Source organism: Chiloscyllium plagiosum, unplaced genomic scaffold (genome assembly GCF_037043375.1).
Source record: "Chiloscyllium plagiosum isolate Xiang-an unplaced genomic scaffold, Cpla_swu_hap1 HiC_scaffold_12, whole genome shotgun sequence".
Taxonomy (NCBI): domain Eukaryota; kingdom Metazoa; phylum Chordata; class Chondrichthyes; order Orectolobiformes; family Hemiscylliidae; genus Chiloscyllium; species Chiloscyllium plagiosum.
The window spans coordinates 37,209,595-37,353,773 of record NW_028270150.1 but is presented as its reverse complement, the minus strand read 5'-3'; the positions used below and the strand labels follow the sequence as shown (position 1 = coordinate 37,353,773).

The window sequence follows — 144,179 nt, the reverse complement described above, 5'->3', positions numbered from 1 at the left end:
CACTTCGGTTCCATAACCCTTGGCACGTGTACCTAACAAAAGTGGACAGTGGAATTGAGTTACAGATTTGCCATTATATAATGGAATGTTGAGCAGGTTTAAGAGGTGAGATAGCATTTGTTTGCTCTATGTTCCTTCTTAACCAAAGCAAAGTTCAGCACCTTGGGCCTGATCCTTTTTTTTTAAATAAATCATGGCTGATGTTTGCCTCAACTCTCTGTCTTTGTTCCCATCTCCTGCTATAGCTGTCTAATAACTTTAACAATCTCAGTCTGAAATATCAGTAGATAACCATTCCTAATTATCAACAAATGCTGCATGAACCATGTTTTTGAGAAGATGATTGCAAATTGATGACCTTTTGTTTATAAAAATGCATACAGTACACACTCTCTCTCTCACGCACACTCTCTCTCTCTCTCTCTCTCTCTCTCTCACACTCACACGCGCACACACACACTCTCTCACTCACACTCACTCACACGCACACACACACTCAGACACACACACACTCACACACACATTCTCACACACATTCTCACACACACACACAGTTGAAACTTTATTGCTGGAACAGCACAGCAGGTCAGGCAGCATCCAGGGAACAGGAGATTCGACGTTTCGGGCACAGGCCCTTCTTCAGGAATGTGCCCGAAACGTCGAATCTCCTGTTCCCTGGATGCTGCCTGACCTGCTGTGCTGTTCCAGCAATAAAGTTTCAACTTTGATCTCCAGCATCTGCAGACCTCACTTTCTCCACACACACACACACACACACACACACACACACATTCTCTCTCTCACACACACACACACACACACATTCTCTCACACTCTCGCGGGGAATATGTTCTAAGACTTACTGCAGATGGTAGTGAACCTATTCATTTAAATGGGAAATTTACCTCCCTAGCAGCCCAGGATCCCTGGTTCTGTAATGTTCCATGTAATATGTTCGGGCCGCGGGTAACTAAAACCACGGAAGCAGACTCCCCGGATGTGAGGTTGCCCTCTACTGATTTACATTTACCCTTTCTGGAAAAATTTGATTCCTGATTTCAGTCCAAAATTGTCTATATTTATATTATTAGATTATGCCTGCTTGCTCTGGATTCCCTTTCCAGAGGAAATGTGCTTTTTATTGAACCCTACTAAACTCATTTATCAATTTAAAGAACTCATTCACTCATCAACATTTTTAAGCTCAAAAAAAACCTCTGGTTTTAAGCAGATTATTCCTCATAAAATAAGTCCTGATATCATTTTGTTGAAACTGCACTATATTTCTGTAAAGCCAGTACAGCTTTACTGAGATTTGATATCCAAACTGAAAGTAGTACTTCAGATGCTGCCTGACCAAAACTATGTAGCTAAAGTACCATATCCTGTCTTTTGTATTCCAGGTTGTGTGAGATGAATGCCAATATTTCATGTTCAATTACTACTTTGACAGTTCAATAGAATTTGTTTACACTGGAAATAATGGCAAATTGTTCCCATCAGCATTTCAGTAAAAAGGCTCCGAATTAAAAATGTTTTGATTTTGGTTGACGGTCCGGACCACAATCTACATTTTGGTAATTCAGTGCAGTGGTTTCAAACTTTTAGTTAAAGGTCATCCTTTTTGAGTTGGTTATTAATCACAAAACCTTATCTAAAATACATAACTGCACTGCCAATAATATGAGCAAGTATAAAAAATGTTCTAATGCTCTTCAGAAAACATATATAGCAGTTAACTGTGAGTGAATGTGTTGCTTCTCTGTACAGACTCTACCAACCCTTGGTTTAATTTTTAAGTGACCCTTCCATTGGAGGTGGCCCAAACAAGGTTCACTACATTGATCCCGGGTGTGGAGAGACTTTTCGATGACAAGAGATGGAATGGTTTAGGCTTGTACTTATTGAAGTTTACAAGAATGAGAATAGACTGTGTATTAGAACAAATAAGATTCTTAGAGGGCTTGATAGAGTAGATGCAGGGAAGTTGTTTTCCATTGTGGGAGAGTCATGATCTCAGAGTAAGGGTGACCCATTTAAGACTGAGGTAGAGGAATTTATTCTCTCTGAATCTGTGGAATTCCTTACTACAGACAATTATCAAGTCTGTGTTAAATATGTACAAGGCTGAGACAAAATTTCTAATCATTAATAGAATCATGGTTGTGGGGATATGGCACAAAAGTGAAGTTGGGATTTGTTAGATCAGTCATGATTTCATTGAATGATGGAGAAGACTTGATTGACAAAATGGCTTGCTTCTGTTCCTATGTCTTGCAGCCTTATGGTCGCTTGTAAATTAGACAGTTAGCTACTATATCCCATAAATGCGCTCAAACAATTAATCCCTTGCCACTCAGTGGAAAAAAAAGCAAGATCACGTCATAGATTTTGAACTATAACAAGAGACATAACCATGTTTAAAAGTGTCTATTTGTGTACTACAATGATTAAGTTATAGTTGGATGTAATCCAGAATTGTTCCAATTGGTTAAAATTGAAGTTTAGTTTTTAAAGAACTATTCTATCTATTCCTCTCTACAAGCTTGATGTTAGCATGTCATATGAGTGACACATTAAAAAAATTAATAAATAGTGAATTATTGTTTGAAAAGCCCTAGACGCAGACAATTATAGCGCTGTTATGGAATCTATAATTGCAAAGCTTAAATATTTTGGGATAGATTCTAATTAAAAAAGGAAACCGGAAACGAAGACTGAAGTTGAGATTAGAAGTCAAAACTTCTGGTTAAAAATAAAGAATTCAAAACCATCAGAACTTAGTAGATATTGATGATCCCACTGGTGTGGTATAAGTAGGCTGAAGAAGATCTTGAAACTCTGAAGAAGCAAATGTACATTTGCTGCAACTGTTTCTGTAACTTGAAGGTAACATGAATGGGTCTATGCCATTCAGACTGTTGTACGCAGAGTTAAGGGTGTTCTGCAGATGTGTTTAGCATTTTAGTTTAAGACCAACTCCAAGGAACTGTACTTGGTTCTGTGATATAGTCAGCAGTGGGATCAGACTTAGTCCGAGAAGAGAAGCTAATAAATCTTAGCGAGGAAGATGAAGCTTTGAACAACTTGATCTAAGATTGTTGAAGTGCTGGTAGTCTTACAATGTGTAACTTATAGTTTGTAACTAACTGAAATGTGCCTGTTAATTCATATTTAATTTGTTGATTGTTTTACAATATAGGTTAAAATAATATTTAGTATTTGCTTTTATTTGATGCCAGTATGGTCAATTTTTTAAAATTTAAACTATGAAATCACGTGGCCTCATTCTTTCCATAAATAACTGGAATTTCAGACAGTTCTGCCTTTCCAAAATCAAGTCTCGAATGAGATTTTAGCAAAAGGCACATGTAAATTGGTGGGAGCTACATTGTTATTAGCGTTTGCATTTAATTTATCATTCAATAGAAGCAATCTCTGGATAAAAATCTTTTAATTTCAGTATGTTTCATGTGAAACTTGTGACTGAGATGACTTAGCTTGTGAATTCCCTGCAATGTCTGTATAGACATCTGTTTGAAAACAGCTTGTTCAGGAGAGACGGGAAGGGCAAAAGAGTGGTAGAGACAAGGAATAGGGAAAATAAATTACATGCTAGTAATGCACATTTGTGCAAGAATATGACATGCTGTATTGGTAATCAGGATAGGTATTCTTTGCGTTTTTTTAGATTTAACTCTTGTTCTTTCTTGATTGTTTAGTGAGATATGGGTGTCACTGGCAAGATAAACATTTGTTGCTCACCCCTTCTTGCCTTTGAAGTCTGTGACTTGCTGCAACATTTCAGTAGGCAGCACAGCAGTTAAAAGGCAGTGGTATTGCAGTTAGAAACAAAGAAACTGCAAATGCTGAAATCCAAGGCAGACAAGCAGGAGGCTGGAAGAACACACCAAGCCAAACAGCATCAGGAGGTGGAGAAGTCAACGTTTTGGGTGTGACCCTTCTTCAGGACCTGTAGGCAGATTTCATTCCATAAAGCATATGAGTAAAACAGATGGATTTTTACAACAGTTGGCGATTAATTCACAGTCCCTAATACAGATAAATTTAAATTCCAGTGTTTTGAATTGTTTAAATTCTACCAGCTCCATAAGTGGGATGTGAACCTCAGTCCTCATGCATTAGTTAGCTTGTGCCTCTGGATCGGCAGTGCTTGTCACTGCACTGCTGGTTCAATCTGCCCTTCTGCATTTCTGGATCAAGGCTGCAAGTTTTGACACTTTTGTGTTGGGAAGGTGCCAGTGATATATTTCAAGGTTAGGGGCAGCTAGTTTGTGAGAAGGGGAAACTATAGTCAGTGGTCAAAGCCTCTTTTTTCTTAAATTTTCATTGCACTCAGCTACTTAGCATCATTTAGAGTGACTTGATCTGGACCTTAGAATCTGTAATGGTGGGGACCTCAAAGCTGAGTAGACTTGTCTAAATGTAGTTTCGCCTTTTTGCTTGCATTTAATTTGTCAGGCTCTGCTAGTTTGAGATTGAGGATTTTCATTTCATATGACTTTACTATGGAGTAAGACTGCAAAACTTTGCTGTGATCTGTTAAATGTGGGTTGCTTTAGCTGTTTCAGTAACAGCTTGTTAAAGAAGTACAAAACAGTCTTTATTCTTTAAGTGCAACCAGTCTTGAGTTCATACCCATTGCAAGCAATTTCACTTTATTCAAATTTTTGTATTCATTCATGAGATGAGGGCGTTGCTGCCCAGGTCAGCATTTATTGCTCATTTCTTGTTGCCCTTGAGAAGGTTTTGATGGTAGTTAAATGCCTTCCTGAGCTGCTACATTGTATTTGAAGTTTAATGTTTTCTCTAAGATGTATAACCATGCAGCGATGCAAACATGCCTACAGAGTCCATGCATAGAATGGCTCCTATAAGTTACTGCTTGCATGGCAGCACAACAAAACTTAATGCTAATTGTATACTAGAAAGAAAAAATCAGAAGGTCTGTTGATCTGATTGTATTGTTTTACTGTTTTTTTTAAGAAAAGAGGGAGACAGAAAGAAGGAAACCCCAGGAGAGATTGATGACAATTTGAATTAATCGTGTATTCATGCTGTAATTTGGTTAATCTATAGTTTTGGGGATTAATTGAATGCTCAATGTGTGAATATTATACACCTAAAATAACTAATGGATATCTGTGTTTTAACTAAACACACTCTCTGTTTCTGTTTCAGAAGTATGGTCAAGATTTGTTGAAGAAAATGCTTGTATGTCTAACTTGCAAAGAGCAAACTGAAAACTGCCATTGCTTCAGTACAGATAGCAATAATGGACAAGAACTGGATGTCCATTTTATGGAGATAGCACAAGTGGAGTCATGTCTACAGCTGGAACAGCTTTCTCCTTTGAGACAACAAAACTCCAAATATGTGGACCAACAGTTAGTCGATGCCAACCCTTCAGTCCCTGATGGGAATTTTTATCTAAGGGAATCTCTACATACTTCAGTAACAAATGAACAAAAACTTGGTGAAGGAATCTTGAACACTCCTATGTTGAGTAGCCAGGTTAAGCATTTGAAATCCACAGTAGTTTCAAGTGAACCAAGTGAGTATTCTTTGATTCTTAAAATATCTGTAACAGTATGTAAACAATACAACCTTGTTGAGTAGCTTTAAACCTGACAAAATTGGTTAAATGACTTATTTGTTTGTTTGTTTGATTATATGAAATGATAGTTAACTCTTCAGTCTATGAATGTTTCAAAGGAATCTTTGAAAGTCTGTTGATTAATATCTGCCACAGAATATTCAGCTTTGTGATTCTCCAGGAATTGTTGAAACTACCTAAAAGGCCATATTTTAATACAAATTTGGTGCATCCAGTAAAGAACGGCAGTTGAACAGGATCTAGAAAACAACACTGTATTACTAAAAGAGTAATGAGGGTAAAATTGAATGACAAGAAAGCAAGTTGGAAATATGCCAGCAGAAATATAATAAGGATGTCTATATATGCTTAAAACAGAAAAAAGTTAAAGTGTTGGTCTTGCAGCAAGTAAGATTGGGGGATTAGTAATAGAAACTGAGATGTCAAATGAATTGAACAGGTATTTTGCATTGGTCTTTTCTGTAGAGGATGGAAGTAACTTCTCAAATAGCTATAGATCAGGAAGTGGAAGGGAGGAAGGACCTCAAGAAAAATTATAATCATCAGAGAAGTGATATTGGGCAAATTGTTGAGCTGTAGACTGACTAGCCCCTGACTGACTAGCCCCTGACTTCATCGTGGGCTATTTGAAGTGGCTAATGGTTAATGCATTGGTTTTAATTTTCCAAAATTCCTTAGCTGTGGGGTAGATTCTAATGGATTAGAAATTAGTGAATGTAACGTCTTTTGGAAAAAGAGGGAGACAAAAAGCTAGAAACCAGAGGCCAGCTAGCTTAACGTCTATCAGTGGACTAATGTTAGAATTTATTGAAAACATTATATTACAGCACTTAGAAAAGTTGAAGGTAGTGAGGTAGAATCAATATGGTTTTGTGAAAGAGAAATCATGACTTTGTGATTTTTTGAGTTCTTTGAGGAAATAACACATGCTTTGAATATTGTAAAGTTACTGCATTGAGACTTCCAGAAAACTTTTGTTAGGGTGCCACGTCAATGATTACTGAAGGGAAAAATAACAGGTGCGAACAGCATATCGGAATATGTTCTGTTAGCTAGCCAGAGGTGAAGTAACTGCACGGAGGCCGGTATCCCATCACCAAGTAACCCTTTATTTACACGTGGGAGTCCTTGACACTGATCCAGCTTCCTCAGCCAGCTCTGAGTGAACAGAACTCTGACACTCCTGTTTATATCTGTCAGCCAGGGCTCCCTGATTTAGGCTATTAATCTGGTCCAGTCAGTAAACTCATATTTTGTAGGGTCCACCTGGCTGATCTTGTTGCAATCACGACAAGAGAATGGGCATAAATTGGTACTTTTCATGTTGGCAAGGTATTACGGATCATTGTGTCACAGGGTTCAATCCCGGGGCCTCAACTTTTTATAATTTATATAAAATTATTTGGATAAATGTACAATAAATATAGTTGCTGATAGGAAAACAAGTTGTGAAAAGGGCATGAGGAAGCAAAAGATATAGATTGTGAGTGGGCCAAGATGTGACAAATAGTGTATATCATAGGAAAATGTAAATTTGTCCATTTTGTTAGGAAGAGTAAAAGAAAATTATTGAAAGCGTGAGAGATTGCAGAACTCTGAGATGCCAAGGGACCTGGTTGTGCTAGTGCATAAATCACAGATCACATGCAGACAGAGAAAATAATTGGGTAGCTAATACAATGTTTTCATTTATTGCAAGTGGAATTAAATAATAAAAAAAAAGGAGGTTGTGCTTATACAGAGCATTTGTGAGACTACATCTGGAGTATTGTGTATAGTGTTGCTCATTTCTGTAGGGGATGATGTAATGTGTTGGAAGCAATTCAGAAGAGATTTATTAGATTAATGCCTTGAAATGGCAGGTTATCTTATCAGGAAAGGTTGGATAGGCTAAGCTTGTTTGGCTAGAGTTTAAGAGTTAAGATGTGACTGGACTAAAGCATGCAAGAACCTGAAAAACCTTGACAACAGGATGGATGTGGAAAGGATGTTTTCAATGCCAGAGAGTCTAGAACCAGAAATCATTAAATAAAAATAATGAGTCACCATACAGGAGTGATGAGAAAAAAACATTTTCTTACAGAGAGCCATCAATCTTTGGTACACTTTTTTTCCTCAAAAGACAGTAGAAGCTAATGATGTCAATGTTTTTAAGGCAATGGTAGATATGTCCTTGATAAGCAAAGGGATAAAAGGATATTAGTGGGGTAAACAGGGATGTGGAATAATTAGATCAGCCATGATGTTTTGAATGGTGGAACAGGCATAAAGAATTGATTTGGCTCTGTCCTGCTGTTAATTTGCATGTTTTTATATATAGATTGAATACTCAGATTCATAGCATTTGTTTGTGAACAAACGCACATCCTTAATTTCAAATTAAGTTTAATGTTAGAATTAAAAACTGTTTGAAGAATCTTTTAGTTGCTCCTCTGATTTTGTTGCAACTGGTCCATTGAAGTCTTGACTTTAATAGAGGAAATGATGAATGGAAACCTTATCAACTTACTGCAATTTGTGATAATACATTGTAATTTTTATTTAATTTCTTGATTAAGAACATTCACAAACAAAAGAACAAAATCAATTTCTGGAAGGTGGTGCAGGGGGATTTAGCACAGGGGATGTGATATTTGGGGTGGATCTTACTTTCTGAAGGGGCAGAATCGGTATTGGTTCCATTTGGAAGAAAGTCACCTATGCACCTTTTATAAAGTGGATGTGTCTTGGGGTTCATGGAGTGCTGCTAGGGTTCTATCCATTAGATTAGACTAGATTACTTACAGTATGGAAACAGGCCCTTCGGCCCAACAAGTCCACACCGACCCGCCGAAGCGCAACCCACCCAGACCCATTCCCCTACATTTACCCCTGCACCTAACACTACGGGCAATTTAGCATGGCCAATTCACCTAACCTGTACATTTTTGGACTGTGGGAGGAAACCGGAGCACCTGGAGAAAACCCACGCAGACCAGAGAGAATGTGCAAACTCGACACAGTCAGTCGCCTGAGGTGGGAATTGAACCTGGGTCTCTTGTGCTGTGAGGCAGCAGTGCTAACCATTGTGCCACCGTGCCGCCAACACGGTAGCCTCTTGTAAAGTTGTAAAAGATCTCTTGGCTAAGTTAGTTTTAATTTGGATCCTGTCCATATTTAGATTGTATTTCAATTACATTTCTCAGTAAGATCCCAAATTCTTTCACAAGTGGTGTAAATAATTCTTATATTCAGCCATTCTAGGCATCTACCATTAGAGCAATATCATGCTATTATAATTCTCCCATATCTTTAATCTGCTGCTACTAGCACAGCGTACCTTTTCTGGCTATTTAAGTAACTCCATCTCAAGCTTTAGAATCTAAAGAAGAAATTTGAGCTCACAACAGATGATAGCAGAATGAAACTTAAGACCATGAGATATAGGAGCAGAATTATCCTATTCGATCTATCAAGTCTGCTCTGCTGTTAAATCACGGATAATGTTTTTCTCCATTCCATCCTCTTTCCTTTTCCCTGGACTTTTTGATCCCCTTACCAATCAAGAACCTATCTCTTTCTGTCCTAAATACAGTCAATGACTTGGCTTCCACAGCCCTCTGTGGCAATGAGTTCCTCAGATTAATCACTCTCTGGCTCGTGAAATTCCTCCTCATCTCAGTTCGAAAAGGGTGTCCCTTCACTCTGAGGCTGTGTCCTCGGGTCTTGGTCTCTCCTACTCGTGGAAGAGTCTTCTCCACGTTCACTTTATCCAGGCCTCCCTATTTTGTAAGTTTCATTGAGATCAACTCTTACCCTTCTGAACTCCATTTGAATACAGACCCAAAGTCATCAACTGCCTCACATATGACGAGCCTTTCAGCCCTGCGATCATTCTTGTGAACCTCTGTACCTCCTCCAAGGCCAGCATATCCATCTTTCGATACAGAATGTATGTGCTGATATTGGACATTTTCAGCCTCCATGCCTGTACAAATATATTCCCCATCAAATCATCAGCTTGAGGGTTAACTTTAGCTGTTGTAAAATTTGCTGTCAATTTTATTGCTTAAATGTAGAAATTGGATGATCTCTCATTTGTCTATGTAATACAATAGGTTTGTGTTTGAAGATTTTCCACTGAAGACATTAGTCTGTCTTAAGGTTTGCAGACTGTGATGATGCTGCTTCTTTAACAAGATTATACTGTCCTTAGCTTTTTTTCTTCAGAGAGGTCATAAAAGCACCAATTCCAAAAGGTCTGGCTTGAATGGGTTTTAGGGCCAATTTGATTATAGCTAACAAATACTGCCTCAGGAAAAAGGCTTTCAAGTAAAAAAATACTTGTATGTTGAAAGTGGGATGGCCAGTTCTCCCAGCTGAGCTTTTCTCTAGTTTGGTTTGGTTTTATCAAGCAGTCGTTGTGAAGCTGCCGTACCTAAAGAAGCAGGTCCATGCTGATCCTTCCTCTCTCTGACATCTCTCCTGTAAGACCCTGTGTTTGATTTTTCCTTTTTTTTGCCAAGGACTGTTTATGGGGATTGTGGCAAGTATTTGGGACAGCATCATTAAGTTGGGATAATCTGTTGGGTTTTCAGATAGGTTAAGTTATTCTATATTATGTTCTCTTTGTTTGTGTTCATTTGGTAATCTGCAAATAAATTCTGTTTTGTTTAGAACTAAGTGGCTTGACCAGCTGCGTCAATCCTGGAATATCCACCTTACACCTGCTTAAAATAACTAGCAAAGTTAGGGTCTTGGCTGCTTTCTAGAAGTGTTTGAGGGGGTCTGGCCTGGTCCAAAGCACAGACACCGATAGCGAGTTTTGAGAAGATTTGTAGCTCAGGTTGAGGTTCTCACAAACCCAAACAAGCTGACAAAGCATATCCAGAAACCCTAGCCACTCTCCCCTACATTGAAGACATCGTGGAAATGACTGCCAGACTACTCAGACCCCTTGGCATCATGGTAGCCCACAAACCCACCAACACACTAAAACTGCAGCTAATGAAGTTGAAAGACCCTATACAGACAACAAGCAAAACTAATGTCATTTACAAAATACCTTGCAAGAACTGTAACAAACACTACATTGGACAAACAGGCAGAAAACTAGCCACCAGGATACATGAACATCAACTAGCCACAAAAAGACATGACCCACTCACTAGTATCCTTACATATATATATATGGATGAGGAAGGACACCACTTTGACTGGGACAACGCATCCATTGTAGGACAAGCCAAACAGAGACACGCACGAGAATTGCTAGAAGCATGGCATTCCAACTGGAACTCTATCAGCAAACACATGGACTCGGATCCCCTGAGGAAAAGAACAGGAAATGACACCAGCAACCTAAGGAAATCCAAACGTTTGAATAGAAAACGGGCTACACCACCCACCAGTGCTTCTTTCGGAGGCACACTGAAGATGTTACCTAGTATGGTGATGAAACATCTGTTATTGAATCTTGCAGCTAAGCGAACAAACCTACATCCAGAACAGAGATAGATATAAGTCATTCAGGCCCTTAAACCTGTTCTGCATTTCCAGCAGCATGCAGTTGATATGCATGTCAACTCCTATTTACCTGCCCTAGTCCTATATCACACTATTCTTAATTTTCAGTTAAACTCCCTGCAAGTAATAGAAAAACACAGCAGGTCAGGCAGCATCCGAGCAGCAGGAGAAACAATGTTTCGGGCAAACTCATCAATTCTCAAATTCGTTAGATGCTGCCTGACCTGCTGTGCTTTTCCAGCACCACACATCTCGATTCTAATTTCCAGCATCTGCAGTCCTCCCTTTCAGCTCCCTGCAAGTAATACCTGTTTAGCAGACCTAAAGACAGAACCTGTACTCTTTTATAAATATTTTGAGGATGGAAAATAATCCTTAGCAATGAGTTTTTTGGATTATTGGGCCATGTGTTTTATATATTAGTGTTTTTCGTTTTATCCATTTCTTTTCTACATAGAAGTGCTTAATTGCTGTAATGAGAACTATTTCGCAAGTTATTGCATTTTACTAATTTTAATAATCATGCAGATCTTGATTTTATTGCCAAATACAGTGTGGGGTATGTCTTATGTCAGTATTTCCAAAGCATTCTAGTGTAGGAAAAAAAAAACCTTATTTATTTTGCAGTAAGAAAATACCAGTGCTACCTATGGATTCTCAGTTTTAATGTAGGTTGACATACCAATATTTTATTCCTAGAAATATGGAACTGTTGAGGTATATCTTTCTCCATCTGAACATAAGTTAATGAATTTACCACCTGTCTACTGAATGACCAGTAGGAAACAAAATATTATTTAATCTGAAATAAATTGGAATGAGCCTTAACCAGCTTTAATTTTTTTTTGCACTCAGTTGTCCTTTCCAGTGATGAAGAAGATACAGATAAAATAGACTCTCGTATCCATTGCACCACGTTAACTCCAGAAATTAAGTGTTTACGTCTGGGAAGTAGACTATTGTCAACTGAGAGCAATAAAAGAGATTCTGAGATTGTTTCAGCAAGGCTGGAGCCAGAGAATATCAAGGCATGTGTAACATCACACTTACTAAGAATTTAAAGAACTGTTTTTGCATTAGAGACCTTTTAATTGTGTAGTAACGCCGCAGATAACTCGATTATTAACTTACATAAATATTTCATCAAATTCTATTATCATAGAATCCCTACAGTGTGGAAACAGGCCATTTGGCCCAACAAGTCCATACTGACCCTCCGAAGAGGAGCCCATCCAGACCCATTACCCTACCCTATTACTGTACATGTACCCCTGACTAATGCAGTGAACCAACACATTCCTGAACACTATGGGCAATTTAGCATGGCTAATTCACCTAAGCTGCACATTTTTCGATTGCGGGAGGAAACTGGAGCACTCGAAGGATATCTACGCAGACGTGAGAATGTAATAACGTATCTCTTCTCGTTTGCATTTTAAGGAATTAATTATTGTGTTCTGATATTTTTTTTTCAGTGTATTTTGTGCTGTCACAAAACAGGTATAAGTATATCCTGTTGCACACAGTTCATTACTTTTAAAAGCTGCTGTTCGTTTAGAAAGATTTATAAATAAGTAATACGCACAGTAAATTTCTTTATGATTTTAAAACCATCTATATATTAGAGGGCTTCACTGAAGACTTGTGACTGATATTTTGAGATTTCATTAAACATAAATCTAAAATCCGTAATTAAAAATGGCTATGCCTTCTGATCAGTGTTCCCTTTTTTTAAAGTGTAATTTTTATCTTCATTTTTGGGAGGCCAGAAATAGTTTAACTTTTGCCTTTGGCAAAATACTTTTGTTTGTATTCCAGGTATGAGGCAACTGGTCACCACCTGTTCCCAACATAAATTGCAATAGAGATCATAGTTTTATTCTCTATATTGATGGTAACAGGCAGGAGCTTTGAGCACCTGTAGGCAGACAGCTTTCAAAAATAGTGTTGCTGCATCACTGGTGTTAGCCAAGTTAACACCTAGAGACCATTGCTTCTCTGTTCATCTCAAACAGAGCCAGTGAAAATTAACATCCTATTTAGTAAATAAAAATTCAACAAAAAATGAAACGAAAGGAAAAACTTTGCCTGTATTTCATTAATGTTGTTTACATGTTGTGTTTAGGGTGCACATGAAGTAACCGAGAAGAATACATTATTAGATATGATCCAAAGTATGGACTATTGTTTGGAAAATAATTTTGCAATGACTGAAACAACAATGGATCTAGCATTTGCTGCCGTGCATATGGGGGAAATTAATGGAAATGAACAAGGATCTGTAAAGGTATGTTATTTTTATAAATGTCATTTTAATGTTTCAAGACCAGGGTTAATAGGGAGGGAGAAGTAGGCATATTGTCCATTGCATTTCATGTGAGAAAATATACAGTGTACCAAAAATGTACTTTGATACTGATGTTGTACTCTATACGCCCACTGGAGGCCCATAGTGAGAAACTTTATTGAAGCTTACCCTAATCATGGAGTACATTAGAGCATAGTTTACTTATTATTCACATGTTAGTATTTGCAATTAAAAGTTTTCTTAATTTGTAGGTTTTAAGCCTCTTCATCAATTCACCTTAATCATATTGCTGTTCTTCCCAACAGCTCTCAGGCAACCTATATATACAGCACTAAAGAATGAAATCAGAGCTATGTCAGTGTTGGTCATACTGGAAAACTAAAAATACTGAAGCCCAAATCTGGATTAAACTAATCTGCTAACACCATTTAGTAGTGAAGCTTCCTTTTAAACTAACGGACTTTGTGTTGATGGTACCTGCTGTAAACAATACAATGCAGTAACTTATCAGTGTTTCTTCAAAACTGCCTCAGCCCAGACTTTATCGATTAGGGTAATAGCAGCAAGTTCATCTGAACACTGCTGCTCCAAAGTCTCTCTCCATCCTAACATGGGAATGTGCTGTCTTCCTTCATTTTCGCTAAGTCAAAATCTTGGAACTTAGCAGCACTGTTAAGTGGTGTAACCACATGGATTGCAGTGGTTCAAGTAGCTTGCTCTCAACCATGTGCTTGAGGTGATTTTGGAATGCAATAATGCCAACAACGTGCTCACCCCGAATGTATTTAAAAGAAAATCAATTTTCTACTTATGAGGATGGAAACAAAATCCCAGTATTAATAGAATAGTAGATTGGTTTTGCTTAAGCGAAAGGGTTATGGTTTCTGAAATCCTGGTTCTTATTGGAGTCGGGTTATTACTATTAAAAAGGAAGACTTTGTTTGAGGTGAGGTATTTTGATTTTCTTTTGGCATTTAGAAAGATCCTGGGGTAATAAGAGATCAAAAAAGATCAGGGGCAGAAATGTTTTTGAATGTAAAGAGGAACTAGAATGATTTGGGCCACTTGTGAGCAAGTTGAGCTTGCATAACTGCTAGATTTTGAATCATGAAAGTCTATGCTTCATGTATCTTTCTGTTCCATCTAATAATATCATATTTTGAATATGTAACTGATTCTCAACTCTTTTTCTTCGGTCTTGTTTTGTGCCCAGACCGAGCACTGAGCTTAGTTTATATCACCATGTGCCTATGTGTATGACCCTATGTAATGCACTGTGATGGTTTATCTTTGCTGATCTTCCTCCATCTCTCTGCAATAATAATTCCAACTCCTTCAGTACCTCTTGTCTGTGGAACTGCTCCTGAATGGTTTCATTCTACTTGTCTGAGGTGTACCTTTGTCTTCAGCATCTGTGTAGTTACGTCCATATTTCCAAAGGTCTATTCTTTGACTCCATCAAATGCACTGCCATCTCTTCTCTCTATAGTTACTAATCTGCATTGACTTCCAGATCCTTAATTGATCAAACTTAAAATATTTGCCTTCGTCTACAATGCCCTCCACAACCTCCAACCATTTTACTTCTGCAACCTGGAGATGTGTGAGGCAAGTTTGTGTACACAGAGGGTGATAGGTGCCTGGAACATGCTGCCAAGGTAGGTGTTAGAAGCAGATACAATTGCAAAGTTTATGACACATTTAGAGAGACATATGAACAGGAAACGAATAGAAGGGTAAGGACCATGTGCAGGTAGATGGGTTTAGTTTAACATGGCATCATGGTTGGCACAGACAAGGTGAGCTGAAAGACCTGTTTGATGTTGTTCAATGTTTTAATTGTAGACCACTTAATCTGTAAATTTGTGTTCTTTCCCCTACCAACACTTAAGTTATGACAAGACACACGTTCCATTGCTTTCTTATTATCATTTGTGACAGGCAGGGGTTTTGGTTTGCATGGGAAATTGAAATGAACAATGAAATATGAATTCCCAAATTCTGGCTGGACCCAGTAGAAGTGAATTTACCTTCCTTACTGTGATGTAGCATCCTTTGTTAAAGCTCAGTTTTTTTGAGGGATTGTGTAGCTTTCCATATTGATGATTTGAAAGTTTTCTAGATTGGTTTGAATGTACAAGTGGTCTCCAATTTATGAATGCTCTTACAAAAGAGATCCCACATTACTAATACCAATTTTAAAGTCCACCATGCAAACATTTTTTCGTGTTTATGAACAGCTGTTTTATATTGCACTGTATTCCGACCTAGAGTATAAATTGACTTATGAATGTACTCAAGAATGGAATCCAGTTGTTACCCAGGAACTGCCTGTACATCTGTAATTAAATGGAGTCTAATCCAGCCAGAACTCGTTTTATGGCAGTACAAGCATATTTGAAATGTCTTTTTCATTTCTTTAATGGTTTTTGCTTTGTTTTTCTTACAGTTTAGTCGTGACAACATTGCAATATCCTTTTCAGGTAAATAATGTGTATTAGATGTGCTTGTAGATTAAATTAGAAATGAATACTTTTTTTACTGTTAACTGGAAGAATGGATGTTATTAACTAGGTGACCTTATAATAGTGGTATAGCGAAACATTTAAATAGCAAATGCATTTAATTTATTATTGTGAGATTTGAGACTTCTGTGTTTGAAACTCCTTTTTTTGCAAAGAAAACTCAGTGAAGACTTATTTTGTGCATTGAACAATAGAATAATTCTAGACAATAGAAATGGGTATGTTTCGAATTAATTATTTTTAAACATGCTATTTTCAAACCTAATTATAATTTTATAATATGCATATTGATACATGGGCTTATTAAACAGAAGTGCAAAATCCACGGTCAGTAAATTTTAACTGAGTTTTGCATTTATACCTAAATCTGTTTTTTAATCTTTATAGGGTTGGTTTTGACTTTCAGTATATTTCAATTTTTATCTTTTTTCTCCAGGGAATGGTTAAGCCATAACAATCATGAAACTGCCAGAGTTAGTCCATGACAAAAGCAGAAATTGCTGGAGAAACTCAGCAGGTCTGGCAACATCTGTGGAGACAAAGCAGAGTCGAGTGACCCTTCTTCAAGTTCTGAAAGAGTCACTGGACCTGAAACATTAACTCTGTTTTGTCTCCACAGATGCTGCCAGGCTTGCTTAGTTTCTCTACCTTTAGTTTTCTCCTGCTTTAGTTTCTGATTTTCAGCACCCGCAGTTCTCCGGTTTTATTGTTTAGGGTTCATCCATGGTCTGTAACTCCCTGATGTCTGCTAGAGTTGCTGTACATTTAACCTCAATGCTCAAGTTAGGTTGGGGAATCAGAACTGATATAGTTGAGGAGATAAGTTTCTGGGCCAAGAAGACGCTCTTTGATAAGCTGAGTGAATTGAGGTTGTACTGTCTGGAATTTAGAAAAATGGGAGGTTCTGTCACTGAAACCTAGATGATGAAGGGCTTCATAAGGTAGACAATAAATATGTCAGAGAATCTGAAACATAGGACAGTCTCTTGATAGGAGTCCATAATTTAAAACCGAGAGGAGGAATATTTTCACTCAAAGGACTGTCAAACGTTTGGAAATCTCTATCCCAGAGGATCGTGGATGCTTCATCATTGTTTACCAAAGCTTTGAATATACACAGACTTTTATCTGGGAAACAAAATCCGAAATTGCTGGAGAACCTCGACAGGTTTGGCAGCATTTGTGGAGAAAAAGCAGAGTCAATGCTTTTGGTCCAGTGACCTTTTTTCAGAGGGGGTAATCTGGGAATATGGAGAGTAGATGGGAAAGTGGATTGAAGGTGTAAAGTCCTGCCCGGAACTAACTGAGTAGAAGTCTGGCCTAGAGAGAGTGGGCTTACAGTCAGCTTTTTGACTGTTCTTGGGGGTACAGTGGCCTTAGCACAAAATCTTGGCAATCATTATTTTAGTCTATTTTTTTAAAGTCGTTGATTAACTTTGGGAGTGCCAGAGTCTTCTATTTTCAGTGCCCATGAATAATGATTATAATGTTAGTATGTTACTTCAACTCAAGATATGGAATTTGTCTTTTGTTAACAGGTCCTTGTGATATAAACCATTCATTACTACTGGATACCTTTCGCTTAAAGAAATACAGCCTGTTTGACACAGTCTGTGAGAGTCATTCTGTTATTTTCTTATGGTTTGCTGCGGATTATATAGATGAACTTAACAAACTGTTACAAACCAGTTCTTCAAAACATGATTGTAAGTATACACTTGTTCTCCTATGGGATCTGTGTCCTTATATTTTTTTTAAACAATGTAATATTTTCCTTTTTGGGTGTACAACCTTTACTTTAAGACACATTTCTACTTTAAATAAGTCTTTGGCATAAGCACCAGAAGTTGTGCTGTGGAATTGGACTAGTTTCCGATTATACCAGCAAAGCAGGTACAAAATTTGACTGTCTGTTTGTTAACAGACCGATTCCTCCTAAGGCCAGGGAGTTACAATGGCTTAAAGCTACATATTTTTGGGCAAGAGGTGAGTTTTGAACTCATTCCACAAGAGATTTGTCCCAAGTAAATCTCACAACCCTATTCTAAATTTGATTTCCATAAAACTGGGGAGAAGTTTTTTTAAAAACTGCTGCAGCTCATATATCTGAGATTGTATTCAAGATTTTTTTGTACATAATCCACATTTTCAAAGTGGTAAGCTAAGTGGGAAAACTTATTTTGTTTTTGTTTGTTCCTGTATTTCATCATAGCTGTTTCTCTTGGCAGGTAATTGCAATGAATTTATCTTCATTCAACTTTTCAAACCTTTGCAAGCAACAGAAATAGCAACTTTGAAGAAAATCATGACTGATATCGGTGAAAAGAATGAGACTACAGACTTGTGTGATATCATGCCATTGGATGAAACTTATCAGCTACTGTCTAGATTTAGTTCTGAGCAGAGCTCCTTTCGGTCATTGTGCTACAAAACCTTACAAGAACAAATGGATATGGCTACGTTCTCACAGGAGTCCCATTTGTCTCAGGTGACTTAGTTGATTAAGACACATCCACAACAATTATTGCAGTTATACAAAAAATGAGGACCCTCTGAAATACTTGGGAACATCTCGGCTCACTTGAGGCTGTAAGAAGCTAATAAACCAACTTGCAATTTTCCACAGCAGAAGGAGGAGACAATTAATCAAATGTGTTGTCTTCTTGATGACTATCCTGGTCTTGCCACCATGGAGAGCTATTTGAGACCCTTTACCAAGTAGGAGCCACTTGAGGATTTCGCTCCCCCACCGCAGGTACTCTGTCAGCACTGGGAATCCATGCCACTTGGAGCAGCCTACCCATAGGCTTGGAAAACTGAGGGCCCTGCCAGAGGTGAGGAGTCACCCCTGAAAAGGCCCAACAACAAAATGCCTTGTAGAAGTCCGCATGCTTACTGGAGTCTGTATGACTCTTGCAAACTCTCATACTGACCATTACCTTCTGCACTGTTCTTGATCTGGGACCTACAATAGTTGCAGCAGTGGCAACCATCCAGCTGGTACAGCTGTCACTGAGGAGCTCCTGACCTCTTGAATTTTTGCTTTCAGTGTTTTGAAAACCTTGATGCCAGGCAGCAAACTGTCTGTTAGGCATTTTATTTTGACTGGGCTCCAAAAAAACACCCTAGTGGTATTGTCACCAGCTTTCTAACTGGTGGGTAGGGCCTGTGTTGCAACCATTTCCCTTAGTGTAGAAAGCACTAATTATTGAGAAACAGAGTTCTATACATTTTTCTGTTAAGTGAATTCTGGACCACTGAGATTAAATTTACTTTTGTGTTTGCATACTCTGGTTTTAACTAGCAATATTTAATGTGTATCAATAATTTTATTAAAACTCTGAAGATCAGTAATATAACTTTCTGCACATTTGCCTCAAATACTGATGAATAAAGTGTAATGCAGTTGATTGCAAGTACATTTAAAAAGTGCTTAATAGAACTTAAAATATTTGAATATTGAATTTGCATGATTTTTGTGCCTTTTTACCATCTAGACCTGAATATACCAATTGCACTGAAGTAAATTAGAAATTGCCATTTATGCTTTACGAGAAACAGCAATGCAGTCAGCTTCAGTTTCTGCTCCGTTAAAATGAATTCTGTTGGCATCTTAGAAATGTACTATGAACTATAGTGTGGTAAATCAGTGATCTTGGCAAAAAATCTGTAATGCAGAATCTTCCTGAACAAAAATAATCTTCAGATTTGCATTTGTCTTGTTCTGCATTCACCTCCTGTAGGAAGAAAATGCAAGCTCAATGACGTCAAATAATTACACCCTGTGTCATATACGAAGGAAAGACCAGTATATGGTTTCAATTGCTTCAAAGCAAGAGAAGGAGAAGCACATATTTAAACAAAGTGGTCCAGTTCAGAAGTAAGCTAGTTTGTTATTCATGTGTAATAGTAAATGTGCTTGCATAATTATTCTGTCTATTATGAGTGTACATGAATATATATTCTCTAAACTCTATTATTTTATTTGTTCACAATGTGAACATCATTGGCAAGGCTGGTATTTGTGTCCCATCCCTAATTTTCCTTTAAGATCAGTTTTGAGCAATTTGTGTATCTGATCAAATGAGTGAGTGAGTGCTGGCTTATAAGAAGCCATGATGTGGAGGTGCTGATGCTGTGATTTTTAACTTTATAAGAAGCTAGCTTTACTAATTATTTGGCACATTATGATAAATCTAATACATCCATCTTGACTGGTCTGGACTCAACTGTTATTCTACTATTGTTAGAATCTACAAAATAGATAATTTATATTATGTCTTTAATAATTTTGGCATATCTTAAGTTAATTGTAGGGAAATTAATTACTATCATGTAAGGGATAATCTTATTTAAACATACAAAATTTAAAGGGAACTTGATATGATCGATATTAAGAAGATACTTTCACTAGTGCAGGAATCTCAACTTAGGGTATCGTTCCAGAATAAGAGGCACTAATTTTAGAATTAGAATTTAGAGGTGCAAAGGAATGTCTTTCCCCAGAGAGTAGTGAATGCCTGGAATTCTCTATCCCAGTGTGTCATGAAGACTGGATCACTGAACGTAATTAAAGAAGGTAGATTTTAGAAATATCACAGAGATGACAGCTAGACTAAGCTGGTACAGAACAGGAATTGAAGTCTGGTGCAGATCAGCCATGAATTTGTTGAATGGTGAAACAGATTTGAGGGACTTAATAGCCTAATCTCTCCCTATTTCTTGCATTCTTATGTGTTCTATAAAATACGTAGGATTTTCTGTGGGCTAGACGTGTCTAATTTTGCTGCCAAAGTTCTAATTTGACATTTTATTTTTGCTATTATTTTTGTTTTTCTTGTTCACTCTGTCTTCAATTTAATTGAACATCTTGATGAAAAGTTCAGTGGGAGATCTTTTGTTTCGGGTTTTATTTATATTGCAGCATATTTTTCATATAGTTTTGGTGATCCAAACAGTGCACAATAACAATCCATTTCTATTGTACCCTAACATTGGAAGCCATTAATGATCTCCATGAAAAACTATTGTGATTGTACTCTACCTCCCTGTTTCTGAAGAATCTTGATTAATATCAATAGGTGATACTGCTGCCACACAGCACCAAGGACCCAGGTTCGATTCCAGCCTTTGGCGACTGTGCAAACTCCACACAGAGATTCTCCCCATGTCTGTGTCGGTTTCCTCCCGCAATCCAAAGATGTGCAGATTAAGTGAATTGGTTGTGCTAAATCGCCCATAGTGTTCAGGGATGTTTAGGTTAGTTGCATTAGTCAGGGGTAAATATAGAATAATAGAGCAGGGGAATGGGTCCGAGTGGGATACTCTTCGGAAGGTCAGTGTGGACCTCTTGGGCCGAAGGGCCTGTTTCCACACTGTAGGGATTCTATGATTCTACTCGGGACAAGTTAATTTGAGTCACATTTTGTTAATGTTATATCTCACGTTTGTCACTTTCACATGACCAAGCATTTCTGCTGGTGCAGGATTGGGTTGAACTGTTGAATTCTATATTTCTTGCAAAGACTGACTCTACTAAGAAGTACTTCTGAATGATTTAGTTTTTTAAAGTGGCATGTTTTGAAAATGTTTTCGATAAATTGTAAGCAATTTTAATGCTCACAATATAGAGGTTTTTATACAAGGTTGAAATTTCTATACAGCTGTGCTGGTCTGAGTATTTTCTGTTGTACAGGGCCATCAACTTATTATGTTTTTGGCTCTGCTCTCAGACCTTGGGAAATTTGAGTTTATAACCTGACCTATATTCTTTAATCTTGTGGATAACCCCAGCTATGAGTCCAGTATTTCCTGATGGTAGAGAAGATGATAAGGCTAGGTTGACTAATTTTTGGAAGTTTTGGAAATACCAGAGAGGGCAAAGAGAAAATGAGGAACGGGGAAAAAGGACTGAGGGAAGGCTTGAGTATTGATAGCGAACAAAGAGCTGGTCCACTTCCAATAGGCAAGAAGGGTTAAATTGCATGTCTGTAAATATTTGGAGATATAGTGAACAAAATTGAGAAAGTTGAAGCAGGAAGTGCTCAGGGGAATGTGACATTGTAGCGTCGATAGAAACTTGGCTCAAGCCAGAATAGGACTGAATACTTGACATTCTGAGTTATGAGGCAGGATAGTAGTCTTGATCAAATTGTTGCCCTTGAACAAGATGTAGTTCTTGAATTCAAATCTATGTGGTTGAAGGTGAGAAACAGAAAAAGAGCAGTGACCTTGTTGGGTATTTATTACAGAACTTCAAATAGTGGGGAGGAATTAGAGAGCATTTGTAGGCATTTGTGGAAATCTGGGGAAAAACAGGATTTTGATAGTTGGTGATTTAAATTACCTTAGGGTGGACTGGAAAATGTGGAGTGTAGCACACAGAAGTTGAGATATTCCTACAACAAATACAGAAGAACTTCTAGAACAATACATTTCCAGCCCTGTGGGGCAGCATTTGTGAAATAACACTCATAATATTGAGAATTATGTTAAGTTGGTAAAAGATAAAGATCAGTCAAGGATTAAGATTCCAGATTAGAAAAGGATACATATTAGAGGTTTAAAAGTTAAACTGGAGTAGGTGATTGATTGGTTGGTTGGAAATGCATTTGTGGATAAAACAGTGGATAAAGAATGGGAGAATTTCAAGTGATTAACAAGGTGCAAGCTTGGTATTTACCCATAAGAAATAAATATGAGGTATCCAAAGCTGGTGTATCCTGGCCAACTAAGGATATTGATAAGAAAATAAGAAAGAAGTTGGAGACAGTACAGAAACAGACCCAATCCAACTCTTCTTTGCTGACCAGATACCCTGACCAGATACCCTTTTGCCAGCATTTGGCCCATATTCCTCTAAACCCCTCCAACTCAGAGACCCATTCAAATAGCTTTTAAATGTTATAATTGTACCTGCCTCCTCCACCACGTCTGGCAGCTTGTTCCATTAACACACATCACCCTCTGCATGAAAAAGTTGCCCCTCAGGTCCCTTTTAAATCTATGCCCCCTCGTTTTGGACTCCCCTATCCTGGAAAAAAGACCGTGGCTATTCACCCTTTCCATGTCCCTCATGATTTTATAAACTTCTGTAAGGGCACCCCTCAGTCTCTGATGTTCCAGGGGAAAAAGGGAAAAAAAGCCTATTCAGCATCTCCCTATAGCTCAAACCCTCCAATCGTGGCAAAATCCTTAAGTCTTTTCTGCACCCTCTCAAGTTTCACAGACTTGAATCAGTATTCCAAAATTGGACTAACCAATGTCCTGTATAGCTGCAATAGCTCCCAACTCCTACATTCAATGCACTGATCAAAAGCCAGCTTCGCCACCATGTCTACATGTGACTCCACTTTCAAAGAACTGTGCACCTGCACCCTCTTTGTTCAGCAACACTCCCCAGGGCCCTACCATTAACTGTATAAGTCCTGCCCTGATTTGTTTCACCAAAACGCACACCTCACATTTTTCGAAACTAAGCTCCACCTGCCACTCCTCAGCTCAATGGATCAAGTCTGAGACAAACTTCTTCACTAATGTTGTTGTCATCTGCAAATTTACTAACTAAATTCACATCCAAATCATTCTATAATCAATGATGAAAAACAGTGGACCCAACACTCTTCCTTGTGGTAACATTTAAATAATGTTATAGAGTTAGTTAGAGGAGCAAAATAGCTTAGTTTCCATCAGTTTTAATTCTTGGTACTAATCGTAGGGTTCTGTAGAACTCTATATATGGTGCATACCAGAAGAGTGATAGCACTAGAAATCAGGAAGAGTGTCTCAAATGCAGGAGAGCGGCTAAGGCTGGAATAAGGAAGAATAAGAGGAAGCATAAAGAAAGGATGGCAGGTTGTGCTGAAAACAAATAGTAAAATGTTCTTTAAACGTCTTACTATTAAAAGATTAGTGAAGGATAGCATTCGGCCCATTCGGCAAACAGGGTAAGCTGCTCACTAAAGCAACGCATATGATACAGATACTAAATAAATACTTTGCTTCTGTCTTTACCAAATTAGAAAATGGTGACAATGTGGTTGAAAATGTGAGTGTTGAGCAACTGAGCAGTATAGAGATAAAGAAGAGCTGCTAAAAAGGCTGACAGCATTCCAGGTAGAGAAGTCGCCAGGCCCGGATGGGAAGCATCCTAGATTGCTGCTTGAGAGAGGTAAAGGAGCAAATTGCGGAGCCGTTGACAGAAATTTTCCAGGCCTCTCTGTACACAAGATTAGTCCTGAGGAATGGAAGATTGCAAATGTGATACTGTTGTTTAAGAAAGGGGCCGTGTATAACCCAGGAAATTATGGACCTGTCAGTAGTGGGAAAACTGACAGAGGCCATAATGCAGGTTAAGGTAAATATACACCTAGAGAAACATAAGTTAATACTAGTCAATCAACATGGCTTTGTCGAGGGTAGGTCAAGATTGCCAAATTTGATTTCTTTGAGAAAGTGACACAGGCTGTGGATGATACTGTGCCATGTGACAGGTTGGTTAGAAAAGTAAAGTGTTTGGGATTGATAGATCCTTAGCAGCTTGGATTAAAAGTTGCCTAAAAGAAAGGAAACAGAGGGTAAGTGTAGATGAGGGGAGTGTTTCTGACTGGAGGCAAGTTGAAAATTGTGTTCCCAAGGGATTGGTGTTGGGACCCTTGCCTTTTCTTAGTTATAGAAACAAATTTGAAATAGGTGTTGAGGACAAAATCTCCAGATTTGCAGGCAATACTAAGCTAGGGAGAATGGTGAATTGTGAGGATGATGCTAAGTGACTTCAGAGGGACATTGACAAGTTGGCCAAATGGGCAGATGCCTGACAGATGAATTTTAATGCATAGAAACATGAGGTTAGATATTTTGGTAGAAGAAACTTAGACAATACAGGGATAATGGTACAACTTTGAAGGGAGTACAGGAGCAGAGGGACCTCAAAGTTCATGTGTATAATTCTCTGAAGGATGCCAGGCAAATTTAAATAATTGTTAAGGCTGCCTGCAGGATCCTTGGGTTTAAAAATAAAGGCCTTGAGTATAAAAGCAAGGAAGTGATGCTACACCTATATGAATCATTGGTCAACCACATTTGGAGTATTGTGTTCCGTTCTGGGCGCCTTATTTAAGGAACAATATTAAAACCTTGGAGAGAGTGCAAATGAGATTTGCTAGAATGATACCAGGATTGTGGGATTTTAGATACAAAGAAAGATGAAAGAAATTTGCCTTATTCTCCTTGAAGAATAGAAGATTAATAAGTGATCTTATTGAAGTGTTCAAATTATGAATAATTTTAACAAGGTAAAGAAGGATATTCTGCTTCCATCTGCACTTCACTCAGTATAGTCTACTGTATTTGCGGTTCACAATGTTGTCTGCTATATACTGGGGAGATGAAATGCAGATAGGGTGGCCGCTTTGCTGGACACCTACGATCTGTCCGCAAAAATGACCCTGAGCTTCTGGTTACCTGTCACTTCAACACACCACCTTGTTCCCTGACTAACAACTCTATCTTGGGCTTGCTATTGTGCTCCAGCAAAGCTCTGTGCAAGATGGAAGAACATCTGATTGAGGTTTACAAAATCATGAAGGGTATTGACAGGGTGGATAGAGACAGGGTGGATAGAGACAAGCTTTTACCCAGGGTGAAGGATTCAATAACGAGAGGTCACGCTTTCAAGATGAGAGGTGGAAAATTTAAGGGGGATACACGCGGCAAGCACTTCACACAGAGGGTGGTGGACGTCTGGAATGCATTGCCAGCAGAGTTGGTAGAGGCAAGCACGGTAGCTTCATTTAAGATGTGTTTAGACAGATGAATTAGTAGGTGGGGAGCAGAGGGATTCAGGTGCTTAGGAATTGACCAACAGGTTTAGACAGTAGATTTGGATCAGCTCAGGCCCGGAGGGCCAAAGGTCCTGTTCCTGGGTTGTAAATTTTCTTTGTTCTTTATCTTGTCCAACTGCTGCTCTCACACCTTTCCCCACATCTCCAGCATATATACCAACCTTTCCTAGCTCCATCAGTTCTAATGACGGGTCACTGGACTTTAAATGTTAACTCAACAGGTCTGGCAGCATCTGGAGAGAGAAAGCAGAGTTTTTTCCAGCAAGTTCTGTTTTTGTTTCTGTTTCCACTCAAGTCAGTAACTAGGGGTCACAATTCAGCAATTGAGCTAGGAGTGAATGAAGAGAATCTTTTTCACAATGTTGTTCGGATTTGGAATGCCTTGGAGAGTGGTAGAAGTGGATTCCATTGGAGGTTTCAAGAGAACTGGATATATATTTATATTTCAAAGTGATGAATTTCAAGGGCTGGAGAAGGGGACTGGTTGGGTAGTCTTTTGGCAGCCAGTGCAGACACAGTGGTTTGGCCTTCCATATTGTAAAATCCTGTGATTCTGTAAGATGTAAATGCAAATTTGATCTTGACCATCAGGGTGTAGATCTGCATGTATGTTTTTAATACAACTAAATTTAATGTTGTTTGATTTACTAATATTAGGCAAAATATATAATTCATGAAATTCCTAGCTTTATCTGGTGTATAAATTGTAAATACCCAGAGGCTCAGATAAAAATGAATAAATTAATAAATTAAAATTAATATTCTTTGCTAAATGTATTCCATTCTCATATGTTTGCTGCCATGTTATTTATTCCTATATATGACAAGTGAACATTGATATCACGTTTAAAATGATTTTATTCTGGTTATCGGCTTTATTTTTATTTCAAAAAAGCAGTAATTTTAATGTGTTTCTTCTCATACAGAATAATAGTATTCCCCCCTCCTCCAACTAAAGGGGGGCTTGCAGTTACTACTGAAGACCTAGAATGTTTGGAAGAGGGAGAGTTTCTCAATGATGTTATCATTGATTTCTATTTAAAGTAAGTATTTAGGTCTTTTTTTATTGCAGTCCTTTAATATTGTACTGTAAAAATATTGGAGGTGAAGCAGCCAGTGGTAATTTTGAGAAGGTTGATTCAGCAATCATAACAGTTGTTCTTGTTTGGATATTCACAAAGAGTATTAACAGCATATTCATAAATTGTCCCAAATATGAACCTGAATGCCCCTTTTCTATGTTGAAATCTGCTTCCAGTGCATTTTCCTCTTTGGAAGGAATTTAAGGTTTTCAAGATTATCAAATCTTAAAATGGCAGATTTGAATTGGTTGACTGTTCTCATGGCAGATCAAATGTCAGGAGTTACAAGTTAAAATTGAGTAAGATAGCACATCTTCATTCAAAGATTAGTTTGTTTTTATGAAATAAGTTACCAGGTAGGATTTTGCAGAGAATATTATCAATGGACTTGAGGACACAAAGACATGATTGAGAAATATGTTATGAAAAGTCGAGAGAATATGGAGTTAAAAACCTGACTCAACTCAGTTGGTGCAAAGCCTGACTTGTTGTCTCCATAACTGTTTCTTGTTATCACAGCCAACAGAAGCTTCCAAATTCAGTGAATGTAATGTTTATCAGTTGCAGACACAGGCTAATAAATTTCTTTTGCTAGATTTTGCTGTTAGTGAAGACCTGCTGTCTGCCTTTGACCAAGAATGGTTTGGAGCTGTTGGTGTTGGACTGGGGTGGATACAGTTAAAAATCGCACAACACCAGGTTATAGTCCAACAAGTTTATTTGGAAGCACTAACTTTTGAGGTGTCTCTTCGTTAGGTGGTTGACCAAGAAAAAAACTAGCCACAAACGTCTAGTGAGTTCTGTGGTATGGGTTTCACCACTGCTAGATAAATTTCATTCTGGCATCAGCTATAAGTATATTCTAGCATTCTACAACAGCGATATAATCAAGCAGATTAAATAGCTAATCGAACTAAAGAATTCTCACAGTGCAAATCACAAATTAACAAATGCTTTTGCCAAATACACATTCTAATTTTCTATGAACAAAAATAAAAATTGAATTAAATGGAGGTTGAATACCTTAAATATGAAGTTTGTTTTTAAAAAATTGATTTTTTTTCTCACTGAGGCAGTTGCCATTGCACAAATACACACATTTATTTTGTAGGAAAAAGGTTGTTCAGCTGCAATTGCAACTTATTACACCTTTAAAAATCAAATTACACTTCCTTCAGCTAAATTTAACTTTTTCAAGGACTTTGCAATATAAATGAAGTGTAAAAAAAAACTCCCAACAGTTCAATAATTTCTAAAAGAATCCCATTTTTAATGAGGGAACAGACAACCTAGAGGGAAATGTGGCAAAAATGTTTGATCCACTGGCAGAATCCGGAAATATTAGAAGCAGCACCTTTGCATTGAGAACAAATTTCCCAAACCAATTAGTTATGGAAATTGTGTTTTTACTTTGCTGTGTAACTAATAGTATCAGTGAGTGAGCCTTTTTTATGCATAGTGTAAACCAAGGATTAGTCTAATAATTTTAACTGAATAATTCATGCTTTATTGAGTTGTATCAAAGAAAAAAGCATTGGCTATGCATTGAATAAAGTTCTTTGTAAAGTTTTATATTAACTAGTGTTGTTTATTTTATCTAAGGTATCTTTTACTAGAGAAAGCACCCAAAGAACTTGCTGAGCGCACTCACATTTTTAGTAGCTTCTTTTATCGACGTCTAACCCGAAAGGATAATGCTGGATCAGAGGAAGCAACTAACCTTTCGTAAGCAAATTTTCTACAAGTCAAATGGATTATATTTCTGGTCCTTAGTGAACTGTTTGCTTTCCTGTTGCTGTGTTTCTCATGATGTAGAACTATTTTTAATGCTGCTGTTTCTAGGTTTCTAGGTTTTGTCCAGCAATTGAAGTGAACATGCTGCATTCGCCAAGATTAGCAGCCAGGAAACATCACCTATTTTCATTGTCCAAAGGCTGATAATTCAGTACAGTTTTAAGTTATTTATTTTGGAGCAGGGAACACAGTCATGGCGTTATTGGATCAGGAATTGGACTCATGCATCAAAGACACCAGTTCATATGTCAGCAAAGCAGCTAGGTTAATTTAAAGTAAATAAATAAGTTTGGGGTTTAAAAGCTTCAGAGAAGGAAATCTGCCAGCCTGACCTAGTCTGGATGAGACATGACTTCAGGTTTAAACCAGTGTAATTGATGTTCTGGATGTAGGTTTGCTCGCTGAGCTGGAAAGTTCGGTTTCAGATGTTTTGTCACCATACTAGGTAACATCCTCATTGAGCCTCTGAATGAAGCAGTGGTGGTGTAGACTGCTTTCTATTTATATGTTTAAGTTTCCTAGGGTCTGTGATGTCATTTCCTGTAGTAACATCATTTCCTATGGTGATGTCATTTCTGGTTCTTTTTCTCGGGGGTGGTAAATGGGATCCAAGATAGAGTTTCGATTGGAATGCCATGCTTCTAGGAATTCTCGTGTGTGTCCCTTTTTGGCTTGGCCTAGGATGGATGTGTTGTCCCAATCAAAATGGTGTCCTTCCTCATCAGTAGGTAAGGATACTAGTGAGAGTGGATCATGTTGTTTTGTGGCTAGTTTTCTGCCTGTTTGTGCAATGTAGTGTTTGTTACAGTTCTTGCAAGGTGTTTTGTAAATGACATTAGTTTTGCTTGTCTGTATAGGATCTTTCAAGTTTATTAGCTGCTATTTTAGTGTGTTAGTGGGTTTGTGGGCTACCATGATGCCAAAGGGTCTGGGTAGACTGGCAGTCATTTCTGAGATGTCTTTGATGTAGGGGTGAGTGGTAGATGCTGCTTTGAAGTTCCCCATTAGCTGTTTGCTCTACTGCGACCTCTCGGAATGATAGTTTGTCGCAGTACAGCAAACAGCCAATGGGGAACTTCAAAGCAGCGTTTACAGGAAAACGACACATACTGACCAAATATTGAACTACAGAAGCAATCGTCCCAACATTCACAAACGAAGCTGCGTTAGAACATTATTCCAATGAGCCAACACACACTGCAGGACAGAGGAACTACGCAGAGCAGATGAAAGTCACCTATACAGTCTATTCAAAAAGAACATGTACCCAATGTACACAGTCCATCAATTTCTGAGCAACAAACCCAAACAAGCAGATGAAACATATCCAGAAACCCTAGCCACTCTCCCCTTCATCAAAGACATCTCGGAAATGACTGTCAGACTACTCAGACCACTTTGGCATCATGGTAGCCCACAAACCCACCAACACATTAAAACAGCAGTCAGTGAACTTGAAAGACCCTATACAGACAACAAGCAAAACTAATGTAATTTACAAAATACCTTGTAAGAACTGCAACAAACGCTACATTGGACAAACAGGCAGAAAACTAGCCACCAGGGTACATGAACATCAACTAGCCACAAAATGACATGACCCGTTCTCAATAGTATATTTACCTACAGATGAGGAAGGACACCACTTCGACTGGGACAACAAATCCATCCTTGGCCAAGCCAAGCAGAGACATGCATGACAATTCCTAGAAGCATGGCATTCCAACCAGAACTCTATCGACAAACACATTGACTTGGATCCCATTTACCACCCTCTGAGAAAAAGAACAGGAAATGACATCGCCGACCCTAGGAAACTCAAACGTATAAATAGAAAGCAGGCTACACCATCAGTGCATCATTCAGAGGCTCACTGAGGATGTTACCTAGTATGGTGACAAAACGTCTGAAACCGAACCTTCCAGCTCAGCAAGCAAACCTACATCCAGAACCTCAACCTGAGCTACAAATCTTTTTAAAACTCGCCAATGTAATTGATTCTTGACTGCCTCTGAAATAGCCTAACAAGCTGTGCATTTGAGTCAAACCACTGTAGAAAAGTTGAAGGAGAATAAAACTGAATGAACAACCTTACATTGACCAAGGCATTGAAATGATAATAAAGGCAGTTAACCCTGCAAAATCATTTTCACAAATGTCTGGTGAGCTATGTCAAAATTGAGAGAGCTCGTCTACAAATTAGTCAAGCAACAGTACAGTCAGACTCATCAAAGCATACTTTACAGCAAATGTCCGAGTTTGTTCTGCTACCATCAAGCCAGTGGTTCACAATACTACTGAAAGGTGAGAGGAGTATAAAGTGGAGGGATGAAATCACTTTGTCAAATGGGCCCTTCATGTCAAGGCTAGTCATTATCATCTCACCTTTGGGAATTCAGTTATTGTGTCCATGTTGAACTAATATTACAATGACGCCAGAATCTGAGTGGCCCTGGCAGTACCCCAACAGAAAGTCATTGAGCTCATGTTTGCTTAGTCAGTGCTGAGGGGAAATTTGATTGAAATGTAAAACATTTTGAGAGACCTAGATGGAGTGGTTGGAAATTGGGCTTATTTACCAGAGCAGTTAGTTCAATGAACAGCGAGCATTGATTTTAAATTGATTGCTAGTAAGATTATTGCAGTTTCTTGTAATGTTATAAGCCTTCCTTTAATCTATTGCATTTTTAAACTCCTTTTTAGTAAGGAATTAATGGATCTTTCTTGTTGAACTTTTTGTTTTCCAGTGGAATGGATTTTTGAGCATTTTGAATTGTTTTTTTAAATGTTTCTAACTTCTAATTTACCGTCTTCTACTCATCAATTTAGACAGCTCCTTCTCCTGAATCCTTGTTTTAGCTGTTCGCAAAGGCTATTAAGTGCTTTGTTTAAAACTCCAATGTTTTCATTTTGTTCATTTTAAGAAAATATTATTTCTCAAAATTGTGGTTCTGTGACTTATGTTAATACCAATAAGCTGATTTTCTTTTTTGTTTTAAGAATACCTGTAATTAACTGGGCATATTTAAAAGATGAATTGTTAATCTATTGTTTTCTTTTGAGTGCAGTGTTTATTTGGTTGCTGATTTGCACTCATTTACCAACTTTGATTAAAAATACATATATTGCCCTTGTAGAATACAGCATAAGAGACACCAGCGCGTGAGAACATGGACACGACATGTAGATATCTTTACAAAGGATTTTATATTTGTCCCTGTTAATGAAGAGTAAGTGTTCTTTGCTTAATCTATTGCACATGGTTCTACTGGGATAAGTTAAAGCCATTTATTTACATAGAACATGAAACCTGGCTAAATTGAGGCTAAGTTTGCTAATCGACAAATTCTAACTTATAATGTGGTTATTCTATGAGCTGTTTAAAGCAATTGAAACCATTCATGGTAGAAATGATTTATTAAGATTAGTCATATGTTCATTTCACTGTTTCAAATGGTAGGCTGGAGGCTACCTAATACGCAGAGAAGCAACACTAAACATTTGCTGTGCTTAAGAAATATTTGCAGCATATTATCTTCAGTTGAGCCCAAGGGTAAAACTGATACTTTGACCAGATCCAAAGTACATAAGGCGGTACGGTTAATAAGTTTGCAGATGACACCAAAATTAGAGGTGTAGTGGACAGCAAAGAAGGTTACCTCAGAGTACAATGGTATCATGATTAGATAGGCCAATTGGCTGAGGGGTGGCAGATGAAATTTAATTTGAGCAAATGTGAGCAGCTGCACTTTGGAAGGCAAATCAGAGCAGGACTTGTACACTTAAGGTCCTGGGGAGTGTTGCTCAGCGAAGAGACCTTGGAGTGCAGGTTGATAATGCATTGAAAGTGAAGTCTTAGAATAGTGCAGAAGGCATTTGGTATGCTTGCCTTTATTGGTTAGAGCATTTGGGTATAGGAGTTGGGAGGTCATATTGCTGCTGTACAGGACACTGGTCAGGCAGTTCTGATCTCCCTGCTATAGGAAGGAAGTTGTGAAACTTGAAAGGGTTCAGAAAAGATTTACAAGAATGTTGCTAGGGTTGGAGGGTTTGAGCTTTCAGGAGAGGCTGAATACGCTGGGGCTATTTGCCCTGGAGTGTCGGAGACTGAGAGGTGACCTTATAGAGATTTACAAAATCATGAGGGCATGGATAGGGTAAATAGGCAAGGTCTTTTTTTCCTGGGGTGGAGGAGTCCAAAACTAGACTGCATAGTTTATGTTGACAGGGGAAAGATTTAAAAGAGACCTAAGGGGCAACCTTTTCACAAACAGGGTGTTGCAAGAATGTAATGAGCTGCCAGAAAAAGTGGTGGAAGCTGGTACAATCTCAACATTTAAAAAGAATCTGAATAGGTATATGAATAGGAAGGATTTAGAGGGATATGAGCCAAATGTTGGCAAATCGGGGTGGATACATTTAGGATATCTGGTCAGCATGGACAAGTTGGACCAAAGGTTCTCTTCCTATGCTGTACATCTCTACCGCACTAAAGACTGCAGGGAGCTCTATAAAGTAAACAAATGGTAACTTTGGACTCTGAACAATCACAAAGTTCATACCTGTTAACTTTTTTAATGACACATTTGTTTGCAGGTCACATTGGTATCTTGCTGTTATTTGTTTTCCTGCGTTAGACAAAATAGTTTATGAAACTGATGTTGCCACTGAAACAAAGGCAAGCAAATTACTTCTAAATCCATCTTCCACACACTTACATAGTGAAGAAAAAACAAGTAAAGAACAAGAGTCATCATCTGATGAATCTAATGGGAATACCACTCTGAATTCACTGTCACAGGATTCAACAAGTAAGCTCTTGCCTTTTAACTGGATATATATTCCTATGTTTTTAGCAACTATCATTTCAGGACTTTTTTTAAAAACAGTACTTCCTCACAGCACGATTGCTATATAAAATTGTAGGCTTAAAAGATGATCTTGAAGGATAAAGTCAGCTTTCTTTGAGATTTTGTAATGTTTGATTTTATGCAATCAAGTAATAAGTTACTTAAGATCCAAATGTAACAAATTAATTTCAACAAAGCCTCAGAACTCCTCACTTTTTCCTAAAGAAATCAAACCGAAACAATGTAACCAATGGATAAGATGAATATTGTAAGAATTCTTCAAGCTTTAACTTTCTGATGTCTCAGTGTTAACATTTTAAGGATGTTAAAAATGTGGTTTAGATATGTTTCACTACCTCTGTTACAAATGACAACTCTAATACTGCCATTTTGGGCCAGCAGGGATTGCTAGTAAGTGCCAGCAACCTTAGAAGTTTTGATGTCCCAAAAATGAAAAATACAAATGATATTTTTATTTATTGTGATTTCCTGATCTCCAGGTGTTACCTAGTAGTTTTGAGCAGATGTGCAATTATTCACTCAATGCAATGATCTTTAATGAACATATCAATCCAAATTACTGTGATTGATATGAATTAGCAAATAGAATGCATGCATTGTGATGGTTAAGATTACATTTTGTTCTCTTGCAGATATAGACTCTAGCAGTGTTCCTTCCATAACTTCAGTGTCCAGCACAAGGATGCAGGTAAATAATACAATAATTAGCTTATATTCTTAATAACAGGGCATCTGCCATGCTCACCTGGTCTGATCCAAGTGTGACTCCAGAGCCACAGCAATGTGGTTGACTCTCAACTGCCCTCTGAAATTGCCTAGCAAGCCACTCACTTGTCCCAATTGCGATGAATCTCAACAAAGAAATGAAACTGTATGGATAACATGGCATCGATGCATGTGTCAGAAAAGACAGCAGTAGAAATAACTCTATCGACCCAGCAAAGTAGTCCTTACTAACATTTTGAGGGTAGTGCCAAAATTGGAAGATCTGTCTCAGACTAGCCAAGCAACAGCCTGACATAGTCATACTCATGGAATCATACCTTACAGCTAATATCCCATACATACCATCACCATTCCTGATGTATCCTGTCCTGTTGACAAGACAGACCCAGCAGAGATGGCAGCATCTTGGTACACAATCGTGAGGGAGTTGTCCAGGAGGTTTGTGCATGAGTCTGGACCTCATGAAATATCATGGCTTCAGGTTAAAAATGGGCAAGGAAATTGACTGGTTACCAAGTACCATCCTCTCTGAACTGGTGAATCTGTACTCCTCCATGTTGAACAACACTTGGTGGAAGCACTGAAGGTGGCAAAGGTGCAAAATTTACTCTGGATGAAGGGCAACCTTTTCATGCAGAGGATGGTGTGTGTATGGAGTTAGAGGTGGTGGTGGAGGCTGGTACAATTACCCATCCAGATGCCTTTTGAATGTTGTATGTGAATAAGAGTGGTTGAGAGGGAAATGGGCCAAATGCTGGCAAATGGGACTAGGTCAGTTTAGGATATCTAGTCAGGGCAGGTGAGTTGGACCAAAGGGTCTGTTTCCATGATGTATAACTCCATGACTCTTATTTGCAAATATCCAGGATTGGGTTGACAAATGGCAAGTAATGTTCACATCAAACAAGTGCCAGGCAATGACGATTTCCAATAAGAGAAAATCTAACCACCACCTCTTGTCATTCAGTGGTGTTACGACTGCTAAAGCCTTCAGCTTAATGTTGATCACAAACTCAACTGGACTCTCCTCTTAAATGTAATGTTTCCAAGAGCAGATCAGGAGCTAGGAATACTGTGGCGAGTAACTCACGTTACGAATCTCCAAAGCCTGTCCATCATCTACAAGGTACAAGTCATGAGTGTGAAGCTTGGCACCACCAAAGGAGGGTTACAAATCTGCTCCCAGTCCCACAGGGTGCCAGTCTGCCCCCTGTCCTACAGGGTACCAATCTACTCCCAGTCCGACAGTCTCAAAGACTGGAAACTTCAGCAATGAAAGGTGAATGAATTGAAGATGTTAGAGGCATCCTAGGTATAAAAGTGATTTAAGGAAATGTTTAATCCAGAGCACATTTACTTAATATAGTGACTAGGATAATGTGATCCACGCACACAGTGAAGACAAGCTCAGAAGTTTTGCTTGGAAGCATTTGTAGATGTTTAATCTTTGATGGAACAGATGATATGTAAATTTTGGATTTATTATACAAAAGACTACAGATTTCTGTGAGGTGAATGTTTGAAATTGTATCTAAGTGGTAAGTTCCAGCATTATTTACAATAATAATTTTTAAGGTGAATGTTAAAATCAAAGCTCAAAAACAATTGCAATGTAAATACTAGCTTTTGCATTGCTTTTTCCGTCTAGTTCTGACCTTCTCCTAATTACTTAGCTTCTTGGTTGAAATTAGTTAATTTTGCATATACTGAGATTGAAACTTTGAGTCATTTTACATCTGCATTTACCAGTTGATTCATCAGTGGAGTTGGAATTTAGTTTTATTTAAGATCACATTTAATTTCTTACAGGGATGTATAAAGGCCCCCATCAACCTATGCCAACAAAAAAGAAGGATACTCAAACAGTAAGTAACATTGACACTATAATTTGCTAATTTAAGTATTTTTAACATGTTTTGATTCTAACCATTGTTACAAAGTTGATTTTTTCATTTTGGAAGTAATTAGGAATGGCTTCCTTAATGTGCCCATGTATGACTCCAGAAATAAATACGACTCAGGCAGTGTCTGCTGTGTGTTCCACCCTTCTTTCTCTCACAATGAAAAAATCCTTTCCTTTCCTTTCCTTTATTTTCTCATTTACCATTTTTCTTCCTTACTTTGATTTTGTTTTTCTTGCTCTGTCATTCTCCTGGCATCCTGTCTTCTCCTTTTCTCACACTTATTTTCTTAGAATTTAGTTTATGTTTTATTTTCAGAAGCCAGTGTCAAACAATGATACTTGGTATATTAGTTCTGATTTCATAAGGATGGTGAGTTGCATCGCACTTTCATAGCTGCTAATGGCTTGTGTTTTCACCAAAATTTGTAGTGGGGCACATAACAAAAAGTAGTCTAGAGGAAGTGTAAAAGGTGAAGAATGAGAGTTGTTGTTGAAATGGAAATGAGAATAGCAGACTCATCAACAGCTGCCATCTGAAAAAATGAGGATAGAGGTTATCTTCACAAGCAGGTGAACTTTATGGTGAGTCCAGAAGGTTATGGAGATAATCAAATGAATGTAAACAAAAATCTGCCCTTGAGAGTTGCTGCTCTAGTCGATCTGATCATAGCTGATCGTCTACTTCAATTCTATCTTTCAGACTGTTCTCATAGCCAGCATTCTTTCTAATTTTTCTTCCCAGCTGCGCAGGCTTCCTGGACCAGTGCATGACAGTGACTTTCAGAACCAGAAGTCAATGCCACAATCAGTATGCTGACATTGATTGCCATGTGCAGAACACTAGAAAGAGGGTTGTGTGAGCATGTGGCCTTGCAGCTTAGAGGAAATGATGTTCATATTCTTTAATACCCCCAAAAAATCTCTTGATCTGGGTTTTGATATATCTGTAATCTATGCATCCACAGCTTGCTGGTGTAAAGAATTCGAAAGATTCACAACTCTTTGGGTGAAGAACTTCTTCCACCTGTCGGACCGAAATGGCCTATCTCTTCAGTCATAACACCTTGTTCTGGTTTTCCAGGTCAAAGTAAACGCCTCCTCAGCATTTAGCTTTCCAGGAGTATCGAAGAATTTTGTCAGTTTCAATTAGAGTAAAGGGTAATTCGTCTGAACCCTCAGGAATGCCGGCCTAGTCTACTTAACCTCTCCTTGGTGAATAATTCCCTCATCGCAGGAAGCTGTCCAGTGAACCTCTGACTGCATTCTCTCTATGGCAAGAATATACAGGGTATTTCCCTTGGTAAAGTGATCCTGAAGTGTGGTCTAACTCTGTTCATAAGAATCATACAGTTGCAAAGAGGCCTTTTTGGGGGCCTACAACTAGTTCCATTTTCCCATACTAGACCCATAGCCTTGAATGATATGACACTTGAACTGATCATCCCTGTACTTTTTAAAAAGTTGAGGTTTCCCTCTTCAACTACATATCCAGGCAATGCAGTTCAGACCTCCAGAGAAATTCTGGGTGAAAAAAGATACTCCTCAAATCCCCCTTTACCTCCCGGCTTCCACATTAAAACTATACACCCTTGTTATTGACCCATTGTCTAAGGAGAACACATGCTTTTTCTATTCATCCTATCCACGACATTCATAATCTTATACATCTCTATCAGCACCCCTCAACCTTATTTGCTCCAAAGAAAACAACTTGAGTTTATCGATCCTCTATAGCTGAAATGCTGTACCCAGGCAACATCCTGGTGAATCTCCTTTGCACCCCCTTCAGTGCCATCACATCTTTCCTATGGTGTGTTTACCAGAACTGCAAATGTATTATTGTAGTAAAACATCTTTGCTCTTGTAGTCTAAAAATATTTTTAACTGAGTGGACGCTCGTAAGTCTTTAAATTTAAGGCATCAAGTGGTATGGAGCAGTAAAGGGAATATGGTATTAAGATAGAGGATCATATTTAATGGTGGAGCAAGGTCAAAAGCAAAATATCCTCCAGATGTCCCTCGATTCCACACGAGGACCTTAAAAAAAATGTAGGAAGGAGAAAATCTTAACACTGTTCTTCTGGGAAGGGGGATGTGGAGGGATTGAATTTTTATTGTGAAAAGCAGGTAGTTGGAGCGAGAATATCAGAATAACTTGAAATGAGTGGTGAGAGCATTAGAAGAGTCCGTGACACTCAAGCTTGACACCATCCAGAACAAAGCAGCCCACTTGATTGGCACTACATCCACAAGCATCCACTTCCTCCACCACCAACACTCAATAACAGCAGTGTCTACTGTCTACAAGGTGCACTGCAGAAATTCACCAAAGATCCTCAGACAGCACCTTCCAAACCCGTGACCACTTCCATCTAGAAAGTCAAGGATGGCAGATACATGTAAACACACTACCTTCAAGTTCCCTCCAAGCTACTCAACATTTTGACTTGGAAATACATCACCATTTCTTCACTGTTGCTGGGTCAAAGTCCTGGAATTCCCTTCCTAAAGGCATTGTGGGTCAACTCACAGCAGCTGGACTGGTTTAAGAAGGCAGCTCACCACCACCATTTGAAGGCCAACTGAGGACTGGCAATAAATGCTGACCAGCCAGTGACACCCAATCCCACAAATGAATTTAAAAAGTTAATGAATGCAGGTGAGAAGAGACTGAATAAGAAAGAAAAATCTAGTCAAGTTGGGAACAAATTCATTCTGTGGGGTGAGAACAAAGTTGCTCAGTGGTTTTACCAAGGGAATCCTGTTTGTGGATCTTTTGAAGGAAATAGAAGTGGGATGTGTGCAATTGGAAAGATGCAAATTGGAGACCATGCAGCAATGCTTTCTGGTTTCTTATGAATTTACTTCATTTCATTTAGACAGCAATAAGTTGGTGTTCAGTAGTGAGGAAGAGATGCCCGAGAGTTGGGTTCGTCCTCGGCCAGGTAGAAGTAATTGTGCCAAACAACAGCTTAGCACAGCACGCTTGTCTGCAAGTTCAGTAACAGAGTTCTGCAACTAAACAAAGGCTAGAGAAAGTGAAAGGACAGAGAAATGTTATGATTTGTGTCGTACTAGCAGTTCTCCATTTAACAAAATGGAGAGGGTTAGAGCGGTTATTTAATAACTTATAGGGAATGCAAGTTGCTGACTTTACCAAGTTTGAATACATGACTCCAATCTCAAGCAACTTGGTTGATTCCTAATCTCACTCTAAAATGGGTTACAAGTTTCTCAAATGTTACATATAATCACACAGACTAGAGCAGTTCAAGATGAAAATTCGTGCTGTCTTTTTCAGGGCAATTAGGAATGGGTCGTGGAGCAAGATGATGGTGGAATAGGGCTCATGAGCCAGGGCTCCTCCACTTCAACTGCTTTTCTTTTTTTTCTCTCTCCTCTTTTTCTTTACTTACCTCTGTCCTGAGTTTGGACAGATCAGTAGCAGCGAGGGATCCCAGCATGGGCTCATGGCAGCAACAAGAGAGCCTTTACTTACTTTCCTGGGGTGAGCACGGGACCTGTCATCGGAATCAGAAGTCAAGTAAGCCCAGCAGAAAAAGATGGCATCTGAGGAACAGCGACTTAGTCATTGGTCGAGTTCAGTGCTGGTGACGGCAAAGCTATGGAAGAATAGCATCATGATGATGTCAAGATACACCCAGCAGCAAGGATTGTGACTGACATTGGTGGGTCCAGCATAGACTGCATCGAGATGGTGGTGGAGAATTAGCGAGTGGCGAAAGATCATCCCTGGGGAGTGGTGACTTCAACATTGGTTGGGTCCAGTGTTTCCGGTGAGGCAATGGAGAGGATTGCAGTGCGGACATCATTGATGATGAGCTGGCTTAGGACTGGTGGACTGTCTTAAGCTAAACCTTTCAATTTTTTTCTTATTCTTAAAACTATTCAAAATGGCTCAGATCATAGTGACCAGTGGAAAAGCTTTTTTTAATTTCTCACTGTAAAATACGTGTGACAATAAAATGACTCATTCCTAAATACTGGTATTTCCAGCCACTTCCATGTTCAGAGAATGTCTAGAATATTTAATTTTGTAAGTGCTCCTAGGTACTTCCAAGAAGCATTATCAACCAATGTTACAAGAATATAATGAGGGCTGGAGTCAGTCATACGGCCCTTCGGGCTTGCTGTATTCAGTAACTCGGAGGAGACAATAAGGACTGCACATGCTGGAAGTCAGAGTTAATTGATGTGAAGCTGGAAGAGCGTAGCAGGTCATAGCATCCGAGGAGCAGGAAAGTCAACATTTTGGGCTGAAACTCTTCATAAGGACTTTGTTAGGATAATGGCTGATCTTTTTACATTGACTCCTTCCTTTCCACCCAGTTCCCATATCATTTAATATCTTGGTATACAAAAAAAATCTGTCTTTCTGTGCCTGGAGAATATTCAATAACAGAACATCCACAGCTCACGTGGATAGAGAATTTCAAGATTCACAATTCTTTCAGTGTAGCCATTTATCCTAAGCTCTTGTAAATCATCAATCCATTATTCAGAGACGAGAACCTCATATTCTAGATTGCCTATTGTCCTGTCAACACCCTAAAGAATTTCATGTTTAAATTAGATAACCAGGTCAAAGACAATGAAGGTTATGTACTCTCTCCACATTGCACAATGCCCTAATCCTGAGAATTGGCTCAGTAAATCTTCATTGCACTCCCTCTGGAGCAAATACATCATTTTTGGTAAGCAGACTAAAACTCCACAGAGTATACCGAGACTCACCCCACCAATGTCCTGTAGAATTATATTAGGATTCTTTACTCTAATACTATAATCCATTTTGTGATAAAAGCTAACATACTATTTGTCTTTCTCATTGTGCATGTACTGTATAGGATTGCAAGTTGAGTAAAAGATATGAGTTAGGGAATGGGCTGCACAGATTTGGATAAGTTTAAGTTTGTGGAAGGTGGGAATTCAGACAAGTGTATTGGCTAGTCTATAGCCATGTCTAAGGGTACCAAAGGCATGAATTAAGGTTTTAACAGTAGTTAAGCAGGATCAGGTCTAGCAGTCTTTTGGATATGAAAGTTGTGCAGTCTTAATGATGGCATAATTTTATAGCTGATGGTACGTCTCAAAGCCAAGTATGGCATGAATGTTGCTAATAATCTGGATGATTTACAGATATTTGTTGGGAAGAGTATTGGAGTAGGTGGGTAGGAACTGACGTTTATAGCAGTGGCCGATGACAGTCACTTTGTTCTTCTCAGTATTTTGATGGAGGAAATTGCTGCTCGTTTCATATTAAATATTGTACAAGTGGTGTGATACTTGGGAGGCAATCGAGGGATTAAGAGATGTGGTGACATATAGACTTGGATTTATTGGTGTGCATGTGGAACCTAGTGTTTTCGGATGATTTTGATGATGAGCAGCATCTGGTTGAGAAAAACAGGAAGATGCCAAGGATAGATCCTGGGGTAGAAGAGACCACAGGTTTAGATGTCATTGCATTTGATTCTCTGGAGGAGAGACATTCGAGGAAGAGGAGGAGGGGACGGAAAGAGAACCGGCAGGCAGTGCAGGGATCCCCTGTGGCCATTCCCCTCAACAATAAGTATACCATTTTGGATACTGTTGGGGGAACTTGCCAGGGGAAAGCAGTGGGGTACAGGGCTCTGGCATAGAGTCTGTCCCTGCTGCTCAGAAGGGAAAGGGGAAGTGGAGCAGAGCAGTAGTCATTGGGGACTCCATATTTAGGGGGAAGATAGAAGGTTCTGTGGGGACAAGAGAGACTCACGGTTGGTGTGTTGCCTCCCAGGTGCCAGGGTTCATGATGTCTCTGATCGTGTTTTTGGGATCCGTAAGGAGGAGGGGGAACAGCCCCAAGTCGTTGTCCACATAGGCACCAACGACATAGGTAGGAAGAGAGATGGGGATTTAAGGCAGAAATTCAGGGATGGAAGCTTAGAGCTAGGACGAACAGAGTTGTTGTCTCTGGTTTGTTGCCCGTGCCACGTGCTACTGAGGCAAGGAATAGGGAGAGAGAGGAGTTGAACATGTGGCTACAGGGATGGTGCAGGAGGGAGGGTTTTGGATTCTTGGATAATTGGGGCTCTGGGGTAGATGGGACCTCTACAAGCAGGATAGTCTTCATCTGAACCAGAGGGGTACCAATATCCTGGGGGTGAAATTTGCTAAGGCTATTGGGGTGGGTTTAAACTAATCCAGCAGGGGGATGGGAACCAAAATTGTAGTTCGAGAATAGAAAAGGTAGAGAGTAGGGAAGTCCAAAATAAAGTTTCAGGGACGCAAGATGGCACTGGCAAGCAAGAAGTTGGTTTGAAGTGTGTCTACTTCAACACCAGGAGCATCCGAAATAAGGTGGGTGAACTTGCAACATGGGTTGGTACCTGGGACTTCGATGTTGTGGCCATTTTGGAGACATGGTTAGAGCAGGGACAGGAATGGTTGTTGTAGGTTCCAGGATTTAGATGTTTCAGTAAGAACAGAGAAGATGGTAAAAGAGGGGGAGATGTGGCATTTTTGGTCAAGGACAGTATTACAGTTGTAGAAAGGATGTTTGGGGACTCGTCAACTGAGATAGTATGGGCTAAGGTTAGAAACAGGAAAGGAGAGGTCACCCTGTTGGGAGTTTTCTATGGGCCTCCGAATAGTTCGAGATGTAGAGGAAAGGATAGCAAAGATGATTCTCGATAGGAGTGAGAGAGACAGGGTAGTTGTCATGGGGGACTTCAACTTTCCAAATATTGACTGGGAACACTATAGTATGAGTACTATAGATGGGTCAGTTTTTGTCCAGTGTGTACAGGAGGGCTTTCTGACAGTATGTAGACAGGCCAACAAGGGGTGAAGCTACATTAGATTTGGTACTAGGTAATGAGCCCAGCCAGGTGTCAGACTTGGACGTAGGTGAGCACTTTGGTGATAGCGATCACAATTCTATTATGTTTACTTTAGTGATAGAAAGGGATAGGTATATACCACTGGGCAAGAGTTACAGCTGGGGGAAAGGCAATTACGATGCAATTAGGCAAGATTTAGGAAGCATAGGATGGGGAAGGAAACTGCAGGGGATGGGCACATTAGAAATGTGGAGCCTATTCAAGGAAAAGCTCCTGTGTGTTCTAGATAAGTATGTACCTGTCAGGCAGGGAGGAAGCTGTAGAGCGCGGGAGCCGTGGTTTACGAAGGAAGTGGAATCTCTGGTCAAGAGGAAGAAGAAGGCGGCTTATGTTAGGATGAGATGTGAAGGCTCAGTTAGGGCGCTTGAGGGTTACAAGGTAGCCAGGAAAGACCTAAAGAGAGAGCTCAAGAGGCAGAAGGAGACATGAGAAGTTATTGGCGGATAGGATCAGGGTAAACCCTAAGGCTTTCTGTAGGTATTTAAGAAATAAAAGAATGATATGAGTAAGATTTGGGCCAATCAAGGATAGTAGTGGGAAATTGTGTGTGGAGTCAGAGGACATAGGGGTAGCACTAAATGAATATTTTTCGACAGTATTCATTCTAGAAAACGACAATGTTGTCAAGGAGAATACTGAGATACTGGCTACTAGACTAGGTGGGATTGAGGTTCACAAGGAAGAGGTATTAGAAATCCTGCAGAGTGTGAAAATAGATAAGTCCCCTTGGCTGGATGGGATTTATCCAGGATCCTCTGGGAAGCCAGGGAGGAGATGGCTGAGCCTTTGGCATTGATCTTCAAATTGTCATTGTCTACAGGAATAGTGCCAGAAGACTGGAGGATAGCAAATGTGGTTCCCCTGTTCAAGAAGGGGAGTAGAGACAATCCTGGTAATTATAGACCAGTGAGCCTTACTTCAGTTGTTGGTAAAGTGTTGGAAAAGGTTATAAGAGATAGGATTTATAATCATTGAGAAAAGAATAATTTGATTAGGGATAGTCAGCACGGTTTTGTGAAGGGTAGGTCGTGCCTCACAAACCTTAGAGTTCTTTTGAGAAGGTGACCAAACAGGTAGATGAGAGTAAACCGGTTGATGTGGTCTATTTGGATTTCAGCAAGGCGTTCGATAAGGTTCCTCACAGTAGGCTATTATACAAAATGGGGAGGAATGGGATTATGGGAGATATAGCAGTTTGGATCAGTAGTTGACTTGCTGAAAGGCGACAGAGGGTGGTGGTTGATGGGAAATGTTCATTGTGGAGTCCATTTACCAGTGATGTACCACAAGGGTCGGTGTTGGGTCCACTGCTGTTCATCATTTTTATAAACTGCCTGGATGAGGGTGTAGAAGGGTGGGTTAGTAAATTTGCAGATGACACGAAGGTCGGTGGAGTTGTGATAGTGATGAAGGATATTGTAGGTTACAGAACGACATATATTAAGTTGCAGAGCTGGGCTGAGAGGTGGCAAATGGAGTTTAATGTGGACAAATGTGAGGTGATTCACTTTGGTCGGAGTAACCGGAATGCAAGGTACTGGGCTAATGGTAAGATTCTTGGTAGTGTAGATGAGCAGAGAGATCTCGGTGTCCAGGTACACAGATCCTTGAAAGTTGCCACCCAGGTTGACAGGGTTGTTAAGAAGGCATACAGTGTTTTAGCTTTTATTAATAGAGTGATCAAGTTCTGGAACCTTGAGGTTATGCTACAGCTGTAAAAAACTCTGCGGCCGCACTTGGAGTATTGTGTACAGTTCTGGTGACCGCATTATAAGAAGGATGTGGAAGCCTTTGAAAGGATGTCGCCTGGTATGGAGGGAAGGTCTTACGAGGAAAGGCTGAGGGGCTTGATGCTGTTTTCATTGGAGAGAAGAAGGTTGAGAGGTGACTTAATAGAGACAGATAAGATAATCAGACGGTTAGATAGGGTGGACAGGGAGAGCCTTTTTCCAAGAATGGTGATGGCGAGTACGAGGGGGCAGAGCTTTAAATTGAGGGGTGATATATAGGACAGATGTCAGAGGTAGTTTCTTTACTCAAAGTAGTAAGGGTATGGAATGCTTTGCCTGCTATGGTAGTAGAATCGCCAACTTTAAATACATTTAACAAGCATATGGACGTACATGGAATAGTGTAGGCTTCAGATTGATATGACAGGTCAGTGGAACATCGAGGGCCGAAGGGCCTGTACTGCGCTGTAATGTTCTATGAAGAGGATGGGGTCAGCATGTCCGAGAATGCAAACAGGTTGTAAAAGGTAAATGTTAATAACTGCTTTTGCAGTAACTAAGGATGTGATTTGTGACTTTGAATAGATCTATTTCAGCACTGTGACAGAGTAGACCTTTTGATTTACTGAGCAATTTGCTGAACTTGATTTCAATAGCACTTTCTTATTCCCTGATCTCTACCTAACATGAGAGAAGCACCTTGACATACGTTTCTCTCCAATTCATTCATGATCCTAACATTGTTTTCTGTATTAAAGCCTCTACTTAATTGTAATTTGTTGGTAACATATATGACCATTCTTTTATTGTGTTAGTTTAAAATGCTAGAGTTTGTAACAAAATTAATGGAAAATTTCAATTAATTTCAACACTTGAATTTTATTTTTAAAAAACAAAAGAAACAACTGCTGTTCTTGGGCAGGATACATTGCCAGAACTGTTTTAAAAAAAAGCAAAATGTAGCTATTTCGGGATTGGACAGGAAAGAATCTGTGCTCTCTAAGTTTACTGCCTAATGGTTTGAAAATCATTTAACAGGGTGACTTGATAAGTTACCAAGGTCAATAATATTTGCATAAACATTGTTGTGAAAATCCATTTTGTGTTTTGGAACATATTCCTGAAACTAAAAGCCATAACTTTTGGGTTGGAGCTGAAAGAGTTTTACAAAAAAAAAGGTACTTGAATCAGAGTTATAACTCCATCAAGGCCTGGGTTAATTACACTTGAATGTATTTATCTTGCAAAGACAGAATGAATAGTGAATATACTTGAATGATGAGTGATCTGTCTCTTAAGCTTGTAATAGAATTAGGAAGTCTGGTAAAAGGGTTGTAAAACTCCATTAGCAATCTAAGTAGGTGACAAATTCAGAGTTTAGTTAAAGGTAGACTTCTTTACATAAAGAAAATACTGTGGATGCTGAAAATTTGAAATAAGGATAAGATATGCTGTATTTTCCAGAATTTTTGTAGGTAATTTGTTTATATTCCTCTGAGCCAATTCCAGAGCATGGCATGGTATCTGAGGAAGGATGTGGGGCAAGTTCTTTTAACTAATGTACCTGTTTGCTGGGAGAAGCAAGCAATTCAGTTTGGGAACTGAATGAGATGGTTGCAGATTTTTGGTCTTTTCTATGCTGCAGCTTACTGTTTGAAGAGTCTAAGGAAATTAGTTATGTCGCCTTTTAAGAGAGAAAATACTATAGTATTCCCAGTTTAAATCATGCATATAACTTAAGCTCCATTTGTGTTTCATAGCAACGTAGAACTTCGGAGAAGGCCTATGCCTTTCCACACTTGAAGCTGCTCCGCCATTCAATATGTTCATGGATGATCTGGTCATGGTCTCATGTTTATTTTCCTGTCTGTGGCATATAAGCTTTGACTCCCTTATCCAGCAAAAATCTATCAAACTCTACCTTAAATAGATGTCATGTTCCAGCGTACATTGCTTTCTAGGGAAAGAGTGTTTCATATTTTATTGACGTTCTGAGAGGGGGGAAACAAATCTATTCGCTCCTTCATAAGAGAAACCTCATTCTTTATGTATGTACCCTAGTTTTAGATTCTTTCCCCAACTCCCACAGCCCCCCCCCCCCCCAAACCCCCGTGACCCTAAACCAGAGAAACTCTTCCAGTATCCACCCTATCTAGGTACCATACAAGATCTTATATGTTTGTTAAAGATAACTGCTCAAAGAGTATAATCTTAATCTTCATTAGAAAAGCTCTTACTTCCAGAAATGAGTTGAGTGAACTGTCTCTATCTTCTTTTTCAACCCAGTTAGGCTAAGCCTGCACTATACTCCAGATCTGGTTTCTGGAGCAATCTGTAGCTGCAGTAAGCCTTCCCTGCTTTTATGTTCCACTTGCTTTGTAATAAGCAACCGGATTTAATTTGCCTTTCTAATCTCTTGCCATATCTGCGCACTAATTTTGACATTCATTTATCAGGGTATCCCAGTCCATTTGAAGCATAGAGTTCTGCAGTCTTTCTCCATTTAAATAGTATCCAATCCTCGCAGGAAAAGTTGTATAAGTTAACATTTCTTCACATTTTGACCACGTTATATTCCATCTGTCAAATATTTTAATGATGTAAAAGTATTAGGCAGATCTGTTCTGGCTTTCAGCTTGTGGAAGAAATCTCCAGTGGTCCTCAGAGATTTGTGACAGCAAATAATTAGCAGACTTGGCCACTGTGAGAAACTGAAAGAAAGCAATTGGGTGTCTGCCTGCAACCCAAAGGAGGAGAGGCATTGATGTTCGTGAGAACCAGGGTGGAAGGTCAGGTAGCCAAAAATAATAATGGAAGGGCCTCCAAAGAATCCTTCCTCAGAAACGTGGAACACTGAGGGAAAATTAATTCCAGAAGACTATGGCATATCTATTGGGTTAGTCCCCTTTTAAGTGAATGAGCCTTCAAGAATTCTGGGAGGATAGTAACAAGTAAAAGTGAGTTCATAGAATAAGTAATTGTTTACTGTAAGCAATTTTTAAAAAATGATTTTGATAAGCCAGATAATTTGTTTTTTGTTTTAAAAATGTGAAATTTTAGAGCATTGTTCTGCCAGTTGATTGCTGGGTGTTTGGATTTCTTACTTAAACATTAACGATCCATAATAACATATTTGAAGTAAAAATGCCAGGAAGCAAAGTTACATTTTACCGGTTACTTTTGGTTTGTTCTCTGTTTTTGTTCAATAAATGGGTTATCTGTGTCTGTGCTACATATTGAGCTTTTTTTTTTAACTTTTGTTAAACTGCATAAGAGTTTAAAATGGAATTTGCAGTAAAAGGCAATGAAAATATAGTTGAATATAAACCTCACAATGTAATTTTATTTTTCATCAGGGGTTTTTAATCTGCCACAGTAAGAGATTGGGGTTAAAACAGGTTTTCAAGAAGGAAGTAGATATAGCTCCTGTGGCTAAAAGGATCTAGGGATATGGCAGGAGGTCAGGATTAGGGCATTGAGCTTCACGTTCAGCCATGATCATGTTGAATGTCAGAGCAGACTCGAGATTGAAAGGCCTACTTTTGCTCCTATCTTTTGTTTCTGTGAAAGTAGTTAGTTACAAGAGTTAAGCATGAATCCTCTCAGCTGTGTCAATTATCAGTCAGTGTTGTTGGTAGTGGTGGTCATTCATATCTACCACACTGGTGATTTTAGCCTTTCAAAATTAAGCAATCAGACTGAAGTATGAAGTGATAACTGAAATTTTTTTTTTCCCTCTCAGGCCCTGCATTCTTATTATGGATTCACTAAGAGCAGCTTCACAATTACACACAGTAAAAATTTTACGAGAGTGAGTATTAGTAATGTATATTCTTAGTCACTTGGTATGCAGATCTTTTGTCAAACATTTTTGTCTTGCACTTGTCAGGACAATTCACAGGAATATCAAAATAAAGAGGAACAATATTTTTATACTGAATGTGTTAAAACATTAATGTATTCTATCTATTAGGAGTCATAGAAGTAAGATAATTTATTTGAATTAACAGGAATCCTCAAAGTATGAAGATCCTTTTTAGTTTGCTTTACAACTTGTGTTTGATAAAATGTTTAGGATATTTAAAAGGCTCATTTAATTGAAAAAGGTGATTACCATTCAGTTGGATCTGGATCATAATGTATAAAATTTAAATAAAATTAAGAAATTAAACTGGATTAGCCATATAAATACTGAGCATGCTAGAGGCCCAGAATCCTGCAATGAGTAACTAACCTCCTCACTTCCCAATGCACAGCCACTGTCTACACTGTCAAGAACATGATGAAGTATTTCCCACTTGCTTTGAAGAGTGCAGCTCCAACAATACTCAAGTTTAATATTATCCAGGACATAACAACCTGCTTCATTTGGAACACTCGGGAAGTGCCTTTTCCGAGTCTTTACATCGCTCATCAATGTTTGTGTACTCTCTAGCATCACCACAGACCAAGGACCAGGTGATACTGGTGGTATATGAGGCTGGTTGTTATTGTCATTATTAGTGGGGACCTACTGATGTTGGTGATGTTGTAGGATTTTGTGGACTGGCTTCCCTCCGGTTTTATTTTTTATTTTTATTTTTTTTTGCTGGGATTCGGCTGGACCTTGGCTCGGTGAAGGATCTTATCTCACCGTTTACGGTTATTTGCTCACTTGTCACTGAAGAGTTGTAAGAGTTCAAGTGTCAGTGACAGAGTGAGTCTTGATGTCTTTTGGATGAACGTATCATATTTCTTGATGCCAAGGAATTTCATATCCAGCCACTTTACTGTGCGCCCATCACGAAGCCAAATTATTTGGGGTCCACGCTTCCCATCAATTCCGTGACCTCGGCATTCAGGCGTTTATATTTCTCTTATTTTTCCCGCCATGCTGTTTCCAGTGCTTTACTATCATTCTCGTACAGCACTGTGAGATCTACAACTGGGATCTTTTGGTCTTTTTTAAATATGAGATCCGGCTTCCATAGGGAGCCGTCTTTGTCAAACAGCCTGGGCTCCACGTCCAATGTCCAGCCGTACTTACTGACATGTTTCTGCAACTGGTCAGCGATCTTGTTATGGTGTTTTATTCAAGCATTTTTCACGAATGGGCAGCATCCTGAGATGTGTGATATGGTCTCGTTTGGCGTCTCACACCTTTGGCATAGTTTGTTTCGGTTTGGCCTTCCTCTAGATAATGTGGTTCTTGTCGGGTATAGATTACACCTCATGAGCACGCTGTTTATGAATCCAGAGGATTTTTGTTGTACTCTGACTTTTGTCCAAGAATTAGAGATCTAAAGTACTGGATGCCTGCCCCTTAACATTCCAGCTTTTTTCACTTTTCGAATTCCCACTCCCTCCAGCTAGCATACCTATTGGGTGGTTTTGCTCGCCCCGCGTTTGCCTCCTCCACAAACATTCACACACCCCCTTCCCCCGCCACCACCAGCACTGGTGTAGACTAGCAGCAGTATATGTCATCTCCAGGATGCACTGCAACTATTCACTAAGCCTCCTTATTAAGCACCTTAAAAAACCAACCACACTACCATCTTGAAGGACACAGATGGCAGATACATGGAAAGACCACCTCCTGCAAGTTCCCCACTAAGACACTCAACTGTCCTGACTTGGAGATATATTGACTGTCAGTGTGATTGAATTTAAAAAATTGATCCATGGAAGTTGGGTATTCTTTATCTGTTGTGTATGTAACTCTGTTACTGTAACCTGAAATCCACATCCATGCTCCTGTCCCTTCTAATCTTGACTTCAGGACTCTCATGCACTCGCTTGCATAAACTCAAACTCAAATTCATTCAAAGCATCAGTACTTTAGGACCACTGAATTATCATCTTCTGTCACTGGCCTATTGAGTGTTAGTTGCTGATGCATTGGTTCTGGATTCCTTTCTACAAACTTTGCAATTGCTTTGACCATCTGAATCTCCACAGTCTCTCTCACGCTGTGCTGTTTTGATTCTGATTTACTTGTTTGCTTCTATTTATTTCCTTTCCAGCATCACATACTGCTCCTTCAGCTTTTCACTTACTTTGAAGTTTTATTTCCTCATCCCTTTTTCCACCAATTCCTTGAGCCCTATTTGTCTGTCCAATCCACCTACCCAGTTTTTTTTTGTAGTGTTCTTATGTTTTGCTTCTACATATTTTTAAATATATATTTTATATATTTATATGGTTTGCATATTTAAAGTGCTGGACAAATACAAATTGGTAATAGTATTGATTTACTTTGGGTCTGCTGAATGTTATTTTAAATCTTACTACAGTTCTGCTGTTTTAATACATTTCTCATTTTCTTTAAAAGGTATCTGCAGATTGAGTGGGAAGTGAAAAAAAGAGGACAGCGCAGTTTCACAGCAGAAACCATGAAGGGCTCAGTTCCTAGAGTTCCTAAGCAAGATAACAGCAGTGACTGTGGCATTTACTTACTGCAGTATGTGGAAAGCTTCTTTCAGGTAACCTTTTTTTGATCAACTGGGTGTTGCTTAAGCATTGGAAATTCAATTATGCTGAAATTTTCAAATTAACTTTCTGAAGCAATCAATAAAGAACTTGCAGATTGAATCGGATGTGGAAAATAAGAGTTCTGTGTTTATAATCTGTGAAATTACAGTGTTCAAAACGGGGACATTGTTGCATTCCGTTAATGGAACAGAACCTCTCCACAAAAGAAACTAAGCAAGTGCTAATTGACATCTGAGGGCATAACTATTTTTCTTCGAAATTTAACTTAAAATTACATAGACAATGAATTTAGCGATGTGGTTTGAATATGAACATAATTGCTATGAATATGGCAGTAAAAAAACCCGTTCAGAAACAGAATGTGTGAATGGAAGCGAAGAGCAATAGAAGAAATGGTTCATAATATTTTGGCAGATTAGCCAAACTGTAAATTACTGTCTGTAGTTGCATCAACTGTCCATGCCTACAATTTGCTGCAGGTTGTCAGAGGATGTAGTCCCTTTCAGTTAGTTTTTGGTTGAAATCCTAAAGTTTTATCAGTAATAAATTTGATCAGAACTCAGTATGAGAAGTGAGTACAATTGTCTGTACTTTTTTTCAGCATTTCAATGCATTGCATGCAGGTAGAGAATGACGATTGTTAAAACTAGAATCTCAAAGAATTTGGTCACATACTTGTAGGGTCTTTGGAAACCAGTTTCAATTGCAAAGACATGGATTAGTATAAAAGGGAAGAATTTAGAATGGAGATGCCTAAGAGAAGTTCTTGGTAAAAGGGAATAATAATTATTGTGCAACATGGGGATCAGACCGTTTGCTTGGGTATGCTCTTTAAATTTTCTCGGTGTGGATTATACATTTGCAGGTTGTAAAGGAGTTAACATATGTATGTATATGTATCAGGTACCTTTCTTGGCCATATTTTGCACAGCTGCAAGGATCAGACTGTCACAATTAACATTCTCAGATGAAGGGCAGCTCGGTTCTACTGATCAAAATGAGATTGTTGTTCCAAAGGGCAGCTACCAAATATGGGTACTAAGGTTAAATACTTACAGTAAGAAAAGTCACTGAAAATAGAACAAATGTTTGAAGGTACAGGATGAGAAGCAGCAGGTTATGTCCATGGATTAGTAACATGAAGTATAAAAATGGAAGGCAAATAAATGAAGTATAAATTTTTGACCATGGCTCTAGGAATTAACATGCTCCTAGAAAGGGATTATAAACATTTAAAAGGAATCCTGGTATTATTAAAAATGCAAGATCAAACACCGAGACTATGCAGGAAAAGCAATTTTGAATATTTTTATGGATGTGATGGCAACACATACTTGGGAATGTAGGTCAACTTATATTATGACATCATTTTTGCAAGGATGTCAGATCAAAATGCAGAGGAGACACTGGAAATTAATTGTGTATGTGGCCTAATTCATGCCTCTAAGTTTAGTAGTTCTTAGTGTGTCTTATGGAAATTGGATGGTCTTCAGTTGAAAGCACACTGTGCAATGTTTTACTGGCATTAGAGGAGTCAACTTTCAGGCAACTTTATGATTCATAGTTTTTTTTAATGAGAGGAGGGAACAGTGAATTTGAAAAGCTGTACTAAATAGGCTGAAAGCAAAATTCAAACTGGGACATCAGCTTTCAGGGTCTTTTAAGTGCATTAGATTAGAAATCGGGTTAAGTGGATCAGGAGACTGCAGCAGCAATCTCATTGAGAAAATGTTAGTGTCATTGTTGTTAGTCAAAGTAGAGGCTCATTTAAAAAAAAACACAGACTTCCAAAACTCAAACTCAAAGGGAAGAGTTGTAAAGCTGAATTGGCTGGACACCCAAACAACGCCTGAAGCCTTCGAGTTAAGTATAGCCATGCAAACACGCCAAGGTGGGAGATGTTATTTGCACAAGAAAAGCATTGATTAAAATTCAGCATGAGAAGTGGGTACAATTATCTCTACTAAAAATTAAAAATAGAGCATTGTACTTTGAGAAATTTCCATTATTGTGAGATGCCAGTTATAGGAATTGTTTTTAGAGATTCTCTGTGCGTTCTTGGGTCCAGGAGAGTTATAATTTTTCTTTTGAGAGATGGAGGAAATGTTGCCCTTCAGTGTGGGAAGCTAAAACGATCAGAAGAGAAATACAAAGTACATTTTGCATCATAGTTAGCCACGGGTAAGGTCCCGGAAGACTGGAGGGTAGCGAATGTTCTGTCATAACTCAACAAGGGCTCCAAAGAAAAGCCTGGGAACAATAGACCAGTAAGCTTAACATCTATGATAGGTAAGTTACTTGAGAAGATTCTAAGACATAAGATATACAGAGTTGGAAAGATTGAGTTTGATCAGGGGTAGTCAGCATGGCTTTGTGAGTGGGAGATCATGCCTCATAAATTTGTTAGAGATCTTTGATGAAGTGACCAGGAAGGTTGACGAGGGTATGGCGGTAGATGTAGTCTATATGGATTTTAGTAAGGCCTTTGATAAGGTTCCACATTGTAGGCTGCTCTGGAAGGTTAGATTGCATGGAATTCAGGGCAACCTGGCAATTTGCTTGATGGTAGGAAGCAGAGGGTAATAGTGGAAGGATGCTTGTCGGACTGGAGGCCTGTGAGTAGTGGAATTCCTCAGAGGTTGGTGCTGGGCCTATTACTCTTATCTATATGAGTGATTTGGATGAGAGTATACAAGGCATGATTAGTAAGTTTGCTGATGACAGTAAAATAGGTGGTATATTGGAAAGGGAGAAGGGTTATCAGAAATTGCAGCAGGAACTTCATCAGCTGGAGAGGTGAGCCAAGAAATGGCAAATGGAGTTTAAAATAGACAAGTCTGAGGTCTTGTATTTTAGAAAGTCAAATCAAGGTAGGAGTTTCATGATAAATGGTAGGGCCTTGAGGAGTGTGGTGGATCAGAGAGATCTTGGAGTTGAGGTTGACAGTTCTCTGAAAGTGGTCACAAGGCAGTGAAGAAGGCTCCTGGCACACTGGCCTTGAATATAGAAGTTGGGAAGTTATGTTTCAATTATACAGGACATTGGTGAGGCACAATTGGAGTATTGTGTTCAGCTTTGGTCACCTTGATATAGGAAGGATGTTTATTAAACTAGAAAGAGTGCAGAAGAAATTTGCAAGGATGTTGCCTAGACTCAATGGTTTGAGTTATCGGGAGAGGTTGGACAAGCTTTTTTTCTTTAGAGCGTAGGAGACAGAGAGGAAACCTTTATCAAGGTGTATAAGATCATGAGAGACATGGGTAGGGTGAATGCACTTAGTCTTTTTTCCAGGGTTAGATAATCAAGGACTGGAGGGGATTAGTGTAAGGTTAGAGGGAAAAGAATAAAAGGGAACTGGAGGGGCAACTTTTTTACACAGAGAGTAGTGTACGTATGGAATTGGTTGAGGTGGGTACATTAACACCATTTAAAAGGCATTTGGACAAATACATGGAAAGGAAAGGATTAGAAGGACATGGGCTATGTACAGGGAAATGGGATTACAGTGGGTGGATATTTTGGTCGGTTTGGGCCAAAGGGCTTGTTTCCATGCTGTAGGACTCTGTCTCTAACAGCAGAAACCCTTGGTAGTAGCTAACGTGGTAATTTTCTCGGTAAAGATATTGGATGGAATTCAGATTCAGTTATAATACCCAAGCTGTATCAGTAATAGGTTGCAATGGGATAATGTCGAGAGTGCGTTGCTGGAAAAGCACAGCAGATCAGACAGCATCCAAGGGGTAGGAGAATCAATGTTTCAGACCAGAGTCCATCATCAGGAATGGGATAATGTACATTCATGTTAATATTAATTATATAATGCATGATCCTGCCTGAGGGCTGTATTTGGAAAAGTATAGTGAGGATCAGGGAATGGCAAAGGTAGGATTTTGGAATGGGATTGTTCTGGTTCATTTGAAAACCTTGACCTCTGTACTTTTGTACTTTGCAAAATACATGACTGATCAATTTGTTATTTATATCTGGCATCTTTGTCGCTTCATCTGGGGGGTTCGCAATTCGATCTCGTGCTGCCTCACTAAACTCCATTGTATTTCATGCCCCTTCCAGATTGCCCATGTTCTCCTTTGAATCCTCATATCCAATCATCCAATATATACTACAAATAGTCTTCAGGAACTATGTACACATTCAATTTGCAAACAAAAAAAAACAATCACATTTAGTTTTATTCTGCTATTACCAAGTTTTAAGTTTCTCATATTGGATTAGTGGATGGCCTGCTGAGTTGATGTCATTAATTGCTTTTGATACTTAGCTTGAAATTCATAATAGCTACAGCTGTCATAACAAACTTTCAGCTAGAAGTCCTGAGATGTTCAGAACAAAATAGTATCCCGTTTCAACATTAAAGCAGAGAACCTGTCAATCAATCGAGAGTAGACGCAGAGTTTTTTTTTATTAACTTACAAAAGAGTTTTATTTAACAGCTAGAGCTGTCAGTTTGAGGCACAAAGCATGTCAGCAGAACCATATGCCATTTTCTTTATACTTCTATGATACTTTCTCTAATGGCACAAATACTGCAATGCATGGCACAACTTGCACAATTGTGATTAATGTAAACATGCACTGATCTTTGCAGAACAGATCCCTGATGAATCATAACATCGAAAGCCACATCAATAGTACAATATCGAATCTAGTAGTGACATTTGAAGTTTTTGCACTTCAGAAAATACACCAGCATGCACACATGGAGTGCGGGAAGAAATACAATTTCTTGTGGCCCTCACAATGGGATCCCAAGTTTGGTGGATGATGTGTGCATTTTCCACCCCAGGCCTTCCCAAACTGCTACAATTCCCACACATAAATGATGTGGAGCAGAATGTGTGAAAATGACTTATCTGACAAAAAAAACCTCTGTTCAGAGTTCACAACCCAACTCGCAGCTCTGTGGGGAGGCAAGGCTCTGGCATTGAGATCCACTGGATACAAGTGGATATGTAAGAGATTATGTAAATCAGTGAAATATATCAAGCTGGTCAACAGAGGGAAGGTGATGAAAAATGATTATCTAAGGTTGCAGAGAGAACTAAGTGGTGCAATGTACCACTTTCATCAGGATCCTTTGTAATGTTGGGATCACTTTTAATTTTAGATGATACTTTATTGATCACTAGAGTGAAGTTTTGTTTTGGTACTTACTCTGAGCATTTTGGAGTCTTGGGCCATTTAGTATAGCTTTGTGATGTATTCAATTTATTAACTGAGCTTTGTTAAATAAGTATTGAGGAATTAATTTCAGAACACTGTTTACTCTTACTTTGGCCTGTTTTCTTCTTTGCAAAATTTGTTTCTTTTTCTCTTTTCACAGAAACCCATCACCAGTTTTGAATTACCTTTGCAGCTGGATAATTGGTTTCTGCGAGAGGAGGTAAAGAAAAAGCGGGAGGAAATACAAGATTTAATTCTACAGTTACACAGCCAGCAAAGAACTGATAACTAATGAACCTGCAAATGAAGGACAGATATTGTAGCCGATCGTTTCAAAGCTGCTGATCATCAAGTATCCACACATCTTGGAAATATGAAGATTTTAAATTCAACTGTAAATTTTGAACCAGCTGACCAATAATGTGTAGCACATTCAATTAGCTCTGTTTATAGTGGTGTACAGTTAAATAAATTATACTGTTTGACTTTTTGGCTTCTTGCATTTGTTTTTGGCTATTCCATTATTGAATCAACGATTCATTTAGTTCCACTGCCCTGGCAATTGTTAAAATGCTTATTCATGAATTGGAACAGGGCGAAGGAGGTGAGGACTCAATTCTGAAATTGTACATTGCAATTTTATCTTGAAAGAAATGATGCTATTTTAAGGTACAAGTTTCTAGTTTTAAATCAACGATGACTTTTTCTTTTCATACTTAGATATCTTTCCATTAGAGTGCTTAAAACAGACCATGTTAAGTCATAAACATTTTAACCATGATGCAGATTGAGTAATGACTATCGGTACACGGGCAGGCTTTGCTGAAAGGAACTTTGAGTCATTAAGTTTTTTTCAAAAAGATGCAGCAAGGATGACCATTTATTATTGCTGCTGCTGTTGTTGAATCCTTTGAGCTAGTGCTTATTGCAAAACAAAATGTGTCCCGGTCTAGTCTTCCATCATCCAGTTGTATAAAAGCTCATTTGTGGGATCTAATTGTAACTAATTTTATTTTGGCTAGAACAAATGTGCATAGCATGTTATCAGACCAAATGCTGAAACTGGTATGTGAGTTTCCTTGCAATTCTCTCATTCAGTGTGTTCTTCATCCTGATCTAACCTTTGAGATGGGAATATGGTTCAGAAGGCAGACAAAGGAGAGAATAAAGGAAGAAGCGAAGCAGAAGTTAATTATTATTAAAGAAGACGTGCAAACCTGAGAGATTTTATTTGAGTTATTGTGAACTATCCACTATGCTTTAGCAGACAATTCACTTTAAGAGCAAGTTGTCTATCTGAATTGCAATGTTTGGAATGATAGATATAAAAAGACCTAAAGGAACATCAAAGACAAAAATATTGTTGACCATTTCATATTTTGGTTTTGAAGACCTTTTTTTATTGATTTCAAGTTTGTGATGAGCGAGGGGAGGTACAATATCAGCAAGAAAGAGGGGTACGGAGCAGAAGAAAGAATAAATAATTTTTTTGGAAAGTCCGTTCATACTCTGAGAAAAGTTGATTCGAGCTGTTCCGCCAACATGTAGTTTTCATTGCTCTTGAAACAGGTCTGAAAGATTTCATCTGGTTACCTAGAAAACCAAATGTGTAAATATAGAAATAATATACTAATTTTGAATGTTTTGCAAAAGCAACTGACAGCTCAAATGAAAATGAAGCAATTAAATTTCATAGGACAATGATATTAATTTTAATCATGTAGCTGTTCAAATGTTATATGGAATGTTTTAATTTTTCTCTGCTAAACTATGAAGGCTATTACATAGATCAATATTGACATTTAGTTAGAATAATCATTCAAAGAATTGCTGGACACCTCTTGCATGGTCAAATACTGAATTAACAATGCATGGACACACGTGTGTTTGTAAATAACCTAATTGGGAACCAATAAGTTGGTATTTTCTCTGTGCTGAATTGGTGTGTTGATGATGAGTTGTGGTTGAACCTAGGTCAAACATCATGAACAGGCAATCAATGTTATACTATTCACTTCTCTCTAACCTCTGACAAGTCTACAACGTACAATAACGTTATTACACTTCACAGTGAGACAGCAAAGTGCCATATTAACAACAGTTCAGATTAGTCATGTTTTTTGGCCAAACTAGTAGGATTTTACTCTAGGAAGTTGAGCATGGGAGCAGTGAATAAAATTTCAGAAATAATAATCAAAACTGTACTATTCTCATCCACTTAAGCCAACTTGAAAGAACAGCTCCGATAAAACCATAACATCAGGAGGGAATAATGCTTTATTATTAGGTACATCTAATGGGTGAAAACAAAAGTGAAAGTGAAGACTAGATCACTGAATTACTTTAGAAACAAAAATCAAGTACCCAGGATACTTACTAAGCTGAAGCCTGTTGCCTACAAGGCAATGCCAATTATTATTAAACATGTTAACATAATGCATATCAAAGTCTTGTGGCTAATGTTCATCATTACACTTTGTATGTGTCTAAAACATTGTAAAAGGAAATAACTTTGCTTCTGTCTCTTCTTAAGTATATGAACCAAGGCTGCCTAAACAACTATCAGTCTTGAGCAATGCCCTCTTCAAATGGCTTTTTATTTGATCTCTTTATTTGCATCAGTTTCTTTTACTCCACTAGTGTAGTGGTCCTAATTGGACAAGACAGGCTAATGCAAATGTATTCAGTAACACTATTTGTGCTAAAATGCTATAGGAAAGGCAACAATTTGAATAACATTATCTATAAGGATACTGTGTATAAAGGTTGTAATCCACATATGACATTGGGGGACATGATTGATGACACTGGGGTACATGTGGTATCTTTTGAGAATTTTCCAGGCAGAGCCATGCAGCCAATGGCGACTGTTATTAAAGCCTGCAGTCATTCATTTGAATTGTGTCCCTGGATCAACTCTACAAAGTTTATCTTGTCGTTATGAAAATTGTGCTGCTCTGTCTTTGGGAGCATAATCATATTGGAGTGAACTGCATCCACCATACATAATCCTACTGGAGTAAATTAAACCTGCCACTTCCAATCCAACTAGAGTAGGTAAAATCTATTGATAGGATATATAAACATTAAAACTAATGTAGAATACATTGAAAATATAGTCAAGCCATTCAAATTACAAGTGCCTTCTACATAACCACAACATTAAGTCATGGAAAGTCAAGGTAGGGATCTAAGGTATGGATGCACAAATTGCTAAAAGTAGCAACTCATTAACAGTTTAAAAATGTAAACAAAATGCCAGGTTCAATTCTTAGAAAGATATAATTGATAAAAGCTTTGTTGAACTTAAATCTTGAGTAAACAACACTCAACAGTTTCAGTTGCCATATTAAAAAAAGATGAGCCACTGGAATGGATTATGCTTGATACCTTTTTTCTGTGGTAATGAGAGGGCCGAGGAGGGCTGCTCTGAAAGGCGTCTTTCATATTATGACAAGATTTGAGAGGGTAGACATGAAATGTCACTGGCTACTATAGGAATGTTGAAAGGAAACTGGGTGGCACACTGGTGGAAATAGGATTGGGAGCAGGAAGTGGGTCTTTCAGGTAAGATGAACTCAAAATGAGTGAAGGTAAGGATCTAGAGAAAGATGAAAATTTATGGTTAGCATAAGACAAGGTGAGAGATGCAGCAGAAATAGTTGAACGGATGATCTTTAAAAATAGTGTCTGTGTTTATACTTGTTGGAGGTGGAGGGTAGAAGGAATGAGTCGTCATGAAATCACTAGTAATGGGGACAAGGAAACTGGGAATTACCTCTACATTCCAGAATTATCCTAAGATGAGGAGTATGTTTGACAGAATATTGAATCTGAATCTGGTTTTTTTAGAAATACAGAGGTGCCAATTGATTTGGGGTGGACAAAGTCAGAAGTCACATAACACTAGGTTATAGTCCAAGTTTACTTGAAATCACCACCTTTTAGAGCGCAGCACCTTTGTCAGCTGCAGAATACTTCACCTGACAAAGGAACAATGCTCTAAAAGGTTGTGATTTCAAAAAAAACCTGTTGGGCTATAACCTGGTGTTGTGATGCCAGGTTTTTAGAAAAACAGTACTTCTTTGGTCTAGTCAAACTGGAAATCAATGCCTAAACCAGCCATATGCAATAAATGGCTATTTCTGCATTGGTGTTAGCATTAAGGGAGCTGAGCATATCTTGAAAGGAAGCTGAATGGCCAGTAATTTGCTGTAAAAGGCTTGAAATCAGGAGGTGGGTATTATGCATGAGCTAAGTTCAGAATGAGTGGAGGTGAGAGAATCTAGAGAACGACGAGTGTTTATGGTTAGCACAAAGTGAAAAGGAAGCAGCAAAAAGTAGTTGAATAGATAGTCTTTATTTTGGTAAAGGAAAGTAACCAGGATAAAAGTAACCGTTAGGGCATTATAAGCAGAGACTGGAGTTTGAGCAGATTTGGAGCAGTAGGAATAACAAATCTTACCCAGATAGTTGGCTGTTGAAATAATTAATTTATTTTATGGAGTGATATCAAGGACATTTATAGAGCAATTTGGGTTGGAAGTTAGAAGCGAGTAGAGTTTCAAGTGAGTAATTGGAGAAGGCCTTATCTTTGATAACAATTGAAAGGTATAGGAAAGGGTCAAGAGGTTCGCAGTGAATATGGTTAGGAAAGTTTATATGGAAAAAGAGATTGAGAGACCAATGAACTCAGAGGAGAGTACAATATAAATGATTGCAGGAGTGGGCCACTCAGCTTCACAAGGTGAATTGTGATGGTATTAGAAGTCACCTCTGTGCAGAGGCTGATCAAGGATATTTTCAAAATATCTTGATGAAATGTTTGTCATAGAATGTAGGTTGGCAGATGTGTAGGGGGGCGCTGTCAAAAGAGAAAATGGAAGAATACACTAACTGCTTGGGTGGAACATGTGGAGAGGCTTCAGTAAGAACTAAATTTCATCCATGATCATGAGATGATTCCTTCAGAACTATGATATCTAATCATTTCTAACAAAACATTTGTAATTTTTTTTTACATTTCCCTGTGTCCACATATGGCACAGTTGCTTAAATTTTCCTCTAGGATCTATACTTGACCTTCTGAGCAACTGCATTCTGCCCCTTCGTGACATCATCCAAATACATGCCTGTTGCCACATGAGTTATAGATACTCAACTTTACCTCACCATGTTCTCTCTGCTGTCGTTAAATTGTCAGCCTGCTTGTCTGACATTCAGTATTAGATGAATGGCAATTTCCTCCACTTTATTATTGCAAAGACTGAATCATTAAATTTGGTCTCTTGCACACACTCCATCCCTCTGCTTAGCAACTGGCTGAAGTTGACCTAGACTGTTAACATCATGTTGTGTTATATATGACACTGAGACAAGCTATTGACCATTCATGTCATTAAAAATGCCAATATCCACTGCCCTAACATGTATGACTCTACCACTGCCTCAGCTCATTTGCTGCTGAACCTTTATTTATCCCTTTAGAAGGAAGGTGGGGGGAGGGGATCTAAGTGAAACATACAGAATACTGAATGGCCTACAAAGGGTGGTTGTTGGGAAAATGTTTCCATTGATCGGAGAGACTAAGACCTGAGGGCATATCCTTTGACTAAGGGGAAGACTTTTAGAATGGAGATACGAAGAAACTTCAGCCAGAGAGTGGTGAATCTATGGAATTCTTTGCCACAGAAGGCTGTAGAGGCCAGGTCATTGAGTGTATCTAAGACTGCGATAGATAGGTTCTTGAGTATCAAAGGTTACATGGAGAAAACAGGAGAATGGGGTTGAGAAACTTATCAGAGTCGAGTATGTGTTGCTGGAAAAGCACAGCAGGTCAGGCAGCATCCGAGGAGCAGGAGAAAAGACGTTTCGGCCCTTCCTGGACCTCTCCGTCTCTGTCACCAGTGACCGGCTCAACACAGACATCTACTTCAAACCCGCCAACTCCCACAGCTACCTGGATTACACCTCCTGCCAAGCCCCTGTTAAAACGCTATTCCTTTCTCCCAATCCCTCCGCTGCGGCTGTATCTGCTCCTAGGAGGAGCAATTCCACTCCAGGACATCCCAAATGGCCTCCTATTTCAAGGACTGCAATTTCCCCTCCCACATAGTCAACAATGCCCTCCAATGCATTTCCTCCACTTCCCACACCTCCACCCTTGAACCGAAGATACAACCCTCCTGTTCCTCACCTTCCACACCACTAATCTCTGGATACAGCGTATTATCCTATGCCAATTCCACCACCAACAAAGAGGCCCCACCAACAGGGATATAGTTCCCTCACCACCCCTATCAGCATTCTACCTCTGCGCATCCCTTGTTAGGTCCACACCCCTCACCAACCCACCCCCCACTCCTGGCACCTTCCCTTGCCACTGCAAGAGGTGTAAAACCTGTACCCACACCGTCCCCCTCATGTCCATCTAAAGCCCCAAAGGATCCTTCCACATCAAACAGAGATTTCCCTCACCTCCAAACACCTCATCTACTGTATCCGTTGCTCTCGATGTGGTCTCCTCTACACTGAGGAGACAGGACACCAACTCATGGAACATTTCAGGGAACATCTCTGGGACACATACTTCATACAACCACACTGCCCTGTGGCCAATCACTTCAACTCCCCCTCCCACTCCACCAAGGACATGCAAGTCCTGGGCCTCCTCCACTGCCAAATCCAAGCCACCCGACACCTGGAGGAAGAATGCCTCATCTTCTGCCTTGGGACCTTCCAACCACATGGCATCAAAGTTGATTTCACCAGTTCCTCATCTCCTCTCCCCCACCTCATCCCAGATCCAATCTTCCAACTTGACACCACTTTCTTGAACTGTCCTACTTGTCCAACATCCTTCCTACCTATCTGCTCCACCCTCCCCTCCAACCTATCACCATCACCCCCCAACTGCACCTACTTATCGACTTCCCAGCTACCTTCCTCCAGCCCCACCCCTCAGATGCTGCCTGACCTGCTGTGGTTTTCCAGTGCCATACTTTTCGACTCTGATCGCCAGCATTTGCAGTCCTCACTACCTCCAATACAGTATTCTGTATATTTCAATTAGATCTGCCCTCATCTTTCTAAACTCCATTGAGTATAAACCTAGATTCCTCATATCATATGCTTTTCATTCCTGGGACCATTCTCATGAACCTCCTCTGAACACGTTCCAGGACCAATACATCCTACCTCAGATATGGGACCCAAAACTGCAAACTGTATTCCAAATGTGGTCTGACCAGAGCCTTAGAGAACCTCCAAAGTACATCCTTGCTTTTATATTCAAGTTCTCTCAAAATAGGATAAATAGACAAAGTATTTTTCCTGGGGTGGGGAATCCAGAACTAGAGAGCATAGGTTTAGGGTGAGAGGGGAAAGATATAAAAGGGACCTAAGGGGCAATTTTTTTCATACAGAGGGTGGTGTGTGCATGGAATTTGCTGCCAGAGGAAGTGTTGGAGGCTGGTACAATTGCAACATTTAAAAGGCATCTGGATGGATATATGAATAAGAAGGGTTTAGAGGGATATGGGTTGAGAGTGTATTGCTGGAAAAGCACAGCAGGTCAGGCAGCATCTAAGGAGCAGGAAAATTGATGTTTCGGGCAGGAGCCCTTCTTCAGGAATGAGGCTGGGAGCCTCGGGGGTGGAGAGATAAATGGGAAGGGGGTGGGGCTGGGGAGAAGTTGCTGAGAGTGCAATAGGTGGATGGAGGTGGGGTAAAGGTGATAGGTCGGAGAGGTGAGTGGAGCGGATAGGTGGGAAAGAAGGTTGACAGGTGGGACAGGTCATGAGGACGGTGCTGAGCTGGAAGGTTAGAACTGGGGTAAGGTGGAGGGAGGGGAAATGAGGAAACTGGTGAAGTCCACATTGATGCCCTGGGGTTGAAGGGTTCCAGCTTCTGCAGACCTCATTGTCTCCTTAGACGTATATGGGCCATGTGCTGGCATATGGGACTAGATTAGGTAAAGATATCTGATCAGCATGGACAAGTTGGACTGACGGGTCTGTTTCCACGCTATATATCTCTATGACACTAAATGCCATCATTGTATTTGCCTTCCTAACTACTGACTCAACCTGCAAGTTTACTTTGGGAGAATCCTGGACAAGAACCCCCAAGTCTCTTTGCATTTCAGACTTCTGAATTTTCTCCCCATTTAGAAAATAATTCATGCCTCTTCTTCCTACCAAACTGCATGACCTCACACTTTCCCATGTTGTACTCTGTCTGCCACTTCTTTACCCACTCTACTCACCTGTCCAAATCTTTCTGCAGCCTCCCTACATCCTCAATGCTACCTGTCCCTCTCCCTATCTTTGTATCATCTGCAAACTTAGCCAGAATGCTTTCATCTAGATTGTTAATATATAAAGTGAAAAGTTGTGGTCCCAACACTGAGACTTGCGGAACAACACTTGTTACCGGCTGCCATCCTGAGAAGGATCCTTTTATCCTCACTCTCTGTTTTCTGTCAGGCAGCCAAGCTTCTATCCATTCTAGCACCTTACTTCTGACACCATGGGCCCTTATCTTACTCAGTAGCCTCCTGTGTGGCACCTTGTCAAAGGCCTTCTTGAATTCCAGGCAGATAACCTTTTCCAGCACCACTCTAATCTAGATAACATTCATTGGCTGTCCTTGATCTAACCTGCTCTTTACTTCCTCAAAGAATTTGAGCAGATTTATCAGGCATGACCTCCCCTTGATGAAACAATGCTGACCTTGCCCTATTTTACCACACACCTCCAAGTATTCAGAAATCTCATCCTTCACAATGGATTCCAGGATCTTACCCATGACCAAGGTTAGGCTAATCGGTCTGTAATTTTCTGTCTTTTGCCTTATTTCCTTTTTAAACAGGGGTGTCTTGTTAGCGATTTTCCAGTCCTCTGGGACTTTTCCTGATTCTAGTGATTCCTGAAAGATCACCACTAACATCTCCACTATGTCTTCAGCTATCTCCTTCTGAACTCTGGGTGTAGTCCATCTGGTCCAGTTTATTTACCCACCTTCAGGCCATTCAGTTTTTCTAGCACCTTCCCCTCGGTGATGGACACCATACTCAGCTCTGCCCCCTTGCTCTCATGAATTTTTGGGATATCACTAGTGTCTTTCACTGTGAAGACCGATACAAAGTAATTATTCAGTTCCTCAGCCATTTCCTTGTTCCCCACTACTATCTCTCCAGCGTCATTTTCCAATGGCCCAGTGTCCACCTTTGCCTCTCTCTTGTCCTTTATATATCTAAAGAATCTCTTACAGTCTTCCTTTATATCACTGGCTAGCTTACCCTCCTATTTAATCTTCACCCTCCTTATTTCTTTTGTTGTTGCCCTCTGAGGGTCTTTGTCAGCTTCCCAATCCTCTGGTTTCCTACTGCCCTTCGCCACATCATATGCTTTCTCTTTTGCTTTTTATGCTATGGCTGACTTCCCCAGTACCATGCTTCTTTTTCGGGATGAAACTCTGCTGTATTTCTTGAATTACTCCCAGAAATTCCTGCCATTGCTGTTCCGCTGTCTTTCCCGCTCTGCTCCTCTCCCAGCTGTAATACCTGATTCTATCTTCTCCCTCTTATAATAAGCAAAGGTTAGAATCAGAATCGCACTATTCGGCAGCTTCAGTTGTAAGTTTCCAAAGGGAGTTGGATAAGCACTTAAACAGAAAAAGAAATACTCTCGGAAATGAAAAGCAGGAGAATGGAACTTAAAACAAAAGTTGGTGGAGAGCGGACCCTGACTTAAAAACCTGGTAAAATACCTCCCCAACCATATAGTGTAATTTCATGTTTAAATTGAAAGCTGCCATGACATAGAAACATTCCGACAGAGAAAAAAATCGAGAAGGCTTAAATAATTACATTCGTTAGTCAGGTTTGTAATTGGAAAAATGCGCCTAAACCTCCCAAGTGTCACCTTTGTTATTTAGAAAACACTTCCCAGAATTGTGACTTTGGCAGGAATGGAATACCATTGACACTAACCTGTTATTGACATGCCAATTGTATAATACAATATTGAGGAGTTTTGCCACGGCAGTGTTGCAAGTTTTGCCGTTATGATTTTTGAAAGATACACATTAAGATAAATTGCTGGTATGCGCGCTCATTTCTCGTTAAACCAGCTAACACCCGTACCTGAAACCTTCCCTATAATGGGAACAGCTTAAGAAAGCCGATTAGAGAGACAGCGTTGTCACTGAAATCGCGTCCAGCAGCAAGAGCAGCTCACTTCAAGACCAAATCTCCTTGGAGCTTTCTTCCACTTCCATTAAAATCATGAACACATATTGAGAAGGTAAGCTACAAATATGGATGGAATATTTAAAAAGGTTGTCTCAGATCCTCACTGCTAACGAACAAGGTGCTATCAATGAAGCTTTTATAGAATTTACACAGATCTCGTTAGCAGCTTGTGATACGTTTCTTTGATTGTCTCTTTATTCTTTTAACTTGTAGTGAGCTGAAGAATGCTTGGTTCTTGGTGGAAAGTGACCCTGTTAGTCCTTTTATCTAATTTACTGGCACATTCAGGTAAGAGATTTTCAGCTCATTTCAGCTGAAAAGAACATATAATGTACCATCATAAAATAGTTTATATCTAAATTTGACATTATTAATACAATCAAGAAATTGGAATGTTTGTATTGTTTTAACAGACATGCATTGAGATCAGTACAAAGCCCCACTGCGAGAATTGAGCACTTTGCCTGGGAAGGTGGTGGAGGCAGAAACCTTCATAACATTGAAGAAGTATTTAGATGTACACGTGATGCCATGGCGTACAAGGCTATGGGCTGCAAAATGGGATTAGAACAGTCAGAGTGATGTTTTTGACTTGTGCACACAGGATGGGCCAAAGAGCCTTTCTCTGTGCTGTAAATCTCTCTGATTCTATGACACAAGTCATTGAAAGTTGGCACTTTGGTGCAGTGCTGATGCAGAATTGCACAGTCAGAGCTGCTGCCTTTTGGGCCAGACCTTAAAGTGAGGCTTTGTCTGCTCTTTCAGGTGGAATGGAAAGAGATTTATCAAGAAGAACGGGAGAATTATTCTGAGTGCTTCTGCCAAAGTTTATTCCTCAATCAACACCACACAAAAAAAATGTCTCTGGCTTATGTCAGACTGCTGTTTGTGGGAGCACCTTGACAGTTATGGCTGTACTTCAAAAGTGTCTCAGTATTTGTAAAGCACTTTGGGAAATCCTGTGCCTGTGAAAAACACATACAGTAAAAGTCTTTAATTTGAGAATCCAAATTGTGCTGAAGTAAATGCAATTTTATTTTTTAAATGCCTCCTTTTTAGTTCTCGGAACAGATTTTCTTTTGTCCCTTGCCTCTCCTGTATCTGGCACAAACTGACTATGATTCATGTCTGAATCTTGACAGTAAGTGTTCTCAGCATATTACTCTGTGGGTTATACCACAACCAAGCCATGTGTTGTCTCCACCCTAAGTCCATTTACCTGGTTTTCTGGCTGGTGATGATCGTGAGTGGAAAACCTGGCCGTTTTCCTACTTTTATAGACAGGAAGATCGAGGCTAGCTAACATCACAGTTACCGCCCTGTCTGAAAGCAGGCAGCTCAGTACAGACCCAAGAGAATGAACATGGGACCTTTATATCCTGTATGTCTCCATTATTCACCAAAAAACCTGCTAAAGAAATTCATTTCAGTCAGTTCAAAATGGAAACAGAAGAAAGTGCACATTCTATTGTGCAGGTTTAGAGCAGACTTTATAGCAGTTGACTAATACTTATCAGATTAGAACATTTTAAAAAAATATTAGTGAAATAAATTCAGGTTGTTTGGTAATCAGTTGACCCTTCATAGGTTGGAGTTCTGATTAAAAGATTCAAAACAATCTCACAAGTTACGTTCTGGTGTTATCTAAAATGCTGCTAATTTATAAGTTCTGCTTATTTTCATTCTAATGATTCTGATAATCATTATAATTACAAATGTTAACAATTTGATGCCATAAATAAATGAACATTTTAAATAAGGCAATTTTGAGTTATTTTGATTACAGGACCTGAGAATTATCAAAATTCTGTGAGTACACTTTAAAATTTCATTTGTATTTAAAATGTGCTGGAAAATCCCAGCTGGTCTGGCAGCATTCAGAAGAAGAGTCATCTTGAACTTGCAAGATTAGCTCTGCTTCATTCTGCACAGATGTTGCCAAATCTGCAGGGTATTTCCAGCACTATTTTTATTTCTAATTAACAGCATCTGCAATATATTTTCCTGCCTAATATAAATTAGTTTAACTGTATTAGCATTTTGGAGTTGTTGAATAAGTTGAGAAATCCAACATGAATGCTTTGTTGTTATTGATGGTATAATTTGATGCACTTTTTGTCAAAACGTGGCTAGTACTGTGACAATGAGATATTCTTGATTAACATACACAATTAGACACAAAATATTAAAGAATAGTGTTCTCCAGTAACACCTCAAGCCATACTGTCCTTTTAATCACATGGGATTCTGCAACTTCTACAAATTCTTTGAAGGGGATTGCATTTTCTTACTCTATCAATTCAAAAATCAAATTCTATCTTTATTTAATGCAGCTGTTAATTCTTAATATTTTTTTCTGGTGCAGTTGGGGAGTTCCTCATATTTTCTGATTTCATTTGTTATTTTTTAACTCTGTGAATAGCCTTGGTGGTTAAAAATTCAGGCACTGTAAACTAAATATTCAGAGTGGAAATGCTGCTGTTTACAGTACAATGCGTTAACAATTAGATCAACAGAATGACCATTTAAATTTGTCTGTTTCAGTTGTGTTAAAGACAATATCAAATGAGAGTAGACTGCACAAAGGCTCCAGAAGTCTTTCTCGTGGCAACATTCAATCTTCTGTGACTGTGAGCGACGTGCAAATGAAGTATTTGGTTTACAGACAAAAACGATCCTTTTTATTTCCGAATGGTGTTAAACTATGTCCAGAGGAAACAATTTCACAAGCCATTGGCAACTATCTCAAATATTATAAGCTGAGAGGTAAGAAAATTCCCGTTGCCTATTTAAATTTTTCCAAGTCCTCATCAATGTAATACTTTTGCCCATTTGTGTGTCCCTGTCATATTTTGGGAGTTTTAAAAATTTATTTCTTCACAGAGATGATTTAAGAATGATTTGTGCTTTAGTCTTGTATTTTAAAAAACTGCATTTCACAGATTAAAAGAACTCTGCTGACACTAACAGCATATATTAGAGCCAGTTGAGCTAGATTGTGAAATGTTGCAAATAGTCTCTTGCAGACTGATTTGATCAGGGTCAAATGAGACTCCATTAAACCAAGATGTCATTTATTCATTCTGTTAACAGCAAGAGATGCTTTGGATATAAGAAGAATAGCAGTAGGAATAGGCCATGCTACACTTCAAGCCTGCTCAATCATTCAATAACATCATGGCTAATCTAAAATAGAAACTGCTGGGGAAACTCAGCAAGTCTGTCAGCTCCTGTGGAGAGAGTAATAAAGTTAATAGTTCAAATTCAATGTGATTCTTCTTTGGATCTGAAGTAGACCGGAAGATGATCATTTTAATGCAATTGGCAAATGGGAGGGAGGACCAACTGAAATAGATAGTGAGAGTGCCCAGAGCAATAGACAAAAAGAGTGCTAATGGTATTAGAGGGAAGATATAGATGCAGAATGGGTGTTAATAGTATGCTGCTGACCAAAATGACCTCTACTTTCATGCCCAATTCTTATATCTCGTGATCTAACTTCGTACCCAAATGAGTTATGTATTGAATAAACTCATTGACGTGAGATGCCATAGCTCCTGGAATAGAGGATTCCAAAATTCACCACCCTCTTCATCACAGTCCTGAATATTGAACCACTTACCTTGGGTTTGTGCACCTTCCACTGTCTAGCCAAAGGAAACTGTCTCTCAGCATCTATCCCGTCAAAAGTCTTCATCAGTATGAAGAGCAAATGCTCGAAACATCGACTCTCCTGCTCCTCGAATGATGCCTGACTGGCTGTGCTTTTCCAGCATCACACTTTTTGACTCTGCAGTAAGCATCTGTAGTCTTCTATGTATCCTGTCAAGCCTGCCAGAATTTTACACATTGCAAGGAGATAGCATTTTAGTTTTCTAAATTCCAATGATAATGGGCTATTAATTTCTCCTCATAGGACATCCCTCCCAACATTGTTTAAGTTTGCACTTTGAATAAGTTGAAACTTTATTGCTGGAACAGCACAGCAGGTCAGGCAGCATCCAGGGAACAGGAGATTCGACGTTTCGGGCACAGGCCAGACCAATTCAGTTCCTTTAACATTCTCTTTTATTTGTTTGAGACTGATGAGGAAGCTTTGCTCAGTGGAGCATATCTCAAAAACAGTCAGACAGAATCAGAAGTCTAACTAGGAAAAAGTTAATAAATCTAATTTGTAGAGATAATGCAATGTACTTTTCAATATCCTTGTTGCTAAGGAGGCTTCTATGATCAGTAAAGTTAAAGTGAGATTTAATTATCTCTGTTATTCTGCATGATCAGTTATGTAAACAAATGAAGCAAAAACACAAAATTCAGGAAAAGCTCAGCAGGTCTGGCAGCAGCTGTAAAGAGAAATCAGAGTTAACGTTTTCAGGTCCGGGACTCTGGACCCAAAACATTCACTCTGCTTTCTCTTCACAGATGCTGCCAGACCTGTTGAGCTTTTCTAGAAATTTCTGTTTTTGTTTCTGATTTACAGCATCTGCAGTTCTTCTGGTTTTTATATAAAATAAAATGAAATGGCTTAACAGTTTGTACCTGGCCTGGTCTACTAATTGCTTACGTCCATCTTTAGAGTAATTGAAGAAGGGCATGTATGAAAGCTATAACATCAAGTTTGGTTCATAGGGAAATTTGATGTCATTTCACTCAGGCTGTTCTATAGTATCAGGTAAAACTATAGTATAATTATATTATTATCATTACGTTGTGTAGGCACAGTCCTGAATGTAAGCTGCTCAGATTGCTTACAGAAGGGCTTACTATTACTGTGTGTGAAAGAACCTTCCATGCAGTTGCAAATTATTATTTTTATTTATTTATTTATTCATAGTATTAAGTTAGCTTGGGGCAATGTTTTGTAGAGGAATAAGACAGGGCTATTTTCTGGATCTACAGATTGGAAGAAGCAAAAATGGCCCTTAGTAGAGTGATATGCTCTTGTTGGATGTGGGAGTTTGGGGAAGTTTACGTGTCACTGAGGATTATATCTGCAATAAATGCCATTGGTTGCAAATCCTATCAGATCAAATGGAATGGTTGGAGTGACAGTTAGAGGCAATGAGCAATTTACAAGAGCAAGGGGGTGTGATGGATGGAAGTTATAGGAAGGGAGAAATGTCACAGCTACAATCAACAAAGACTTTGGAGTGCAGGTTCATAGTCCCTTGAAAGTGGAGTCACAGGTGGAGAGGATAGTGAAGAAGGTGTTTGGTATGCTTTTCTTTATTTGTCAGAGTATTGAGTACAGGAGTTGGGAGGTCATGTTGCGGCTGTACAGGACATCGGTTAGGCCACTTTTGGAATATTGTGTGCAATTCTGGTCTCCTTCCTATCAGAAAGATGTTGTGAAACTTGAAAGGATTCAGAAAAGATTTACAAGGATGTTGCCAGGATTGGAGGATTTGAGCTATAGGGAGAGGTTGAATAGGCTGGGGTTGTTTTCCCTGGAGCATTGGAGGCTGAGAGTGTTGTGGAGAAAATGTAGAGAATCACTAGGAGATGCAGAGAGTTCTTCAAGAAGTAGGTCTTTTATTTGCAAACAAAAAACCATGACACTGAGAAAGCAGATTCTCGAATGCCCACGAACCTCAGGGTCTGTGGTTTTTAATATTTTTTTTATCATGTTTCTGTTAGCTTATTAGCATGTCCAACTATATTCATCAAAGTACCTCACTCTAGCTACACAATAAACCAGTAATGTTAGTTCCCATTATCTCTTAAGTTGTACATTCTACTTAATGTTATTCTAATGTCATGGTTAGATATTTAGTGTCAACTTTTTGCAACAGTGGTTTTTCATTCCAGACCCTACTTAATATTTTCCTAATGTCACGATTAGATATTTATTATCACCTCTGCTACAGTGATCTTCCATTCCAGACTAATCTGTCATGATTAGATATTTAGCTATTCCATCTATTACAATAATCTCCTGTCTCAAGCCGACTCTACTAACTATTAATTAGATATTTAATGTCATGTCCCAAATATTTATGGTCCCAATCTTGTCACAATGATACTTAACAGGGAAACTTACTTTACTAATTGTGTTATCTCATCTCGCCATAGGGACCTTTCAGCCTCAACCTTACTCTGCTAATTGGTGTTAGAGCATTCCACTATTCTTATCCCATCCTGCATTCCACAGACTCCTTGCAACAGATTGCCAGTGGTCTTCATGCTTTAACCCTTCCCATGCTTTTATGCTCTTTATTTTCCATAAAGGATGACCTTATAGAGGTTTATAAAATCATGAGGGTCATGAATAGGGTTAATAGAGAAGGTGCTTTCCCTGGGGTAAGGGAGTCGAGAACTAGAGGGCATAGGTTTAGAGTGAGAGGGGAAAGATATAAAAGAGACCTAAAGGGCAAATTTTCACGCAGAGGGTGGTGTGTGTGTGGAATGGGCTACCAGAGGAAGTTGTGGAGGTTGGTACAATTGCAACATTTAAAAGGCATCTGGATGGGTATATGAATAGGAAGGGTTTTGAGGGATATGGGCCGGGTGCTGGCAGGTGGGACTATATTGAGTTGGGATATCTGATCAGCATGGATGAGTCTGTTTCCGTGCTGTACATCTCTATGACTATGACTCTATTTGTGGGATGTGGGTGTTGCTGACTGGCCAGCATTTATTGCCCATCCCTTAGTTGCCCTTGTGAAGATGCTGGTGAGCTGCCTTCTTGAACTGCTGTGGGTTGACCATGAATGCCATGAGGGAAGAATTCCAGGATTTTGACCCAGTGTCAGTGAAGGAATGGTGACATATTTCCAAGTCAGGATGTTGAGTGGCTTGAAGGAGAACTTGAAGGTGGTGGTTGCCCTTGTCCTTCCAGACGGAAGTGGTCATGGGTTTAGAAGGTGCAGTTTGAGGATCTTTGGTGAAGCGTTGGTGGTAGAGGGAGTGGATGTTTGTGGATGTGGTGCCACTCAAGTGGCTGCTTTATCCTGGACAGTGTCAAGCTGCTTGAGTGTACTTGGGACTGCGTTCCTCCAGGCAAGTGGGGAGTAATCCATCCCACTCCTGACTTGTACCTTGTAGATAGTGGGCAGGCTTTGGGGAGTCAGGAGGTGTGTTCATAGCCTCTGACCTGCTCTTGTAGCCATTGTGTTTATACGGTGAGTCCAGTTGAGTTTCTGATCAATGAGAACCCTCATAATGTTGATGGAGGGGTGAAATCATAATGAAACCAAATAACTGTTTGTCTTTACTCATTACATTTGGCGAAGATTTAGACATTATAACAATATGAATTGAACTTGCATTGTTGTAAATTCCAGTGAAATTCATTAATTTTCATATAATTATGGTGTACAGGGGCAAGTTCTGTGTGTTCTAATCGAATTTAAATTTATTCCCTAAAAGCCATCCACTTGATTTCCATCTTGTATACAAAATAAAACAACAAAGTCAGTAGGAGAGATTATGCAAGATCCTGCTAAATACACAAGATACACAGACATTGTAACAGTATCACAGCCTATGAACTTGTTCAGAACTTGAATACAGACAGTAGCATGCTGATACAAGATTACCCTATCCCCATTGATTCTGATGTCAGCAACATGTAAATCTCATGCTGCCTCCTAAAGTAAATCATTGTAGTTTGCTGTCAGTTATCGGCTTATTCTTGATTGGTTGCGTGCCTGAACAAGAAACACAAAGTCATGGGTTCAAGCTGCGATGGATTAAAGGTAGCTCATTCTGCTCACTGCCATCAGGCACTTCTGAAAGGAGGTGCATTGCAGCTAAAGAAAGTTCTGGAAGTCTTTTCAAAGGGAAGTCTTTACCACAGTGAATGCTCAAAATTGGCTGGCAATGGGCTCCAAGATCTTCCAACTGGCCTTGGTGCTGAAGCTGGTGAGGAAGAAAGCTGTCATCTATCCACAGGTGGCCTGGAGTTCCTCCAGACAAACGTTGTGAAGTTTGTGGGTCCAGGCAATACCAATAGTCTAGCCCCAAGGACCTGGGTGCAGTGCTGCAATAGGCTCAATTACCTTACAGCAGTCATGTAGGTCATGTAACTTCAAGCATCACCTGCCACTTCACTTCTAACTTCCCACACTGTAAAATGCAACACATCACTATCATTCACCTATCAATGACTTCTATCAATCACAACTTATAGCTCACATTCACCCTCACATCCTCAACACTGCTGCAAGCCTCACACCTTACAGTTTATACAGACTGCCAGCTATTCAACCATGACAGCCAGAACATATAAACACATTGCATCTCATTCATTGATGCAATTCCCTCTCTGTTGCATGACAAAGGAATTCATCACCTGAAGCAGTGGCCTGTTTTCTGGGAGGGCAAGTATGGCTGTCCTCACTTCAGTGGAGGAGATAGAAGCTGTTATCATTCGAAAAGCCAAGGCTATGGCCTTGGCAAGTTGTGAGGCTGACAATCTGAAAGCTGACAGTATTGTCATACCTAATACTGCTTTTCACATTTCATTTCTCAGTTAATGTAAGCATTCATTTCTTGCTTCTTCCCTCCCCACAATCCTATCTGTGTGCTGCTGCCTCCTGTTGGATATCCAATTGTAACCTGGTCTGTCAATGGTGAAAAAACAAGAGGTGGGCTGCAAGATGATGTAGAAGAACTACTGCCACATGTTCATAGTCACCAGCCCAGGTGTTCTACATTTGTTAGAGAATGCCTTAAAAGTGGAACCTGCATGTGGGAAGACATTGGGCACAAGTGGTCGACAGCCAGACAACAATGGTAATGCCCTGTCATGTCACCAGAGGCTGTGGGCATACATGATCAGTTTGGCTGCAGAGGGTTCAAATGAAGGCTTGAATGTAGTAGGCAGCAGAAAAAGGCTGATGAGTCTGGAAGTTGAGATTGTGGTGCTGGAAAAGCACAACAGGTCAGGCAGCATCTGAGGAGCAAGAGAATCGACATTTTGGGCATAATGCCTTCATCAGGAATGACCTGATGAAAAGCTTATGCCTGAAATGTTGCTTCTCCTGCTCCTTGGATGCTGCCTGACTTGCTGTGCTTTTCCAGAACCGCACTCTCGACTCTGATCTCCAGCATCCGCAGTCCTCACTTTCTACTACCTGATGAATCTGAAAGTCCACAAGGAAGCCCATAATTAATATCTCAGAGTATGGAGGAGTCTAGCTCCAACTTGACACACAACTTTGTGCTGAGCTTCCTGCTCATCCTCACCAACATTGCAGATAAACTTGAGAACTTAATCAGAATATAGCATCAGGCTCATAGAATCATAGAATCCTGACAGTGTGTGTTTCCAATGCAGTACAAGCAGAAGTGATAAAATCCATTCAATCTAATTAATTGTTAGTAGGCATAGCGACTCTGTGAACTTTAAAGAACATGTCATTTTGTTAATGAACCTGAACAAGGGCCAAGCGGTTAGTGATAAGGGAGGTGGTATATGGGTCTACAACACCAAATTGACTGGCACTTTATTAGCTCTTTTGCACAAGTCCTTTAATGATACCGAGATTCAAATCATATTGCTAATGAGGACACCTGGAACTTTTGTTTAAGGGCTGCTGGAGGGCCTCGTTCATTGTTGATTTCAAGATCATAGAACAGAGGTCTGATGTCTAAACTGAGTGGGACTAAAGGAGCCGGACATTTTCTATTGAACTGCATTCTCCATATTCAACACCTCTTGTAGGCAGTCCCTCAGGATTGGGGGTGACTTGCTTTCCCCCAAGTCCCCCAAGTCAGTTTGATGGGCTCTGAGAAGTTCAGTATGTGCTCTGCAGACTCTACTGCAGGTCAGGCAGGTGGTATTGGAGAGGTTTGGGAGGTTGGTTGATTGGTAGTTTGTGTGATCCCTCCAAAGCCTCGTCTTCCCCTCTGTACTTTCCTGATGAAGTCTCTCGATAAATTCAGTGCATTGCTGAAAGGATCTCCTCCGTTTTGATTGGTCAAAAGCTGGGATTTCCTTTGCGTCAGCGAGTATGTTTGACCTTGTCCTTAGAACATTTCAGCTGACCTCCTGGGAGTCTCCTGCTGCAAGTCAATTCCAAATAGAACAGTTTCTCTGGGCACCTGGTGTTAGTCCTACAAAGGAACATGACCCATCTCTAATCAGCAGAGCTGATTTTGATTGATTAGTGCCTTAATAATCAACACCACCAACTGATTAAGATGCTGCTCAATAGATGCATGTCTATTATGTGGTTAGAATGATGATAATTACAGACTGAAGCCTTTCAGAGTTTGAATGTTACTTCCATGAAGGAGGTCTTGGTATCTGCTCTCCATCTGGTAAGGATTCAAATTTTCCTTTATCAATTGTCTAATGGGTATTTGTTAATGGCTTATTTTTGGGGGAGGCTGTGGGGTCTCTTTGTGATCAGGGTTGTCCCCGGATGCCACATTTGTAAACAGAAGGTTGGATCGAAGAAACCATCCAGAGCAGAAGAAATAATCTGAGCTGTACATTGCATCATCCAGGCACTGGGGGACCTTAACTTTGCTTTAGATGGTTACATTCATGTAATACTAAGTGCACATTTAAAGTTTGTTTACCTATTGTTGTTGCCAAGTTGCCCTTCTGAGTTTTGGGAGAGTCTGTATACTTGCTGGTGAGCAAATCCTTTTAAATTCTCAGTGTGTCTGTTTGCAGCCTATTAAGCATGTTGAGAGATTTCTACAACTGTTAGATACCAAGCCAATCTTTAAAAGACAAACACACACTCCAATCTCCGATGCATTTCACTATTAAAATTGAATTTGCATCTCCTATAGCTTCTCTAGTTTGAGCATTTTTTGTTGTGAATTTATGAAAATGTTTGAGAGTCACCAGATGTCCTCCTTGCTGTTTATGTTTCTTAGTGTGCCAGGAGGCAGTATGGGAAGCATTCAAAATGTTCTGGGACAGACTACCTGCACGCCATGAACATGAAGCCTGGATGAATGTGTGTGATCAAGGAATCATAAATATTTTTGACATTGGTGTAAATTTTAGTCAATCAGACGAATACCAAGCCTTGATGAAGGAGGTAATTCTCGTATTGTAGTTGACATGCAACATTCTTCTATAATTAATTGGATTACTCTTCTGTCACATAACTCTTGTTTTCTCTCCCTCACAATTTCTCCTTCGAGTTTTCCACCAGCACATTTCCTGCTTAATTTTTCCTTTACATTTTCTCCATCCCAGTTGTATAAAGACAGTGACTCATGCTAACATGTAGGTCCATTGGCAGCAGTCACCTACCAATTCTTTGTCCAACTGGTTATTCCTCAAGTGTGGACCTGGCCAGTGATTGGGGTGGTGGTGGTGGCGGGGTGTGTCCTATTATTTGGCTGTGTTCTCCTTTGATATTTACACACACTTGCTTCCAGCAGGGGACACTGGAAGACAATCAGTGGTAGGCAGTTTGCCTGCTTTTGTCTTCTCCAGCTAAAAGTCATAGATGTAAATTATAATACCCCTTAGCACCACCCCATCACAGATCATATCATTCGACATAGACAGGGATCCAGATTAACTTTTTCCTGGTCTACAGAACTTTCAGTTGTATTCACCTTTTAATCTACAGAATGTATTGTAAATGTGGGAGAATACAATTCTACACAACATTGTGTTAAATTGGTATGAAAACTTGCTTATATGCTTCTCAAGAAAGTCTGAATTTTATAGGAACGTTTGACTCATTTTCTGAAAGAGGCCAGCTGGCATGGTACACCTATAGTCCATTCTCTTAGGATGGCTGTATTTTTATGCATATTCAGAGCACTAGCAAATAAACTACATGTAAAATGGCACAAATGGGATGTCAAGTTAGGTAGCATTTATCATTGATCCCTATGTACATTGAAATAGACTTGGAATTTAACACGTGTTTACATGATTCTGTTTCTTTCTCTCTCTCTGCACCTGCTCTGATTATGACTAACACTGCCAAAACAAAATTTTTGTTCACTAAATGCAGGAACTGGCCAGATCAGGACAGTTTTGCAATTAGGTTCCTCGTCCAAACCAATGATGACAGCTACAGGAGAGTGATAAGAATTTATAAGTGTATAATATAAGCAGCTTCGACTGTACAATTGTTACTCTCCCATTAAACATCATCAAAATGAATTACTTCACTGCCAATATTCTTAAATATGCTTCACACAACAGATGTTTTTATAATTCTGCTCAAAAGATATTACACCATCCTTATGGTATGCTTTGTGGAGTTTTGGATGTCAAGAGCATTCTATTTCTAAACAGGCACACTGTGAGTTTGGAAACATAATGAAGTATTTCCCTTGTATGGAGTCACTGAGTTGGTTATTCATAGTAACTTAATGACTCATATAAGTAGAGCTTTCTTTGCCCTGAATTACCCCTGAATTTAATGCTACCACACTAATAGCCATTTTGAAAAGGGTTAGACGTTTGCAAAGACAAGTATTCAGTATTTCATTTCTTTTGTTCTTCGAGTTGTAGACGTCACCAAGCCAGCATTAGTTATGCATACTTAATCTCCTTTAACAGAATGGCTTAGTAGGCCATTTCAGAGACACCAGATTACTACGGGTCTGAGGTCACTTATAGGCCAGAACACATATGGCTGGAAGATTTGTTTCCCTCAAAGGCAGTAGTGAACAAGATTTTTCTTTTAAAAAACCATCATCAAAGATAGTTTCATGGGCCGGAATCTTATAGGAGCCTGCATGGTGCAGGCTATGGTGAAAGATGTGACAGAATCATGTGAGAAGTCCCATTTCCACATCACGAGGAACTTTAATTAATTTCTGGGTGTTGAGGAGAGATTCTCCCTAGGCTGTGGTGGGTTGCCTCTTAAGAGGATTATTTCTTGTTCATCTCTTGATTAACTGTGAATCTCATCTCTTATCTCACCATCTGCTGCAAGTAAACTAGAGACTGATAATTCTTGACTTGGTAGTTGGAACAGGTACCTGGCAAGTTCTGCTTATTGCTGGCTGCAGAGAGCTTCCATGTTGGTCCCCAGCCACCAGCGTGTCAGGGGCAATGGGCACCAGCCACATGCACCCCATATCCATGGACATTGGCTTCTTTTTTGTGGCAGCCTGTTAATAATTCTTGTGGCACACCTTTGATCTACCTACAGTATCTTTCTGCACTTTGATGCTGTATCTCTGGGCATCATTGCAAGCTGCAACTCAGGGACATGCACTGGTTCATGGACTGGACCAGGCTGCATCTCTGGGCTATGCAATTGCTCTGTCAATGCTCACTCACTTGGAGCCGACCCGGATGCTCATAGTGTCCCTGCCTTGCTTTTTTGTTTTGCAACTTGTCTCTCAGCCAGAGATAAGAGGTTCGCAGTATTACTGCATTGGTTGCTGTTTAGACCAAACACAAAACCAGGAAGCTTTTCATGGTTGTCAGCAGTCATCATCAAGTCAAGAATGTTAGCCTTCAGTCAGGGGGGTCTTGGCGGAGTAAGTCAAGGACAACCTCCGTTATCATGCTAGGAGCTTGGACATGGTCAATTAGTGGCTTGGGGTGGTCAGAATCAGGATGCTCTCTTAAGGGATGAGGAGTTGAGTGTTGGGTAGCCCACTAATTGACTTGACTTCTTCTGCCCTATTATGAGCTGTTTCAACATGGAATAAGTGAGAGGCAGGTAGTAAGAGAGATGAATGTGACTGGCATAGTTGTTGCTGTTTGTGCAAGTGGTGGGGTGTACCCAAGCAAGTGAGTAAGTAGGGCAGAGGGCATGCAGGGTTAGCAGTGTCGGTGGGTGACAGTGGGTGAGGAAAGTTACTGTCGGCAATATAGTGAGAATTGTAGAGTATGAGTCTTGATAAGAGGTGGGCACTGTAGAGATTGAATGAATGTTCGATATCAGAGAAAAGATGGTGGTATGTGACCTGGTGGAGTGGAGAAGGACATTGTCTTTCTTCCTACAGCGCTGAGCATTCCTCCAGTTCAGACTGTATGAACTGCCTCAGGCCTTGCTGGCAATGTCTGGTGTTGTGCCAGCTCTAGACGGATGGTACTTGTCTGGGTGCACAACCTGCACCGATGGTAGGGGTGCCTGTAAATTCCAGGATATCCTATGGCGTGGTAAGAGGGGGCAGAAATCAGACAGGAGAGACACCATGGGGTGGGTAGAAAATAAATGAGGAGTTTGATTTTAAAAAAAAAGCAAAATAAAATCATTGGACTATGTGGTGATGAACCCTCCAAAAACACTTGGTGCAAATCAGATTTAGCCAATGTCCCAAACATCATCATCACAAACCCCAGGGATATCCTGTCCCCCTGGCAGGACAGATATAGCAGAGTGGCAGCACAGTTAGATTCATTGAGGGGGAATTGGTCTAGGAGTCCTTTACATTTGACTCGAGACCCCAGAAGTCTAATAGCACCAGGTCAAATGTGGGCAAGGAAGCTTGATGGTGATTTTCACAAACTGACTCCTCCCATCAGCTCAATCAGTAGTCCTCCATGTTGAAGTGTTGAGAGTTTGTTGCTGGAATAGCACAGCAGGTCAGGCAACATCCGGGGAGCAGGAGAATCAATGTTTCAGGCATAAGCTCTTCATCAGGAATGAGTCCTCTCATTCCTGATTAAGGGCTTATACCTGAAACTTTGATTCTCTTGCTCCTTAAATGCTGCCTGACCTGCTGTGCTTTTCCAGCACCATACTCTTGACTCTGATCTCCAGCATCTGCAGTCCTCACTTTTTCCTCCATGTTGAACACCGCCTAGAGGAAGACTGAGGATGACAAGGCGCAGACTTGGGGGGACTTCAATGTCCATTACAATTTGTGCCTTGGCAGCAGCATTACTGACTAGGATGACCAGGTCCTAAAGGACATAGCTGCTAGACTGGGTATGCAACAGGTGGTGAGGGAACTAACAAGAGAAATGAAACATAGTTGACCTGTTCCTTAATAAACTGCCTGCCACAAATGCATCTGCCCATGAGTGTATCAGTGAGGATGGCCACTTTGCCGTCCATGTGGATAAGTCGTCCCAACTTCATACTGATAATACCTTACATCATGCTATGTGGTGCTATCACTGTGCTAAATGGGATTGACTTCAAACAGATTTAGCAACGCAGGCTTGGGCAGACATGAGCTGCAATTCAACACAATCTACAATCTCATGAATGGAATATCTCCCACTCAACCATTATCATCAAGCTAAGAGATCAAACTGTTTGGAGGCCTAACAAAACTTCAACTGTGTTTTTTTTAACCTTTGCGGTTCTTCAATTCTACCCACACCAATTCTATACCATCTGACCCTACTTCATTTCTTACTATTGATTTAATTTCATTTCTTACTAATAAGGCAACCCCACCGCCTCTGCCCATCTGCGTATCTTTCCAATAGGATGCAAAGATACGCAGAGTTCTAGTCCAGGAGTTCTAGTCCAGGATTCTCTCAAGGTAAACTTGTCGGTTGAGTCAGTAGTTAGGAAGGCAAATGCAATGATGGCATTTATTTTGAGAGGACTTGAATATAAAAGCCATACTTCCTAGGCTCTATAATGCTCTAATAAGGCCAAGTTTGGTGTATTGTGCGCAGTTTTGGTCCCCACATCTCAGGAAGGATATACTAGCCCTGGATTGTGTTCAGAGGAGATTCACGAGAATGGTTCCAGGAATGAAAAGCTTAACATATGAGGAACATTTGAGAACACTGGACCTATACTCGATAGAGTTAAAAAGGGGGATCTAATTGAAACTTACAGAATACTGAATAGCCTGGACACAGTGGATGTTGGGAAGATGTTTCCATTAGTAGGAGAGACTAGGACCCGAGGGCACAGCCTTAGAGTAAAGGGAAGACCTTTTAGAATGGAGATAAGGAGAAACCTCTTCACCCAGAGAGTATGAATCTATGGAATTCACTGCCACAGGTCAGGTCATTGAGTATTTTTAAGACAGAGGTAGATAGGTTCTTGATTATAAAGGGAATCAAAGGGAGAAAATGAGAGAATTGCGTTGAGAAACTTAACCACGATTGAATGGCAGAGCAGATGCGATGGGCTAATTTCTGCTCCTATGTCTTATAGTCTTATTGTTCAGTGGAAAGTGCAAGAGGGCATGCCAGGAGTAGCACCAGGCATATCTGAAAATGAGATGTCAACCTGGTGAGGCCACTAAACAGAACCACTTACATGCCAATAAGCATAAGCAACAAGTGACAGACAGAACTAAGTGTTTCCACAACAAACTGATCAGATCTAAGCCCTGCAGTTCTGTTCACACTGAAGCGTGAATGGCAGTAGATACTTAAACAATTCACTGGAGGAGGGGGTTCCACAAATATCCCCATTCCCAGCATTGGAAGAGCCCAACACTCATTGCCAAAGATTAAGCTGAAGTGTTTACAACAATCTTCAGACTGAAGTACCAAGTGGATGATTCACCTCGATTTCCTCAGTGGTCCCTAGTATCACAGATGCCAGAATTCAGTCACGTGATATAAAGAAATGGTTGGACACACTGGGTACTGCAAAGGCTTTGGGTCCGAACATCATTCTGGCAATAGTACTGAAGACTTGTGCTTCAGAACTTGCCACACCCCTAGTCAACGGCCTCCAGTACAGTTACAACACTGGCAATTATCCAACAATGTGGGAAATTGTATAAATATATCCTAGACATAAAAAGCCGGACAAATTCAACCCAGCCAATTGCTGCTCCATCAGTTTACTCTTGATCATCTGTAAAATGATGGAAGATGTCATTGACAGTGCTATCAATATTGTCATGTGTAATTCACCTCCTGACATCCCAATGCCTGTTCACCATCTACAATGCATAAGTCAAAGGCATGATGGAATATTTCCCACTTGCCAGGATAAGTGCAGTTCCAACAACACTCAAAAAAACTTGATACCATCCAGGACAAAACAGCCTATTTGGCACCACATCCATAAAAATACATTCCCTCCACCATTGGTGCTCAATTGCACAGTATGTACTATTGTCAAGATGCACTCCAGAAATTCAATTTAGCTCCTTTGACCCTTGACCTCTATCATTTACATATACAAGGAAAGCTGAAGCATTGGAACACCACCATCTGCAAGTTTCCCTCCAAGCCACATACCGTTCTGACTTGGAAATTTAACACCGTTCCTAATGCTGTTGGTTCAAAATCCTGTAACTCCCAACCTACTCACATTGTGGGTGTACCTACAACAAATGGACTGCAGTGATTCAAGAATACATCTCTGCACCACCACCTCATGTGCTTAAGTGGAAAATTAGATGTTGTTTCTTCAGCTTGTGTTGGGCTTCAATAGAGCATGCAGTAAGCTGAGGACAGAAATGTTAGTGTCACAGTTATCCACTGCTTTCTCAAAGGATATTTTGTTACTCTAATACCAGCTAGTGTTGCTATAACTAAGATCACCAATGATCCTACTCCATTAGACAACTACTTCCATTAAAGTGTGGAAGTATTTTTGCTGAAGTGACCATGGATTTGACCTGTTTCATGCTTGCCATTGTTTGACCATATGCTCTTATTTTAACTTTGTGATTTAACATAGACTGCTTTGCTTTTGAATAGTTTTAAAAGGTATTCTATTTTTATTCTGTGTTAGTAATTTCCCTGTTTGGTCAAGTTTCTCTATTTGTCCAGTTCAATTTCTCTGCCGTCATTAGCTATCTTGTCATTGTGGAATCTGGAACCACGGTTAAACTTCCAGCAAACCAGACCAAATGTAATCCAATAGCATTGTGATTACGGTCACTCAGATCTTCTCAACGTGAGGGTCTGATACTGCATTTGGGTCACCACCAAAAGCAAAATTAATTGCAAAATTATCTTTACCTTCTTTACAAGAGGAATTGCAGGGAGGAGGTATGCAGAAAGAAAATGGCAGTGAATTCAACCCAAATATCTGAATTCAAAATGAAATTAGTGAAGCAAAAGCTTGTTCATTGTTTGGATGTTTTACACAAAACTCACAAGGTGAATTACTGGCTAGTTAACCTCAACCAGGACAACATAATATAACTATATTCAACACACCTAGAGGAGGGGGAAATTAGTCAAGGTTCCCACTAATCTCTATTCAGCAACTGTTACTGGACAGTGTACCTACATGGTTATTAGTTAAGGACCTGGGTCATGGTAATCATTATTATTATTGTACTGGGAAAGGAGAGGAGGATAACTCCGGGTTAACATTACATTAGTTTGAATTACTGTAAGTGTATTTTTAGATTAGTTAAACAATAGTGTATTACTGGAATTATACAAGGCAAGGCTGAAGTTGAAATCTCACAGTCTCTTTTTCCAAAGTTAAAAATCATACAACACCAGGTTATAGTTCAACAGGTTTATTTGGAAGCATTAGCTTTTGGAATGCTGCTCCTTCATCCATACCATCTGATGAAGGAGCAGAGCTCTGAAAGCTAGTGCTTCCAAATAAACCTTTTGGACCTGGTATTGAGTGATTTTTAACTTTGTGCACCCCAGTCCAACATTGGCATCTCCAAATCTTCTTCCAATGACTGCTTACTTCCATTTTTTTAACTTTACCCAACTTCTTTATCAGACAGTGCAATTTTTATGTTCTACCTACCTTTACTTCTAAATAATGTAAAATGAAGTTTATTATTATAGCTTTCTGATGTAATTAATTCATTTTAATTTTTCAATTGCAAAATTAGATTTAAATTAATATTCTATTTGAGAAACACTTATTTATTGAATTGATATGTATATTTTTACACTATTCTAATGAGAAGTTTATTTTCTCCCCAGAAATTATCTCTACAGACAGAAATAGTGAGCAGGTCAGTAGATTACTATAAAACACATTTTCCATCGTTATATTGCAACATTGAAATTAGAGATTAATTAACTTAGAAAAATTAACAATATTTAATTTTTCTTGCAAGTTCAAGTAATGAAGACTTGTGCATGTAAGTTTATATTTCACTTTTGAGTTCAGAATATACAGAAACGATGCATAGAATTTAATAATTTTTCTTAAAAATGTATATATTGAAACTTAAAACTTGCATTTCCTTACGGTGTTAAAATTGTACTGTGCGATATCTGGTAAAAAAATGTGCTTGGCTTAAATATTTCACCCAAATGTTTTAACACAGACAGTAATTCATGCAAAACAAAATGGGCTATTACCTTTGCCAAAATATATTGCCCATGATTTTCCGTGTGTCTGCAAATTGTTAAACAAGGTACAATCTTTCTCCTAGTCTAGAGACCACCCTAATCATGAATGCAACTTCAACTGAAAGCTCCACACGAGAAGGTTTGTGCACTTATTTTTAAATGGCTTTTTATTTGCTTAAGTATTGAGACCTATAACAGTCAAAATAAATTTCAGTGGGGTTGAGTTTCATAGGAGGAGGCACATATTAGTATAAGCACTAAGACCCACTAAACCATGCACTTTGCTATTTACCTTGTGGACAATTTTAGAGACAGGAAGGGGTTGCTTGATTTACCTGAGAATGATAGACTCTTGACCTATAACTGGGCACCTTAATTGGCAAGGGAAGTTGAAGTTTATTGTCAACCTCTTCCTAGCAGAACCTGTCAATTTCTGAGATGATGGCTTAGTCTACTCCCCCCTTAAGGTGCCACGATTGTAAGGAGCATAAGAACATAAGAAATAGGAGTAGGAGTAGGTCATCTTGCCCATTGAGCCTGCTCCACCATTCAATTAGATCATGGCTGATCTTTTCGTAGACTCAGTTCCACTTACATGTTGGCTCACTGCATCCCTTGATTCCTTCACTTTTCAAAATTCTATTTTTGCCTTAAAAACATTCAACAAGGTGGTCTCAAATGCTTCACTGGACAGAGAATTCCACAGATTCACAACCATTTGGATGAAGAAGTTCCTCCTCAGCTCAGTCCTAAATCTGGTCCCTTTTATTTTGAGACTATACCCCTAGTTCTAGTTTCACCCGCCAGTGGAAACATCCTCCCTGCTTCCATCTTATCTCTTCCCTTCATATTTTATATATTTATACCAGAATCCCTCCTCATTCTTCTAAATTTCAATGTACAGTCCCAGTCTACTCAGTGTCTCCTCATAAGGAAACCATCTCACTTCCAGAATCAACCGAGTGAACTTCCTCTGCACCCTCTCCTGTACATTCTTTCTCATGTAAGGACACCAAAACTATACACAGTACTCCAGGTGTGGCCTCATCAGAACCCTGTACAGCTGTAGCATAACCTCCATCCATCTAGCAATGAAGGACAATATTTCATTTGCCTTCTTAATTACCTGCTGCACCTGCAACCTTTTATGAGTCACGCACAAGGGCACGCAGCTCCCTCTTCACAGCAGCATGCTGCAATCTTTCATTATTTACGTAATAGTCCATTTTGCTGTTATTTCTACCAAGATGGATGACTTCACATTTACTAACACTGTACTCCATCTTCTGGACCCTTGCTCACGCAGACAGCCTATCTACATTCCTCTGCAGACTTTGTGTTCTCTGCACACTTCGCTCTACAGCCACATTTATCAGCTCCATTAACGATTCACAGAAAGAGACCAATAATGCGTTCAAGATTTTTGATGATACAATGCTAGTAAGGATATAAGCTGTGAGGAGGACAAACAAGGGGTTGCAAAGAGTTCATTTGGAGCATTATGTGGGGAAGTGCGATGTTATTTACTTTGGTAGAAAGAATAGAGAAGCAGAACATCTTTTTAAAGATGTTAAACCTCTACGTGCTGATATATAGAATGACTGGGTGTATTCTAACACAAAGTTAACATGCAGATACAGCAAGTAATTAGGATTAATGACATGCATTGCATAGAGGTTGGAGTAGCATGATAATGAAACTTTCTTACAATTGTGAAGGGCTGGGGTGAGACCACACTTGGAGTACAACATGTAGTTTAAGGTTCCCTATTGCAAGAGAGATATGCTTGCCTTGGAGGTGATACAATGAGGGTTTACTCGATTGGTTTCTAGGATGAGAAGGGTGCCCTTGGGAGGTTGAGCCACTGAGCCTATAATTTGTGGAATAAAGAAGAATAAGAATTGATCTCATTGAAACAAACAAGATTCTGAAAGTTAGATACTGAAAGATTTCTTCTTTGGCTGAGGGATTGAGTGCACTGAGGCAGAGTTTCAGGATAAAGCTAGATGATTTAAGACTGAGATAAAGTTAAATTCCTTCACTGAGGGTTGTGAATCTTTGTATTGTTTATTGCAGTGTTATGGGTGTTCTAGCATTGAATATATTTATGGCATATAGTCTTAGACCAAGAATCAAGATTGCTGACTATACTTATGACATGGTTTGGGCAGTATTGCTATAATCGTCTACCATTTTGGTAGATAGTGCAAAGTGCTACTCAGACCACAGCTGGAGTACTATAAATAATATTTGAGCCCATTATCTGAGGAAAGTTATCCTGGCATTGGAGACAGTCCAGAGACAATTCACTAGGCTGATATCAGGAATGGAGGGACTATCTTTGAGGAACATTTGAATAGTTGGAATTTAGAAGAATGAGAAATGACCTTATTGGAACATTTAAGATTCTTAAGGGACTTGGTAGTTTAGATGCAGAAAGATTGTTTCCCCTTGTGGGAAGGTTTAGGACCAGAGGGCATAATGTCAGAATAAAGGGTTGCACATGTAAGTCAGAAATGAAAAGGAATTTCTTCGCTGAGGTCTGTGAGACTTTGGGATTCTTTACCAGAGGGCTGTTGAGGCTGGTTTGTTAATTTTATTCAAGGCTGGGAGAGACAGATTTTTAATCAGGAAGGGAATTACAGTTATGAAGAAAAGGCAGAAAAGTGTTGAAGGTTATGAGATCATCCATGATCTAATTGAATAGCAAAGCAGATTTGATGGGTTGAGGTCTACTTCTGTTCCAATGTCATGTTATGGTCTTAATGGGTACTCACCAATGGAATTGTTAATGGGGAAGGATTATAATACATGTTCCCAATTTTATAGCACAAAATCAAACCAAAAATAATCTCTCAAAACTGAGAAAATAAAAGAACCAGGAAAAAGCCACAGCATAAAATAAAATAAAACAGTACAGCTCAAGAGACAGATCAAAATCTCTAGGTAAAAACAAGGTCTGCAGATGCTGGAAACCAGAGTCTAGATTAGAGTGGTGCTGGAAAAGCACAGCAGGTCAGGCAGCATTCGAGGAGCAGGAAAATCGACGTTTCAGGCTCCTTCCCTTCCTGGCACCCTCCCCTGCCACCGCAGGAATTGTAAAACCTGCGCCCACACCTCCTCCCTCACCTCCATCCATGGCCCCAAAGGAGCCTTCCACGTCCATCAAAGTTTTACCTGCACATCCACCAATGTCACTTATTGTATCCGTTGCTCCCGATGTGGTCTCCTTTACATTGGGGAGACTGGACACCTCCTAGCAGAGCGCTTTAGGGAAAATCTCTGGGACACCCGCACCAATCAACCCCAATGCCCTGTGGCCCAACATTTCAACTCCCCCTCCCAATCTGCTGAGGACATGCAGGTCCTGGGCCGCCTCCACAGCTGCTCCCTCACCACCCGACACCTGGAAGAAGAATGCCTCATCTTTTGCCTTGGAACACTTCAACCCCATGGCATCAATGTAGATTTCACCAGTTTCCTCATTTCCCCTTCCCCCACTTCACCCCAGCTCCAACCTTCCAGCTCAGCACCATCCCCATGACCTGTCCTACCGGCCTATCTTCCTTTCCACCTATCCACTCCACCCCTCCTCTCTGACCTATCACCTTCATCCCCACCCCATTCACCTAATGTACTCTATGCTACTTTCTCCCCACCCCCATCCCCCTCTCATTTATCTCTCCACTCTGCAGGCCCCCTGCCTTTATTCCTGATGAAAGGCTTTTGCCCAAAATGTTGATTTTCCTGCTCCTCGGATGCTGCCTGACCTGCTGTGCTTTTCCAGCACCACTCTAGTCCAGATCAAAATCTCTGTATACCTTAAACGCAGTGTGGAACCTTTGTTTAAGGGACAGAAAATCAGAGAAATGGATCAATCGAGAACTCATATTGATCTTGCTTGACCCAAGAAGTGAGATGAAATATGACTATCACAGAACATGGGACAGACTTATCTGTACTGCATCACAGTGCACAGCGTCATGCAACAATCCAAGACACTCTATCAAAGAAACATAGATTGGGATATCCAGTCAGAATTCCAAATTGTCTCAATCTGTGAGATTTGGACTTTGAGTAGGTTGGGGGGTGGGGGTGGGAGGGGACATAGAGATAATGGTAATAAGGGGCTATTAATATTGACATTCAAGAGTACAAAAACTATATTTTACGTGAAATAAACTTGGTTAATGTAGACCAAGTAGAGAGAAGCTTGGGGGTAGATGTGGTATAATGAGATTGATGTAAATCATGATGGTTTAACTGATCACATTAGCTGACAGACAGTAATAAGAAAGTAGACACCAGTCTAAAATGAGAATGTGAGGACAGAGATCTGAGATGCTACATAAGAGACTTGTATTTAATAACCTATGCTATACATATGTAAACAAAGAAGTTATAGTACGTAGGGAACTGAAGAGATAGAGATAATGAGCAAGCAGCCTCAGGGACTGTACATGTGGATACAGATACTCACAATCTAAGATATTCCAGAGCAGTATCTCAACAGGAACAGTGCTGGCTTATAGCACAAGATAGAGCAGGTAACCAGAGGATGTGGATGTATCCAGTGTTTTGTGGTGCTCTGGATTGCACTGTCTGAAGAAGTGATAGAAGCAGGTTCCATAGTAATTTTCCATAGTGAAATAGTCAGTTGCTTGAATTAGAAAAAACATCTACCAACTGCAGGGAAAGAATGGGGACCAATTAAATAACAGATGTATGTTTTGTTCTCCGATTCTATGATCTATCATATGGTTAATGTTAAGCCTTCATGTTGCATTACAATTCTTCTCAGAAACACATTGGTATTTTTGTCTTTACCTTTGTATTTATCTCGACCAATTATAGCACTGTCTGGTAGTATGAAGATGCATATTTTGTTTTAATGTATTCTTGGGATGCAAACAGCCACAGCCAACATTTATTATCCATCTCTATGTGCCCTCTGAACAGTTGGAAACCAACTACTAAAAGGAACTGAGACATAGAGCTGGGGATGTTTAAATAAAGACAATCAAGTGTTCGAATAGCTAATAACATACCTTGTATTTCAGGGCCAGATGCTGGTGAAGCTTCTGTTGATAGCACAATAGTCAGAGCTGAAGAAAGTGAGATCACTGTAAGTCCATTTCTGTAGATGTTTGATAATGACTTGCACATTTAAAATTCTGCATAAATTAAAATATATGAAGATAAGTGTCAGCACAGTTCTTCAGACTCCTCATATTCCTATTAAAATGGATTTCTCAATGAACTGTATCACTGACACTCTACAGGTGACCTAGAAAATTCACAAATATCAAGGAATAAATTACTTGTGCATTTTCCTTTTACCTTATAATGGAACTTTCTGCTGGTGTTTTAAGAGGATTGACTTAAATTGTTTAGACCACCCAATCAACAGACACAAGTTGAGCAGGATGACCTGGTTCTGTGCTGTATGTAAATATGTTCTGAGATTTGGACAGTAATGAAACCATTGACTTATTGCTTGATTTAAGAGCCAAATGTAAAATTATTTGAATCTTCAGGGCATTCTTTCAGCAAAGAATCATTATTGAATTAACACATGAGGCCTTACGGTAAATTAGAATGAATAATGATACAGCAGTAAATTAGAATGAATAATGATACAGCAGTTTATAATTTTGGAAGGAGGACCTCAATAATTCTGTTGACTCACCTTTTGTGAATTAGCACTCAGCAACCACAGAAGGAACATCTGTTATTGTGCATTATGAAGGGACAGGGGATAAGTTAGAGCCTTGTGAATAATAACTCTGCACTTGTCTTCCTTTAAAATTGAAGAGTTATATTAGCATTGAGAAACAGAAATAAAGTGCCAAGTCCCCTGATGGGTGTAACTGCCTTTATGTCATTCCTCCTTCATATTTTTCATTGGTGAGCATCTCAAATGTGTTCCATAGGCAAATGCTCATCCTTTACAAGCCTTACCTGCCACCTGCATACTATCTAGGAGTTGATCAGAAACCTGATCACTATACTTTCTGGGTATATAGCATATCCTAACAGAGCTTGCACTAGACCATGGTTTGGACTTTGGCTGATGAGTGACAAGTAACATTTGTAGAATACAAGTACCAGGCAATAACAAGAGGAAACCTACGCAGATTCCCCCTCCCCACCCACCACTTTGACATTATTTCACCATGTTACTATAGCTGAATCCCCAATCATCAACATCTAGGGTTTAACATTAACCAAAAACTCAATGGACCAGCCACATAAGTAGTCTCATTATGAGAATAATTTAGAGACTGGGAATTGTGTAGCAAGTGACTCACCTTTTTTTAAATTCATTTGTGGGACATGTATGTCACTGGGTGGGTCAGCATTTATTGCCCATCCCTAGTTATCTTTGAGAAGATGGTGCTGAGCTGCCTTCTTGAACCTCTGTGGTCCACCTAATGTAGGTAGATCCACAATGCCCACAGTCTCACACAATTGAAATGCATGCCTCAGAAGCACAAACACATCAAAACTAAAGGTGAGGAATGCAGTATAATTTTGATCAAACCTTTTTGAAAACTTGAATTGACCAGGAATCCTGACTACAGAATTGTAAGCAAGATCATAAATCAGGAAAAAATTAACATTTAATTGTTAAAATTTGGAGATGGAATAAAGAGCAACAATATCTTGAATTTGAGTATTGATAAAAAAAGATACATAGGTTGCTATGTATCATTGCCTACTATTAACAATGTGATGTCCATGTGTTCATTTGAACATTGCTAGACAATCACCAATATGCCAATTAAGGAAATCAGAAGCATTTGCAGTGCATCACTATTTCATGGCGACCTAGACTGTATTCAGTGAACCTCTGAGCTCAGCAACTCGGAGTTAAATCCAGTTTTAACAACACCTGGAAGCCCAAAAGCATGGTGATACAATGGGATCGTTGACAGACTCATCATTTGCAAATTCCTTTGTCGGATTTCAGGAAAAATATGCCTTCAGTTAAATGATACCTCATCACACTTACCTTTGTATATTTCTGACATCTATGATATGTTTCCTATGTTTGAAGATGCAGCCGCATGTAAAAATTTCCTTGCGTGTTTCAGTGGGCTCCATCCTGCTCTCAAATTCACCTTTGAAATCAGGCAGTGAAATAAACTCCATTTCACTGATGTCCTAGTTGAGAAATTGGCCAGGGGCTACATATTGGGATTCCTACTTTTTCTACACAAGAAAGGTCACTTGCAGCTGGAATTTGGACTTCAGTATTTAAAAGGAGTACCAAAACACCCAAACCACTATTTAATGCTTTTTCTTCATATTTATGATCGGTACAATGTCTGAATATATTTTTAAACTACAGGTGACATTCATTTATCTAATTCAGATTTTTGAATATTATTTATTACTGGATATTCATGACACAGGTTGATAATATATTTGAGCCTTGACAGTTGATGTACTTCAATTGACATGGTAATTTTATTGAACAATAATGGTAAATGGAATTGGAACCATAAGTCAGCACTGCCTACCTGGCTGACATGCCAGATCTTTAGATTCTCTTTTGTTTCAAATTGGTTTTGCATCTATACACTATTGTTTTACATCTATACACTATTGTTTTACATCTATACACTATTGTATAGCAATAAGCATAATTTATTTTGGTTGAGAGATAAAAGACATAAGCAACTGTAAACAATAAAGATAGGAAGTTGCTGTATGATAGGAATGGGAGTTGGAAATTACAATATCGGGGGTCTTGCCATCAGTTGAGTATCAATGGAATGCATGTTGTGGGCTTGTTTTAAAAAGTATACAGTGGTTTTTTTGTATTGGCTGAATAGGGCAATTTTTAAAAAAAAATTTTCTGAGTTAAAATTTCAAATTAAATGAGTTTAGCAACTCAGTGAGAACAATAATTAAATATTCCATTTGAGTCATTATTGGTTATATTAGTAGTTGCTTGGCATACAGAACTTGAGTATTGCTGAAAAAGACACGTTTTGTCAAAGCATTTGTCTTGCACTCATCAGAGCATTTGCAAGAAATATCAGTGTATAGGGGAACAACCCTTTCTAAAATGAATAATAAACACGGTGGCACAGTGATTAGCACTGCTGCCTCACAGTTCCAGAGACCCAGGTTCAATTCCCGCCTCAGGTGACTGACTGTGTGGAGTTTGCACATTCTCCCCGTGTCTGCGTGGGTTTCCTCCAGGTGCTCCGGTTTCCTCTCACAGTCCAAAAATGTGCAGGTTAGGTGAATTGGCCATGCTAAATTGCCCATAGTGTTAGGTGAAGGGGTAAATGTAGGGGAATGGGTCTGGGTGTGTTGCGCTTTGGCGAGTTGATGTGGACTTGTTGGGCTGAAGGGCCTGTTTCCACACTGTAAGTAATCTAATCACTAGCAAATGGACTCTGGTAGAGGATTTGCTGTCGAGAATGCACCAGTTAGTTGCAGACTAACTGTTAGTTGCTACGCTTGTTTAAATTGACACAGGCAGGTTGACTCTGATCAAGGCAATGATCTGAGCAATGAAGCAGAGAATGCGTGTCACCTGTTTTGCTAAGTTGAGAGCAATGACGTATGAATCTCTTCTTTATGCCTTCACAGAATAGAGCCCTGTGTATTCATAAATGTAGTTACAGTAAATGCAGGCGCGTACACAGTGCACCTGATTGATACTTTTAAATTGGTTGTTAACACCTCTGTGTTATTTAACAAGTGTATTAATTTTTAATGTCACACAGTATGTTTTGGATTGTGTAAGCACATGCTGGTTAGGTATGATCAGTAGCTTACTTGTCATGCACAGCTGAAGGGGCATACTATTGATACAATCTATAAGCCTTTGGGATATACAGCCTACATCGTCTCATGCTGTTCTGAAATTCTCATACCACATTACCCATTTGTGATACACAGAAAGTGTTTCTAAGTAAATGGTTCAGTTCCTCTACATGCGTTTGCCAATAAGGCCAAATTTATATTGCTGACAGCCAATTTAAGATCACCAGTCAGGTTTGCAATGTGGTGCACCTTCATGTGCTGCAAACTACATTTATCAATAGGAAAAGCTCTGTTCTTGGCAGACAGGAAAAACATTTCAACTAAACTAACCAGGCAACAGTTATTCTCTGGTTCATTCATCAGGACAATGCTTTGACCAAATAGTGTCAAATCATTTGGATTAAATTTGAGTTGGATGGGCAGTTACCTGTCAGTCATTATTTAACTAGTGCACTCTTCATTACAAGGCTTCTACTAATCACAGTCCATTCCTGTCCAGACAGCATGCTCTTCTCATTCAATATAAGCATTGTTCCCCTTTACTTTGGTATTATAGATCTTCCAATGAATGCAAGTCACAAAGTTTAAAGACATCTTTTTTTCAGCAATACGTTAACTATATTGTCATATGTTGACAAGAACAAGAAGTATTTACTATTAATTCAGATGTTGACACTTCTTAGTATTAATAAAAATATTAAAAGGCAAATTTGTGCTTTGCGGTCAGTACCCAGTGGGAATTGGCTTAAGTTTGCTTTAAAGATATTTCATATCCATATCCTAAGAGCTTTCAGAGAGAGACTTTCATTCCTGAATCTTGTCTTGGACTAACTCCAATTTCCAAAGAGCAAAATACAGTGCACTAACTGTCTCCATTATCCAGTTCCCTCTAGAGTATAATGTCATTCTGCTTGCCCCACTGTAGAAATGTTTGGATCCCATTTTCCTCCATTACAATACTCCTTTTGTGATGTTATTACTATTGGCAATTAATTGACAAATGGAATGAGTTGAGCTAAATTGGGCCAGGTCAAAATGAATTGCCTTTGACCATTTTAGTAATTTATTCCTGATTCCTCACAGGCCCCCAGTGATATTGAACAAGTTACAAAGAAGCTACCAAATCAAGTATTGGAATTTATCGTTCAGCTTGTCGGAGAGAATTACACTAAAGCACTCTCTGACCCAGCTACAATGGATTATCAGAAATTAGCTGATGATGTCAATACCAAGGTAAGATTGTGGCCTCATTTGAAGTTTTTTTTAAGAGAAGAAAGGCACTTTGCGATCAGATTTTAAGAAAGCTTTGAATACATGAGTCATGTACAAGCAATACAATTATAGGTACTAGAATGAATGAGCTGAAGTTTGATATGATCAATAAGAGAAATCATTGGTAATTGTTAAATATCTACTTGAGGGAAAATAAATGCAATAGCTGTATAGAAACAGTGATTATAATTTGCATATCTCTGTGGCATTGCTGATTGTAGGTAGGCCAAAGTGTTTTAAAGTAATAGTATGTTAAACCTTTACATACCAAACATTCTGTGTAACTTGGTGTTTGGCGTAGTTGCTGTGTTACTCTGGTTTAATTAAAGTGATAATTCTTGGGCAAATTATTGTGATATTTAGAGGTCAGCATTATTGCCTTTATTTGCCTTTCATAAACTTGCTGCTGAAATAATTTCAAGGTTATCTTCCATTGGTGAGAAAATTCCCTGTTGATTTGAAAATGATTGCCTTCTTATATGTAATATGTACTTTGTATTGTATCAATAGTGGAATTACTTGGGAATAAATGAACAGTTCATATTTGAGTAGTGTGCTTTTAAACTGTAAGTCTTTGAGTCCACACTAAAATAAGACTGCCTGGGGATTTTTGCTGCATATATTTTGTTCCATTTGTTGACCGCAACTGAGCCCCTTTGGCTCAGAAATAACATAAACAGGAATTCAGGAACAAGTTTACAAAAAAGACATGAAAGTTGCAGTGGATATTTCTGAGATGTTTCTTCCAGTTTGGATATATAGTTTCACAATCACTACTGTGCCCACCTTGCTCATACTTCCAGTAGAAGCATCAGCACAGGTATTCTTTCCCAGGGATTAACTAATTAATAGTGTGCATGACCAGCACCAAGAAATACACAGATAATGTTCCAGCAACCTAGTGACTGCAAAAGCAGCCAGGAATGTGAAACTTGTGGGCACTGCATTTTAAAGAATATACTTTCTTAGGTAGACGCTTTTGGATTCACAATAGAAAGAAAATGCTGAGCACTTAATGCTTCACCCCATGTGATTAGTTCAATGGATTCACAGCACGACAAAGATTATCAAACAACTTTATCGACATCAGCAGTGAACTTTCCATTGACAGGGTACTATAATGCTGATCATGATGCTTGGGCAACCTTGGGCTTCAATATGGAACCTCTTCTTTTGGTTTTCATATACTTGAAGATCACGCTTAAAGAATAGTAAGTCCAGTCCATACAAATTACACTGGTGCCATTGAGTTGCTGTTACATAGATCAAAAGACAAAATGTTTGTCTTGGGTGGAAAAGTTTGGTTCCTCCCATTATTAGTGATCCTGACAGCCACTTGTAGCTCTGTGTATGGAGTAGAGTTTGTTTGGAGGTCAGCTATAACATACAGCACAAAATTTGGAACAGTCTGTCTGTGAACTGCAGGCTTTGGTGACACAGTTCCCTGCCAATTCCAGGTAAGTGTGTTTCTGTCAATAAATATGAGTTTGAAAGTAAATTTAGGTTTCGTTATTTTGCTAGTGGATAGGCAATGGGCTAGTAGTATTATTGCTGGATTGTTAATCCAGAGACAAGATTAGAGTGGTGCTGGAAAAGCACAGCAGGTCAGGCAACATCCAAGGAGCAGGAAAATCGACGTTTCGGGCAGGAGCCCTCAGCAGGGGTAATATTTAGGGACCGAGGTTTTAATCCTTTTACAACAGATAGTGAAATTTGAATTCAATAAAAATATTTGGAAGTGAGTTTAGTGATGACCATGAAAACAGTTGCCAATTGGAAAAACCCTTCAGGTTCACTAATGTCTGGCTTACATAAGACTTCAGATCCATAGTTGATTCTTAACTGCCCTCTGCGCAATAATTGTTGGCCTAGCCAGCAATGCCCACATTCTGTGAATAGTTATTTTTCAAAAGCTGACATTCTTTGTTTTTCCTTTTTCATCAGTTTAATATGCATATAAAATGACTGTCCGTTTCAAAATTACTGAAAAATGCCACTATTGAAACATTTGATATAAAAAAAGCACAAGCTACTGTTTCAGAAAGCAGCTCCTGCAACACATTTCATACAGTTCCTATAGTGGAGAAAGAAGCCATTTGGCCCATCGAGTCTGCATTGGTTCTCTGGCTAACCCACCTAGCCTGCACACTGCAGGGAAATTTAACATGGCCAATCCACCTTACTGCACATCTTTGGACAATAGGATGAAACCACACTGATGGAAATCCATGCAGACATCTAGAGAATGTGCAAATGTCGCACAGATGGTTGCCTAAGGGTGGAATAAAACCCTGGTCCTGATGCTGTGAGGTAGCAGTGCTAGCCACTGTGTCACTATGCAAAAGATTTATCTATAATGTTATCTTTATGATTTTAAATCTTCACTGCCAGTCGGAAAGTATCTAATTTTGACCATCCATTTTGAATGTGGTGAAAATACATCATGGTTTTGAGTGGGAAACACTTGACATTTTTTGTGTCTTAATTTTAAATCATTTAAAAGAATTGTATTATTTAAATAAAGCCCTTGACTATTCTTTGATGCAGATTACAAGTGGAGATTGAGCTCTATTGCAACAATCTTGGGCATTTTATTGCATAGTAGTAATTCATATCAAGTATTGAAGTAGTAAATGCTAAAGTGTATTTAATCATTGATGAAGCACCAAGAGAAAGCTAAAGGGTGAAATTATTTTAATTGGGATTAATTTTGCTTTATTTTCCCTGTTATCCTGGCCATGAACTCATGTCTTTCTCCAGCATTACTCTGATCAAGCTCATCTAGCCCATGAGACTTGCCTCCTGCTCCTTTGATTCTTCTTAGCTTCCCTTTCTGGCCCCATGTTTGTTGATGTTGTTCACAATTCCCTAATTTCTGATGCAGTGTCCCAGCCTCATCCCACTTAAAATTTGCTTTAATTCCTTTCTCAAACAATCTGCACTTGACTCCTCCCCTGCTGCTACCTTCTTTTCCTATCTAAACACGTTTGATTGTTTTGTTGTCTCTCTAATCTGTGCCCAAATTGCCCACAATTTCACTTTTGAATTCCCTTCTGACTTTGCCACAGTATTGAATGGCTGTCAACAAAGTCACAAATATTATGTTTTGTGGCTATCACTATGTTAAAATGTCCCCTCTTATCCTTGCTATAAATGAAGCTTTTAACACAATTGCTGCTTATGTTTGGGTTAGTCAAAATCTCATTCACATCTCACCCCTTTGATTCCTGTTCTACACTGACTTCTGGTTCAACATGTCTTTTAAAATCCTGATCCATTTGTCTTTCATCCCTATCTCTGTACCCTCTTCCAACCAACAACCCTTTGAGGTCTCTGAACTCCAACAATTCTGGTCTCTTGAAACTCTTAAAGTTTAAGTGTTTCAAGGTTTGTGGCTGTACTTTCAGCTGACTTAGCCGAAACTCAGGAATTGCCTCCCTAAACATTCCCACTTCCGATTTCTTTATTGTGTTCTAAAACATTTCTTGAAACTTTCCTCTCTGACCAAACATTTATCCTGGGGCAGATTTCATGTTTTGCATTGGGACACCAGCAACTCTGGTGTCAACCTTTATTTTCAGAAACACTAACCTAATATGCTTTTTTGCAGAGGTGAATGAGTGGCCAAAAGGCCCCTCTCAGTCCAGTTAAGGATGGTGGACAGGGTATGGAAGGCTGAAGGCTAATAGGATACCCCTCAGCACTGACTGAGGAGGTGAGAAAGTGATAATGTCACTAGGCCAGTAACCATGAGACACCAATGGTGTGGGCACCACCATTACGCTGAATGAGAGAGACTTCAAATAGATTTAGTAACTCAAACCTGGGTGTCAATGAGATGCTATGTGCTATTATCAACAGCAGAGTTTTATTCAACCACAATTTCTAACTTCATAAGACTACAAGACCATTAAAAAAAATAGGCTGTTCAGTCCCTCGAGCCTGCTCTGTCATTCCATAGGATCATGGTTGAATTGACATTCCTCACACACACATTCCTGCATTTTACCATAACCCTTGGTACCTCTACTGATCAAAAATCTATCCATCTCAGCCTTAAACGTTCACAAGGACATTTGCCCCACAGCTTTCTGTGGCAAGGCGTTCCAAAGAGACGCCACTCGCTGAGAGCAGAAATTCTTCCTCAGCTTAATCTTAAATTGGCACCCTTTTATTCTAATAACACCCTCTCTGGTCCAGGACTCTCATGAGGGGGAACACCCTGTCAGCATTTACCCTGTGAAGCTCTTTAAGAATCGTATATGTTTCAATGAGATCGCCTCTCATTCTTCCAAACTCCACTGAGTAAAGTCCCAACCTGTTTAGCCTTTGTTCATAAGATGATGCCTCCAGACTAGATCATCCTAGAAACCTTCTCTGAACTGCCTTCAATGAAATAATATATTTTCCAAAACATTGTGTCAACAATTGCTGACAATATTCCAGATGTGGTCTCACCAGCACTTGAACAGCTGCAGTAAGACTTCTGTATTCTTATACTCCAATCCCCTTGAACTAAGGACCAACATTCCATTAACTTTCCTGCTTACCTACTGCGCCTGTGTGCTAGCTTTCTGTGTTTTGTGCATGAGTACCTCCAAGTCCTTTTGTGTTGCAGCTTTCTGCAGTTTTTCTCCATTTAAACAATGTTCTGTTGTTCTGCTCTCCCTTCCAAGCTAGAGAGGCAAAGTAGCCATTTACAAAATTTTGAGACGTACAGATTTAGCCAACCTCCCTTTGATCATTTTGTTTATTCCTAACTTTTCTGTCACCCTGGTTTCTATTTTAATTACTCCTAACTCCTTCTGTCACCCTGGTTTCTATTTTAGATGAATCAGTTAAGGACACAGTGGAAAGGTCAATTTTTATATAAGTGTTTCAAAACTATAAGGAGTTTTATTAGCAAGATGACTTTGTTTACCCTCAGTAGGCTTCCCAGAATGTGGAGCATTAGCACAATCTTGCCCAGTGTTGACTCCCATGACTGTGTTTTCATCTCCTTTCTTTCCATTTCAACTGTCAGCCAACATAAATACATTAGTGGCTTGAGTGCTTTGTCAGGAAAGATGATTTTGATTAGCTTTATTTTGTTTCTCCACATTGTAAAATAATTAGCTTGACCTCTGGCACAGATAAACATGTGAAACAATGCAGAATTGTTAAAAATAGATAATCATGTTATGGGCAAGTTTGCTGAGCTGGGAAGTTAATTTGCAGATGTTTTGTCCCCTGTCTAGGTGACATCTTCAGTGCTTTGGAGCCTCCTGTGAAGCGCTGCTGTACTGTGTATTCTGGAATTTCTTTGGTTCCATTCCTGCTACTTCCGGTTGCTGGTTCCTGTTGCTCGATGTAGTGACCAGTATATTGGGTCCAGGTCTATGAGTTTGTTGATGGAGTTCGTGGATGAATGCCATGCCTCTAGAAATTCTCTGGGTGTACTCAGTTTGGCTTGTCCTATGATCCTTATGTTGTCCCTGTCAAGTGTGTGTGGCTATGAGGGACAGTTGGTTGTGGCATTTAGTGGCTACTTGGTGTTCATGGATGCAGATTGCTAATTGTCTGCCATTTGTCCTATAGAGTGTTGTGTGCAGTCTTTGCGTGGAATCTTGGAATCTGGCTGTCAGAGGACAGCCAGAGAATTTCTAGAAGCATGGCACTTATCCAAGAACACCATCAACAAACACATAGACCTAGACTCAATATACTGTCACTACTGGAACAGGCAACTGAAACCAGCACGAACAGAACCAATAAATTCCAGAAGACACAATACAGCAGCACTTCACAGGAGGATCTGAAGCACTGAAGATGTCACCTAGACAGGGAATGAAATGTCAGCAAATCAATTTCCCAGCTCGGCGAACATACCCACAACTACAACAACTGGCATCCAAGCTACAAATCTTTATGCAAACCTTGAATCATACTATCTATTTAGAATCAGTGAAAAATGGCTTTGATGATGATAGAATCACAAGGTAGGCAGGAATCCTGTCAATGCTGCCAAAAGCAGCAATGTAACATTACTAATCTGCTTTGGGAGATGTGGCTGCAATTGGCTGGTTGGAGCTAATTAAGTGACTGCCATGCTTATTTAGGACAGCAGCTCGTTGATAAGTCCAGTCAGAAAGTCTTTAGTAATGGCACATGCTGGAGCTCCACTTAAATGATGAGGGTACATTAATACCTAAATTCCCTCAAAATCAGTAAAGTGAGGTCAAAAATTGCTGTGTCTAGTCTTGGAATGTGTCTTTATTAAATGTATTCCTGGGTAGGATCTCTCAGTTTTAATCTGTTACTACATTGTACTGCTAGCCCCAGCACTGAGTTAAGATTTTCATCATATTGGAGCCAGGGATTCAGCGCAGACAGCTAGGATTTGAAAGCACCAAAGAGGGGAAAGAGATGGACTTGCATCATTTTTATTTGGCAGTGTTGTGTGAAACTCTTTCTTCACTTGCCTTCTACTAAACTTCTTCAAAGCTCTGGACCAATGTGTTATTGTTGGTTAATGGCCCTTCTCATTAGGTTGTAGGTTTATTGTCAGTGCATCTGCGTACATGTATTTATCTGTGCCCATGTGTGTTTACCATTTTTCCTCTGTCTGTGCTATAGAACAGCAGCTGCCTATTCCCCAGTATAAGATTGCTGACAACACAATAGTGGCCTGCTGTGGAAGCAGGCTGCTATATATAGAATCCTGGAAAATTTGTAAATTGCACAAATTTGTGCATTTTCTGCTTTGGTAATATCACCTCATGCTGGATTAGTCATTAAATCTGTACAGATAGTAATATAAATAAACATAGAAATGTGCATTCAGTTTTCATCATCAGCTGCAGAAGAAAAACCATTTTTACATTGCTTGTAATGGAACCTTTCTTTCAAAAGCTTACTTTATTAACAAAGCTTGTAACATTAGGAAGAGTCATATTTGAATTGTATTGTAGAGCAGTACATATGTATTTGTTTAAATACAGTACAAGGCATAACTTACAATGAAGATTGCATCTGCAATGACATTTTCTGTGATGGCCAACCTGAAAAGTTTTACACTGGTTCAGCCCCTCTGTGTAAAATGGTCAAAGGCTGTTCTTTAAACCTCATTACATCCCAGTATATAGCCCTGAATGTTCCAGTACTTGGCAGCTCTTCTGCACTGGATGAATGTCAGATTTCAGGTCGACCGTCTTTCATCAAGTGGATGCTCTTCCAGCAGCAGCTGAGGTTTCTCTCAGAACCTGTCTTGGAAAAAGTCAGTAGAGACTTTTCTTACAACTGGGTTGTCCAGGACCAATCCCAGACAAAAATCAGATGTTCCTGGCAATGTGCACGTTCCAGAAGGAGGTTGGGGCTTGTTCAAAACTTCTGATGATGAGAAAATCTGCTAAATGGCTTTGACAGTCTGTTCACTGAAATATCCGACAGGATTCACCATCTCCTTTCTCCATAGGTTTCCAGAACCAAGCAGACAGATCTCAACCTCAATTTTTTGGTCAAAGATATTTTTGATTAGATTCCCTGCAGTGTGGAAAAAGGCCTTTTTGGCCCAACTAGTCCACACCGACCCTTCAAAGAGTAACCCAGCCAGACCCATTCTCATAATGCATCTAACTCCACGGGCACTTTTAGCATGACCAATTCACGTAACCTGCACAGCTTTGGACTGTGGGAGGAAACCGGAGCACCCAGAGGAAACTCATGCAGACACGGGGAAATGTGCAAACTCCACACAGACAGTCACCCGAGACTGGAATTGAACCCGCGTCCCGAGCGCAGTGAGGCAGCAGTGCTAACCACTGTGCCACCGTGCTGCCCAATGTTTCTGCTCCAACGTTTCTGCATAGTATTTTTGATTGACACAATCTGGGATAGCTTTTGAACAGACCTAGCTATTCAAGACGGGGCATCCATGAAGCGCTGAGAGCCAATAGCAGCAACAATGTCATACACCAACACAAACAGCATCTGCATGGCCTGGCATACTCCCATTCTGTCATTGCCATCAATCCACGGTTTAATGAAGAGTGCAGAACAGCATGCCATGATCAGCATCAGGTATACTTTAAACTGAGGAGAAGTTACAAAACAAGGCTACTTGCATGTGCAATTTGACACACAGCAAGTGATTGTGGAATCACTGAGCTCTGACTATCAGTGAAACAGATCTAAGATCTGTAGTCCTGTCACATTCAGTCATGAATGGTTCTGGACAATAAGCAATGCACTGAAGGAGGAGACTCCACAATTCAAGTTCTCTCAAAATAGGATAAATAAAGTATTTTTCCTGGGGTGGGGAATCCAGAACTAGAGGGCATAGGTTTAGGGTGAGAGGGGAAAGATATAAAAAGGACCCAACGGGCAACTTTTTCACGCAGAGGGTGATGCGTGTACGGAATGAGCTGCCAGAGGAACTGATGGAGGCTGGTACAATTACAGCATTTAAAAGGTATCTATCTGGAGGGGTATATGAATAGGAAGGGTTTAGGGGGATATGGGCCATGAGCTGGCAAGTGGAACTAGATTAGGTTAAGTTATCTGTTGGCAGGGAATGTTGGACTGAAGGGTCTATTTCCGTGCTGTACATCTCTATGATTCTATGACTCTATGACTCTAAGTAGGTGGGAGGAGTGCAAATAGGTTTATGGGGAGAGCTATGAGGAAATGATTGAGATTGGGAAGAGCCACCAGGAAGGTGTTGGGGATGTTTGGAGCCTCACCAACACACAAACATGGTGCTTGGAAATTACTGTCTGAGGAGCCTTCACTGTCACCTTCCTTTGAACTGGAAATTGTAACTGTCCAATGGGAAAGAAAATGGCCTCAACTACATCCAGAGTGGATGGAGTAAGTGCCTTGAGCTGCAAAACCTTAGGCACTTCAAGGGGCAGCAACACTACATGCTGACCCGTTCATTGAAAAGGACACTTAGCAGCAGGCTCCCAATCCCTGGTAACCCTTTTCCATAGCGTCTTATACTATGTTACACATCTCCCAAGGCCAAGCATTTCATGCAAGAACAACACCTTTGGCCAATGAGGCCAGTGTTGCCAAACCAATACCTGGGCACGTGGCAAATGATGCCCAGTTCTAACTGCAAGGTTTGTGTTTCCAAAGTGTGCAGAAGCTCCTTAATTCAAGCATTGCTCCATAGAACAGCAAGCATATGAACTGATGTCTGACCTCACAGTGCAACAGTTACAGCAGGGACCATACTGAGACATTAGCAAACAGATTTGGTGACACTCTGAGCATGTTTTAACAGATGTTAGACTTTATTTGCAGTAGTATTTCAACCATGCCAACAATATTTTTCAAAAGGTGTTCTTTGCCCTTTGCCACTCACTATGTCTCAGTACAGTCACAGCCTCTGCAGCTAGAGTGGAGGGAGCCTGCTCTATAGTTCTCATCCTTTATACCCATGTCACTCCCCTTCAACCCCCAAATTCCCAAGGCCTCATCCATGCCACCTAATGCCTTCTGCCCATCCCCATGGCACTTCCTATCCCCATGTCAACTTAATGCCTACTTCTACCTGCCAACCTCCCCACCTTCACCTACCATATCAACCTCCCCACCTTCACCTACCATATTAACCTCCCCACCTTCACCTACCATATCAACCTCCCCACCTTCACCTACCATATCAACCTCCCCACCTTCACCTACCATATCAACCTTTTTAGCATCACAAGGAGCTATGTTCACAGGAAAGAAAATGATTTCTATATTAAAGATTGCATTGTATTGAGAAAAGTGCCCTTATTCATAAGAAAATACTTTGATAATGTTAACATTTCATGATAATTTAAACAGTTCCAATGATGTATGCACCTTTTTACACATAATCTTCTTCACTGTTAACAATCCTAAAGAGCACTTAAAGGATTCTTCATTTGTACACCTAAGGTCTCCTGGAACCATGTCCATAGATATCCCTCAACTCTTCAAAGGGATACCCTTGCTATCCCAAAGAAAGGCACTGAGAAGAGGGTCTTAACTTAGACCAATCTCTACAATCTGGATTCCACATTCCGCGGATTCCACAATCCAATTTCAGTGGAGGTTGTGGATCATTTAAATGGCCAGCTGCTGACAGAAACTGCTCAAGTGTGATATACAGCTCCTTTCTAATCCCTCATTCTGTGTTAATGAAAAATGCCCAATTTAGGGGCGGAACTTAGAATTTCCAACATCTGCTGCTACTTTTGCCACAATGGAGAGTCTCAGCATTGAAGTAAGAACCTGGGCTGGCTCTGTATCTCAGAAGCACTTATACTTTAACCAAAATTCCAAACAGAATCCTCCTTTTTAATTTTAATTTCTTTTTCTGTTTTAGTTTCTTGATTGTTTTGATTTCAGAGAAGTGAATGGACAATGTGGGAGGAATTTTCCTTTCCTGGTGTGGTTAGAGTAATGCTGAGTAATGTGACAAAATAGGGTGAGAATGGAACAAAAATTTCCAAGGTTTAGAAGAAGTTATAGACAGTATTTCACTCTTAAAATTACAACGTCAGAGTCTCACCCTTGATTGGGTGACCAGTTTAACTCCACATGTTTACATATCACCAATACCCCAACTGATCCTATTAACAACCAACTTCCTGTTCTCCTGACCTCCAGTCAGAATCTATACAGCTTAAAAACCTGACAGACTCTGTAAAACTGAATGGTTCCCTGGCACTGTAGCTTCCTGCCTGTGCTGGTCGTCATCCAATTACTTCTTCTAAATAGCATCCCTGCATGGTCCTTGGCCACCATTCCTCTTGACTCCACATCCACACAACTCGGCGTTGGCTCTAAGAGCAACTCTCACATCACTTTTGGCTTTTAGTACTCTCCTTTGAAGCACAAAGACACCTACAACTTGCATGCTTCTGCGAGGTCGCTTGTCTGCAGTAACAGCCATGCAATTCATGCATCTGCATGTCCCTAACTTGTTTTCTTAGCACTCACTGATGTTAGTGCTCAGGCATTTGACCTCTGTTGGTGACATTGCTTTCTTAGGGCATAGTTTCCTTAGTTATCGCTTGCTTTTGAGTAAAGAGGCAGGCAGCTTGTGATCGTGCATCGATTGAACAGTCAATGTACCAGTCAGACAGTGGGCGATGTGCCGCTGTGTGTATTGTGTCAATATCAAAGCTGCACAATGTGCTGACAGCTTACGTAGCAAACACCTTCATGTGCTGCAGGTAAATGGTGATGTATGAAAGTCAAAAGAAAAGAGTGCTTTGTGAGGTGAATGTGGACTACAGTCACTCAGGGGCACCACCACAGTCAGCTCAGGAGCTGTTTCAACTCCTGACCAGGGGCTTGGTGATGGTCAATCCTGCAGATCAAATGTAAACAGTCCAAGGATTGCAGGTTAGTCAGTGGGATGCTGTTGAGTCATCAGTCCTGGGGTTGGGCTAGTTTCTCCTGCAATGAGACAAATGGAAGGACTAAGTATAATGTAAGTAGATGCATGAGCATTTACTAGTTCTACATTAGCAGGGTAAAGGTGAGGTGTCCCCAAAGCATAAACAGAAAGTACAGAGGACAGAAAGGGTTATTTGTTTGGGAAGATGAGGTCGCTGAGAGCCATTGAGCAGAAAAGCATTCAGTAGAGAGGGTTATAGTCCATCAGCCTTGATGAGAGATTGGTTCACTGGCAGAGTTAGTGTCTATGTGGAGTTTGCACATTCTCCCTGTGTCTGCGGTTTCCTCCCACAATCCAAAGATGGGATTGGCCATGCTAAACTGGTCAGGTGAATTGGCCATGCTAAATTGCCCATAGTGTTAGGTGCATTAGTCAGAGGGAAATGGGTCTGGGTGGGTTACCCTTTGGAGGGTTGGTGTGGACTGGTTGGGCCGAAAGGCCTGTTTCCACACTGTATGGAATCTAATCTAATCAAAGCAATAGTGGCCCTGTGGGTGTTAAGTACCAGGAAGATGTTGGTGGCATTTACGTTTGTGGAATGTTGAGGTTCATTGACGTTCTTTTGACACTGTGGGGTGATCCATGCTGTTATCTGAGTCCAGACTGGCTTTGTCCACTAGCCCATCCAGCACCACCTCCAGATCTGTTTGTGACGTAGGAGTGAGCTTCCCCTTCTCCTGGGTCATTTCGTTGCTGGTTAGGGTTGAGCAGCGCAGTGTGGGTTAACTTGTCTGGCTTTCATTGCAAGTGCTGTGCATTGCTTGCATTGAGGTTCCCCATGTAACATGCCCAACATCTTAGTTGCATAATTAATGAGGCGCAATGCAGAAGACCATGTGCGAAAAATCATGGTGGTGTGGATTCCAAGAAATCCGTTTGCCACCACATTTTAATTTCTAATGCGAAAGTCCAGCCCTGTGTATCTTAACTCCGAGAGACTCACTGTGATTCTGCTAATTCCCCAGTGTAGCAATTGCTTTTAGATTGCTCTCTGTGTAACCTTCATTGATGATCTATTCCACTTAAACACTGCCAGATCTGTCAAGGAAATTAATTCTTAATTCTGAATATGACCCCACTCTCAATTCCTGCAGTCAGTCCATAATACCTCCGGCTCCTGAGGGTTTCTCTGCCCCTAGCCCTGATCACCACTTGACTGTCTCTCTGCCTTCTCACAGATGACTGTTGGACCCAGGCTTCTCAATACAGCCGAGATTTTGTAAAACAGAATAACTTTAGCCTCTCAAATCAACACCATGGGGCATAGTGACACACATACACGATCTTCAGATAAAAATACAAATTAATTATCTTTAATTTTAAAGTGTTCATTTGACCTGAAAAGCATTTGGATGTTTTAAAACTATCCTTCCCACTTCCAAATCCTTTATGATCTGGAGGAGTTATATAAATAATTTAAACTCTTCTGTTATATGTCTTAACTTCATGCCCTTTTCTGATATGCTTTAAGGGCAGAATGTCTCTTCAAGTGAAATTTAGAGATAATGTGATTAGCCTAGATCATATCTCTTAACACCATTCCAGCAACATCACACAGAACTTCCTTCCTTAAATCCAGAATTCCAGGCCACTCTGATAAGTTAGACCAAATTTTTGTTCATTTATCCCATAATTTATGGATTAAAAATAATCTTGTAATATATGCATTTGTAACACATGGTTGTGTGGTGATTTTTTTCAACTTGTAAGTTGTCCTTTTCTTAACTCAGCGATTTATAAATGTGCTAAAACTATTATCACATCTCTTTTTTTAATGTGATTTCAGATGGAGAATGTTTTTGGAAAATTTCCAGGATATCAGACAATTAACATCTTGGAGTTCAGGTTTGGAGTTCTATCACTTGGATTTTATGTGTTGTATCTTAAATGCTCTACAAAACTGTGTAAAAATCTTACAAATAAGCATGCTATAGGGGTATTGTGATACACTTTGTAAGTGATGGGGCCTGAATTTTGTTGGGGTGGGATGAGTGTTGAACGGGGTGGGAGGGAAATTGTGAAAATGGTGGTGAGCTGCGTTCTTAAACTACTGCTGTCTATGTGCTGTGAGTTGACCCACAATGTTGTTCGGGAGGGCAACTCCAGGATTTTGACCCAGCAGTAGCGAAGGAACAGCAATATATTTCCAAGTCAGGGTGGTGAATGGCTTGGAGGAGAACTTGTGTCTGCTGCTCTTATGTTTCAAGTTGGTAGCAGCCATGAGCTTGGAAGGTGTTGTCTCAGGACCTTTGTAATGCATCTTTGTAATAGTCCACACTGCTGCTACTGAATGTTGGCAGTGGAGGGAGTGAATGGCATTGCATCCACCAACAATCAAGCGTTTTGCTTTATCCTGGATGGTGTCAAGCTTTTTGAGTGTTGCTGGGTCTGTACTCATTCAAGTAATTGGGGAGTACTCCCCCAGATGCAATCTGTTATCCTGTGCTTTGACACAGGCTGCAGTGTGGACATCACCGACTCCACCCTTAGAGCTGACAACCATTCAAAATATTTGATGCGATGAGAATTTTCCGCTTCTGTTCTCATATCATTGTTTGTAAAAAACATAAGTTAAGCCTTGTTCAATCCAATGTAATTATGCTTGTAACTATGATCTGGGTAATAACTATAATAACAGACCTGGTTGTGAAAATGTACTTGCATTTTTGTGCAGAATTTCTAAATATTTTAGGAAGGAAATCTGCCATCTCATCTGGTCTATATGTAACTCCAGATCTACAGAAATGTGGTCGACACTTAACTGCCCTCTGAAATGTGCCAGCAACCACAAGTAGCATTTAGGGATGAACAACAAAATCTCGCCTCACCCTTATCCCATGAAAGAATAGAAAAAAGTCAACTACATGTTATGAGGGGTGAGGTTTTTGCCACAAAGATCATAAAATCTCTCAGCAAGGCATTCTTCAAAGCCAGCTGTGAACGCCTATATTTTGTGGCTAACAACAAACTCTGGACCATTGTAACAGAATGTTGTAATGAGTAAATTTCACGTTTGTTTAAGTCTTTTGTCTATATTTCTTATCCAAAAATCACTCAAGTAAAAGTGTACTGCCTTCACACTCATCCATGCAAGAATGAAAATGTTATCAACTTTAAAATAATCTTTAGAAATTAAATGAACCCTTTGCTTTTATACATATTGAAGTTTAATATAAATTTCTTTGCCTTCTATTTTAGGAAACATCTCAATTCAGACAGGTAATATGATTTTAACTACAACATTCTAAAGACTTTAGCAAGACATATATTAAATATATATATGCTTTAATTAAAATTAATTCAAATCCAATGAAAGGATCCTGGCTTAAACAATAGTTCCTTTTGCTGTGTTTCCTATGTCTCTATGAAACATGTTAGTTTTTATTCCTGTCATCTCTTGCAACTGTAATTGTCGTTAGTTAAATTCCCAACTCTGGGTTTTTCTCCCTAGTGTAGTTGGCAGTTTCATGTTTGTTGGGGCTAGAGTTTGGTATGTGCTACCATTTGAATTAAAATTGGAGGTAGAATTACTTCCAAGAAGATGAGTTTTACAGTGCAAGGTTACATTTATGCTAATACATTTATAAGAAGTAACTAGAGTTACCCAAATGTTTCAAACATCTCTGTGGCCTTCTGAAATCAGAAACACTAAGTGTCCTTCAGATTTCTTTTTCTCTTTCAGCTCAACTTATAATTCTTTAGTGCAGGCAAGGCAAATGTGTGGAGAATGCTTTCCTTCATGATTTTAAGACAGCTAGCAAGTTGCTGTGTCTGTCAGGCAGATGTATTGTGCCAATTTCACACCTTCTTTCAGCTTTATTAAACCTCTGAAAATTGTTTGTGGATTGAATGTAAGCAACCACAAGGTTGTGTAAAACACGGAAAAATCAACTACTTTGCTTCTGGGCTGACTCAATTAACATAATTCTCAAAACTACATTTAAAACCTCATAAACTCCAGCTTTGTGATCTGTGTTAACTCAAGACAACTTCTTCATGTAGTAGAAAATGTTTTTCTCCATCTGAATCCAAATCCATTTAACCACTGCTTGTAGTGATTTTATGTTCTGTTAACACATGTTATTTCCTGTGCAGCAGTAATAATGTAGCGGTTCACTACACTGTAACATTTGATGGAAATACACCAGCTTTGCAGAACGAAACACTTAATTTAGTCGATGTGAACCTCAACAAAATAGAAGATGACCTTTCCTTTGAAGGGGAACATCAGCTGACAGCTGCCTACACATTAATGGATTTCAAGAATCTTGTAGTTGAGGTCTTGCATAAGGAAAATCTAATTGGGAATGCATCACTGACTTTTAATCCAGAGACTCTTCAGCTCATGAATGGTAAACAATATCAATTGTAATGAATAGACTTCAGAATTGAGAAATGTGTTGGAGATTAAAATCTGAACTGACAAGAATCAAGTAATTTGATTGTGTTTTCCTTTACAGAGCGATCAACCAGTCTTACACTTGGAGGCATCAAGTTTGACCCAGAAAATCAAGAAACTGGTAACTGCTTTTCAGGTTTCTCTCTGTCTCTTTCTGTCAGCAAAATGGAGAATGACAAAATCAAGGTTATTCCACGTTTGTCAAACACTCACGAATGGGTATGATTGTCCACATTGACAACATTGACTGGCTGGAATAGATCGAATTTTGATTTCTTGTCTACATTAATCTGGCACAGTGCCCCATTTCAAAAGAAGTCCCTACACAATGACTTATTCTCATAGTCAGACATTTCGTTCAATATGAAAGAAGGGGCTTTTTTTAACAAGCAGCATGTCTGGCATAGTAGGGCAGTAACATTTGTTTGAACACAACATGATCTGCAACATATGGATTCAGTTAATGTCAACCAAACCTCTTGCCACAACCACTTATGATATCAATTTGAAATAATTTCTAATTTGGATGCAAAACATTTTAAAAAAAACTCAACTTTATGAAGAATGGATTTTACCTAGTTGTGGAGATATTAATAGCGTTGACCTGGTCACTGATACTTACTTAATGTCTCCAGTGAATTTACAAGCAAAGTAATGGTGGGCGGCATGGTGGCACAGTGGTTAGCACTGCTGCCTCACAGCGCCAGAGACCCGGGTTCAATTCCCGACTCAGGCGACTGACTGTGTGGAGTTTGCACGTTCTCCCCGTGTCTGCGTGGGTTTCCTCCGGGTGCTCCGGTTTCCTCCCACAGTCCAAAGATGTGCAGGTTAGGTGAATTGGCCATACTAAATTGCCCGTAGTGTTAGGTAAGGGGTAAATGTAGGGGTATGGGTGGGTTTCGCTTCGGCGGGTCGGTGTGGACTTGTTGGGCCGAAGGGCCTGTTTCCACACTGTAATCTAATCTAATCTAATGTGTGTTTTTAACTTTTAGAATTTGCAGACAAGGAGGATGGATCAGAAGATTCCATGTTGAGTACTGAAGAGCTATTACAGTCACATTCAACAGTTATTGATTTGCAGTCTGATCAAACAACTGGCAAAGGAATGTCAGAAGCTGAAAACACTCCTGTTATATTAACTGACTATATAAATCCCGTGGAACAGCAAAATGTTTCTAATGAGAAGATGCCAACGAGCACAATGAATGTAATATTTGCACCATCTGTTTCAGATCTAAGCCCACTGATTGATATTGAAATGAAAGGAACCTCTGATTTGTCCACAATACAAATCACTACATCAGATGCATCTGATAGTACAACAAAGAGGCTTAGTTTTGAGAGTGGTACATTTTCCAATTATGAATCCAGGACAGGATCTGTGGAAGACATTTTACGGTCCTGGGCGACTGTAGCCCTTCAGCCAGTTTTCCACGATAAGCTAGATAATGAATCACTGGTCAGCAATTCCATTCAATTCACAAATATGCCAATCTTTGATGACATTATTGTAGATTATCCGACAAATGTACCAAGTGTAACTATTGGGGATTTGCCTGATGAGCCTCCTGAGATTCTTGTTGATACAATTATCTCTAATGAAATAGATGTTCCTTTGTTAAATGATACAGCTTCATACAGTGATATTGGTGTTGAAATCAAACCTCACATTGCAGAGACAGTAAGTAAAAAAGCCCCTGTTGACCAGTTGCCAGATAGTGAATTAGAATTAACAATACAAACATCTGAATTTACAGATGTCTTTAATTACTATTCCAATGACTCAACCTTAAGGGCTCAACCCTTCACAGAACATGCAAAAACATTGGAATCAATTGAAGAGTCAGTTGTTGCGGAGCTGCCAGTGACTGAACTATCCACCAAAAGTCAAACAACAATGGATGCCTTTGTCACAGAGCATCTAGGAACAAAGTCGTCTACCAAAGGAAGTCCAGAAACTTCTTTCATTAAGGATCAGTTCACTACGAGATTGTTTGCCAAGGGGCACATAATAACCGAATTGGACACTGCACAGCAAGAAATGTTAGAATTGGTCACCATGGCGCACACAGTAACAAAATCTCTCCCCACAGAAGATATGGTAATAGAACAACCCACAGTGGGTCAGTTGATCCAAGACTCAACCTCAATAAGGCAGTTTATCACAGCATCTTCCAATATGCAGCAACTGATGACAGACTCACTGACGGTGGCAGATATCTCTACCTTGCTGCAAGCAACCACAGAATCAATCTTAGTGATGCAGCCCTTTGGAGATACATTCTCCATAAGCCAATCAAGCTTAGATTCTTCAAATGGGGTCCAATCAAACACAGAATTGTTTAATGATTTACAACCTTTTCCTACAATATTAGCTCCACTAGACACTGAAATCGCTAATGTTATTGCTACTGAATGGAATAACCCTATATTACCTAATACTGCTGCTTCCACAGTGATGGGATCTACTACTCAATCAAAAGTAGTAGAGCAAGGCTTTGGTGTATCTATTTCAGAGCACAATGTCAATAAATCATCAGCCACTGTTCAAGCATACAGTAAATCTAGTAACAGCATTCATTCTGATGATGAATCCATTCAGAGAATACACATGACAGTGTTTTCTGAAGTAAAACCTGCCAATAAGACATCCATAGCAATGGATATGACAACAGAGTACTTCCCAATAGACCACCATGATTCAATTATTGAGGAGCACAATGAAATACAACCTCCTCAAGATATAGCCAAGGATAAAATAGAAATGTTTGAAGTTCAAGATATCTCAAATAAGTTGGATCCCTCATACATACTCCAGCATCGTGAAGAATCAGATAATGAAGAAATGGCTAGCATCTACACAGAATTGCCAGTTACTGTTCCAACAAGCACCACAGCTAGAGAAAGTCACAGATCTCGACAGGCACTAGTAGTCTTCTTCAGCCTACGTGTGACGAATATGATTTTCTCAGATGACTTGTTCAACAAAAGTTCACATGAATATAAAGCACTGGAACAACAATTCTTGGAATTAGTAAGTTCACTCTTTCAAATATACATTTAAATCACTGAATTATAGTTTGTTTGTGATAATTAATGCAGTGATTACATTCAAAATGTGTTCTGTTGTATGGCAAAGTACTTTGACATGTTTTAAGGACAAATAGTGCGATGTAAATTCTTGCTTCCCTTAACAATGGCGAAGCCATGTCAAAGCTGATGAGGCATGTTTGACTCTCAAGAATAATTGGGGAGATCCTTTCAACAACTATTTTCTTTTTGGAACAGAATTATGATCTTATAACCATCTTTTTGTCACCTAGTGCCAGATCGGGCAGTTCTGTTTCACTTAACTTTTGATGCGCTTCCAATATCAAATAAACCAATTCTATATCATTTTGTTTACATTAATTTTGATCTTGTACTGAGGTAGCTACTATTTGCTACTACAAGATGAGGAGAAATTTCTTCGCCCAGACAGTGGTGAGCCTATGGATTTCTCTGACATAGAAAATGGTTGAAGACAAAACATTGAATGTTTCAAGGAGTTAGATATAACTCTTAAGGCCAAAGACATCAAAGGGTGTGGGACAAAAGTAGAAACAGGGTTTGATGATCAGCCATGATCATATTGACTAGCGGAACAGACTCACAAGGCTGAATGGCCTATTCCTGTTCACATTTCCTATGTCACTATTTCCTCCTAATATCTGATTTAAATTTACATTTGTTTGTATATGATAGATAGTCAAATCCCTTTAGCCAATTTTGGTGTTTTATGATATGATATTGAATTGTAAGAGTATTTAGGCCACGTATGCCTATATAGCCTATTTTGATGGTTAGGTTTTATTAACCAATAACAGGCAGGCTGCCCAAGCGTAAGTAAGCGAGTCACCAAGAGGGGATGAGATTTCAAATTGGCTGTGTCTCAGTGGAAAGACAAGGTATGTCTTTCAAATGTGAATGGCAGTCTTTCAAAGTGAGAAGGGTTGGGGTGATTTGCACATTTGGAAGTGAAGCTGTAGATCTGCTCTGGCATTGGCAAGATCACCAGGATTTGCAAAAGCTGCTGTAGAGATTTTATTGGAGCAACTAAGGATGGGGGTGATAAGTGCAGGGACATCATGATCGCATCTAAAAGGTTGAGTTCCTGACATAAACAACACAGCAGAATCTGAGTTGGTAGATGTGATACTGTAATTAACTAATCATTTTGATCGAGGTAAGAATTAATTTCTAGGATGTCTCTACTTAATTTTCTGTTCTTAAGAAGGTAGATAATAACATGCTAGTGGGTATAAGCCAATAAAATTTAGTCAGATTTTTTTGCAGGCTAAATTATGCATTGAAATACAAAAACCTTATTTAAAATTATCCTAAAAAAATTGAAATCAAACCATGTGAAGTTAGGATTCACTTTTGAGTGCGAAAATCCTCAAGAATTGGACTAGCAGCAGATCTTCTGGATGAAAAGTTACATTTATTGCTTGGTCGGTCTTCCAAATTAGGTACTCCATGTGGACAAGAACATTTCCCGTACATGTAATTAATCTAGGCTCCTCCAGAACCGAAACTTGGCAACAAATGCTGTGTACTGATTTCAAGAAACTTCTTTCATTTACTAGCTATTTCATATCCAGTAAGTGAAGTAATTGATAATTTAGCAAGTTCTGTACTGTGTGACACAATATGGCAAGGTTTAGAAGTGCTAAATGATTTATTGACCTTTCCTGGATACAGTTCAGCCTTTATAACAATGCCTATTAACGGTCCAGAGATCAATGTCATGAAACAAGAAAGCATGTTTAGAAGGTTGTTTTTCACAGAATACAGTGATTGATATGCAGCCAACAAACATGGTTCACCATATACTAACTGCCACAATTGCAGATTAGTCAGGCAACAGTCTCAGAGATCCAACTGTTTTTAAAATACAGGTCAATTTACACTAATCAACTTAAATTACATAAATCCCAATTGTGCCAGTACCAACAGAAAAGAACTGTAAAGCATTGTTTGTTCTCCTTTGCACAAAATCTACTCCTTGGGGATTACCAATGACTAGAAACAGAATGAAATAACCATATAAACACAGTGGCCACAACAGTGGGTCAGAGATTAGAAATATTGTGGTATATAACTCATCTCTGGACTCCCAAAAGCCTGTTCCCCCATCCACAAGATACAAGTAAGATGTGTGATGGAATATTTCCTACTTGCCTGGATAAGTGCAGCTCCAACAGTACTCAAGTCTTGACATTATTGAGGATGAAGAAGCCCGCTTAAGAGGCATCACATCCACAAACATTCACGCTTTTTCCTTTTGCCTCTCAGTAGCTGCAGTGTGTACCATTCATAATATTCATTATAACAATTCACAAAGAGTTCTTAGACAATACCTTCCAAACCCTTAACCAACCAACTAAAAGGATGAGGGCAGCAGATACATGGGAATACAACGGCTTGCAAGTTCCCCTCCAAGACAGTCACTATCCTGACCTGGAAATATATTACTGTTGTTCCTTCAGTATCACTTGGTCAAAACCCTGGAATTCCAAAAACACATCTACATTAAACCCATACATAAACGATTTATTTTCCATTACATTCCAACAAACACAGAAATTTTGCCTATAATTTTAATTTCTGTTATCTTTCCTAAGTAATTTTTCATTCTGTTTTCTCGTACTTTTGTTTAACCACTTCATAGGTTCTAATAATCCCAGTGCCAAAGGCTTTCTTTAAGGCCGTGAAATCAGCATCCCCCTTTCCACATCCACTGTGAATTCCTTCTCAAAGAATTTGACAAGTTTTATCAAACTTATTCTTCCTTTATTGGAAAATTGAGACACTTTGGAAAAATAAAATGACAGTAAACACAGAATGTAATAAATGTAAATCTTGTATAGGAAGCAATTCAATGCTTATCAAGAGTTTTACTTGCTTCTTTTCTAGCTGGTTCCATACCTCCAGTCCAACCTGACTGATTTCAAGCACCTTGAAATCTTAAACTTCAGAAATGGTAGCATTATTGTTAACAGCCGGATGAAGTTTGCAAAGCCTGTTCCACAGAATGTTACCAATGCAGTTTACCTAATCCTGGATGATTTCTGCAACACAGCATACCAGACGATGAACCTTGCGATTGATAGATTTTCTCTGGATGTTGAATCAGGTAGATAGTTTCTACTGTTTTGTTTATTTTTCCATAAGATGTTCATATTTTCTGCTTTTGTTGTATCCATGATCCATTCTGAAGCATGACCGGTAAGCACAAGCTATGTGAATGACTGATAATATCAATGTTTTCATCTACTTTGATCCAGTAAAGTGCTTTGTGAAGTTGGTTGGCTTGATTTTATAAAACTCATCCTGTCAAGTAAGATGTGTGAGGGCAAACCTTTTAACATGAATTATTATGCATTGTTCAATGAAGAAGAAAGTACAGCTTTCATTTTTGCTGGTTGCCATTATTTTAATTTGTTGTTGTTAACAACTGGATGAGGAATATATAAAATATTTATGAAATGGTGTGAAAATATAATGTGGTGTGATGATATGGAATTCCAGCCTGATATCATGACTTCAGCCTTAAGTATTACACAAGACAAACGTGCAAATTGGAAACCCTGCCAGCATTTTAAATCACAAATTAACAAGCTGTTTTAACATGTTAAAAAAGACAATTACATGGAAGATTTTGTCATCCATTTTCTTTCTTGGAAGTCAGATGAGAATGCATCGTGGTTACTATATTGTATGCATAATGAGTTGCACATCCTGACGTGCAAATGTATTGCTATTCCTTCACTGCCGCTAGGTCAAATCCTGGAATTCCATAATTATGAGCCATGGGTCAATCTACAGCATCTACACTGTAGCAGTTTAAGAAGACAGGTCACCACTGCCTTCTCATGGGCAACTAGGGATCAGCAATAAATGTCCACAGCCCATGAGTGAAATTTTAAAGGAATGACACAAGGGCCAAACAACAAAAGCTCCTGCTGGGACCATGGCTAAATGTAACAGCAATTTCTTTGGGTGAAGGTGACAACATCAGGATGATTTTTGAGTTAATCTTTTGACATTTGAAAGCCTCATTTAAAAGCAAATACAGATTCAATAAGCAGGAGTCTGTTAAATTAGTAACCTCGACTAACGTTCTGTTGGGCATAACCCTTCAGCTGCACGATATCCCAGCCTAGATCCCCCATTGCGCAGAGCATCAGGTTGCACCTCCAAATAGTGGGCCTCTTGCTGGATGGTCCCTGGTTGGTCATGTGACATTTAATTCTCCAAACTGAGATGGTGGGAAGGAGGTAAGTGGACCACTCACCTTCCTCTGCATCTCCCTCTGAAAAGTGTAAAATCCAAGCCAATGTGTAGATTAGAGATAAATAAATAAAAAAACAGTAATGGGAATGAAATTTCACCCAAATTGAACATTCGGCTGCCCTGTAATTGACTTCCCTTTGAATTATTCTGAATTCATATTTTCCTCCTGTACTTTAGGTGAGAACCAAGGGTGACATTGCTTATTCCACAGTCACCAGTAATTTTCAATTCTATTTGATAATTCAGTGATAATTGTGAGATATTGAAATTTTTTTTTATTGGTACAAAAGCAGAGTCCCTTCCTGTATTGACTGACAGCATCATAATTTGATGAGCAGAATCCTGTTCATAATAAATACTAAAGGAGCTGAAATGCAAGGTCCAGCTACCTTATATAAAAATTAACTTTAACAAAGGTTATTTGGATAGCTGTTATTTTGTACGTGCGTTTCTGGCCATGCTACTATATCATTAATAGGATTGTAGTAATCTAAATTCTTCTCATGTTCATACCTGGCTTCAGTGCTTGTAATAGTTATAGACTTTAAGAAGATTACCCAAGGTTCAACAGAGTTCACAGAGATCTGTGGAGATAAAATTGAAGCCAGGTTTTGTTTACAACTCCCTTGTGACCCATTTTTCAGGATTAATTGAATAATTGCCAAAAGAAATTTAGCATGGTGGCTCAGTGGTTAGCACTGCTGCCTCACACCGCCAGGGACCCGGGTTCAATTCCCGCCTCAGGCGACTGTCTGTGTGGAGTTTGCACATTCTCCCCATGTCTGTGTGGGTTTCCTCCGGGTGCTTCCACAGTCCAAAGATGTGCAGGTTAGGCAAATTGGCCATGCTAAATTGCATGTAGTGTTAGGGTGGATTAGTCAGGGGTAAATGTAGGGGAATGGATCTGGGTGGGTTGCTCTTCAGAGGGTCGGTGTGGATTTGTTGGGCCAAAGGGCCTGTTTCAACACTGTAGGGAATCTAATCATAATCATAAATTTGCAGCATTTAGGGACTGTATATAGGGGTTGTACTTTAAGTAATGATTTGGAGGTGCCAGTGTTGGACTGGGGTGGACAAAGTTAAAAGTCACACAACAGTGCTTCCCAAGTAAACCTGTTGGGCTATAACCTGGTGTTGTGTGATTTTTTTAACTTTAAGTAAGAGTGGCAACATTTTCAAAGAATTGCCAGGAGAGGTTTCTTATTTTTTGCTCCTGGGGAATGCTCAGCTGTTAAATACATGAAGATGATATTGACTGGACACTGTTTGTATGCGGTGTTTTTCCTGAAGAATGCAATTAGTTCTGCACCTGGAGTACACACAGCTCCAGCCTAGGTATTCAAATGATGTTGTAGAAGAAGATGATACTTCCTGACATCCCCCTCAATTTTCTCATCAGTTTTGGGCATTAAATAGAAGGGAACAGGAAGACAACTTTTGATGGGTTTTCTGCCATGATTGTTATTGTTATGTAAGGTAATGGTTGTGAGGGAGATTATGATGAACTTGCATTCATCTTCACCCAATCTAAAGATGTCTCACAGTCTTTGTTTTCAAAATCAGGCAGTCATATATGATGTCCGGTGGAGACAGACCTGCCATTTCTAGCCCCCTCATCATTGTAATTATGCTTCACTAGTCATGGGCTGAGGACCCATTTCTGTGCACATATGTTATATGTAATCAATATTATTTGTATCTATTGCTATCTACATCTTGTTGTGTAAGACAAGTGCCTTTTTTTGTTAGTCTGGCAATAGTCTATTCTCAACCACTGTCTATTAGACAGGCCTTTGGAATCAGCACAGAAAAAAAGGGGTGCTGGCAGTGAACTACCCCAAATACAAGCTCCAATGGTCAGTACCCAGAGCCCAACACATCACTAATCAAGTGGTAGTTAGAGAGCCCAAAAGCTCATGCATGCATTAGGTTCTGCACTTCATTTCCCTGATTCCAGTTAAAAACCCTGTCAGTAAGAGCTGGCCTATGTCTATGTCAGGAGTACATTTAGGCTGTCCAAATGTCTTGGGATAAAAAAATTTAAGCTTCCCTCTGCCTTCTTTGTCACATTTTAGAAATATGAATCAAATTAAAAGAAAATGGAGTTGAGGATTATCAAACCAGCATAATCTCATTGAATGGTAGAGCAGACTCAATGGCCTACTTTACTACTTATGGCCTTAATTCAGATTATGAGAACTGTCCTGACCCAGACAAAGTCAACGATGTATGACACATGCCTACCACCCGAAACAAATGAGGTTTGCAGAGATGTCTCAGATTCCTAGCACTTGCATAGAATCTCTACAGTGTGGGAGCACATCATTTGGCCCACCAAATCCAAACTGATACTCTGAAGAACATTACACATAGACCCATCCCATTTTTGTAACCCTGCACTCCCCATTGTTAATTGTCCTGTCCTGCACATCCCTGGACACTATGGGCAATTTGGCATAACCAATGTACCTAACCTGTACAAATTTGGACTGTGAGCGGAAACCCATGCAGACACAGGGAGAATGTGCAAACTCCACAGAGTCACCTGAAGCTGGAATTGAACTCGGGTCTCTGGTACTGTGAGGCAGCAGTGCTAACCACTGAGCCACCATGTCACCCCAAATTTTCTACCAAACTTTTGCAAGAAGGCACCTTTGTTAATAAATCTCTAAATGAAAGCATCCTATATGTATGGCAGGAGGGCCATCAGTCTGTGTTTGAATCATTCAAACATGCAAAATTGGAAACTTGTATCTTACAGTACTAAGGTGCAAGGAAACATGCAAGATAGTAAACAAAATTTATTTTGATCTGAAAGCCTATCGCAAGCAGAATCCAGTTATTCCAATGTAGAGTGCAAAACACTAGCTTTGAATTTTGATATCACAAGATTCCTCGAGGATCTGTTGATAAACAATTATTTGAAGAAACTGACCACAAACCTTTGTAAATAATTGCAAACCACTAAGAAATGCACCACATAGACTACAATGAAATTCAAATAAGAATGCAGAAAGTCCATTCGACTTACAAGTAGATAATATGGACATTGAGGTAAAAGATTATATTTAAAGTCCGTTTATTTAATTTTGGCCAGCATAAATGCAACCACCTTCAGGAAGAAAGAACTGATGATTCACAAAAGAACACATGTTAGAAAGTTATCATCAAAGCATGATCTGACACAATAAAAATGATGCCAGACATACTCAAGTGCTTTTGGCTGTTCACAAATGAATTAGCTATCTCAGGAGGCATAAGTTTTGAGGTGGAAGAAGAGGTTATGCCTAAAGTTCTTCACCAGAAGATATTGACAGAGTTACACCAGGGACATATGGGCCTGAGCCAAAAAGACGCCTGGCGCAGGATTTTGTGTATTGGCAGGGGATCAACAATGAGAAGGAGAAGACAACGAGGAAGTGCAAAACGTGCCAGAGTCCCCAACCACAGCAACACAAAAAAATCTCTACAACCTCATGAGATTCCATTGGCTCCTTCCTCCAAAATTGTAACAGATTTATTTACCATACATGATGATAATTTTCTACTAGTTACAAACTTCTTTTCCAAATTTTCTGAATTGTGGGATGGCATCATGGACTAGTAATCTAGGACTCCAGGCTAAATATTCTGGGACATGAATTCAAATCCACTACAGCAAATGGTGAAATTTGAATTCAGTAAAATCTGTATTTTAAATGGTAGCGTAATGTTGACTATGAAACCATTGTGGTTTAAAAAAAAACATCTGCTTCACTAATGGCCTTCAAGGAAGAGTGTCTTTTTTTATAACCTGGACTAGCCTACATGTGATTACAGATCCACAGTAGTTGACTCTTACCTGCCCTCTAAAATGGCCTAATTTTAAATGGCAGGGAGAAAGTGAGGACTGCAGATACTGGGGATCAGAGCTTAAAAATGTGTTGCTGGAAAAATGCAGCAGGTCAGGCAGCATCAAAGAAGAAGGAGAATTGACATTTCGGGCATAAGCCCTTCTTCAGGAATGAGGAGGGTGTGCCAAGCAGGCTAAGATAAAAGGTAGGGAGGAGGGACTTGGGGGAGGGGTGTTGGGAATGCGATACGTGGAAGGAGGTTAAGGTGAGGGTGATAGGCCGGAGAGGGGGTGAGGGCGGAGAGGTCGGGAAGAAGATTGCAGGTCAAGAAGGCGGTGCTGATCTGAGGGTTGGGACTGAGAAAAGGTGGGGGGAGGGGAAATGAGGAAGCTGGAGAAATCTGCATTCATCCCTTGTGGTTGGAGGGTTCCTAGGCAGAAGATGAGTCGCTCTTCCTCCAGGCGTCGTGTTGCCATGGTCTGGCGATGGAGGAGGCCAAGGACCTGCATGTCCTTGGCAGAGTGGGAGGGGGAGTTAAGGTGTTCAGCCACGGGGCGGTTGGGTTGGTTGGTGTGGGTGTCCCAGAGGTGTTCTCTGAAACGTTCCGCAAGTAGGCGGCCTGTCACCCCAATGTATAGGACTGTATGGTAGTGTTCAACATTAGGAAGATGCAATCACTTTGTTGGGATTGTACTGCAGGCCTCCTAACAGGCAGCAGGTGATAGAGGAACAAATATCTAGTCAGATTATAGAAAAATGTAAAAACATTAGGATTGTCAAAATAAGTGTGTTTATTTTCTCTTATATTGACTAAAACTCACAGTGCCAAGGGCTTGGATGAAGTAGGGAATTTGTTAGGTGTATCCAGGATGGCTTCTTGAAGCAATATGTAAGTAGTCCAACTAGGGAAGGGGCCATACTGGACTTAGTATTGGGGAATGACCCCGGCCAGGTGATTGAAGTTTCAGTGGTGGAGCATTTCGGGAACAGTGACCATAATTCTGTAAGTTTTAAGTTACTTATGGATAAGGAAAAGAGTAGTCCTCAGATGAAAATACTAAATCCGGGGAAGGCTAACTATGACAACACTAGGCAGGAACTGCGGGATGCAGATTGGCGGGGCAGTTGTTTGAGGATGAATCTACATCTGTCATATGGAATTCTTTTAAAGGACATGTGATTAGAGTTCAGGACCAGCATATTCCTGTGAAAATGAAGGTTAAGAATGGTAATATTCACGAATTTGGATGACAGGAGAAATTGTGAGGCGAAAGTGAGGACTGGAGATTAGAGTTGAGAGGGTGGGGGTGGGGGGGGGAGCTTTTAAAGATGATCATTCAAGACAACATTAGTAAGAATAACACCAGCAAATGTTTATGCTGCTTTTAAACATGCTGAATATCCTAAGGCTTTTAAAAAATTCGCTCATGGGATGGTGGGCATTGCTGGCTGGGCCACTATTTATTGCTTGTCCCTAGTCACCCTTGAGAAGGTGATGGTGAGCTACTTTCTTGAACTGCTACTGTCCATTTGGTGTAGGTGGACCTACAAATCCATTCACAAGGGAGTTTCAATGACCCTGAAGGAATGGTGATATATTTCCAAGTTGGATGGATTGTGACTTGGAAGGGAACTTGCATGCGATGATTAGATTAGATTAGATTAGATTACTTACAGTGTGGACACTTTGGCCCAACAAGTCCACACACCGACCCACCGAAGCACAACCCACCCCAGACCCATTCTCTGACATTTACCCCCTTCACCTAACACTACGGGCAATTTAGCATGGCCAATTCACCTAATCTGCACATTTTTGGACTGTGGGAGGAAACCGAATGGTGGAGAGAATTCCTGGATGATGTGCACATTGTATTTTCCATTGTCTATTCAATGAACCACATTTTGTACCATGTACTGTCTATTTGTAACAGGGGCTGTAACTAATACACAGCTGTGCCTTATGATTTCAGGTAATGGGGCTGACCCATGCAAGTTTCAAGCCTGCAATGAACATTCTGAATGCTTGGTGAATCACTGGACAGGAGAGTCAGAATGTGTCTGTAATGCTGGGTATATGAGTGTGGATGACTTACCCTGTCAAAGTATTTGTGATATAGACACAGACTTCTGTCTTAATGATGGCAAATGTGATATAATTCCAGGCCAAGGAGCAATCTGCAGGTATGTTCCAGTTGACTTAGTTAAGCAAAATAACAATTCTTATGTCATATTCAGATAACCTGAACATGCATTGTATTTAATTTATTGCGTAATTTGTTTTGTAGTACAGAATCTGGAAGTCAGATCAGCTATTCTCTCTTTTCACATCTTCTAACAAATTTATTGCCAGTTGTTCCTTGTTCAGATATTCAGATTTTCAATTGTGTAAATAAATTGCTAAGTACGATTTTCATCATAACTGTATCTACTAAGAAAAGATTGTTTTCCATATTATCAATGTTAATTTATGCACCTGTATATTTTTTCAAATCTCCATTTAAGGTAATCTGAGTTCAGAAAAATGATGTTATTTTTTGGTAACCTGGTTAAAAACATTGTTGAAGATTTTGAACTCAAAAGTTTAACACTCTATTAGACATGGGAGTAAAACATACCCATCTTCCATCTCATGAAACTGTTACTGAAATTTTAATTCAAACATCCAATTTGTGAACATTTGATCCTGGTGACTGAATGATAAAATAAGAGTCAGCTATGTTGTGCTTTCATTATCGATAATTGTCTGAAATCTCTTTATACCCAACATGGCATTTAATGACTATAATTATTCAAAATATCAATAATCAAGTTTGATAGTTCAATGCTTGTAGAAAATGTCTGATCACAAACGTAGAAAACATATTAACAACAAGATTCTGCAAAGTGCTGACAAGCTCAACATTAGTCAAATATATTTTTGATAGAAGAGAACATCAAAATTCAACATAGATATATTGATGGGAGATACGTAGTGATGTTGCTAAGGAATTGCCAGATGAGGCATTGAGGAAGTTAATGCTGTTAAGGAGGCAGTGATTTGCTTGAACTGTAAGAGAATGCAGCACTTAGTGCAGCACAATTAGGCACTGTCTTGTTGCACATTATATTGTATGGTAGCTTGTGTAAAAAGAATGTAACAGCTGTGTGTGCCTCCAAGTTCCATAAGAGTTGTGTTGTGGAACATCAAATGAATCTTCAAGCCATATAGCCCCCAGGCAGACAGGGAGGTATTTTGCTTCAAGAATTTATTGCAGGCAATGGAAGGATTCTGAATTTCCATAAAAGTCCAGTGTTCTACATTAATAAAGATGGCAGTGATCTCCATGTAACAGCTTTTTGGTGGCATTATTCACAATATAGCCCTGTACATGAGGCAATGCAAGTTATTCTGAATGCACTGAGTTCCCAGTAACTACAGCAATAGGGTCCATCAGTTAATTGTAGACGGATGTCTTTTGCATCTATGCTATTTGACAGTTGATAATGCAGCCATTCACCAAGATTATTTCTGAACTAGGGAGATCCATTTCAAAATATGATACAGCACTCATACCATTAACACGGGAAAGTTCAGAACACTAAGAAGGACAGAGATGACAACATAAAGCATACAATAGTGCACAATTTAAGAAATGTGTTTTATTTTTTCACAGATGTGAAAAATGTATTTTGGTGGAAGAAACACAGAAAAGCAATACAAGTACAATGGTACAACTTTGAGGGGAGCACCAGAGTATACAATGTCTACATTATTATTAAAGAAGAATAGAATATAAAAGCAAGGGATTAATGCTACCCCTCTAAACCATTGATCGGACTTCATTTGGGGTATTGTGATCATTTGTGCGCACCGTATTTCAGGTGAATGCAATGGAGATTTATTAGAAGGACGCCAATAATGAGGGATTTTGAATACGAGGAAAGATTAGAGAAATTGGGCTTATTCTCCTTGAAATAGAGAAGGTTAAGAGGTGATCTTATTTAAGTGTTCAAAATTATGAAGAATTTTGACAAGATCTGGGTGCTCCGGTTTCCTCCCACAGTCCAAAGATGTGCAGGTCAGGTGAATTGGCCATGCTAAATTGCCCGTAGTGTTAGGCAAGGGGTAAATGTAGTGGTATGGGTGGGTTGCGCTTCGGCGGGTCGGTGTGTAGAAATCTAATAAAGAAGGACACTCTGTTTCTATTAGTTAGATGTCAGTAAGTAAGGCTTACAATTTCAAGATTGTCAGCAAGACAGCTGGGAGTGAGTTGAGGAGAAATCTCTTTATACAGGCAGTTGTTGGGATTTGGATTGCGCTGCCTGAGGGAGTAGTGGAGAAGAATTCCATAGGAGCTTTCAAAAAAGAACTGGATATCTATCTGAATATGATGAATTTAAGGCTGGAGAATGGGACTAGCTGTGTAGCACTGTCAGAAGTCTGTATAGACATGATGGATCAAATGGCATCTTTCTGTACTGTAAAAGTCTATGATTCCATAATTCTAACATTGTCTTGTAGTTTGTTTTTAGTACTTTCTTTGCAAATTGCACAGATAACATATCCATTGTGCAAAATTCAAACACAGTTTGCAAGCTGAGATGCAAAATGTCCATATTACAGAGGAGGAAGTGCTAGATGTCACGAAGTGCATAAAGGTGGATAAATCCCCAGGACCTGATCAGGTGTACTCTAGAACTCTGTGGGAAGCTAGAGAATTGATTGCTGGGCCTCTTGCTGAGATATTTGTATCATCAATAGTCATAGGTAAGATGCCTGAAGACTGGAGGTTTGCTAACGTGTTGCCACTGTTTAAGAAGGGTGGTAAGAACAAGCCAGGGAACTATAGACCAGTGAGCCTGACGTGGGTGGTGGGCAAGTTGTTGGAGGGAACACTGAGGGACAGGACGTACATGTATATGGAAAGGCAAGGACTGATTAGGGATAGTCAACATGGCTTTGTGTATTGGAAATCATGTCTCACAAACTTGATTGAGTTTTTTGAAGAAGTAACAAAGAGGATTGATGAGGGAAGAGTGGTAGATGTGATCTATATGGATTTCAGTAAGGCGTTCGACAAGGTTCACCATTGGAGACCGATTAGCAAGGTTAGACGTCTCGGAATACAGAGAGAACTAGCCATTTGGATACAGAACTGGCTCAAAGGTAGAAGACAGAGAATGGTGGTAGTGGGTTGTTTTTCAGACTGGAGGCCTGTGACCACTGGAGTACCACAAGGATCAGTGCTGGGTCTACTACTTTTTGTCATTTATATATATGATTTGGATGCAAGCACAAGAGGTACTGTTAGTAAGTTTGCAGATGATGCCAAAATTGGAGGTGTAGTGGACAGTGCAGAAGGTTACCTCAGATTACAACAGGATCTTGATCAGATGGGGGAATGGGCAGAGAAATGGCAGATGGAGTTTAATTCAGATAAATGTGAGGTGTTGCATTTTGGGAAGCAAATCTTAGCAGGACTTATATACTTAATGGTAAGGTCCTAGGGAATGCTGCTGAACAAAAAGACCTTGGAGTGCAGGTGCATAGCTCCTTGAAAGTGGAGTCGCAGGTAGATAGGATAGTGAAGAAGGCGTTTGGTATGCTTTCCTTTATTGGTCAGAGTATTGAGTACAGGAGTTGGGAGGTCATGCTGTGGCTGTACAGGACATTGGTTAGGCCACTGTTGGAATATTACGTGCAATTCTGGTCTCCTTTCTATCGGAAAGATGTTGTGAAACTTGAAAGGGTTCAGAAAAGATTTACAAGGATGTTGCCAGGGATGGACGATTTGAGCTATAGGGAGAGTCTGAACAGGCTGGGGCTGTTTTCTCTGGAGTGTCGGAGGCTATGGGGTGACCTTATAGAGGTTTACAAAATTATAATACCATAAGACCATAAGACACAGGAGTGGAAGTAAGGCCATTCGGCCCATCGAGTCCACTCCGCCATTCAATCATGACTGATGGCCATTTCAACTCCACTTAGCCGCAATCTCCCCGTAGCCCTTAATTCCTTGTGACATCAAGGAATATAACCTTTTGGTTATACAAAAGGCTGTATCAACCAATTAAAGTGATCTTTATTCAATCTTTTTCATTTGAATTGTCATTTGCCTGTTAGTATATATTTTAGTCCAAGGATATAAAAATGAAACCCTGTTGATATTTCTTTATTTTGGGGTCATTGACTAAATGTCAGTTTACAAATCACCCTGGAAACTGCAACTGCAAAATTTATGGTTGAATCAGAAACAGGAGAAAGGGTATCAATAGTTGAATGCACTTCTCCATAATGTTAGTGTTACATTTTCTATCAGAGAATAATATTTAAAAATATGTTTAATCCATATTTTGGCTGCAAAACTCCAGGAAGTGAAGATGCAATATATCCACAATGTTGCAACTGACCTTTCAACAAAGTTGATGAAATGTTAATCTCAAGCCCGAAGAGCCTTTAGCCTTAGAAGAACAAAGTTTTTTTCTCTCAATTGTAGGATATACAGTCCTTCTGGTATGAATACTCCACACAATGCAATGAGTGATCTTAAAAAAAAGCAAACTGGAATGCTTCATACAAACATGAGAATGAATGTTGCATGCAGCATCAAGATTTATAGGCCTTACCACAGAATACAACCAATTCTGTGAAGAGGTTCTGGAGACTGGTATAACTATTTGATTAAAAGTTAGGTGTATGCAGCTTCACTGTCTGCATCTTTCTTTGTGCACATTTCTGGAAACTTAGTTCTAACTAGATTCTTACCTTTCAAATCAAGAACCATAGTGCTCCAGAACAAAGAACAATACTTTGATAACGTAAATGCAAAATAGCAAGATTTAAAATTTCACTTGGCTTCCATCTGGTTTCATTTTCTAGATGCACAGTGTTAAGCATTTTTGATTTGCATGAGGGTCATGGACAGGATAACTAGGCAAAGTCTTTTCCCTGGAGTTGAGGAGTCCAGAACTAGAGGGCATAGGTTTCAGGTGAGTGGGAAAAGTTGCCTAAGGGGCAACTTTTTCACGCAGATGATGGTACGTGTATGGAATGAGCTGCCAGAGGATGTGGTGGAGGCTGGTACAATTGCAACATTTAAGAGGCATTTGGATGGGTACATGAATAGGAAGGGTTTGGAGGGGTATGGGCCAAGTACTGGCAGATGGGACTAGGTTGGGTTGGGATATCTGGTCAGCATGGATGGGTTGGACCGAAGGGTCTGTTTCCATGCTGTACATCTCTATGACTCTATGTCCTTCCATGATTTAAAAGCACTCTGATATAAATGTCAGGGGTATTGAAAACAATCACTGACATTTTGGACAACTGGAGCCCTATGCTGTCAGTCACAGCAGACAGCCTGAATCTCCTCACTACTGCAGCTATATATTGAATTTTCTGTTGCTGTGCTCACCAAATTCAGGTCAATCATTTTTTTAACTTTGACTCCACAGTTGTGGAGTTCTGCATGAATTCCACATTAAAATTTTGTAATATCATCGGGCTTGTTTTTTCACTGATTTGCTCTACTTTTGGTGAAAATGCATACACACTTGTTGAATGGTGACGTGTTTAGTGCTAGTTTTCGCCAAGTATGCAGTCATTCTTGACTAATGTCTATTTCTAGATTCTGAACAAGAAAATGATGAATTCGAACCTGGATTATTGTTCAAGCTTTCGTGAATGTCATTAAGTGGAATAGTTGAGTTTCTTGGTGTGATTATAACAATAGAGTATTTATCATGAGCTTAGACTGTGGAAGGCCAGGAATGCGTGTGTGTCTTCAGTCCTCACATCAAACTTCACGCCCTCTCCTTCGTAACAGTCTGCGCGTTTTATTGAAGTAAAAAGAGAAAGTGCTTGTGTACTCAGCAAGCATCAGTGGAGAGGGAAACAGAGTTAAAACTTCAGGTCAAGACCATTTCAGGAGAATTGTGAGAAATTAGTGATGTACAGGTAATATGTTTTCAGCAAGGGCTGGATGGAGCAAGGACAAAGCAAGACAGAAGAGATTGAATGGCAGAAGATAGTCTTACACAGCCAAAGGAAATGGTGGTGGGGCAAGAAAAGTCAGTTGTGCCTCGAGCAGGAATGCTCCTGTTTGAAATCAAAAATATGAGAAATAAAAGGATAAAAAAAGGCAAATAAAATTAAACAAATTGGGGTTGTGGACTGAAGTTGTTGAACACAGTAAAGTGCCTAGTCAAAAGATTAGGAATTGAAAAATTTGCTTAAGGATCAGAACCAAGTATCTTGGTTTTTTTTTGCTTGACTGTCATGAAATGAATTATTGTGCAATGCTGTGAGTGTTGTAGCTTCACAGGAAAGGATTGATTGTTACAACTCCCATAACACATATATCTCACACATAAAGAATTTGACAACAGGGATTACATCTGATAACCTTGTTGAAGATTCAAGACTGAGAGCCACTAAACAAAGAAATATTCTTATAAGTCTTTCTTGCATGTTCTTCTAGCTTTGTGGATAAATTTAGTAAGATTTTATTCAGAATGATGTAATTTTTAATGTAACAAGCTATGAATGCTATCTTTAATGAATGAGGGAACAGAATGGTTTTGTGGCTGATGGTAGCTTAACCTACTCAAGTAACAGAAACTGATTTTTGTCGGATTGTCATTTAATTAATCATATATTTGCATATTGCTAATTTTATAGTCAGCAGCTACTTGAATCAATCATCATTTTTGCTCTGGATATTAATGTTATTGAAGTATGACATTATGCATATGTGCAAGATTTTTAACTACTCAGTCTTATTCAAACAATGATTGCGTAGTGACAGCAATAGAACACTGTGATGTAAATATGTGTTAACATATAACCTTTAGTTTAGAGGTTGAGGTACTTAATATATGTTAAATGGCAAAACCTGATTTAGAAACTGGCAATAAACCTGCAGTGAATGCAATTCAAACAGTCTTGGAGTTTGTTACACTGAAACATTGGTGCCATGTTGACAAAGTTAATAATTAGAAAGGTAAGATAATAAACAGCAGGAATGCTTACTTAGCTAAAGAATAGGAGACATGACATTGCAGTTATTCTAAATAAAGAATCTAATGTTTAGTCGAAAGAATTAAGGAAAATTTTGGAATTGAATGGCAGTTAGATTCGTAGAGATGTACATCATGGAAACAAGCCCTTTTGTCCAACTCATCCATTCGGGCCAGTTATCCTAAATTACGTTAGTCCAATTTGTTAATTTACATTTTACCTGTGAGCTGTAGCGTGTCACATTGCCATGGAGATAGGTAGACCTGAGTCCAGTTCTTTGTTTTAGAATAATTTTCTGTGACAGTTGACAGGATGGGTTGATATAAGCAGTGAAGACACTGTGTCAGCATGGAGTCTTTTTTCAGTTTATAACTCTTAAGAGTCAAGAGGTAAGGCTAGAGCCAAAGTAGAGTAGATCATCCATGACCCTACCTTTGAAAGGAGCTGGTATAAGGCAAAGTTGGAAAGGGGAAAAACAACTCAAAAACTTGTTTAGCTGGAAGCTAAAGACATAAATCGACAGTAATCCTCCGGGAAAGGCAGTTAACCTTTTTACAGTAGGAGTTCTGGAAGTAATCAACTTGGTTGCAGTTTGAAAGCAAGGACGTTTTCTGATTTTTAACCTCTGTGCAGGAGCCACAGGGAAGTCTGTACTTGAGCTATTGAATACAGAATCATAAGATCAGCATGAAATTGGAAGGTCACGACCGAAAGCCTCCTTAAATCTTATACCGTGGCAAACAGCTGTAACACTGAAAAAAAATTAATCCAGAGTGTGGTGATGTTCTTTTTGACTTGGTCCCAGGAAATTTGAATGAACCATAAAGATTTCATGACATATCTTGTTTTGGTTAACAAAATGTGAAATCTTATAGCATGGTTCATTCAGTAAATTTCTAAGTGGGTTTGGATTTCTTCTTTAAGTGCAAATGGTTCCTCATAGGATTGTAACAACGAGCTCTGCAGTTCCTCCCTGAACATTTTTGATGCTTTACCTCTCTCCTGCCCCTTTAAGTTGCTCCTTAAACCCTACCTCCTTAGATTAAACTTTTAGTCACCTATCCCAATATCTCCTTATGTAGCATAATGTCAAATTTCTTCCAATAGTATTTCTGTGAAGCACATTGGAATAGTTTATTACATTAAAAATAACTACACAAATGAAGTTGCAGTTGTTACTGAGTCTGATAATTTGAGAAAAGTGAATTAAAATCAATAAAAAAAATTAATTCAGTGATGCAGGTAATTCTGTTTTGACTGTTTGTTAAGTCAGCTCTATTAAGGCTTTTGTGGTGCAGTGGTAGTGTCCCTACCTCTGAGCCAGGAAGCCTGAGTTCAAGTCCCAGCTATACCAAAGGTATGTAATACCATCTCTGAACAGGTTGATTAAAATATCTAAGTCATCTCTTATGCTTTCAGGGAGGTGACTTCAGAAGCCTCAGTGATATCATCGTTTCTGATAAAGGGTCTATACAAAGATATTAACTTATTTTTCACCCTTCCAGCTATTGAGTAGCCTGTTATGTAATTCAATTATTTCTATTCTTATTTAAAACTTCTGGCTTGGAACTGAACATCCTTTTATCTTAAAACAGAAGTGGTCTGACATTCAGCTAAACTAATAATAAATCTTTTGACTAATAATAATAAAAAAAGTGAAGATGACGGAAATATTAAATTGAGAAAGAAGGCGCTGGAATAGCTCAACAGGTCTGGCAGCTTCTGTCGAGAGAAAAGCAGAATTAATGTTTTGAGATCAGAGTATTTCTTCAGAATTACTGTATTGTCTGATAATGCTGAAATATTATCCATACATAGAAAATATCACAAAATGGTTTATTGCTGCATTCCTGTATTTTTATTTTTATTTGTATTTTTATTCCTGTATGTTTATTGCTGTTAATACTAAGCAATCTTAACTCAACTCGCTAGGTAAGTTGGTCGGCAATTAAAATTGTTTTATAGGATTCACCAGCAGTTATTGTACAGACTCTGATTTTAACCTATTCTTCTGAGTAAGGAAGAAGGAAACTGGCCAAAGCCACATGCAAATAAGCAGAATACCCTCCATCAATGTCATTAGATCCAAACTTTTGTTTTAATCAAAAGTCTGTGTAGGAAACATAGTGGATTTTCTGTCAGCTGAACCTAGGGGGAAGAGGAGTCAAGACCAGAAGATGTCCAATAAAGCATCTTCATTTGACTTTCATGTTGGGGTCAGAGGTGCAGGAAGGTTTTTGTGAAGGAACACTTTGGCTTTACCTACCGGTCTCTGATTCACACCACCCCATCTTCTGCTAAAGTAGCAAATGTTGCATCAATTGAGTGTGTATCTGTGCATGTTATAGTTATGATTAAGATACTATCTAGGGAAAAGGTTAGAGAATATATTTTTAAAAAAAGTAAAATCCCAGCAGTCCTGAAGATTTGTCATAACACATCTAAAGAGCTGACTAAAAATAATTCATAAGAACTGGTTTCTACCCGGGAGGAGTTTGATCTGTGAAAGGGTAAATTAGTCTGCACTTGTGCTGTGTCAAATACTGTCATCCAAAATGGAACACTGGTCAACACCTTTGTCTTTACCAGATGCATGTTTATCAGATGAACACCGACTCCCCAAAATCTGCCCTCTCCTCCCAAATTCTTATTTCTCTGGAAACACCATTTACTCAATATATTTAAATGTTGGCAATCATTTCTTGGACCTGGTCTTGTATCAATGGGTTTCCTCACAGTGACCTGCTCGATGTGGGCAGAAACCTAACTGAGGCTGTGGAAATCTGGCCACCAACTTAGAACGTTCTGCTTTGCATGCTATTAAAGGATGTAATCCCACCTGCCTCAAGTACTGCCTTTGGTTTGCTCTTATGATAGGAGATAAACATTGTCTATTGTGCCCGAACAATAAATTGTTAGTATTCAAATCTAGATGTAACAATGGTTTATTCCCTCTTGGTAGGTGTCGTGTGGGTGAAAATTGGTGGTACAGAGGAGAGCATTGTGAGGAGTATGTCTCAGAAACTCTTGTGGTGGCCATTGCTTTTGCTTCAGTGGCTGGGTTCCTTTTGGTAGCTTCTGCTGCGATCTTCTGCATAGCCAGAACTCTTCGTGCTCAATATGCCAAAAGTGTCCCTCAACAATCTACAGAGTGAGTAACAGCATAAATAGATGTATTAAAAACTAAAGGAAGGAATGCTTGTCCTGACTCCTCGAAGGTGGCTATAACAGAGACCTGACTCAAAGAAAGGAAGGTCCTGGAGTTAAATATTCCTGGATCCAAGGTCATAGAGTCATAGAGGTGTACAGCATGGAAGCAGACCCTTCGGTCCAACCCATCCATGCTGACCAGATATCCCAACCCAATCTAGTCCCACCTGCCAGCACCCAGCCCATATCCCTCCAAACCCTTCCTACTCATATACCCATCCAAATGCCTCTTAAATGTTGCAATTGTACCAGCCTCCACCACTTCCTCTGGCAGCTCATTCTATACATGTACTATCCTCTGCGTGAAAAAGTTGCCCCTTATGTCTCTTTTATATCTTTCCCCTCTCACCCAAAATCTATGCCCTCTAGTTCTGGACTCCCCAACCCCAGGGAAAAGACTTTGCCTATTTACCCTATCCATGCCCTTCATAATTTTGTAAACTTCTATGAGGTCACCCCTCAGCCACCGATGCTCCAGGGAAAACAGCCCCAGCCTGTTCAGCCTCTTAGTATAGCTCAAATCCTCCAACCCTGGCAACATCCTTGTAAATCATTTCTGAACCCTTTCACGTTTCACAACATCTCTCCGATAGAAAGGAGACCAGAATTGAACGCAATATTCCAACAGTGGCCTAACCAAAGTCCTGTACAACCGCAACATGACATCCCAACTCCTGTACTCAATACTCTGATCAATAAAGAAAAGCATACCAAATGCCTTCTTCACTATCCTATCTACCTGCGACTCCACTTTCAAGGAACTATGCACCTGCATTCCAGGTCTCTTTGTTCAGCAACACTCCTTAGGACCTTACCATTAAGTGTCTAAGTCATGCTAAGATTTGCTTTCCCAAAATGCAGCACCTCGCATTTATCTGAATTATCTGACACCTCCAATTTTGGTGTCATCTGAAAACTTACTAACTATACCTTTTATGCTCGCATCCAAATCATTTATGTTAATGACCAAAGGTAGAGGAGCCAACACCGATTCTTGTGGCATTCCACTGGATCCTTGTGGTCACTGGCCTCCAGTCTGAAAAACAACCCTCCACCACCACCCCCTGTCTTCTACCTTTGAGCCAGTTCTGTATCCAAATGGCTAGTTCTCCCTGTATTCCATGAGATCTAACCTTGCTAATCAGTCTCCCATGGGGATCCTTGTCGAACGCCTTACTGAAGTCCACACTGATCACATCTACCGCTCTGCCCTCATCAATCCTCTTTGTTACTTCTTCAAAAAACTCAATCAAGTTTGTGAGACATGATTTCCCACGCATAAAGCCATGTTGACTGTCCCTAATCAGTCCTTGCCTTTCCAAATAATGTTCTTCCTGTCCCTCAGGATTCCCTGCAACAACCTGACCACTGCCGAGGTCAGGCTCACCGGTCTATAGTTCCCTGGCTTGTCTTTACCGCCCTTCTTAAACAGTGGCACCACGTTAGCCAACCTCCAGTTTTCAGGCACCTTACCTGTGACTATTGATGATACAAATATCTCAGCAAGAGGCCCAGCAATCACTTCTCTAGCTTCCCACAGAGTTCTCAGGTACACCTGATCAGGTCCAGGGGATGTATCCACCTTTACCCGTTTTAAGATATCCAGCATTTCCTCCTCTGTAATCTGGACATTTTGCAAGATGTCACCATCTATTTCCCTACAGTCTATATCTTCCATATCCTTTTCCACAGGAAAGACTGATACAAAATACCTGTTTAGTATCTCCCCCCCATTTTCTGCGGCTTCATACAAAGGCCACCTTGCATAGGGTAACGAGGGAGAGAATAGGGCCCCTCAAAGATCAGCAAGGCCTCCATCTGTATTATAACAATTCTGTGGTTCTGTGAATGTCCTATAGTTGGCTGCTTACCCTGACTTAACCCTTTGGGACTGGCTGTTAACTGCTTCTTGTGGCATCAAGTTCCACATTCTAGTTTTTGTTTGGGTAAAGGTCTTTTTCCTGAATTCCCTATTTAATCTGTGATTGTTCTATATTTACAGCTAGTAGTTTTGCCTCCTTCCTCCACCAAACAGAGTTGTAGAGTCATAGAGCTGTACAGCATGGGAACAGACCCTTCAGTCCAACTTGTCTGTGCCAACCAGATATTCTGAACTGATCGAGTTCCATTTGGCCCATATCCCTCCCCTCCTATTCATGTAACCATCCAGATGTATTTGTAACTGTTGGAAATTGTAACTACCTCCACCATCTCCTCTGGCAGCTCATTCCATACTGCATCACCTTCTGCGTGAAAAAGTTACCCTTCAGGTCTTTCATTTCTCACCTTAAACCTCTAGTTTTGGACTCCCCTATCCTGGGAAAAAGACTTTGACTATTCACCCTATCCACGCCCCTCATGATTTAAAAACGTCTATAAAGTCATCCCTCAGTCTCTGACGCTCCAGGAAAAACAGCTCCAGCCTATTCAGCTTCTTCCTATAGCTCAAATCCTCCAATTCTGGCAACATCTTTGTAAATATTTTCTGAATACTTTCAAGTACCAACAATGTTCCTATAGCTGTAAAGATGGCAATATTTTTTCTACCTTTACCCTATGAAACTCTTTCATAATCTTAAATGCCTGTATCAGGCTACCCTTTAGATTTGTCTTTTCTCAAGAAAAGAATCCATCTTATTCATTTTTTTTCTGACAGAATTTTACAGTTTTAGTTGCTTCATAGTTTATTTTTAACATGCTAACATGAATATTTTGTTGAATGTTCTCGAATGCGGCCTAAATGTACGTCTTGATTATCTTTTGTTTTTTGACAAAAGTGTTTAACATATGTGTGTTTGTATTCTTAAGTATGTCTTAAGTTGTCAATGATTCCTGTGCCTTATGCTAGAATATTGATAAAAGCATGCTCTAATCCTTCCCTAGACAAAGTAATAGCCTGGAATCAGTGGAAAATGGAACAAAATATAATCCTATGTATGAAAGCGATGCCACAACTAGTTACAGTCACTACAATAAACGTTATCCACAACTGGCCTCATACAGCTCAGGCAGTGCAGAGGCATCTGCCAACTTCAGCAGTGATGAAATCCGACACATCTATGAGCACAGTGAACTTAGCAAAGAGGTAGGTTTACTGTAGAATGTTGCGACCTGGGAACCATCTCTTGTGTAACGACTGAATGTTTCATATTTCAGTCACTGCAAACCTTAGTCCTGAAACTTCATTTTATGTCAGCTGCTGCATTAGCTCTCTTCTAAGCAACACCTTGGAATAACTTTTGAGGGTAAGCGCACTGCTCACCCCTTGGAAAGTGTTGATGGTCAGCTGACAGACCTGAAGGAAACCTGTTAATGTGGGTGGACTAAATTGGTGCAGAGTGGGTGGTCGTGAAGTTCCTGACCTTAGGAGCTGCTGCCCATTCATCTTCTAGCCGATCTGAATGATGTCCTGTACTGACGGCATCTGCTAGGATTGCAAGCCTTCCCAGAAAGAAGGATCTGAGGCACATATAACTGGATTCATTCAGCAGGGAGAGTTCGAGCAACTTAGGAAGCTAGGCAAGGTTTTTGGAGGGGTGTTTTAAAGTCCATGCAGAAAGAATTGAGTGGGGGGAGGATTCCATCTTCTGGATGGCTCTCTGCTGTTCAGTAGTCACCCTTCCCCTTTAAAAACAGACCTCTCCCACTTGCCTGCCCATCCCTGCCAACCCCTTTATAGCATTGGCAGAATATTATTGGGTTCAAATGAGCTGCGAGCAGGATGAATAAATCTTTTACAATTTATTTTAATATGGCATGCAGGCTGTCAATATTAGTGCCAAACAAACCCCACCCCATCCACCCCTCTATCCACTACTATTGTGGGGGTATGCTCAGAGGTGGATGGGGAGGTGGAGGGTTGAGCACCCATCCTTTTTTATATGAACCACACCAATAATATGTCTTGATGAGTGTATGTTCAGTCCCCTTGATAGAGAATCCTTTTCATCATTTTCAAATCCTTTTGTGTTTTACTCCTGCCAATCATTATGATCTCCAGCCTAACAATTCTCCAAGACAGATGCACTGCTCTAGCCTTGACTTCTTTGGCATCCTGGACTTTAGTCTGGCATAAATAGTTATGCCTTCGACTGAGGGTTTTTACTACAATATTGTAATTGTGTTAAGATGCAATGAGTGATACCAATGGAATGCCACTTTCTGTATTAAAATATAAGTTGTCCACAAAAAGTAATAATATTTACTCAATGGTGGTTTTGTTTTAGTAATTTGTAGCTCAGTTGGCTGGATGGCTGGTTTGCAATGCAAAATAAAGCCAACAGAATGGGTTCAATTCCACTACAGGCTGAGGTTCCCATGAAGAACTTTCCCTTTGCCTGAGACGTGGTGACCCTGAGGTAAAACCATCACTACTTATCTCTCTCTAATGAAAGAGCAGCCCTGTTAGAACTTTGGGAACTTTTCCTTTACAATAAAAGCTTCAAAACTCAAATCTTGTTGAGTCATTCTTTCACGTTTGATTTTCTATCTAAAACTTTATCAGTCTTTACAGAGATCATAGAGAGGCAATAATCAAGTTTCAAAAGATTGGATGAAATTATTTTTATTCACAGGTGTTATAAATCCCCAATTTAGGTAATGTAATTCTAATTGCTATTTATTTTGGTAACATTTTCCATAGTCCATAATAATGTTAAAGAAACATTTGAGGATTATTTTTTCGTGGTTTCAGTAATTTAACTGTAATCCTTAATCTATTTCACAAAACATTACACAGCTGCCTTAGGAGCTGTTATTTTACAAATATAAGGCCTGTGCAAATTATTGGTTTTGGATATCATTTTCTATAAATAAATTCAACAAAATGTTTTATTTTTCTGTATCAGCTTTGACTTTACTCCAAATATTCTTTAGTCAATTAGTTACAGTTGATTATCAAGTGGGCATTATATAATTTTAAGGCTTATTCTTTTTGCAATCAACTGATCTTTCAGAATTGACTTTCACCATGAAAACTAAAATGCAGTCAAAACATATGATAAGTATAACAATCAGAAAGCTCCTCTAATATTTATGTTATTTGTAGCATGCATTGCGAGATGAAAACAATTGATTATGTAACTCTGTATTTTTGGTGGTATTTCAGGAAATCCAGGACAGACTACGGATAATAGATCTATATGCTAAAGATCGGCAGTTTGCAGAATTTGTGAGACAACATCAGATGTAAGTTATGTAGGTGATGACTACACCCCAATGTTCTAAAGGAGATAGCTGAGGAGATTGTAGGTGCATTAGTGTTGATCTTTCAGAAATCACTGGAGTCAGGGAAGGTCCCAGAGAACTGGAAAATTTTTAACGTGGTGTCCCTGTTTAAGAAGGGAGGGATGCAGAAGAGTAGAAATTGTAGATCAATTAGCCTGGTCATTGGTAAGATTTTAGGGTTCATTAGTTTGGATGAGATTGTGGAGTACTTGGATGTGCATGGTGAAATAAGGCTGAGTCAACACGGCTTCATCAAGCGTAGGTCATGCCCATGTTAGATTCTTTTTAAGGAGTAAATGAGCAAGTTAGATAATAGAGAGCCAGTGTACGTGATCTATTTGTATATCCAGAAGGCCTTTGATATGGTATAGCACAGGTGGCTGCTAAATAAAACATGAATCCATGGTGTGAGCAGCAAGGTACTAGCATGAATAGAGGATTGGCTGACTGACAGAGTGGAGATAAAGGGTTTTTTTTCAGGATGGCAGCCAGTGACTAGTAAAATTCTACAAGGTTCAGTGTTGGGACTACTACTATTTACGTTTATACATGAACGTGAGGACATTGTTGCTAAGTTCACAGATAACACAAAAATATATGGAGAGGCAGGTAATGTTGAGGAAGCATGCAGGACTTGGAGAGTGGGTAAAGAAGTGGCAGATAGAGTACAATATGGAAAAAAATATGAAATTTAATTTCAAGAGAAAGAGTAGAGTTGTTCACCATTTTTGAATGGTGGCAGATTACTGTTGTGCTTTGCAAAAAAGCTCTGATTGTGGAGTTTTTGCGTGAATAGTCAGCATGGCTAAACAACTGTACTGTGCAATTGTCTTGTTTCATTGACAATTTTGCTTAATTCTTTCTTCACTAGAGGTGCAGATCATACCAAAACAAATCCTACAAATTAATCTTTCTGAAGAAGTAGAAGACAATCCTAAAATGGTAAGAATTCCAGTTTTATTTATGTAAATATTTTATTAACATACTTGTGCTGATATTTCCCATGGAAAATAATGCCCAGATTTTTGTCCAGGAACCACATGTGTAGAGTTGGAAGAAATCCTGGCTTGGCAAAGCCAAAAACGGTGACCCAAAGATCAGATTTCTGGTCAGATGGCGGGGGTGAGATTATACTGGAGCTTGGACTCAATAGCTCTCGAATGAAGATGGAGATGGACTGAGAGGAAGGGCTGCTTTAGTGCATCAGTGCATTGATTCAGAAAATATAAAACAGCCCTTCTCCTTCACATACCCTCATTCACGCCATCTCACTTCCCATTCCTCATTCATGCAAATCCATGCTACACCATGCCCTGTACTCCCTCCATGATAATCTAAATTCCTGTAACTACCATCATGGCCCTTTGGACCCTCTATGCCAACCTATGCACCTCTTCTGACACTCATTCCCCATGCTAACTTAATTCGTTTTACCTAACCCTGTGCTTTTTATAATCCTTTGTAGACTTATGCCAACTTAGTGCCAACTCGTGCCAAAATATGCATCCTCACTCACCATCCATTAAGCTAACATACTAATGCGCCTGGTATCCTGGTGACCCTATGTCGATTGGAGGCAGAGCCCAAGTCATATCCACCTTTAACTCTCCACCCCAGCTTCACAAAGCCAGCTTCCATTTAGCCTCTTTACTTGCGGGGCCCTGTCAATACCAATGCTGGTTAGACTTTGTCTGAACTTTCAGTCAGGAAATAGGTGGTTTGTACAGCATTCCATAAAATCCAATTCTGTGACTAAATCTCACAAATAGTTAATTAGCTGTATAATACTTTGGAACATGTTGAAATTGAAGAAAATAGCACACAAATGTAAATCTTTCCTTTGGACCTCAACGCACCGACTTGCTCACAACTGTGGCCTTGTCAGAAGCACTCTTTTTTCAGCCAATATTAGCACAGAATTAAAGTTCACTTCTTACTCTATTCCACAAAAGATATGTTGTGAAGAGGACTTGTGTATCCCACAAAGGGATAGGTGGATTAAATGGCTGGGCAAAGATCTGGCAAACAGTGTGCAAAGTGGAAAGAATAAAAAGGAAGCACATTATGTAAATGATAAGAGGTTGCAAAGCTCTGAGATGCGGAGAGATCTGGGTGTCATCTGTTATGGATTACGCCAGACTCCTCAAAACATTTTTAAGTAGGTAGCCCAGATCGTAACTTTGCTATTTGTCTAGCTAGGTGTATAGTGGATATTCCTGGAGTACATTGGCTGGGTCAACTGCTAATTTTTAAATAAACAAATTTTATTCACAAAATTATGGAATGAAACACAAAGAACAGAAAACAGAATACTGGATAATTTATCCAATACAAACCTGACTTAATGAAGCTGTTCTGAAAATATCTGCAACAGTCCCAAAACACACATCACTTAGCACAAACAGCAAACAGTGGCACAGGCAACTTACAGTTCAAAATTATAAGGGCAGAAGGATAGAGAGAAGGCTTCTTTCTCCTGTGACTCTTACTCAACTCACTCCTGAACTGAACTGAACTGCACAGCTAGACAGCTGGCCGGGCCCCCAGGACTATACTAGTTTTTCAAAAGACTTTTCCAGCTTTTGGCCTGAAGCATTATCTGTTAGGCTAAACAACAAAGGAGTGCTGTGGTGGGAACATTACTGGGGGTATGCAGAATTGTAGAGTTTAGGTTAAAATCAGATCAGCCATGATCTTATTGAATGGTGGAGCAGGCTCAAAGGGCCAGATAGTCTACTCTTGTCCCTTGTTTGAATGTTTTGCACTCATCCAGCACATGAGTATCTAAATCCAATCTATAACATTTTAGGTTTCAGTCTCTGTTTTTATCTAAAGTATTCAAAGAAGAACCTGTTCCTGTAACTTGATTAAGTTGCATTGCATTGTTGGAAAAGTGGCCACTTTTTCTTTTTTTTTCAGATTTTTCAATTCTTCTATCAATCGTACCATCAACAAGAGAGAGACAAACATGGGTGTTCGGACACTCACATGCCCATCGTTACAATGAAACTTTCAGTAAAATTGTTATTCAGTTCTGTCATTTTATTAACACCCCGTGCTGGCCTCCTACCTGCCCTCGACCTGTTCACCCCGTGCTGGCCTCCTACCTGCCCTCGACCTGTTCACCCCGTGCTGGCCTCCTACCTGCCCTCGACCTGTTCACCCCGTGCTGGCCTCCTACCTGCCCTCGACCTGTTCACCCCGTGCTGGCCTCCTACCTGCCCTCGACCTGTTCACCCCGTGCTGGCCTCCTACCTGCCCTCGACCTGTTCACCCCGTGCTGGCCTCCTACCTGCCCTCGACCTGTTCACCCCGTGCTGGCCTCCTACCTGCCTTCGACCTGTTCACCCCGTGCTGGCCTCCTACCTGCCCTCGACCTGTTCATATCCAACTGCCGCCGCGATATTAACCGCCACCTGAACTCCCCCACCCCTCTCACCCACTCCAACCTCTCACCTTCGGAACGCGCAGCCCTCCACTCCCTCCGTTGCAACCCCAACCTCACTATCAAACCAGCAGACAAGGGAGGCGCGGTAGTAGTTTGGCGTACCGACCTCTACACCGCTGAGGCCAAACGCCAGCTCGCGGACACCTCCTCCTACTGCCCCCTTGACCATGACCCCACCCCCCACCACCAAACCATCATCTCCCAGACCATCCATAACCTCATCGCCTCGGGGGATCTCCCATCCACCGCCTCCAACCTCATAGTCCCACAACCCCGCACCGCCTGTTTCTACCTCCTGCCCAAAATCCACAAACCTGACTGCCCCGGCCGACCCATTGTCTCCGCCTGCTCCTGCCCCACCGAACTCATATCCGCCTACCTTGACACCGTCCTGTCCCCCTTAAT

At 39.6% G+C, this 144,179-nt stretch overlaps 2 protein-coding genes across 7 annotated transcripts in view; both read left to right on the top strand.

Annotated features, from left to right (window-relative positions):
• The window catches only part of senp7 (SUMO specific peptidase 7), a 115,314-nt gene extending 58,348 nt beyond the window's left edge, over positions 1-56,966 (top strand). For 2 of the 3 annotated variants that reach the window (XM_087992685.1, XM_043701122.2), the window contains 16 exons: positions 5,203-5,575; positions 11,999-12,171; positions 13,269-13,430; positions 15,901-15,934; positions 17,515-17,682; positions 18,205-18,464; positions 19,720-19,856; positions 26,745-26,861; positions 28,503-28,625; positions 31,832-31,924; positions 33,291-33,505; positions 34,198-34,253; positions 36,101-36,156; positions 48,569-48,637; positions 51,140-51,290; positions 56,642-56,966. In XM_087992685.1, coding sequence (XP_087848811.1) covers positions 5,203-5,575; positions 11,999-12,171; positions 13,269-13,430; positions 15,901-15,934; positions 17,515-17,682; positions 18,205-18,464; positions 19,720-19,856; positions 26,745-26,861; positions 28,503-28,625; positions 31,832-31,924; positions 33,291-33,505; positions 34,198-34,253; positions 36,101-36,156; positions 48,569-48,637; positions 51,140-51,290; positions 56,642-56,773 — 2,319 coding nt within the window. In that variant the 3' untranslated portion in view covers positions 56,774-56,966. The remainder of the gene's footprint in view (positions 1-5,202; positions 5,576-11,998; positions 12,172-13,268; positions 13,431-15,900; positions 15,935-17,514; positions 17,683-18,204; positions 18,465-19,719; positions 19,857-26,744; positions 26,862-28,502; positions 28,626-31,831; positions 31,925-33,290; positions 33,506-34,197; positions 34,254-36,100; positions 36,157-48,568; positions 48,638-51,139; positions 51,291-56,641) is intronic. The other variant, XM_087992684.1, reaches the window with a different exon arrangement.
• A 9,746-nt stretch (positions 56,967-66,712) lies between these two features.
• impg2a (interphotoreceptor matrix proteoglycan 2a) lies at positions 66,713-143,910 on the top strand. Of its 4 annotated transcripts, none has more exons than XM_043701126.2 (21): positions 66,713-66,788; positions 66,950-67,024; positions 69,281-69,502; positions 77,573-77,739; positions 85,467-85,498; positions 85,604-85,627; positions 85,925-85,980; positions 90,902-90,966; positions 95,712-95,861; positions 109,106-109,164; positions 110,518-110,538; positions 111,418-111,671; positions 111,780-111,839; positions 112,711-114,752; positions 117,677-117,896; positions 124,863-125,073; positions 134,853-135,041; positions 137,984-138,185; positions 140,208-140,287; positions 141,198-141,268; positions 143,246-143,910. In XM_043701126.2, the coding sequence occupies exons 2-20, from the start codon at positions 66,961-66,963 to the stop codon at positions 141,232-141,234; spliced, it is 4,155 nt and encodes a 1,384-aa protein (XP_043557061.2). In that variant the 5' UTR covers positions 66,713-66,788; positions 66,950-66,960; the 3' UTR covers positions 141,235-141,268; positions 143,246-143,910. The 4 variants fall into 4 exon arrangements, with proteins under 4 accessions (XP_043557061.2, XP_043557060.2, XP_087848809.1 ...); XM_043701125.2 differs by having other exon boundaries at positions 111,415-111,671; positions 143,246-143,909; XM_087992683.1 differs by lacking the exons at positions 66,713-66,788; positions 66,950-67,024 and adding an exon at positions 67,462-67,757 and having other exon boundaries at positions 111,415-111,671; positions 143,246-143,909.
• The last annotated feature ends 269 nt before the right edge of the window (positions 143,911-144,179 follow it).

Coding starts and splice junctions, on each gene's coding strand:
- impg2a (XM_043701125.2), top strand. CDS start 66,961: ATGCTTGGTTCTTGGTGGAAAGTGACCCTGTTAGTCCTTTTATCTAAT. Junction 85,628..85,924: donor AGTAATGAAGACTTGTGCAT/GTAAGTTTATAT, acceptor TCTTTCTCCTAG/TCTAGAGACCACCCTAATCA. Junction 111,840..112,710: donor CCCAGAAAATCAAGAAACTG/GTAACTGCTTTT, acceptor TTTAACTTTTAG/AATTTGCAGACAAGGAGGAT.